Genomic DNA, 133,581 nt, shown 5'->3' on the forward strand with positions numbered 1-133,581 from the left:
AAGTAAACTGGTTTTTGTGCAATCCCTTTGTCAAGACATATCTGTTGAAGGCCATTTTTTTCCAGTTATAACACCCACATGCTTAAAAAGGCCAGGAGCCAAATATAGATGCTTCTCAAATAATGTTTGTATTTATGCAAAATGTCTGTAGCCAGTCTGTAAAAGTTCTAACTGTCCTACATCTTTCCTTCTCGATATCTCTCCTGCCTTTTGGGGTCTGTAATTTCCCAGATATCTACCATAAATTCCTCACTGACAACATTTAAGACCTGCTGGGACAATTGGTGGTTGCCATTTGACATAACACTAATATCCCCTAAAGACTTCTTTGATCGCCACCTCTCAAAGAATTTCTTTAAAGTCTAAGGAAAAACTCCTTGAAATTTTAAAGCAGTACCCATTATAGGGTGTATATTCTTTGATTAGATGTTCAAAATGAATCTCTCTGAAGTATTTGCAATTCAAGTCTGGCCTCTTCCTGAAAGCACTTAAGCTATCCTACATGTTATCAACTTTTTTAATCAACTAAAGAGAATTAAAATTTTACTCATGTACAGCACCTATCCTGGCCCTTATTTCTAAAGCAGGGAAATGAAATTGCTGATTTTCTCATGACTTGAAAGCATTTAAGTCCATAATAGAGGCCTTTGGTTATATACCCATCCTTAAGCACCCAGAACCTAAACTACAATACTTCATTGCCACCAATGCATCAGACACCGGAGCATGGGTGATCCTCTCTAACAGATAAGTGGCTGATGGAAAGCTACACCCATGTACCTATGTATCCAAGGAATTTTCTTAGCCAAAGCAAAATGATTATGTTAATTGTCATTTTGGAAAAGGGCAGATATGAATCCAATCTTCTGGTTGAAGATTATGGCATTTTGCTTTGGAATCCATAGGTATTTAAAACCAAGACCCAAGGGCATTCTCATAGATCTATTAAAATTTCATGTAATTTTAGTCGTATTTTAGAACGTACCTGATGATGTGCTTTCTGCATGAATTTTGAATGTTTTACAGTCAACTTACTTTTTCCCACTAGATTTTAAGTGAAACATGGTGAGCAAATCAATTTTTGCAAAAAGTTCTGCACATATCTTTCATAATTTGTTCTGTAAAATTTGTACTTATTTTAACTGATTTTGTTTGGGTTTTTTTAATTATAAAAAAAGTAAATGATTTCTTTTTAGCTTAAACAAGTCTGTTTTATACCACAGTGCCTCAGTTCATTAACTCTACTGATTAACAACAAGTGAACATTGAAAATTGTGACTTTTGCCCATCTTGTACAACATTTCTGGAATCAGTACATTTCCTGTGTTGCAGAGTTATAGTTAGGACAGCTCCAGTGGGGCATATTACTACATTGTATAAAGTTTGATAAATGTGATATTGGTGTATTTATGCCACAGTCAGCCTTTGTCACTTCAGTTCCTGGATTAAGGCTAGAAGGTGCTAGAAATTGTAGTTATACATGTATGAATAACAACATACAGAATGAGTACAGAATTTTAGAACTAGTGCTACTTATCCATAGCCTGATTACTTTCTGTACAGAACAATGACTTTGATCCCTACAGCAGAACAATGCAAGCTACTTATAATATTTAATACTGATAAACATATTATTATAATGATGGCAGCACAGAGTTCAGCTTGTGCACATCTTCCCCCCTTTTTGTGGTGGGAACCAATATTTCCTGCTCCGTTCCCCTGTTATCTGGAAATGCAGGGCACTCTTCCTGTGAGCTCACAGAATGCATTAGTTAAATACCCAGTAGCCAGGAAAAGGGGGGTGAGGAGGGGCTTGCTTGCAGCCGGCTGAGAGGGAAGGGAGAGGGTCGGCACTGCACATCTGTACTGGCTGCTTCTCACATTCTAGGAACAATACGTCCCTCAGGTAACGGCTGGGGCTACTGCTCAGGTGCATCAGCTCAGCCCCCAAGGTTTACAGGGAGTGCTTGCACACTCATGGGATCCACTGTTGTCTTATTAGCAGGGGTACATTATGAATTACCATGGCTAACTAGGCTACTTTTTATTTAATTTAATGAACACTTCATTTTCCCAAAAAGCCAGTTCCATTTGATTTTCAACCAAACTCTCAACAAGGCAGCGAAGAGGATTCCTTAAGCAGTTAATATGTGCATGAGATTTTGTTGCAGTGTTATGGTATGCAACATAATACATAAATCTGTCCAGAAAATGCATTTAATTTGGAATACATAACTGTTCTTCTTTATTCCTGTATTGATAGGGAGGTACAAAAGGCCCAGTTACAGAGTCTCCACAGATTTGAAGCATAATGTTATCTCTAGTTATTAATATGCAACTAGAACGTCCAGCCTTCAGGAGGACCTTGGTTGAGCATGCCTCTGGGATAGTATTACAAATATTTGGGAATTTTTGTATGGGAAGTATACAAATATTTATCTCCTTCATATTGTGTTAGCTTTTCATCATATCCACTCTAGTATGCAAGCTAAGGAAGACAGGCGTTTTATGAAGGAAGTCCAAGGAGCCTCCATAAAAAAAGATGCTCAGCCAGTTAAGAATGACAAAACTGTCCAAATATCTGTTGCTAGCTATAGCTTGATCTGAACATAACTGGCAAATGTATGTATGTATTACCCATTAGATATGTAACGACATATATTAGGAAATGTTAATGGCATAATACTGTTTTGTTGTTGTAGTGGACAAGATAAAAGATGGAAGGCTTGACATCTTGTTTAAATGAAATGCTCAACAGTGTTAAGGCGGCACAGGCCAAACTTGATAGCAGCCCCTTCTCCATGGGAGAATTTCTTAAGAACGTTGGTGTTGCCAGCAATCAGCCAACTGTGGTAATGGGACGCAAACAGTATGAATGTGATCTATGTGGCCGCTGTTTCTCAGACCCTTCTAACTTGCGGCGTCATAAAAACATCCACACAGGATTGAGGCCTTACGTCTGTGATGCATGTGGAAGTAGCTTCAGACAAAAATCTCAGCTTGACCGCCACCGCCTAGTTCATACAGGGGAACGCCCTTTCCAGTGTCCCTACTGCTCCAAAGGTTTTAGAGACTCTACCGAACTACGCGTGCATTTCCGGGTGCACACAGGAGAAAGGCCCTACAGCTGTCCTGTGTGTCAGAAGAGCTTTTCCCGCATCTGTTATATGAGAAAACATCAGGAGAAACACACAAGAATTGAAGAGATTCTTCTACAAAGGCAAAACAAATTGCAGGTTATTTCTTCTGTGAATGAAGATGAGGATTTGCCAGTGGAATTCCAGTGTTCTTTCTGTAGCAAATGGTTTGTCACAAGAGAAGAGCTTGAAGCACATCGCCCTCTGCACCTTAAATTCGGGCCTTCAGGACAGAAGCTGTATGAATGTGGAGAATGTAAGAAATGCTTTAATAATTCATCAAATTTGAGAAAACACACTGTTATTCACACTGGGATGAAGCCTTTCACCTGTAATGTGTGTGACCAACGATTCCGGCAAGCCACTCACCTTCAGCGGCACTACTTAATCCATACTGGAGAGAGGCCCTTCAAATGTTCTATTTGCCAGAAAGGATTTCGTGACACTAGTGATTTGTTAAAGCATCAACGAGTACACACTGGAGAGAAACCTTATCAATGTTCTATATGTGAAAAAAGCTTTAAGCACCTGCATAATGCTCGACTTCACAGGCAAAGGCATATTAAAGAAAAACCTATACTTGATGAGCATCCGACTTCCTCTCTTTACTCTCAGTCTATATTCTCATTAAAAGACAGAGATACAGAACCAGAATTACATTCTAGACATAGAGCACTTGGCTATCCTGCTGTTTGTGTAGCTGAAAATGAAAACAGAGACAACAGCTTAAAATGTACCCTTTGCACAAAAACTTTTGCTCGGGTTTCGGGTCTTCATCGCCACTACCTGATTCATACAGGGCATCGTCCTTTTGGATGTCACCTTTGTGGCAAAACATTTAGGCAGCTTTCCCATCTTGACCGGCATAAGCGAATTCACACTGGAGAAAGACGCTACCAATGTATAACCTGCCATAAAGCTTTCCGTGAATCCAGTGACCTACTCCGTCACCAGCAGGTACACACCAAGGACAACTTATTTTGTTGCCGCCAATGCCAGAAGACTTATTCACAAATACAACAGCTTAAGGCACATGAACTAAGTCATGAGCAAAATTCTTTTCTCAAAACTAAGATTTTGGGGGATGATGATGAGGGCAACTCGATTGAAGTAGTTTTGATGTAAGTTCTTAGGCCTATGGAAGACATCAAATACACCATCTAAACTGCTAGAGAAACTAGGAAGCAGAGAGAAGCTGCACTGAAATGTGAAAATGTAATGTTAAAATATATAATCGTTCTAATGAAATTGCATCCCCCTTTTTCTTTTGATGCCTGTATAAATGCAAGCTTTTCTAGACGGCTGAAATTAAGAACCTGCTATTTCAGGGAAACTTAAAGAGCAGTATTGTTCATCTGGACTTCAGACCATGTTTTCCATGCAGCCAGGCTGCATTAAGACCCCTGATGTTTCAAATGAAATAACACTTGAATGATCTGTCCCCAGCAATTTATATCAGTAAAGCATAGGTAGTTAAGGTAAATGCATGACAATAGAGTTTACATGTGTAAAAAGCATATATAGAATAGCTACTGTTCACTGAAATACATTTCCAGTAGGACCAGCAAATCAAAATGCCAAACTATTCACTTCTGTCATGTTTTGAGCACCACACACTTAGCACTTACAAACGTGAAAACTGCAATCTATACCAGTTGAACTTTTGCTGGCAGTTTGCATCTTGCTGCACTTTTACTACTGTTACTGGCCCTGTGTTATCTAAATACAATGTCCATAGATTGATGGGGTTAAAAGGTAATAATGGATTTGTACATATATGTATATATATGTAATTTGCCAATAAACCAAAACACTTTAGATCCATTAATAAAATAAAATGAATTGCCTCTATAATAAGCATGTATTAGGGATATGTCACAAGGGCATTTTCATTAATGCAAGCCATAGTAATTAAAAACAGCTCAATGCCAATTAGTCCCCCTGTATGAAATGTTTTAATCTGAAAAATCACAAATGCATTTGTTTACTTTTGGGTTTTGATTGCCACTCAAGTGCCTCACACCTTGGGCCTTAGAGCTTTTCCTGCTGATTGGAATGGTGAGGAACTGCAATTTGTGGGAGATATCAATTAAATGTATGCAATGTATAGAACTTCTTTAATATACAAATCACTATCCTTGGCTAAAATGATGTTTACCCCAAAAATATTATGTGGCTCAGAAATTCTATTTAATTCCTCCACTTGCGGACTGCCATCCACCCTGTTTTGTAGCTTAACTGGAAACTTTTGTAGTTTGTAAATGGACTTTTAGGAAACCTTACTTAATTTTCCTAAGTAAGACTTTGTACATTTTGCTGATTTGTATGTGATACCACAATAAACATCTAAAAAAGTGGAAGGTTTCAGAATGTCCTAGACGTCTCATATCTCACTGATATGCAGTATGATATAGTGTACAGATTTCTAATATTTCTGAGAGTTATTGGTTATATGTTTTATGTTTAAGAACCACTTTATGTATTATACTTCTTTAGATGCAGCAAACCAACTAAAACATTTCACAACATATCCAGCTGTTTTGGCATAGCATGATGATGTATCTAGGGCCTTACCCTTTTCCCGTATGCTGAGTCTTTTTGATGATATACATACAATTCCAGCATGTTTGAGCGTACTGCAAGAGAAAGCAACTGCAGCAAAGCACAAGCAATGTATGAACTCCCTGACACCGTATCTTAGCATAATATAAAGAGCAAACTATTCAAGGCATGGGTGCAAAATACTAATAGAACCCTGCATCATTTGTGTAATAAGTAAAACTATTTATAAAACTCACTTTTAAAAATTATGTTTCATTTCCAAAAAATTTCGATGAGTTTGACCTTTTCAATAATTCTCATTTTATGGTATTTATAAAAAATGTAATCTACATTTTCTAAAGACAATGCTCTGCTCCCAAGAAATGCCACTTGAAATCAGTGATATGGTATAAAAATAATAGGATTTCCATAAAATTAACTAAAAGTTTAAACACATTAATAAACCTATAATACTATCATTAAATACGCTCAGAACATTAAGTTCATCTGAACCTCCCTTGTATGGCAGCAAATCAGAGCTCTTTGTCTGGGAACTAATAGTTATAGTTTTGGTAAGAAACATTTCCTGAAATGTTCTGAACTATAGTAGGTTACTTGGACTTTTCACATTTGTACATGTTTCTTATAATAAATATGCCTTTATTATGATGCCATTCTGAGCTGTTTCAAGAGTCATTAGCTGATCAGGAACCGTACCAAGAATGGGAGTAATGACACCTTTGTCCATTCATTGAACAGTATATGGAAAAGATACCTAGACGTCACACTCAACAAATAGAACAATTTATAAAACACAGCTATAAATATTGGCTGATTTATGTCATCATTTTTTATAAAAATAAAAATATCTCTTTTTAATTTACCCTGCCACAGACAATACTGAGAATTGCCTCTGCTAGAACACAGAGACAATTATCAGTAAATGATCAGCATTGTCTATTTTAGTAGCCAAAACAAGTAGCTGCTACTAGTAGCTCTGTGTGTCTTTACCCTTATTATAGGTTAATTAAACTATCCAATTGAGATATAGGGAAGGTACATTTAAGACCAGAGCCCTGGGCTTCTTGGCTCCTCCAGCTTGGTGGTATCCCTAGAGATTAGGTAGAAAACTTTGATAGCAGTTTTATGTGGGATATCATCACCCTTCTATTCATTTACTTTTTTAAGTGCTTATTAGTTTTCCAATTGAACTTTGATGATTATTTAATGTTTTTATGGGTGTGTGATTAGTTTCAGCACAAGTGACCTTGTTGTTAAATGATTTGGTTACAATACCACTAGTTATTTTATAGCTACCTTCAACATGTGTCACCTTAATGGGTGAAATTTGTACAAGTACATTATTTTTAGAGAAGTGAGTCGAGTAGACTTTTACAGGGTGTTTGTTATTCTATCTTGTTGTAGTTCAACTATATCCTCGTTAGTAGTGCTGAGCGAATGTGCCCCGTTTCACTTTGCCGTTAAATTCGCGAAATGGCGAAAAATCCATGAAACACATTTGTTGCATGACTTTTTTGTCACCCACGTCACTTTAAGAATATTGGGAGTTGTGTAATAAGTAAAACTTGGTGAAATTTGCACAAGTACATAATTTTAGAGAAGTGCATCGAATAGACTTTTATATAGTGTTTATTCTTGAATATTATTGTAGTGAAACTACATACCTATATTACACTGTGTGAAGTAAATCGAATACTTTTATAGGGTGTTTATTCTTATATATTATCGTAGTAGAACTTCATATCTGTATTTGAGCCCTGGAAATCTAAATAATTAAGTTTTCTTAACTATTGATACTATTGATATCAAGACAACTTTATTTACATAACTTGTTACTTTAATAAAATTGGGGGCTGTATTAATAAATACTATTGCATTAATATAACAAAAAACACTAGTATTTTGTTCTATTCATCCCCCAGAAATGGCTGACCCCTCATTTAAATTAGCCCAAAAAGCTGATAAAAATAAATAGCTGTAATTTGTGATCAGTTTATCTATTCCCAAAACTGTTGGTACAGGCTGGCAAATCTGAACCTCATGTCTATTTCAGTAAGCACAGATTTTTTTCCAGGGCTGTGGAGTCAGCAGATAAATTCTCCAACTCCTCAGTTTTGATACTTCCAACTCCGACTCCTCTGTTTTTAATATGCTAATGTATTTTATACATCCAGGAAGGGGCACTTAAAACACAACTGAACTGATAATAAACTGATAAGACAATTGTATCTATACTCCTACTCTTAATGATTTGCCTAGAATCCCATAGTCATGTTTAAAGTTTAAAGGAACAGTAACACTAAAAAATAAAAATGTTTTAAAATAATTAAAATATAATGTACTGTTGCCCTGCACTGGTAAAAGTTGTGTGTTTGCTTCAGAAAGACTACTGTAGTTAACAGAAATAGCTGTTGTGTTGCCATGGGGGCAGCCATTTAAATTGAAAAAAGGAGAAAAGGCACAGGTTACATAAGAAGATAACAGATAACTGTGTAGAATACAATGGGAATCTATGCTACTTATCTGTTATCTGCTTAGTAACCTGTGCCTTTTCTCCTTTTTTCAATTTAAATGGCTGCCCCCATGGCTACACAGCTGGGTATTTATATAAACTGTAGTAGTGTTTATGAAGCAAACTCACAACTTTTACCAGTGCAGAGCAATAGTACATTATATATTAATTATTTTTATACACTTTCATTTTTTGGTGTTACTGTTCCTTTAAGCTAACATTACAGCTGAATTACAGCAGTTTTTCAAATGTTTTAAAGCTTCAGTCTTCAACTATTGACTATCCATTCCCTTCACATATACAAGTATTTCTAGTCCTGCAAATTTTTTTTACTTAGTTATCAGTAAGAGTTAGGCTGGGTTCCCAGTGGGCATTATGTTCCCTGTAACAGAGGAACACGACGCAGTGGAGCTGCCACACCTTAACTGTGCGTTACGTCCCATTTAGTGAAGCATACAGTCAATGAAAAGCTTCATGGGTCACTCAATGTGTTCGTTTATGCACTGCGTGAATTGGGCTTTATTCTTATAGCAGAGAATTAATTATGCCTGTTTGTGAATTGGGACATTTAAACTTGCTTTATTTTTTTTTTTTATTCCCATTTAAATTTAGTAGGAGTCGGTTCATTTTTTGCCGACTCCGACTCCAGGTACCCAAAATTGCCTCCGACTCCTCAACTCCGACTCCCCAGCCCTGTTTTTTTCTGCATTCAAGTTCATCTGCTTGAAGGTAATCCTATTAAAAATGAATTGTGGCCTATTTGCCCTGGCCTATTCCTTCAACTGAGGTACATTTTATCCTGGTTGCATAAGAAAAATTACTTTTTTGCAAATTTACTAAATTAACCCTTGTTTTGTCCCTAAAGAAAAATTAAGCTGTCTCCATAAACAACAAGGGAGCCCACCATAAACTCAACCAGTCTTCATATAACTTATCCCTTGCTTTGCCCCTAAATTGTTAAGTGTTGCTATAAGACGCAATGGAGTTACTATCCGGCAAAGCCAGTGTACTAGAAATTGTATGGCCTATCTCAATGCCCAGTCCGTCAGACAGAACACGACCCTAGCTTTCACAAAACATACTGGGACCGTATAACACCACAGTTAAAAAAAACACCCTATTTAAGACTACTCCCGCACAATTTTAGTCATTTTCTCCTTAACTACTTCGGCCACTAAATTGAGAAAAAGCTGGCCAAAATGTATTTTCGGCATTCGGAACAGAGGCAGCATCAACAATGGTATTGCAGGAAACAAATGTATTTTTTTTTTTTTAGCTCCCTAAAAAAGTAGGAATCACAAGCAGAGAGCGAATTGTATTCGAACGTCCCCGCTAAAACCACAAGCGGACAGTACTAGCGCCTTGTGCCTCTGTGACGGAGACACGCTCAGTGCAGGCTAGTCATTCCCTAGGCGGGTACGTGCTGCGTCACTCCCTAGGCGGGTACGTGCTGCGTCACTCCCTAGGCGGGTACGTGTGCGTCCCTCCGCCGGGGGGGGGGGGTTGTGACGTCACTCTCCCATCTCGCGAGAGTGTGACGAAACTGTGGGAGAGCTGGCCTGCGGGAGCTGAGGAGCTGGGTATTTAAACGGCGATCCGGGACTGCGGGCTGTGTTATGAGAATCGGGCGGGACTGTTGGGCGGTATGCTCAGAGACCGAGCTGCAGCAGGAGGGGGTGTGGGTGCCGCTGGGAGGCTCGGGCTTTCTTTCATTTAAACAGGTGATTGTGTCACATGCTCTTATGATGTTGCCTGCCCATCCTTCCCCTGCAACAATCCCACAGCGCATCCCATACCTGTCACTTAGATAGGGCTCCTGAATTCTCATTCCCACTCACTTCACTGGAATGCATTGCAGTCTGCAGCAAGTCAGTGCATTCCAGGGAACTGTTTGTTCATGAGGAAGCCTGTTTGGGTGACAGCTTTGGGAATTTAGAACCAGGTCCCCCATCCCCATTTGTTGCTTAGCAATAGCTCCCAGCACCCCTTTACATCCAAAAGGATGAGGCTGTGATTTAGCAATCTATGCTTATCATTCAGTGCCAGCGGGTCATAAATCTCTCCAACCAATGGGCATCCTTCTAACACTATGGGCCGCTGCCAAATACCCCAAGTCTGTTACCTACAGGCGAGACCGCAAATAAAAGTTTGTTTTTATTTAGCAATAAAGAAATACAGTTACTCGCCAAAAGTAGAAAATGGTTCGGGTGCCCAAACCCTGTAGCTCAGGAGAAAACTCCAGTCTTCTTATTTGTATCTCTTATTTTTCCATAATGAAAGAAAATGTCATTCTAAGCACTTTATACACAAATTGAGTTCAATGGTTTGTACCTGTATTTTTCACCGAAAGCAGTTCTGGTTTATCCATTTCTGTTCTCTGCACTCACTTCTGGTTCTGTAGCCCAAGCCGGCTGATTTATAGGCCTGCGGGGAAACTGACGTATTGGGACTCGGAACAACACGAGTGCAAAGAACAGAATGGGATGCGTTCTACTGCCATTTGAAATGATGTTTATAAATAACATAAAAAATGTTTGATGAATTTTATATTGGAAAGTTGCTTAGTGTCGCTTTATCTTTCATATATGGAAATAGATTCTTCAGTAGCTAATGTGTAGCAGCAACCTTACAGTTAAAGGGTAAATTGCTTGGGTTGAGCCAAATTACTAATTTGTAATTATTTTGTAAGAAGTTGAGGTTACATTTGTGCTATGGTATTTATTTATGTTGGGGCATATCTTTATCGCCCAATTTTCCTTCTCTTGCAAGGGGCTTCTTTCAAGTTATACACTAACGGCATGGGTTAAAAATAGCAAGCAGCAGGCAAGTTGCAGTGTTCAGACTTGCCAAAGAGCCAGCAGTGTAGGATGATTTCAAGTTTTTCTCTGTTCTGTGTTGGAAATTTGGCTCCTACAAACTGCCCTATTCATTATTCACTGAACTAAGCCTCAGCCCACACTTTATAACCCCAACCACTGCTGTTTTTTTCCTGCTTACTGTTGCACATAAATTGAACACTTTCTTTGTTTTTCCCAGCTTATTTAGAATTTCATATTCATTGGGTTAGTATTAAGTGTAGTTGCTAAAAACTTGGCGTCTGGGGAAGAGCTGATATCAATGGCAGGGTCATATTGATTAATGTGCATAGAGTGTGTATTACACTTAGTTGATATGCTCACTTGCTTCCTATAAGCTCTTGTTTCAAAGAGAAGACCACATGGCTGGTAACCAATTTTGGTTCTGTAGCAAGGGCTGCCTGGGGCAGTTGGGGGAGGAATTTGGGGGCTATGGGTCTCAACTTGTGCTTTTTGACAGTAAGCAGTTGTGCATAAAACCACTTTCATTAGAAAGCTTTTAGCTTTTTTAACTACTGTATAACTGCGCCTGGGCAACTTAGTAGAGAGAGTGGTTAGACTGAACTAAAGCAAAAGGAGAAAAAATAATTTTTAGCGATGTAGCATTTCTTTTTTTATTGAATAGCTGCATGTTTTATCTGTAATTAACTACATTCTTTTATTAATGTAATGAAGTAGTGGGCTGTCCCAGACACTTGTACTGGTAGTATAGGAGTAGCTTTATGTTTTGTTTTTTGCTTTTTCTCTCTGCTGAAATATGTATGTCTGAAAGTAGTTCTAAGTCATCTGGCAAAGGGAATAATGTCCTTATAAGATCAGTGTACAAACTTGAAATGAGGGAAATATTGATAAAGTGATGATGAAACAATGGAAGAGGAAAAATCGATGGCAATAGAACTGTAAATTAACACCTGGTCCAAAGCTTAACTCAGGTGGCCTTGTCCAACTGTGTCACTGCAGGTTCAACGTTTCCCACTTTGTCCCTCCATTTAAATAGAAGTATGGGATCTGTTATCCAGAATGCTCGGGACCTGGGGTTTACCAGATAAGGGATCTTTCTGTAGGGATAAACGGCAAGACACTTTTTTATTATTACTTAAAAATGGACTCTATGGGAGATGGCATTACTATAATTTGCTTTCTGGATAACAGGTTTCCAGATAACAGATCCTATCCCTGTATATCCTTACTACACTTTTAATTAAAATTAATGCAGTATCAGTTCTGAATGTAATGCCAGTCTTTGTAACAGCATGTAATGAGGTTTATTATCCAGGACACATTTTTTATATATATAAACAACTGTAGATCCTGCTTTGAAGTATCTCCTTAAAATAGTTTCAGGCGTCTGTTCTAAGCACAGACCATACACCACAGACAGAATTTCTAAACATTACATTTTCTCTGACACTGAATGAGTTATGCTTAAATATTTTTGGTGGTTAAAATCCCTAAAAGGGCCCTGTCTGCGTTGTAGATCAAGTGCTAATTGGCCAAGCATTAACTTACACTTAAAGCAGGGCGCATTCATCCTGTGAGACTGGGCTATTTTGGGGGTTATTTAATGTATAATCATTTTTAAATAGAATTATGGAGATCTAAGTTCCAACCCTTACCCAGAACACTTCAGGTCTGAGCATTCTTGATAGCAGGTCCTGTAACAGGATTTTTCAAAATAAATTGTGTCAGCAGACAGTATGCATGTAAAGACCCCAGCAGGGAACCATTCAGGAACTGTATTCTTTGCCACTGGATATTGTTTGTTTAAAACAAACAAAATAACCCATATTCATGGTATGAGAATGTCTATTCTGATACATGCACAACCTGAAAATCACATGAAACCTCATATCTAATGGCAATACCAGGTACTTATATGTACCATTATACTCATTGTGTCGCAGGGCTGCCATTGAGGATATTAAAATGATTAAGAATGCAAAGGTGACCACATCTGGTGACTTAAACCGGATGAATGGTGAAGGCTGCAACCCTTTTCTTCAGCTGAAGCAGGTTGCTCATTCGAACTGTTCCAGAGCATCGATATTAGAACCAGATAATGCCATGGGCCCCAGCAGATAGGGTATTCATCTTACATGGGGCTAAAATGGATGGAGCAGTTGTTTGTATGGAGACAAATTTAGGAATTCAGTGCCATGACTGTTTTTGAATTGAAGTCACTATAGCTTGCTGTGCTAATTTCTGGTTTATCATTGGTCTTTTTCAGGAAAGTTTGGACTTGTGAGATGGAAGCTAATGCAGGGGATGAGGGCATTCACTTTCAGAACTACCCTTTTGATTTCCTGGAGTTCTTAAACCATCAGCGCTTTGAGCCTATGGAATTGTACAACCACCATGAACATGCCAAGGCTGTAGCAGCACTTCCGTGCGCTCCCCCTCAGTACGAATATAATCATCAGACCCAGCCCAATCACGTTCAGTTTGCAAGCACTAGCACTTCAAAACCTAAAGAATTTAAAGTTGAAGCCCCCCCTTCCTCTTCACTTTCTCCCTCCAAAAAGCCAGATATAGCTACCACCCAGCAGTTCAACAATCAGCCTCCAATCACAACTACCCAGACAATTTTTGACAGTACTTTCAACGCAGCACAGTGGGGAATTGTTGATCTATCGAGCCACCAACATCTTTTCAACAATTTAAAGCGTAGCCTCCCTGTGGCTCAACAGTTGCCAGCTGAAGACGAGAATAAGGACGATAAAAACTACTTCCGACGCCTGAAGTATCTCATTGACCGTCGCTTTCCTTGCACAGTGTGTCAAAAGTCATTTAAGCAATCATCACATCTAGTACAGCACATGCTGGTGCACACTGGTGAAAGGCCCTACGAGTGCAATACTTGTGGGCGCACATATAATCACATCTCCAGTTTGATAAGGCACAGACGTTGTCATAAAGAGGAAACAGAAGCTGAGGTAACTAATTCTGTCCCACCCCCAGACGGAGAGGCAGCAGCAGCTGCCGCAGTTGTGGCAGCAGCTGCGGCTGCAATGTCCGAGGCAGCTGCTGGGTCTGCTGAGATGCCTGTAACCGGCAGTGAGCAGAGTATTCCCTTACCTCAGGATGGGCCATTCACGTGCACTCTTTGCTGGAAGGTGTTTAAGAAACAAAGCCATCTTCATCAGCACCAGATTATACACACAGGAGAGAAACCATTCAGTTGCAGTGTGTGCGCAAAGAGCTTTAATCGCCGTGAGAGTCTAAAACGTCATGTAAAGACTCATTCTGACTCCATGAAAGTTCAGTGTGAGGTATGTGGAAAATCATTTCGGGACACTTCATACCTGTTGAAGCACCAAGCAACACATACAGGTGAGAGGCCAGATTACAAATGTGAATTGTGCGGAAAGTCTTATGCTGCCCCCCAGAGCCTTTTGAGACATAAACAGGTTCATGAGCAAGGCCTTGCATTGCAGCAGCCAATGGTGCAGCAGCAGCAGCCCCTCAGCGAGGTGATTAAAGAACCCACATCATCAGTTACAATAGAAGCAGCTTCACTTCTAGGTACAGATGTATCAAACGTTGGTCCAGCTGCTATTAGTGTAATTGGGAAAATTGGATCCTTTTTCAGTCAGTCTTCTTTACAGAAACCGCCTTCTGTAATTAACAATGCCAACAAGAATTTCTGCTGCAATGTTTGTGGGCGTGGCTTTGGCAGGCGGGAAACTCTCAAGCGACATGAACGCATTCACACTGGAGAGAAGCCACATCAGTGTTCAGTTTGTGGGAAGCGATTCAGAGAGTCATTTCACCTCACTAAACACCATGTAGTGCATACCAGAGAGCGGCCATATAAATGTGAGTTGTGTGGAAAGGTGTTTGGCTACCCTCAGAGCCTGACCCGCCATAAACAGATCCACAGACTCCAGCTACCTTGTACCGTGGCAACTGGTACTCTTCCACCAGACAGACTTACTTTTGGATGTACAGATTGCGGAGAGAGGTTTCCAGACTCTTTTCACCTAATGAACCACAAGGAGTTGCACATGAATGAGAAGCCTTATGTGTGTGATACGTGTGGTAAATGTTTTGGATTTATTGAAAACTTAATGTGGCACAAGCTAGTACATCAGACAGCAGCAGAGCGTCTCCATCCTATAAGTCAGTGTCAAGATGTAGCAGAAAGCCAACAAGTAAATTGTTTAGAGACTACTGCCCCTAGTGATGTCTCTGGAGCTGAAGTTGCTGCAGCAGCAGCAGCTGCTGGAGTTGTGGCCTCTCCTTTTGAGGAACACCCTGTGGTCCCCAGCGGGGAGCGATTTTCATGCAGTATTTGTGGTCAAAGTTTCAAGCACTTTCTCGGCTTGGTCACACATAAGTATGTTCACTTAGTAAGACGCACTCTTGCTTGCAATGTATGTGGACAGAATTTTGCAGGTGCTTATGATCTGCTACTTCATCGCCGCACCCACTTGCAGAAGAGGCATTTCACTTGTTCTGTGTGCGGAAAGCGTTTTTGGGAAGCAGCTCTCCTCATGCGTCACCAGCGTTGCCATACTGAAGAAAGACCTTACCGCTGCACCATTTGTGGCCGTGGCTTCTTGCATTCTTGGTATCTTCGCCAGCACAAAGTGGTGCACACTGGGGAGAGAGCATACAAGTGTGCTCTCTGCAACAAACGATTTGCCCAGTCATCTAGTTTGGCAGAACATCAGCGGTTGCACATAGTGGCTCGCCCTCAGCGGTGCCCGACCTGTGGCAAGACTTTCCGTTACCGTTCCAATCTCTTAGAACACCAACGTGTGCACTTAGGTGAAAAGGTTTACCGCTGTGACCAGTGCGGGAAGAGTTTCTTTTACATTTCCTCCATCCTTCGGCACCAACGTTCCCATGATGCTAAACCAGACCTGCGTTGTTCTTGTTGCCTCAAGCTTTTTAAGGACCCTAAGTATTTTAGTAAACATGTGCAAACCCACCAGGGTGGTCGGCCTTTCAAATGTGGAGCCTGCGGCGAGGCCTTCAGCAATACCTATGGACTGAAGAAGCATCGGCATGCACATAAAATGGAGAGATTAGCTGCCGCCGCAACACTTGTTGAAGGACAGAAGACTTTGTAACTAGGTCCATACTAGACAAACATGCAAATATTATAGCCTTGTTATTGCTTCTCACTGACCACATTTTCTGTAAAGTTCCCATAAACTGTAACTATAAGAGGGTTAAGATATTGTAATTAGTCCACTTTGTGTGTTTAGATGCAGTGTAACAGCAGACTGTGAGCAGAGCAAGTCATCACCTGTGCTGGACTGGTCAGTATCTGTTCATGAATATCAAAACCTTCGCTGCTGTAATATCGGCTACAAATAATGATGAAATATATATTCAGTGCTGTGAATTGCTGCCATTATCATTTTCTACTGTTGAGAATGGTAAAACGCAAACGTAATGTACAAACTTAAAATAAATGCTATAAACTGTAATAATGTAATTTACCCAAGAGAACAGTGAATCAGAAAATTCTGATGGTCGTAAAACGGGTCCATTCCTTATGTAGATGTAAAAAAAAAAAATGGTTGTTGTGCATTTATAAATGAAGGACTCGATAAAAGGCATTATGTATCATCTAACCAAAGAAAGTATGTAAGTAGTAGGCTATGCTAACAATGTTATTGGCTTCACTAAAATACAACAAATCATTTTGTGCAGGGTTTGTTGGTTACAGAACTTGACATCAACGCTTTGCATTTTTTGTTGAACTGTTGGGTAATGTCTGGGTGAGCACCTTGCCCTTCCCACCCTTTCAGATTTCAATGCGCTGGAACAGAAATACCCCTCAATGTCTGCTTCTGTACAGGGAAGAAGCATGCATACACAAACTGGCAGCGTTTGAGTACACTATGTATTATTTACATACCCCCTTTCCTAGGTCTCGAATCTATTAGATCCGTTTGTTTATTCTTTTTGTTTTTAATCCAAAGTATTATACAATGTATACATCTGTTTTCATTGAAACACATCCTATGTTCACTGACTGTAGGATTGCATTTCTAGGCCAAAACTATTAAGCAGCTATAAAAAAAACAAAAACTCAGGGCTATTCTGTTGATACATTTTAATCAGCTCAAATCTTATCTGTTCCACTAAACAGTTTGCACCTTTTTTGCTAAATGTATGCACTGAAATCAGCTCAGTGTGCCTATACCTGGACAGGTGCAATGGCTCCAGGTACAGGCAAAGCACATTAATAAGCTTTTTAAAGCGTAGTGGTGGATTCTCCCACTGCGTTTATCCTCAGGCCAAGAATTTGCCCCATGTAGTAGGAGCTTTAGAGTCAGACAGTGTAGAAGGATTTGGTAAGACACCCCTGGCAGTCAGTGTGACACTTAACTATAGAATTGTTGGAACAGAGGGGAATGCATATGTAAAACATCAGTTTATGTAGGCAGTCAAGGAAACAAAGTAAGTTGGGATTTTTGGTTTGGGTTGAATGACGGCACAACAGAAGGGTTCTAGAAGAAGGGTAGCTGTGGCAAAGGAGAATTAATGGTCTTTATGCAAGGCAAAATCTTCAAACAGGCATCTGTTGTTGCCATTTCCCAGTCTCTTGCACTTGCAATATCCAAACTGCTTATATCTGACATTTGCTGTATTTAGGCCAGTATGGGCCTGAGAGAAGCTTCAGATAAACACTGCTAGAGGGAAAGTAACTATATGAACATTTGAAAATGTTCTTTCTGCCCCAGCCTGCTTACCAATAGAACAGGCGCTTGGGGAAGCCTATAACAGGTCACTCGTTTGATGGGGTCACCAGGGGACTTGGTCAACTGGGCCAACTTTCAGACATATTTGCCTATGCAGAGGTATCTGAAGATGTTGATGACTTGGTCTGGAGTGGCTCAGTTGGCATCCAGTGTCTGCCCGGGTACATCCATCTTAAGGATGGGCTTACTTGTATTGGCATTATTCTTTAATATCACAATTTGTGGGTGTGCTAGTTGACCTTTAAGACATGATTTTGGTACCACCAAAACAAGGATTTATTGTTGAGCTCTGTGAGGCAGATTTCAGAATTGTTGGGATTAGTGATGAGCGAAATTTTTACTTCGGCCATGGATTTGCACCAAATTTCCATGTTTCGCCATTGGCAGATTTTTTCGCAAAACAGGAGCAAAAATTAACTGCAGAAAAATTCACTGCATGAGGAAAAAAAGTTGTGTTAAAAAAAAAAAACGAGACATATTAGCTTATCACTATTGGGACTGTAACCCAACTAATATTTTATTAAGTAGAACGATTTTCAAGTTGGCTTAACGTTTACTCATTTTACATAATAAATGTTCATTTCTAGGAGCCAGAGTAGCTCTGATTGCTATTATGGTGTGACCTCTACCAACTCTTTGAAGCTATAACATTTGTAGGTCATGTTTTTATGAAATATACTGACCTACTTGCTGCCTTTTACAAATGATTATATTTATTAAATTCCATCTCTCAATGGCACGCAGCTATGAATTTTCCCTGCTTTAAATGCAGTGCCAGAATACCCCAAATCCCCCCCCCCCCCCCCCCCCATTGCTGGCAACTAAAATTGTCAAAGTGTCTGCAAAAATTATATGATTCCTATTTAAAGTGTGATTTGAGGTGTCATTGAGGCAAAAAAAAACATGGCGGGCAAGATGCCCAAAATTGTTGTGTGCCGTAAACCTTTATGTCACAAAGAAAGCCCTGCATTAGGCATCATTTATAACTACATGTGCAGCGCTCCATTTATGAGGCATTCACAGCAGATGTGTCAAAAGTGATGAAAATTGTCAGCTTTGCTCACCATCAAAATGAGGTGTGGGGTCAGTTCCTTAGGCACTGTGTGTATTGGTGCAGCCCACTGGGAACCCTGCAACTACCCCCCACCTTTACAGGTCATGGTAACTCCAGGGTTCCCCTGAATAATAGGCGCACTTATGCTTATTTCCTAACAGGAGGCAAGGAGCAGACTTAGGGCTATTTACCATACAGTTTAATCAGGTAAAAATGCATTTGTTTGTACTTACCATTATTTTGTTGGGTCAGTGTGACACCTGGCACTTGTACTTTATTCAGAACAGGAGGCAAATTAACTCGGTGGCGCAGAGTACCACTGTATGGAAGTGCAGATAAGTACCTTCAATGAATAGGATTTTTTTTTGTGCAACTGCAGCCAGTTTTAGCGGCCCCACAACTTACAGTCTACTGCCTTCTGCCTCTGTAACTACTCAGTATAATGGCCTTTTTAACATAACTGTCATTTAATAAGCTTAATTGTGGTCCAGTTTTTTAAAAAATGCCACGAGGTTAAAAAACTGTATCAGATCATTTCAAATTCTGATTAAAACACTGTTATTGTCTTTGTGCCAATTTACTATATCCAAATGAACCCAAATATCAAATTTTCTGTGTTTTTTTGTCAGATGTGTATGCTGTACAACTGCACATATTCACTGCTTTTGTTTCATATGGATTTTTAATGACCCCCCCCCCCTTGCTTTTGACATGGTTTTTAGTGTTCAAATTATTCATGCAATTTGTGAAGCTTTTCTTTTTGTAATATCCTTGCCAGTATACATTGTAGCAGCTACTGTCTGTTCTGTCTTGAGAACAGTCAAGACAAACCAGCCATTAAACAAAGCATTTTCAAATGATGGGCATTTGTAATACCATTGTCTCTAAATTAAATACAGAAGTTACATCAATGTGTTTGTTGTACTAGCTGCATAGGGAAATATGGGTAAACATTCATTTTTCTGTTCCTTCAAAATATGAATATATACCAACTTTGTATGCTGAAATCCAGCTGCAAAACTGTTCTTTCTGCATCATTTGAAATCCTGGCAGGGGAGGAGGGACTAAACCATTGATGTTACAGATTGTAACAACTTCTCCACATCTTACAGACAGCATGCAGAAACTGCATAATCCACAATGCACTGCACTGATGCATGACGTGTGCAGGGAAATGTGGGGTTTGGAGAAGCCAGGCTAAGGAAAGTTGACACCTGTTAAAATTTATTTCAGTCCCAAAGTAGTCAGCCAGGAGAATGGGAGGGGGCAGGCTTAGATAACTGTTTCAAACCATATTATTACATTACAAATCATGGAAAGGCCACAAAATGTTCAAGTTGTGCTTGGGTAGAGTTCCCCTTTAATATTTTACTCATAATTGACATAGTGTCCGATTGTTACAGGCATCAAACTGGCTTATTAGAGTGCTTACATTCAAAGTGATTGTATTCATTTAAATGAAGAAGATAATTTGATAACTGGCTTTTTACGCCTTTTCCTACCGTCAGAAGGTGTTACTACAGGGTTCCCTTACTAGTTTGTGCCAAATAAAACCAAAACCTACCACAGCCATGTCTGGGGCCAAGTTTACCATATAGGCACGCAAAGGCCCGTGCCTAGGGTGGCAGCGGTTGGGTGCATATATGGTAAATAACTTATGTACAAAATAAAGAGATCTGCCCCACTGGCACAGGATACCTGCCGGCTAAATCTGGTGCATGCACAGAACAGCAGGCCCTTCTACACATGTGCCAATTCAGGGCCGAGTCTAGTGCCTGTGTCCAATTCTGCTATTGTTGCACCAGCAGTAACGCCATTCACACTCAAATGCAGTAAGGAAAACGTGCACAAAGTGTGGATCTGTCCTCTTCTTCCATTCACTGTGAGAAAATGCTATAACTTTGACATGTTCCTCTTCTGGGTCAACAGGAAGACATTTGAGATCTATTGTGCATGGGGGCTGGGAGAAGCATTGGCATTTGATGGCAGTACACACAAGAGATACAGCATAGGGAGAATATAATTACAGAGAAAAGAGCAATAACATTTACATTACTTAAAAAAAAAAAAAACTACATTGGGAGAAAAGTCACCCCTTGTGATCTACTTAATTTGAGAAGAACAAATTTTAGAGCTACTTTTTCCTCTGCCACAGCCATTGAAGCACAGCAGGAAACAGCACCAGTCACAAGTCTTGTTCCTTTAGTAAAACCCTTTCCCAGCAGATGGGATTAAGGCCAGAGGCAGTGGCAACTGAGCCTACCACCACCATCACCACATTTTCTATGTCTCGGCTCCAACTTCCTTAGGTGTATTGCCTTCTAATGTAACGAAAACAATGTTTTTGTTAGGCCCCCATTTACACTACCCACACTGCAGATAAGGAAATTCATACAATGGCATGGACTTTACCTGGGAGCCATGAATGCCTTGCTTTTGAAATGCTATTGCTAGATATACACATGCTAAGCCAGAATCTGTTTATACATATCAAGCAATGGAAGCTTGGGTAGGAAGGGGGGGGTGTTAGCCCACTGTAGTGATGTGCAAGTCAGGAAACACTCAACCCACACCCAACACTAACCTGCAAATTGTAGCAATTGTAGGGCCCGCACCCGTGCCTCTGCGTGGTTCCAAGATAGGGAAACTACGGGAACAGAGAGAGTGTATTCCCTAGTCTGACCTGCACCTGCAATGGTCACCCAAATTTCATCCCTAACCCACCTGACCTAAGGGTGAACACAGGGGTTGCAGGCAAGAGCCCTTGACCCTAACCTTTCTCGGTTTTCAGAAGGACTTTAGAAGAAGTTTTTTTGTTTGTTTTAATGAAACACTCAAAAACAAGTTGACTTTCTAAAATTTTATTTGTTATTAATACAACAGTTTAGTAAAAACTCTAGTTTCATGGTTTGCAGTGTTGTTCTCATGTTAATATAGAGGCATTATCCAATCCAGCCCCATTGGCCAATGAACCCAGTCATAAGACATACATTTTACTAAGTGTATCGGGATACATCTGCTACACGTCATCTTTGCTCATGGTTTCCCAGAGCACTGGGTTTTATTTAGAGGGTTAGGATAGCAAGATTATGCAAAAGTAATTTAAACGGCATTTGTTATATAAAAGCGAACCAGACGTTTCATACATATGTCCCCTACATTGCCACGGGAGCTTGAATTAGCTTAGAATTTACATTACAGAATATGTTATTTGCCTATAGAACAATTCTTTCACACAGTTGGAGGTGTCTTAGTCCCTCATTATAGCCATTACAGATACAATCAAGTTTAAAAAGTAGTAAGTTTGAATAGTACGTAGATTTGCAGCATAATGCCTTGTCTGTGGAACAGAGGTCCATAACCTAGCCTATTGGTTCTATAGCAGAGGTTGTGTTACCACTAGTTCCATTGTCCTCACAGAAGCTGAACAAGAGGATTCTGGAAGAGAAATGTTTGCAAGTTCCATAACACTGAACACTTAATTCTATACATCTTGCAGTAGTGCATCTTAAATATGATTTGCGTCTATAAATAAAATATAGCCTATGAGTGATATGTAAAGAAAGTTAAGCTTATTTTCTTTGTTTGTTTTCTACAACAATTTCATTTTTTTCATCTGTTTAATCTCTCGCTTATTTGGAATCATAAGAGTGGTGAATATGAAAATGAATGCAAGCGTAAAAGAGCGTGATGATGGCAGGTCAGCACACTATTCGTTTATTTTAAAAGGTATTTAAAAGAAACTTTGATATGGGTTTAAGTAGACACCAATACCAAGACAGAAATTGTCATTCCGTATTGTCATAGCAGTAATACATAGAATGTGCTACCCAGTGGAAAGGACGTAAGCCGGCCATACACTTACCTATCAAACTATTTTTGCAATTTTTGATATGCTTGTAGTGGCCTGATGATCTAGATCAATATCTAACTACGCATATCAGTTTGTTTTTTGATTGGGCAAGCTTGAAAATGTAATTTGCTTAAACAGCAAGTTGGTCAGCGTACGGGGCATCAGTAAAGAGAAGACATCACTTCCTGCTGTTCTGATCCGTTCATCTAACAAAACAGAAGAGCAGTTACACTGTGCATAACATCTGTCTGTTTTAATTACTTTAACATCACAGTTTTTGTATAAATTAAACGCCATTATAACTGTACAAGAGAGTTATAATGGAAAGAGACTTTGCTTGTAACAGTCCAACAAAGAATCACACACAACTCTGCAGGAAGAAACCATTCCCCACTCAATGGACAGGCTACTGGCAGGGCCACAGGAATTTTACAATGAAGATACTAATAGGAAACAAGATTATGGGCAGGGGTATAAAAATGTTCTTTACTTTGCCCAACTGATGCCAAGCCAGCCATAAGTATTTGAAGGCTCACAAGGTTATTAGCAAAACATCTATATTCTAAATAATATAACATATTTGCCATACAAACTGAGCCCTGGAACGGCCCAATCCTGGAAATGATTACTTTTGGAAGACCTCCCTTGTGGCGTCACCCCACTAGGCTTTCTCATTACTGTAGGCAGTATAATGTACCTGATGTCCCCAGCAGCACCCATTCCAGATATTATGTACATTTTATCATGCAGTGTATGCATTTACATATATCATAACCCCACATGGATTTTAAGTACAGAAAGAGGCAAGAAATTGTTTAGCAAGATATCCCTTCCATTAAAAAAGAAATGTAAACGTGGCTCACTAGTTTATACATTGACCTGAAAAAATAGCTGACATAATATATCTGGCCAAATCATGAACCATCTGTTAATGAACCATCAGCTAACACCTAACTGAACAAGTTCAATGGAACCATTGTGATTGGATGTCTGTGACTCTACTACCATCAAGAGTTTAAATACCGGGGAATTCCCTACCAGTCATTTGAACTGAAGAAGCCACTCGGATGAGTGGTGAAACGTTTTCAAGAAAAACTCAGAAAAAGTCCAGTTGTTTTAGACTTAATTCTACTAGATACTGTAAACCATCTGTTGCAATCACTTTGCTCAGTTATACACAGTGACGTAACTTTAGGTGCAACTGCATAGGGGACCTTAGTCACGGGGGTAAAAAAAATGTTGCATGCTTCTTTTTTTTGACATGGAACATTTTCCACATTTCCCAAATCTTTGCAGTTTCACAATTTTTTTTTTAACGGGACAGATTCGCTCATCATTTTTTTTTGTAAATTGCCTTCCCCAGAAAGAGCCCTCCCAAACAACATCTAATGCTCCCTGTCCCCGGCAGCTTCCCCTATCCCTGTACCTAAACTGAAAAAGTAGAGTAGGATGGTGGCTATATCACATTTGGGGGATGTATGTATTAACATTGGAAACACACAGCAACGGTGATGTTGCTCATAGCAACCAATTATACTTTTGCTTTTGTTTACCAATATGTAGGTGACTGTTCAGATCTAATTGCTGATTGGTTTCTATGGGCAACATCATCAGTGATGTTTTTTTCTCCAGTGTTAATAAATATGCCCCTTGGTGTGCAATCATAAATTGATAGCCAGAAGAAGCATGTGCACTAGAAGCCAATGGAGCTTTGTGCATGTTCATGGTGCTTTTCTTGGGGAGTCACTTTTAGAAAGCTGGATGAGCGGGGTTCCATTGTCCTTACAGGTATAGAGTCATCAAAATATTAAGGGTTATCAAACATTGCAGTTGAGGGAGAATTGTTTCTATATGTATATTTAACATTGTGTAAAAAAAAAAAAAAAAAAAGCCCCATAGCAGTGACTAGGGGCTCCTAAGGCCAAAATGGGTAAAGATTTGGTTAAACACTCATTTGCTCATAAATTTTTCTGAAAGCAGAGTGCACAGCCTACCTTGGCTGGGATCTCAGTTAAAGCTTATGTATTCTTTTATCTACATTCCCCAATAGGGCATCCACCAACAGGCGTCAGCAGGGGGTGAGTAAAGAATACACTTTTCATATCTCAACAAAGGACTAAGCAAGATCTAATGATAATGAGTTAAAGAAGCATTCTTTCACTTTTGTGGCACCTGGCTAATCAACTGAAATCAAATGTTAAGCTCATCTCTGATTATGGTATAATCTATTTAAAGGGACAATGATAAGAATCTAGTTTTTGCTAGTTCTTTAGCTAAAAAGGTGCTACTGAAGAATGGTTACCACTCTTTACAAAGCCACCATCTTACAAGATGGTGACACTTAACCAGAAACGCCTTCCCACTTGTGCCGCCATCTATAATGACCCTCCTTATAGGACGTCAACCCCAAAAATAAGCAACTTTCCAATATGAATTAAAACTGTTCAGTCTTTGAAAAGTTATTTGTAAATATAATTGCTCCTAGTTGTTTCTTTTTAAACAATGTTGCAAAAGCAAGTCTCCTCCAGCAAGGCAGGTCTGTCAGTCTGCTGGTTGGTATTACATTGTTTCAAGGGTCAGCGCCACCAGAGCATAGAATAGAAAAGGACAGACAAACACTGCTTTTAATACCAATTATATATACAAATAACGTTAAACCATTACAAACTTGTAATAAAAGTGTATTGCAAAGTTGCTTAGAATTTAGCTATCTTTTATTAGGCAAAAAATTATTTTCTGGGTTGACTTGTCCTTTATCTGTAGGAAGCCCAAACGCACTCGATAACTGTTTAATACAGACACTTGCCCTGATCCTCTGTGAAGAAAATAAGGGTTAATTTCCTGGTAAGAATCTGGATTCATTACTGCATAGCATTTGTTAAAATTTCTGTCTATTTTCAACTGTAACTTAACTGGTGTGCAAAAACAAAATATTTTATGCTTCAAACTTCAAATGGGGAACAAGGCAACATGACCTTTGGCACCAATTGGTTGTACTCCACAATACTGGGAGTAAATTATAACCAATAGGCAAATTTGCACCAGGGCAGTAACCCATGGCAACTATTCAGAAGTCTATTTTCATTGTTATACCTACAGCTGGCTAGAAAAATGTAATCACTGATTGGTTGATATGGGTTACTGCCCAGGTGCAAATTTGGCCAGTGTTTATAAACAAGCCCCATAATGTCTTGAAATCCGACCAGTCACATAAAGAATTTCTATATAAGCCAAATCCATAGATAGATCTTTTTAGAGAAGATTGTGCTTCATACCATGTGAGCCTATGGAACCACCATATAAGCCGCTGGGTTACCAAGAGAATGCACAATGTAGGACCAAGTTGGTAAAGTTGTACTTTTAAAGTCTTTAGAAGTAGCTTTTACTGTTCTCTTTATTTTACTATAACCATTCAGTAAGCCATAACAAAGCAAGCAATATTTAGGTAAAGATTTGTTTTCATTCATGTGCGGAAACAGCTAACAAAGCAGCCATTGACCAGTATGTCTCAGACATACCGTTAACTCAGGGAAGTAAGAGTATCTATTTGAAAAACAATTGATTAGGCTATCATCTCCTTAAAAATGTTTGTAGTAGCTGATCTATGTTCAGTTTTTATGGAAACAAGCATCAATTATCTATTAGCAGGAATCAGATTTCCTGGATACAGCGATGGAGGATCTGGGACACATAGTGCACATACCTTAACATTTATTTATTATTTAAAAAATTGCATTTCTGCACCCCTATTTTAACACAGCTTTAAAAATAATGGCCTTGAACCTGCATTTCTGGATAGCCTCTAACATTTACATTTGCGTAGTAAGCAGTAGGCAAATTTAGGGACAATATCGGAGGTAGCCATGTAGCTGCGGAAAACTTCAATTTACACAAAGACTTATTTCTGTTAGGGATGCACTGAATGCCAAATCATCCACAAAAGATGTGGCCTACTACTGAACCTGAAGCAAAATCTGCAGGTTGAAATAAAAAAAAAAAAAAATACTAAATGGTTGTGAAACTGGAATCGGTCTGGTCAGTCACAAAATGAAACTTGTGCTGACTTGGAAAGTAGTTTGTGTACTCGCTGGGTCCAGAACAGTTTTCCAACTAAAAGGGAACTGGAGACTCACCAACCAGTGGCTCAGGAGCAACATGTTACTCGCCATCCCCTTAGATGTTGCTCTCAGTGGCCTCAAAGCAGCTGCTTATTTTTTAATTCCTGGCTTTTGGGCAAGTTTTGGTTGCATAAAAACCAGATGTACTGCCAAACAGAGCCTTCTATAGGCTGCCAGTCCACATAGGTGCTGCCTAATCAGAGCCCCTATTTGTAACCCCAGGAACATTTTTCAGGCTTGTGTTGCTCTCCAACTCTTGGCTCACAGGTTAAAAAAAAGGATGGGGATTCCTGCTCTACACCATTCTTAACTACTGAATATAAAAAGTATCGTAAAGTGAATGAGTCCTAAATGAAAATATCCGCAAAAAAAAAAAAATCTTTAAAACTTTGAGACTTGAACCTTGTATTATGGCTGCTCCCACCTAAGCAACAGCATTTACAGAACAAGCAGAGGACATTGCATAGTGATCTAAGCAGCTTCAAACCTACTGAAACATCCCAAACCTGGGTAGCCACTCTTTCCCAGGTTACTTAATTTCCATGCCCCCCCCCCCCCAAAAAAAAGGCTTCCAAAGAGACCTGGGCTTTTTTTTTCCTTACTAGTATCTTTATTTATCTAAAAATATGAATCATCACCATAGTACAAAAATGGTATACATTAGTAAACAAAGTATTTAGTGCAGATAGCTACCAGTATTAAAACACTCACATGCTAAGTATAATGTAGCTTTGCCTACTTTTATCCCTTTTCAAAGCCCAAACACTTCATTTGCTCCTAATTGAAATTTACATTTTGAAATTTTAACTTTGTATTTTGTTGGATTTTTTCCCCTTCCTAGTACTTATTACAGGGATTTTCTCCACTTTTAGTTGTGGGGAAATTAAGTTGTTTCTCAGCTGCACCTCCCAGATTAGCCATATACTGAAGTGGCGCCAACTCATCTTGGATGCAAGAAACAAATGTACTCACTGGATACACAAAAGATGAGGAGCTGCACACACAATACATGCAATGGGGAGCCCATTTATTTATGAGGTTTGTATAAATGGGGTAAGATCCCCTTTACATTTATAATGTGCGTGGCTACTTATCTTGTGTGAAAATTCACAGTGACCATGCAATAATATTTATTATTCACTTTCCTTTACAGCGAGTTGTGCCCAAAGTATTAGTGTGATCACCAAACAATTGTGGGACTGTCACAAACCCGCACATACGTCACAAACCCGCACGTGCGATGGCGGTCCCACTGAAGAATGCTCAACAATTCCTGCCATGTCAATAAAGGTTTTGCTAGTTACAAAACACCATAAGAAATAAGCCAAGAAGTTCGTAGTGACTTTCATTTCTGTTAATATAGTGTCCCTTTAATAATCAGTACAAAAAGCATAAGATTTTTTTTTTTTTAACAGAGTGTTGGCAAGAATCGAGGCCAATTTTTGAGCTTGAGGGGAAAAAAAAAATCACAACCATTTGGGGTTTCAATGAATTTCTTTCACAAATTGCAAAAAAGTGATCCTATTAAAAGACAGACATTAAAAAGTGAATAAGCAGGCAAATAAAGAACACTATATAATGCAGCAGTGAAAAAAACAAAACATTATAATGTGAACACATGGATAACTGTTGCCCGCCTTCTCCTATTATTCTGCTTCAGTCCTCCCCAGCTACAGCCTATCTTTTTAGGGTGAAGACACACAGAGCTACTAGTAGCAGCTACTTTTTCATGGCTACTAAACTCCAAAAAATACCCTTCCACAGACAATACTGAGAATTGCCTCTGCTAAAACACACAGAGACAGTTATCAGTAAAGGATCAGCATTGTCTATTTTAGTAGCCGCTACCAGTAGCTCTGTGTGTCTTCACCCTTAGATAAAGAGCATTTCATTATACAGAGACTTTTCAGTGGACTACTGGTTTGACTTAAAACAATAGGAAAAACTTAAGCTCAACACAAGCCCTATTCATTAAGCCAATGATGAAAAAGTGGGCTATACTGTCTAAAAAAGGAAATTTAAACCTTATAGAGACCTCAATGGTGTTTTGTTAACTTACTTAACATGAACACGGGGGCCTTCATATTACAGTGAAAAAGCAAACCAGGTCAATAATAAAGATTTAAAAACATGACTGTAAAATTACACCAAAATATGATGGAGTTTCTAACTAAGGGCTAATCTACACAGAGATTTTGATCAGATTTTGTGGGTCAGAGTTTACCATCAGATTTGATCCTGTCAGATGCAGCATGTAACATTCCCTTCAGACAGGCATGTCTTGTTGGATGGCAAAGCTACCAAGTAGTTTACACATCAGATTTTTTTTATGCCAATCAGATTATTTTCCATCAATTACATCCAACTAGGATGCAATTTACTGATCCAAAACCATTCTATAAAATCTCCTCTGTAGTTTAACCCTAATGTGTTTATGGGTAATGGATCTCATACCTCCTACTCAATCTCCCTTGCCTTATAGGGTTTGGTCTATATGAAAGTATGCTGCAGTAAATGGTTCAGTTTAGCTAAATATTCAGGATCATTCTTTACTTCAAAATGCTTTAAAGGGATTTTATGATGATTTTTATGGCATCGGTTTTATTTCTTTATGTATACTGCAAATAATTCACTTTCTCTTTTAAATGTTATTCTTGAACCAACATATGTTTTTGTATACATTTATTGGTGTGTAGATGCCATCTCAGTGCCTAATTCTGAGGTTTCAGAAGGAGCCAGCACTACACAATAGAACTGCTTTAAGATAACCTGTTTCTCCTTACTCAATGAAACTGGGGAAGTCATGGGCCAGACTCTATTGAGAGATTTTCTCATATTTACCACTAGGTGGGGTATGGGAGCATTGTTAAAAATGGAAGTGTCACAAAGCTGCTATCTTATTACCTTCCCATTGTTCCGCTGATCGGTTGCTGGGGGGGGGAAGGAAGGGGTGATATCACTCCAACTTGCAGCGCAGCAGTAAAGTGTGACTAAAGTTTATCACACATGGCTGTGGCACCTGGAAAAATAGTAACATGTCTAGCCACATGTCAAATTTCAAAATAAAATATAAAAAAACAGATTTAAATGCTGGATCCTGCTGGAGTAGATTTACCAATAGGTTTTCTTGTGACAGAATCCCTTTAACACACAATGGGGCTGATTTGTCAATGCAAAGATGCTCAATACCAAAGAAAAATAATCTATTCTTCTGTAAATCAACTCTTTTGGCATTTTGTTTTGAAATATGCCGCCTATGATGAATATAAAAAAACAAATCACAAGCTAAAATCTATGGGGGCATCAAGTACTTCTACTGAATTCTTCCTGTAATTGACGTAGTTGAGAATTTGCTAGTTTAAAAAAAATTTGAATTAACTGATGGTAGTTTTGAAAGTGGTACAGTAGTCAGCAACATTTTTCAATTGAATAAATCTGCCCCAAATTGTGTATTTCACAGGTATCAGCTGAGCTTTGGGACCAAAATGAAGGCATCAGATGAATTCTATGTCCTTTCAACATTTCCCAATATTTAGCAAATTCCTTCCAATTATAGGCAAGACATGAATTTTAATTCAAACAGTTCCACAGTCAATTTCTTTATTCTAAAATAGACGTTTAAATTGTCTTTACATTTATCTTTTTTCTGCTGCCATTTATATTGGTTCAAGGATTTCAGCTCAAAACCAGCAACTTGAAATGGCAAACATCTAAATATAAAAAGTAAAAGAACATTTAATTCGCAGACCTGCTACACCTTAAAAAAAAAAACTGTAAGGGGAAAAAAATAAAATGTATTGGTGAAACAGCTTTGTTAAATATCCATTAAACTCTGGGCAAATGTTTATTGATTTGTCAGTTACCCTTTTAATTAAATGCTCGTACACACCAGTAAAAAGAACAGGATCTTTCAGACCCCTGTTGCAAAAGTTGCTGTGACAAAATGTCACGCGTCCAGTATGGTTTTTGCATTTTGTATTTCTGCATTAACATTTGCATAACATCCCTCTGGTTTGCGATTTCAACCACCATGTGGTTGTTAGGGGTTACCAGCCTTAGGAACTAGGCAGCAGCTGGCAATGACAGACTGGAAGATGTATTAGAGAGTGGCTGACTAGAAATATAAGCAAATAGTACAGATTCTCGTGTTGCATTCTGCTTCCTGTTGACCAGTTTCTTTGACGCTAGAAACCAGATATAGCATAGCAGAACAGAAAGAATTCAAAAGCCACAAAAATACAAGATCAAGTTAGTGATGGTGTTGATACTTGTTGATCTTGATTCTAATCTGCTTCGTATTTAACCTTCTATTTGCATATGTGGCCACTACATGTAAGATTACTCCCGTTAGGTTGGAGGCCAATATGCAAGATTAGAGGTAAAAAAAAACAAAAAAACACATAATATAGGTAGTATTTTATGGGCTGTTACTAAGACCAAAAAAAACAAAAAGGGGCTACCAAGGCCAGTTGGTATTAAAAAAAAAAAAAAAAAAAACAGTTTCTTCATAATTCTGAGTGATAAGACACATACTAAAATACAGATCAAACTTTTTTTTAGGTTAAAAAAAAAAATGAAAAGGGTTAATATATCACAAACATACAACAGGCAAACCAAGCAGAATACAGTATTGTTCAGCACTGCCTCCTTGTGCCTCCAAATTAAGAAGATTAATACCTGTGTGTATAAGGACCACATGGCAAGGACTGTATATACCACAGGAAATCCAGATTTTTGCCACTGATAAATTCAGCAGTTTGTGAACTTAGAGGAATGCAGCACAGTAAGCTAATGTTAACAGTCAATGGTTTGAAGGTGGCTCTCATTTATACAGACTAAATGCAAAGGGCCTCTTTACCTCCTGTTTTAATTGCAGACTGGTTTGGCTAACTGATATACCAAGAGGATACCCTCTTAGCCATTACTGTGTGTTGTCTGACTGCAATGGAGAAGTATATGCCTCTACTGGCAGTTCCAGAATTCTGTAAACTTCCATTGTTTACTGGCTGTTTAGCCACAGCCATATTACCTTTATTTTCAGTCCACTTTCAAAAAGCAAACGTGGCATGCCATCATGTGGAGGCTTGGCCAGTTGACAACAACCACAATTGGTTTATCACAGGCATAGCTCCACCAAGAAAAACCTTCCTAAGGATGCAGATGTACAGACATATACCATATGCAAATATCAGCCATAGTATAGCACGATACTGTACTAAGCAAAATGCTGCAACAATTGTATAGTGGCCCTTTAAATGAGGAATGACTGGTTTAATGACAGTCATTTCTATTTTACAGTGTATTTCAGTCAAGATATTTTCGATTTAGAAAATGTGTGCAGGTCTAGTAGGAGCAAGCAATACAGAAGTATGTTAGATGAAGGATGATTGCTGTGGCAAATAAAGTAATAAATATGGATACTTGTGAACTTTAGGATAACCCTTAAATTCCCATCCCTACTAACCCCGTAGTAGGTATTTAGCAACGTCTGAAATCAAAAGGACATTGTCTCATAGTGTCTGTACAGTTGTGAAGCGAACTAATGATACAAGATCAAATGGTAAATAAATACATCTGAAACAGCTGGACAGCTTTACAAAAACAAATGTGCAACTGTAATAACAAAACAAGGGGTCATGGAAAAAAAGCAATATAAAATGTTTAAGGCCCTTTGATATTTGCTTGTAATACTGTAGGTTTAAAGCGGTACGTGACCAGTGTTTTTTGGGGAGCCTGGGATTAGACTGCCAATATAAAGACCAATTTAGCTTATTACTAATAGGATCATACACACATCAAACATTGTGGGGCAGTTCCTTGTTCCCATTTTCCTGCTTTTTAGCAAAATTGTCAGGTTAAATATGTTAAATCAGATCTGACCTTGAAATTTACAGATGCATATTTGCAGCCGTCTGAACCATATAAATATGAAGTTGTTTGACAGATGCCTTGTCTTAGAGTTCTATTATTGTAACAGAACATTCTTTAAAAACTAACGATTCCCAAAAAAAAAATATAAAAAAAACTGAGAGACATTCCTCTGTTGATCCAGACAGGTGTAAACAACAAGGAAACCCCTTTACTCCTGAATCTGGTGAACAGCTCTCAAGTGCCTCTTTACCCTCCGCTTTTCCTGAAAACTTTTGCCACATATAGGGCAATTATGCGGGCGCTCTCCTGTGTGAACTCGCTTGTGTTTAGAGAAGTTGGAAGAGTTGTTGAATCTCTTATAACAAATTTCACACTGGAAAGGCTTCTCACCAGTATGGATTCGCTGATGACTGGAAAGGGCAGAGGACTGTGTGAAACCTTTGCCACAAACCTGGCAAACAAATGGCCTTTCACCTGTATGGACACGCAAGTGTTCCTTTAAGTCTGTTGCCCTTTTAAAACGCTTTGAACACACAAAGCAGATATACGGTTTGGATTCCATCTCAAGAAACAGAAGATCGTCATCATCATCCTGATAGTCAATTGTGTCGTCTATACTTTGATTCCAACATCCCATGGTCCTTTCGAGCAACAGGTTTTCAGATTCCCCTATGTCTGATGAACTACTGCCATCGCTAATTACTTCACTTTCATGCTGTTCTTTGTCCATCCCTGAGCTCAGCTTCTCAGGTCGACATACTTCCAGGTCCTTAGATAGGTCATATGTTGACCCATCTTCATTTCTAGCTTCCTTGAGACCCTCATCCTGAGACTGGAGACACGTTTTGACAAGATCTTCTCCAGTAATATATGGATTTAATTCCATTTTATGGTTAAAACTGTGTTTTATATAGTTATCCCAATATGGGGTGGTGATTTTGTATCTAGGCCCTGTTGACCTTGCCAGTTTTGGCAAGATTTGTTTCTCAAACTTATCTTTAGGGCTAAGCTCTTTGGTTTCAAATTCAGCACCTAAGTCCTCTTTATCATCAGTATCATCAATTGCTATTACCTCGTCACTGTGAAAAATAACCGTTGCCCCAGTTTCTTTAGCTTCAGAAATGTTTTCATCTGTGTGTTTCGTAAGATTTGTTACTCCAGCACATGGAGAGGATAGATCATCTACATCGTGGATCACGTCACCATTTCCCTGAGAGGTATTTTTTTCTAAAACAAGTTCGCAGTCTTCTTCATTCAGGTTCATCTTTGGAAATGTTCTGGTTTGGTTTACACTTATATCTTTACCATAAGATATAGCATTTATACCCCTGGAAAATCCAATGCCATTCTTGCTCCTCAAAGGTTGCTTATAATGGGAGAATCTAGCATCTCTGGAGACATTTGCCAACATATCTTGCACAGAATGTGTACGCTGGTGTTTTTTAAAGTTGGAAGAATTGTTAAAGGTCTTGCCACAGATATCACAGTGAAATGGCCTCTCTCCTGTATGAATACGCATGTGCCCAGTTAACACAGAAGACTGAGTGAAACATTTCTGGCATATCCTGCAGCGATATGGCCTTTCCCCAGTGTGGACACGCTCGTGGTCTTTTAAATCAGAAGTGCGTTTAAAGGATTTCTCACAATAAGAACATTGATATGGTTTTTCTGAAATGATTTGGCTTGCTGAGTGGGCTTGCCTGCCCAACTGCTGTGCTTGGCTGTGAAGACGCCGATGTTTTACAAAATTGGAGGCATCTCTAAAGAGTCTCCCACACACCTCACACTTGTAGGGGTTTTCCATGGTGTGAGTGCGCTTATGAGTTAATAAAGAGGAAGACTGAGTAAAAGCTTTGGCACACAATTCACACTTGTAGGGACGTTCACCTGTGTGTACATTGTAATGGTCCTTTAAGTTGGATGTGCTTTGAAATTGCCGTCCACAGAGTTGGCATTCAAAGCGATTAGTGGCTTTATGAATTTGATCATGAAACATAAACTCTGACACATACTGAAATGTCTCAAAACAGAGACCACACTTAAGTTCATTTCTAGAGTCAGGCGATTCATGATAATATTTTAATTCTCCAGGCTCCTCTTTAGCTTTTAGTGCTGGGATATCAGGCACATCAAATTTTTGCAAGTTTCCCATCTTCATGGCCATGCCATCATGAAGACTCTGCACAGAGGTACTCATTGCCAAAGGACTAGTAGAACTATAAGATAAAGGCTTTGGGGATTCCATAGTGTTCTTGGGGCATGTCTCAGGGCCATCTTTTTCATCATCAATTTCTGTAGTATTAAACATTGTAATATATGTCATGTAGGGGGTTCTTTGTCCCACTGCACTTAGAAAAACATATTACTGCCTCCTTTTAATGCATGAAGTCCTGTAAAGAGAAAGACAAAAAAAACAAATCAACAAATCATGATGAGGATTTATCACATGTTCTGAGGAAATATACATTCATCAATATACAACCAACAGCCAAGTTGATATATTGCTGTGTTTCACATGAGTTCAATGAAGAGGGCTTGTGCTAAACATACTGATCTTTATTCTGCCAACATAGTACACATAAACAGAAGATTATGTACAGATACATCATTTATATCAGTCCCTGCTCTAGTGGTCAATTGGTAGCTGCACTTGCAAATTTTCTTTCAGGTATTCTCTAGAATACAGATACAACACACTTTTACTGCTCCGAGTGCAAGTGGGGCAACAGTGGGGATGTGGGGGTCCACAACAGCCCTAAAGCATCACTGCTAATAAGCACAAATTAATTCTTTATTGAATCGATATGTCCCATATGCTATTTCATTGTACAGAATGGCCTATCAGATAAGTTACAAAAGGCATGGGCAACCTGCAGCCCTGCAAATCCCAAAATCCTACCAGCTTAGCCCAGAAGGTCTGCCAACATTCTAGTGATCGTTATTCTAAAATTATTAGCTTATTTGAGTATATTATTGTCTTCTGTCAAGGGTAACTGGCATTACAGATAATTCCTGTTCATTATCATTTATTCTTTCTTGGTGATAGGGTTCCAAGCAATCCAGCAGTATTAATTTCAAACCAACTAACTGCAACATTTAAAATGTAAAACGGAAGCCATAAAATATAAAGAAACTGCTTGGACTACCACTTTCTCAGCCACATGATGGGTGCATACACAAAGTATTTCTTAATTTAGTTGCTATATTCCGCAGTAATTCTTTTACTTTCCTATTCCTCCGAAAGGCCTGTACGTTCAGCAATCAAGACATCAACGAATACTTTTCTTGAGCTATTTTTTTCAGTGTTATTCCCCATGGGCAACAACCCAAAGGGATGAATGAGACCATTTAATACCTGGGTTGCTGTGTGACAGAAAGCACCAGATGGCAACCTCATTAGTACAGTCCTTGTGTAGATACATTTAAACATCAAATTTTAAGGTGAAGATCCCAATTACAATGGTACAGGAAAGTACAGCCAGTTACGCTGAGGAAAGGATTAATCAGAATCAAAACTATTTCTACAGGTTACAATTTTAGAACAACCCCCACTGTATTAGAAATTCTCATAAATAGCATCAGGAATAAAGATAAATTAAAAGTGACAATTTACCCTTTATAAAACTCAGTGTTTTCAAACAAAACACAAAAAATGAATTTTTATTTTCAATTGCTGTTTATTTATAAAAAAAATTATGAATAAAAATTATTTAGTTTTGTGGCCCACTCAGATTTCCTGGCAATCTTTCTAAACTGACTTTCTACAATATTCTCCTTTGACACATACATGCATTATTAGCAAACACTTCATGAGTTTTTTTTCTGGATTATTAGTGTCATTGGTTTATTAGTACATTATCGGGCACATTTACTAGCGTTCGCAGTTTGTGTCATTTTATTAATCTGATTTTTTTAGCCATAAAAATCATGGATTATATTTATTACTCGAAACCACCAGAAAATCGTAATTTATTAAAGTGTAAAACCCACAAAAAATAATAGTACAAAACTTTGCCACTTAAAAGCTGACATAGTCATATAGAAGTCAATGGGAGCTATCCTAGGCAAATTTGTTGAGGTTTTCGTATTATTATTATTATTATTATTATTATTATTAATATTTATTTATTTATAAAACACCAACATATTTTTGGTTTTAGTGAAAATAAGTTTTTTTCATGGTTTTTTTTTTTAAACGACGACTAAACTCATTCCCACAAATGAGTGGAAAGATCCAAATTGAAAATGCATGGAAAAAAGTTGCGGGGGGAAAAAATGCAAAAACCAAAACCTTTTAATTTTTTCATACAAAAATCAGGTTTTACCATCAAAAATTCAGAACCAAACAACATCAAGCATTATTAAATGCCACCCATAAGTGAAAAAAGCAATTATTTCTGGTATTTAAAAATTATGAGTTTTAGAAGGGTGAACTGTTCCTTTGAGGTGGATGCATTCATATGGTCAGATTATTTAAAGCCTAAATGCGCAACCACTGCAACATGCATGGACTCAATGCAATGTTTCAACAGAACCTCCTGGTATTGTATTATTAGAGTATTATTGCTCTGCTTCTACAATGTCCTGAGGTTCTAAGGGCCACCATCTATTTCAGAACCTTTTTAGTTCTCCTCAGTGTGATCCTCTCAATTTGGCTCTCCTGTGTGTGGCCCAGTTGTACAGCACACAACTTTATCAATCATGGAAGATCTCTTTCCATGGGCCACAAAGAAAAGAAAAGAAAAGAAAAAAAATTGTAAAGTTTTGATTCAACAAGTTATTGGCATGTAAAGCCAAACAAGCACCCCTCTTCTCATTGGAGGTTTGACTACAGATAATCTCTATGGGGAATAAGTCTTCAGAGGGCATACCGCTTATTATAAGTTTTAGAGGCACTGCCTTGAGAGGAAACTTCCGCGATTTCACTGAAATCACATTCTCGCCGGTGGAATGGCATTTCAGAGAGATTAGTTGCCCGTGGACAGGGAGATTTGTCGCAGGCGACTAATCTCCCCGTGTGCCAGAGCCCTTAAAGGGAACTAACCCATTAAATAGAAAGCAATTTTAAGGATATATATATATATATATATATATATATTTAACAGTCCAGGGATTAGCTTATCTTACTGCTTGCAGAAAACAAGTAGTGTTTTTAGAACTTGGAGTGAAAATACACCCTACAGAAAAGCAATTACAGCTGGTAAATAGGTTGCCCCTTTAAACTAACTCTATAGCCAATTCAAACTCCCCCCTCTCTATTTGCTTAGAAGTCTTCTTTGTCTGGCGCCCATATTATCTCGTTCTTGATAGCAGTGGTATGCAGAAGACCAGAGCAAGGTACCAAAGGCATGAGCTACACACACAAGGCAGGGCGGACAAAGAACTGCTAATGTCATTCCACTAGTTACAGGGAAATGGGGTGTGTGACCCAGTTAGTTTACTGCCTGAACTGAGGGAGAAACATGGAGTCTTGTGTTTGTGCATCGGCTAGGACATAAATGTAAGTGTGCCACTGGCTGGGGAAGTAAGAAGAGAAGCTGAGCAACAGAAGACTAAACAGATATAAAAACAATTCTATAACATAAGCAAATCTACCCCAGGATTTTGTTCTGGCAAAGCAAAAAGTAAGCCCATAGTTAAAGGACAAGTAAACCAAACTGAAAATTATTTTTTGTAGTAATGGGCATTTTATATTCAAGAGGGCTTCTTCGGAATAAGGAATACTGACACATATATTAGATAGCTTCAAGTGAGGAAATAAAGGTCATGGAATATAGCTCATAGTACAGGATAGTGACTGTCTATACTCTATAGCAGTAGTCCCCAACCTTTCATACTCCCGTAATCACTGCTCCATAGAATCTTACAGCAGCCCCTCTGGCATTTGCCAGAATCTACACATGTGGCCAGTTCGGGCCTGGGGATATCATTTAACAGCACTGACTGAAGCACTTGAAATTAAGCAGCAGTGCACCTATAAATTTTAATTGCACATACTGAATGTTCCAGCCTCAAGCAGAAGCCTCAACTGAAAAAGTCAGAAAAGCATTGCCGTAGTCAAAGAATAGGACCTTGTATACAGTTTATAAAACATGAGGAAAAGACTAGCTGTTGCACATAACTATCATCATATTAGTTTGTTACTATATTACTACATGGAAATGTATGCCATACATTACACTTAAATCTCTGTTTTGGGGTAAATATATATATATTTTGGCTCAAGTTTGTGTGCCCCAGTGCCTATTATGTGGGCACTGCTTAGAGGGAACAGAAAGGTTTTCACTAGAAGTAGCACGCTACATATTGAACAGTGTGCCAGGCAAATCTAGGGTGCAGGAACTTCTCACTAAGAATTTTATAGATTTCTATATTAATATGACACAAAGAAATATGTTTATTGTCACAGTTTTCTATAGGCTCTACTATTTGCTGTGTGCCAGTGCCACAATTGTGTTTTATTCGTTATGCTTTATTCTGTTGCATGGGATTTACCAGGTACAAACCCCACCAAATACAGATTTAGTCCTAAGGCTATGACTTTCCAACCCAGTGAATCACAGGCCCAATGTCTGCTTCATAGTATTTCCCACCCAGTCAGAGATCTCCTCGGTGCAACTGCACCCCATGCCACAAACACCTAGTATCTTTAAGTGCCCTTCACCCAAATCATGAAGCCAAAAGATGTTTTTTTAACCAAGATCTACACTATGCATCAGCACGTCATGCCAGTCTGCGTCACAATAGCCCATCAACAGAGGTCCTTATTTACCCTTTTAAACCCCAGAACCCAAGTGATTCCCCACCATGTTACACACACCTTAAGGCTTATGAGGCACAGTCTTACTCAGGGCCCCTTCCCCAACTCCCAGCCCCTCAGTCTTACTCAGGGCCCCTTCCCCCAACTCCCAGGTGCCAAGTCTTACTCAGTGCCCCTTCCCCAACTCCCAGCCCCTCAGTCTCACTCAGTGCCCCTTCCCCAACTCCCAGCCCCTCAGTCTCACTCAATGCCCCTTCCCCAACTCCCAGCCCCTCAGTCTCACTCAGTGCCCCTTCCCCCAACTCCCAGGTGCCAAGTCTTACTCAGTGCCCCGTCCCCAACTCCCAGCCCCTCAGTCTTACTCAGTGCCCTGTCCCCAACTCCCAGCCCCTCAGTCTCACTCAGTGCCCCTTCCCCCAACTCCCAGGTGCCAAGTCTCACTCAGTGCCCCTTCCCCAACTCCCAGCCCCTCAGTCTTACTCAGTGCCCCATCCCCAACCCCTCAGTCTCACTCAGTGCCCCTTCCCCAACTCCCAGCCCCTCAGTCTTACTCAGGGCCCCTTCCCCCAACTCCCAGGTGCCAAGTCTTACTCAGTGCCCCTTCCCCAACTCCCAGCCCCTCAGTCTCACTCAGTGCCCCTTCCCCCAACTCCCAGGTGCCAAGTCTCACTCAGTGCCCCTTCCCCAACTCCCAGCCCCTCAGTCTTACTCAGTGCCCCATCCCCAACCCCTCAGTCTCACTCAGTGCCCCTTCCCCAACTCCCATCCCCTCAGTCTCACTCAGTGCCCCTTCCCCAACTCCCAGCCCCTCAGTCTCACTCAGTGCCCCTTCCCCAACTCCCAGCCCCTCAGTCTCACTCAGTGCCCCTTCCCCAACTCCCAGCCCCTCAGTCTCACTCAGTGCCCCTTCCCCAACTCCCAGCCCCTCAGTCTCACTCAGTGCCCCTTTCCCAACTCCCAGCCCCTCAGTCTCACTCAGTGCCCCTTCCCCAACTCCCAGCCCCTCAGTCTCACTCAGTGCCCCTTCCCCAACTCCCAGGTGCAAAGTCCCAACACAAAGGGCCTGAGTTCCCTCACTATCCCGCCTGACAGTGCCCCCTCTATAAAGCCCAGAGTGCAGTCTCCCTCACATCCCCCACCCACATTTCCAAATCCCAGTCCCTCAGTGCCACCCCACAGGCCACCAATCACTGTCATTGCTCTCAAAGTGCCACATATTCACAGGTTAATGCCGGCTTCTTATTCAGAGAACCCACACATACAGTCATTTTCTCAGGAACCTCCCCCCTACAATCTAATCCCCCTCTCACTACCCTCCCGCCACCAAGTCAGAGCCCTGTACCGACTTGCGGCCATTCCTGGCGTGACCCGTTAATCCCATGTGCGGTCTCCCCTTCCCTTGAACACTAGCGGCACTGTCTGGCACACAGGCCCCCAGCCTTTCCCCTCCTGTCATCCCAGTCACAAAGCTTTCTGCCTTTGTCAGCCCTGGGAGAGCCCCTGAGCTGTCCCTTTGTCCGGCCTTTCCGGCTCCCCATACCCGGCCGTCAGCTCTCACCTTCCCAAGCAGCAGGAACCCGCGGCGCTGGGGTGTTCGCTCCGGGCCGGGCAGCTCTTGCAAACTTTCAGCCAACTGAAGAAAGGCTCACTAGCCCCAGCTCAGCCATCTTAGCCTGTGCCCATCCCCCATACACACAGCCTCATTCCAGCCGCCTCGCCATCCCTTTAATTTCACGGCCTTAAAGAAGAAGGGAAGAGGCTTTGTTGTCCGCAGACAGGAACGCCCCCAGCTGCTGGATACAAGAGCCGGGCACGGAGCTTATCTGGGCAGAGCGGCTCTGAGCGGCAATACTGTTCCGCTATAGGTCTATTCCCCCTCGGATTGGGGCCCTAGCCTCCTAGCAGTGCCCGGGGCCCTTCCCGCTAACTTTGGCCCTGCCCCCTCACTCTGCCCTGGCGCCCATGGCTCCCAGCAAGGCCAAGTCACATTGCTACAATGCTAGTGAAATAAAACTCTCAGCAATTCACTGCCGGCTCTTTGAGCAGCTCTGACTTGGAGTTCTGCAGTAGCCCCTATGGGAAATCTAATTGCAGTTTTATAGACGGCACATCTGTCCATATCTTTAGGCTTCCCAGAGCTTCTAAATTAATATTCCTTATTTTTCCCTCCTACCTAAAATAAGTGCAAGACTCCAGAAATGTTTATAACTGAAACAGATCCTCCGCACAGTTTTTTGGCTTTATAAAAGAAAATACAATTCCAAACATGTTCAAATGCACATCAATTGAACATTTATTGCAAGCAGTGTCTGTCTGCATTCTGCACTTCTGATTGTGACTCTGATTGTGATTGTGCTACATGGTATAAATTCATAACCACTGTCAATAGCCACTTTAAAACAATTATCATTTTTAGTTAATGGGGTGGTTCAACTTTAAATGAACTTTTAGTATGATGTAGAAGGCGATATTCTGAGATAATTTGCATTTGGTCTTCATTCCTTTTTAATTGTGGTTTTTGAATTATTTAGCTTTTTGTTCAGCACTCTCTGTTTTGAAACTGCAGCTATCTGGTTGCTAGAATGCCATTTACCCTAGCACAGGGGTAGGGAACCTATGGCTCGGGAGCCAGATGTAGCTCTTTTGATGGCTGCATCTGGCTCGCTGCCAAATCTTTAATAAAAAAAATAACGGGGGCGTGGCCTTACAACACGTCTTCTATCTATTACAGATAATGTAATATTAGCCTTACAACACGTCTTCTATCTATTACAGATAATGTAATATTAGCCTTACAACACGTCTTCTATCCGCCGAGCACAGGCCACGCCCTCCTCCGCATCGCATCCGGCATCCTTGGCACCCACCCTACCTTGCCCCACAGTGGCCAAACATATTGTATGGCTCTCACGGAATTACATTTTAAAATATGTCGTGTTTATGGCTCTCTCGGCCAAAAAGGTTCCCGACCCCTGCCCTAGCAAATGAATGAAATACTGGAGGATAAATAGGAGAGAGCCTGAATAGAAAGATAAGAAATAAAAAAAGTAACAATATATTTGTAGCCTCAAAGAGCAATACTTTTTGGCTGCTGGGGCCAGTGACCCCATGTAAAAGCTGAAAAGAAGGCAACAAATTTAAACAGTATAAAAAAGCCAATTGAAAAGTCGCTAAGCATTAGCCATTCTATAACATAATAAAAGTATGTTATATAATGGCTACATACATCAACACAGTTGGATAGATGTTATTGTTATCTTACAAATATTGTTTGTAAAACTATCCGTGCTTTTGAAAAGCACAAGTATCTTCCCCATGGCCATTATTTTATATATTGTACAGAGAGAAGTATTTATCAGAGATGATAAATGCTCATTTCCAAAATAATTTACATTTCTTTGAGCTTGCCTGCCATATTTGTTTAGGTTAATAAACAAACATAGCATTCTATGCAGCAATTTGTGTAGCTATTTATTGTTTAACTGTTGACTTGCGGTTGAAATGAATTCTTGAGATAACTTGCAGTCCTTGGAAGACCCTGGGAATGTTATAACCACATCTATACATTCCTTTAGTCATTGACCAATTTTCATTCTCCTTTGTTTTTGTCCTGCCTGACCTGCTCACACTCAACGATAATAGATCCCTAACAGCTGGTGCCAAACTTTTCATTTTTAATTTTTTATATATTTTATTGTAGCTTAGAGTTTAATATTTACTTATTACATTTAAAGAAATAATGTTAAAATGCTTAATTTTTAAAGTATATCAATGTAACCTATCTAACAAAAACATGATACAGTAGTTTTTTGTGAAGAGAACTACCCTTGCCAGGGCGGGCAGCCATGTTGAGGCACACACATGCTCCTAATAAGTGAGTGCCTCAGCTTTAAAGGATATGTAACACTAAAAATTTTTAAGTAAAAAAGCTATTCTACCCTGCACCAATAACTGCCCTATCCTGCAAACTACTTAGTATTTTAAATGCTTTAATAGAAAATACCTGCTAAAACTTGGCTTCCTGTCAATTGAAGTACGGCGATAGGGCGAAGGAGCTGCATCCACTATGCGACGATCGATTGATTAAGCCTAGTCTGACTCCTTCCTATACAGAAAGAAGGCTAGGCTCGATCAATCGATCGTCGCATAGTGGATGCGGCTCCTTCCTTCACCGTTCAACCACTAAGTGGTTTGTAGGATAGGGCAGTTATTGGTGCAGGGTAGAATAGCTTTTTTACTTAAAAAATGTTAGTGTTACTTTTCCTTTAAAATTCAGCCCATGCCTACAATAAGCCATACTGCCCCAACTTAAAATTAACCCAACCCAGTGTGCTGTCATTACTTATATGCCCATGTCTGCCCCTTTATGACATAATTGAAAGGAGTCAGGTGGATCAGGCACAAGTATATAAGTAAGCAGCCATTAGAGGGAAGGAAGAGGAGGAGGTGGGGCCATGAACAGAGGTTGACCCCACCCGCTAAAATAATGTTCCTCTAGGCAGAACTTGCCCAACCCGCTGGTTTTGGCCTGGCCACTGTAACAATATTGAACTGGCCTGACAGTTTTCATGTTGCATTCCACCTGCATTCAGTGTTTACATGTACCTGTGTCAGTATGAGCACATAAAGAATGAATTGCATTTTGTCCTGTGCTCCCCTGTAGTGGAATACAAGAGAACTACACCGCAACACTGGGCAAAACACCCATGTGTAAGAGCCCTAATAGCTTGACCCAAGGTTGGTCCAGTTCTATGGTCTCTGTTACACTCTTTTAGCTCAAATTTTGAATTGAAGGAACTGGAGCTGCAGCCCCATCCTCCTTGTTTTGAATCTAGCCCTGTATGTTGTCTTTTCTATAGTAGCTGGAAAGTACTTGGTACATCAGTCGCTACCTGTTCCAACATTGGGCTAGGAAGGCAGTTTCCTAATTATTAACCAATGTGCAGCCAATTCACCTTAAGCTCCAACCTGGAGAAACTTCTTGTCAACCAATCTGAGGTCCTAAGCATGGAAGGAGTAGACTGCATTTCCTCACCAAATATATATTCAATAAATGACACAATTATAAATATAAGTTGGTGGAGAAAGAGGCCCAGCTGTTTATTACTACCAACAATAAAATGCATATACATTCCTTCATTTACAGGGTAATATTAATATAACCAATGACAGCTAATGACAGCCCCTGCTCCTCTTATCCCAGCGAGCTGCCTTATTATTAAAACCGTAAGTTCCAGCTTAATGCAATGGGCAGTAAGTCTCCTCCAAAGCTTTACTAGCCTCGACAGGTGCCCTCATATATATAGGCCTTCTTTCATTCTTGTATTTGCTGCTGTCCTGTCACGTGTTCCCTGAATAATCCGGTTTCGGACCAGAGTCCTCCAACCAATAGGAACAATAGTTGATCTATTCAACTGCTCTTTTAACTCTATGACTAAACAAAGTAATATATATGTCAGGGCCACTCTCCCATGACACATGAGGTTCCCCATGTTTCCTTCTGAAAATACCTACTGTCTATTATTAAGGCATCCCTCCATGCTGAAAGGCAAGCAGAGCAGACTCAACATAAAACAAAGGAAGCAGATAGAAAAAAGACTACAAAGTAGAGATGAGCAAGACTACCAAGGTGCTATAGAGGAAGCTGGAAAGGAAATAAGAATAAAAAGGACACAGAGGAATCAGGATAGGGGCAGAGACTGAGTCGACTGGACAGGGAGGGAACGGGTAGGCAGGAAAAAGACTCAGTGGGCAAAGGTCAAAGAATGTTGGCTGGATAGGGATGTAGGTGTGACGGGGTAGACTGGGCAAAGGCCAGGGGGGGAGATGCAGAAACAGGATACCAGAAATAACATACCAAGCATAGGATACATTCTAGCCAATGGTTAAGGAAACACAGTTTAGACAGGAAAGATACTTACAGCTGAGCATTGTGTATCATTTAAATAAGGATTGATAACTCTCTGCAAAAATACATGTACAATAACTAAATATATAGAGTCTCATAAGTCTAACCTATCTGAAGCCTAACTACTAAAATTACAAATATAGTTGCAGATGGGTGAAAAATTACTATTATATACATTATTGTATTTTCTCTAAAGTCATATTAAAATCATGGCCAGCACATGTGGCATGCAACCTTTGTTCTAGTATACAGTCTCAAGTGAATAGGTATTTGGAGACTGGCATTTTCCGTGAAGAAGCATGTGAAGCAAGGAGCCCACTTGGGACTCAGCACATCGCTAATTGAGGCTGGCCTTTATGTTTGAGAATCACTTGTGATGCACTGGCCACTTGCAACCTAGTGTTTACTTTCCTGGTTGAGTAATTGTTTCCAGATAAACCGTCAATATTATAACTCATTATTACCTGACAGCGCAAGAAACATTAAGCGACAATTCATATTCAACAATGAAACTGAAAGCTGGAATAACCATGTTCAGTTTAAATATACCGTACATAGTATTTGTGTTTAAAAATAGACATCCACCCTTAAGGTTCAACTTCTTGCTTAGCTTAATCCCTTAGTTGATCAATAGCTGTATAGAATTCTACTTAAACCATGGTTTTCAGTTGATCCAGACAAGGAGCCCAAACTTGACCTGCACCAGCCTTGCATTTACTTATAATTAGTTAAACTCTAGTTCCCTTTTGGGAACTGCAGGGGTTTTAAACTAACTTAATATGGCAGACCCATTCCCATCCTCCTACTGGTAGCCCAGCCAATTTGAATGACAGGTAAGTCTTTGGAGGAGCTGGAAGTCTTTGGAGGAGGGGGAAATACTTCTTCACAAAACCCACAATTCGCCAATTCATTTCTCTTTGTAGAGATGGGATTATATAAATGCTGTCTTTATCACAGTGATCCTTCAGACTGCTTGAATCACAGGGCTGGGAACCAAAATCACCATTTCCTAGCCACCAAAGGGATTTCTGTGCTGTTACTGAGAGCCTGGTCTCCATGGCATCAACGCTCGCAGCTGCACCCAAGTTATTCACCCTTTACTAAATCCTTACCCCTCCCATTTCCTGCTTTGCTGGCACCCAATCAAGTTTCAGATAAATGACAACATTGCACAATGGTATCTACTTGTGTCTTCTAGGCATCTCTGTGCTTCTTTTTATCTTCTGTTCCTCACTACAGACCTCTTTTCTTGCTTTACTCCGGCGTAACACATTTCAATATAGATTAAGGCTCTTAATATATTTAGCCTGCGATAGACTGAAGGTTTAAATACTCCCAAGAAGGTATGTGAAGATTATCTTCCCGGGGTTTTATGTTTTTGTTACCCCACTTCCTGTACAGCTATTGTTTCCCACAAACCAGGGCACTACTACCTGAAGAAATACATCAGTTCCCTCAACTAGGAATAATACAAGGGTATCACCCTATTTACAGTAAGACTGGAATAAATAAAGTTTTTGAAGACAGATACCTTCCTTCAGCAGATACACGATCTGATTGATAGACTGTTGTAGACTAGAATTCCCAGGCAATTGCCCCAGGCAGTTGCCCATAGCATTAGATGTTTGCTATAATGTTCTAATTGTAGTAGACTAATAAAAATTGATTTTTTAATTGTTAGCTATGGAAAATGAGCACCTATGTTAGTAAATCAGTCCCAACTAATAATGGCACTAACCACCTGGCAGCCATTGGAATTTGAACATGGGTTCAAAAACTTGTTGTGTCCGAAATGCCTTTCCACCAGCGCGGGAAAATTTGGCACATGACAAAAAATTTTCAGTCAAAAATGTTTTTCCCTTGATGTGCAATATTTTTGCCATTTCAAAAGATTCGTGAAGACAGATTCGTTCATCACTACCAGCAACTTCTATTTGTGCCAGTGGAAAGGCATTTTGGAGCAGTTAGTTGGCCGCAATAGCAGAGATTTCTTAACACGCTCCGTAAGACATCAGCCTTAAGGACAGGAAAGCAGATTATGACTGTTTAAGAACCTATAATGACCTATCACCAACTAAAACAGTCAGATTATAATAAAATGTTTTTATTTAACATATCGAGGGATTTGTTCCATAGGAATACAATAAAAATAATACAACACAGCAAATTGTGATGATAGGTTCAATCTATACTTACTAATAACCATTAGTCATCCAAACATTCACATTGCAAGGTGAATATGGAAATTAATCATTGCAGACTAATTGCTCCTTGAACTTTCTTGTGATATTTTTTCAGGGTCTTCCTTTGTACAGGAGAAGATGCACTCTTATTACAGAAAACTTGAATGTAAAAATTTGCCATCTAAAAGCTTGTGAGTTTCTATAGAAGTCACCGGCGTTGTCTTAAAGGAACAGTAACACCAAAAAATAAAACAGCTTTAAAGTAATAAAAATATAATGCACTGTTGCCCTGCACTGGTAAAACTGGTGTTTTTGCTACAGTAACACTACTATAATTTATATAATAAGCTGCTGTGTAGCCACGGGGGCAGCCATTCAAGCTGGAAAAAAGGAGAAAAGGCACAGGTTACATAGCAGATAACAGATACGTTCTGTAGAATACAATAGTGTTTTATCTGTTATCTGCTATGTGCCTTTTCTCCTTTGAATGGCTGCCCCCATGGCTACATAGCAGCTTATTTATATAAATTATAGTAGACTTTCTGAAGTAAACACACAACTTTTACCAGTGCAGAGCAACAGTACATTATATTTTAATTACTTTTATACACTTTCATTTTTTGGTGTTACTGTTCCTTTAAGCAAAGTCAAGTCATATTTACAGGGCTATTCAGGTATCTAACACATATTTTTCGGGTTAAGTGCTTTTAAATAATGTAATAATGGGAAACTTGTGTATACGACCATACACCGAGATGAAATAGTTTGTGATGGGAAGGCTTATTTATCAATTTTCGAATTTGTGAATGTTAAGAGTTTTTGTAACAACTCGAATAAAATCGAAATGTTACCAAAATCGAATGTTTGCTTAATTATTAAATTTGTGAATTTTAGAGTTTTTCTCAATTCGCATAAACTCAAAATCTTACCAAACGCAAATGTTTGTGCTTATCAAAGTTTTGAATTTTAGAGGTTTTTTTCAATTTAAAAAAACATGACATTTTACGAAACTCAAATGTTTGCTTATTAGTTATTTTCAAAGATAAAGACCCCATCAAATTAAACCATGAAAAGAAAACACTGAATGTGTCAAATTTGTATTCTATACATCATTTTCAATGGGCTCTACAAACTCAAAAACATTAAAAAGAGTTTTAAAAAAGTATAAATTTTGCCTAGTACAACTCCCATTGACTTCTACGTGAACTCACAAGCTTTTACATGCAGTAGTTTTACATTTTTTTTGTGCCTAATAAATATCTAACATTCAAGTTTTTGAAACCATAATTAGAATTCATGAGTTGTAGCACCAAAGAACTGCAATCACAGCTAAATTTCTAATTCAAGCGTTAATAGATCATCTTAAAGTTAACTTTTAGTATATTATGGAATGGCCAATTATAAACTTTTCAACTGGCCTTTATTTTTTATAGCTTTTGAATTATTTGCTGCCTTCTAACTCTTTCTTCTCAGTTTTATTGTTATTGTCACTTGGAAAGCTGCTAAATACTGAAATAATTAAAAAACTACAAATAATTGAAAAAATGAAGACCAATTGCAAACTGTCTTGGAATATTACTCTCTGCATCATACTAAAAGTTAACTCAAAGGTGAACAACCCTTTTAATAAGGCTGTATATGTTAAAATTTGCAATCTGCCCCATAATAGGTGATCATGGGAAAGATTGTTCTGTAGGCAGACAGGGTAACATTATTATAAAGAGCAAAATCTAGCAGATGTGAAGGTAGAAACAAAGGATTACTCCATTGATTTCACTATCTTCCCACTGCATGATATCCATGGTACAAGGATACCGAGTGGGGTCTTCCTCCCAAAATGCACATATGAAAAATCGACTGATTCTATTGGTACACATATGGTCACATGAAGAACAATAGAAATTAATATGTAAGAGGTGCAATGTCTGGAAAAGAAAAAACCCTACAGACACCTTTCCAGTTTTTATAGACTCTATTTGCCACCTGAAACCAAAACACAGACTGCACCTTCAAAAAAGTTTTGGCTTCTTGAATGCTCCTTTAAGCAGCCACTTTTTTTAGTGGAATAAGAAATACCAATAAAACATTAATCATGAGTGGCCACTAAATGTAGTGCAAATTTCATCTTGCCTTTTTATTCATAGAGCTTAGTCTGGATAACCCCACATTAAACTAACACAATATAAAATATTAAGGAAAGTATTCAGAAATGTTTAATGTGAACAGCCATATCAGTAGCAAGTATCCATAATGTAAGGCTTCTGTCACACAAAGAGCTTTATAGGCATTTATTACCAGCAATAAAACATTTGGATTTGTCTCTGATCCCCTCTCATATTAGACAGATGGAATCACTTTTCGTATGGCACAACTGTGACCATTTACTTTTTAGCTGACAGGTGTGTATATAGGTATCAATGCTAATTGTTTATGAAAGAAAGTGATAAGAAATAAGAAACTATTCTACTAGTCCTATCACCACTACTGATATAGTAAACACCTCCTGGTGAGACATTAATTTTAAACTGGCCATACACATCCAACCAGACTCAGCAGCTTATTGGTGTGTGTATGGGGCCCTTTGATGACTTGCTAGACTAATATCTGTTTGAAATTCAGGTGAGGACCACATTGGCGTGTTGCTTATGTACTCTCCTAACAGGTCTCAATAGGCCCCAATTATGATCCAATCATTGGCCCAGGAACCCAACAATCAGATCATCCCACTTGGGGCCAACATGTTGTACAGCAGATCAGATAATGATCCGCTTGTTTGGTGACCTCATTAAACAAGTTGCCTATGCAAATATTTTTTGTAATTAAAACAGTTAATTGGGACTGCTTTGTGGACTACTGTGGGAACTTGCTCTAAACCTCTCCGGTGTTATCAATCATGGTGCAAGCCCAATGTAATAAATACTGACAATTTCACTCTAATGGATTTAGTGTGGGTTTAAAAAAATGTTCATTGGCCATAGAAATATGTTTAATACAAAGTAAAAAATAATAATAAAAACAAGTATTAACAGTTTACCTCTACTGCAGCTTAGCTCTCTATTTCAGTACTATGTAGCTAAACATTAAGTGTTGCAAAACTACCTCTAGATAATCTTGAAGTTTTGTTGCAATCTATCTAAGTTGTTCCTCTCTTTTGGGGCTTCCCACTGGAAAGCAAGTGCTAAAGGCTTTTGCCATAATGCATGGAATCTGATTGTTTTGGTCGAGCGTGCAACCTACGAATCCAGACCAACATAAAGCTATCGATAAGGATAATCTTGATGCCAGTAAAACACTCATGAGATAGGCTTTTAGGAGTTTCCCCTGACATATCTATTTGACATGTTTTGATAACAGGTGATGCTGCAGGGCATTTTGTTCCTCAAAGCGCACAAGGCAAATATCACACTGGTAAGGTCTTTCCCCAGCGTGGCTTTGTTGATGACGTGTAAGTTCCCCTGAATCGCGGAACCTCCGATGGCAGATCTGGCACTGGCAGGGTTTTCCACCAAAATGAGTATATTTGTGGCGTGTAAGATGGGAAGTCCTTTTAAAAGCCTTGCCACAAATCTTACAGACGTGGGGTTTTTGTTGGGAGTGTGCTATACTGTGCCTCTGGAGGTAGGAGAGGTACTCAAATATCCTAAAGCACACAGGGCATTTATAAACCTTACGGGGGGTTACAGATTTTGTGGTGCCAGTACATGAACTATCAGAAGCAGGTCCATCAGGAGGCTTACTTGTGTCTGCCGTTTTAGTTTCATCCACAACTACTGTGTATGGCAGTCCCTGACTATCGATGAGCAGAAATCTCCGGTACTTTTTGTTACCTGCAGGTTTCTCTTGTGGTTTGATGGTTGTGGGCTCCAGCTTTATTTTTTCTTCTGTTTTCCTATACAGCATACCTGTTCCAGTCTTAAAGCGGACAACACTGCCACTGCCTTTGTTAGCCAATGTACTTACTGAAGCTGTATCTTTGCAAGATAATCTATGCTTTTCTAGTATTTTGTGCTGTCCTTTGTCAGTCGCACTCGCTGGAGTTTCTCTACCAGTTACCTTATTTCTCTGCCAGGGTCCACTTAGTCTACTATAAGGTGATGGGTTATTTTGAATAGTAACTTTTTTATGAGAATGATATAAAGCATTTCCTTGTTTAAGCCTGGACTTTTCACAGTGTTCTGTCCCCTGACTCTGCAACATCGCCTCTGATATGGCACTTTGTCTGTTCCCCTGTATCTTTGCCTTCTGGGAGGGGACAATTGATGGTTCTTTGGTATTGGAAGGTGTGGGGGAGTAGTTTACCACCATATGGTCTCTGTTAAACTGTGTCTTATCTTTAATTTGAATGGGGAACTTATTAACCTGCACTCCAAAGCCTTGTTTTGTCACAATTTGAGACTCTCTGTCATAATTGGTAAAAGCTAAGTTTTCTATGTGTTCCATAGAATCTGGTGTCCATGTGTTCCATTTCTTCACTGTATATTTACTGACTGATGTCATAGCATTTTGTTCAGTATGTGCTTTCACCATTTCGGTACGGATTTGCTTTCCTGCCGAGAAGCCAGTTCCACAGTCACTTCTGACTTTTCCTTGAAGAAGCTTGGCTTCTGAACTGTCACTGAACATCTTTTTCTGCAGTCTTTCTGTGTTTGAGTGTTTGACGTGGTTCGCTTGCAAAGTCGTTTCATTCCGGTGCTTTAAGAAGTTATATCCAGTTGTAGCCATTTTCCACCCCTCAGGATCCATTCACAATATTAGCGTAATGTTTTATTTGAATGGAAAGCAGTTGTCAGTAGACCTACAGAGCAAAATCATATTGTTAACACTGGTACTATTGGTATTATTGGTATTATATCATTATCTGTAAAAACAATTGTAGTTTAATGTCTATGAAGATTCTCATTTATCCAGGTCATGATATACAGTATCTAGAAGAATTAAGTCTAAAACAACTGGACTTTTCTGAGTTTTTCTTGATACTTGATATTTTCTTCTAGATACTGTATAATTGTAGTTAAAATTGAAAAAAACTCTTTTAGCCACTTTTTTAAATAAACACTAGGAATGCTCTTTGTATGGTAAATACAAATTTACATGGAAAGCAGTAGAATCATTTCAACCAGTTCAATTATATATGCAAAATATTACTGACCTGTGCACACATATACTTACCCTCTACCCCTATTTCTTAACTGTGTATATTTTCCTTTCAGTTATTATATATTTTAACAGCTTGTCTGTCTTCTGCAGATCATACAACCTGCAGTGCTGGTTCCTAGAATCTGATAACAAGCATTATAGATTCTCCAGATTCCATCTGATTCAAGTGGGTTCACGAGTTGCCAGCCAGCATTTAAAGGGGTTGAAGGAAACAGAAGTGCTGTTTATATGTTTGGCAGTGATTTTTTCTTAAAATTGACAGTACCTCACAGGCCAGGTTTCCTGATTATTTTCCGTATATTGGTGTAAATAAATTGCAGTCATACATGGCAAAATTCCACTGATCCATACTGGTCAGATCACTCCATGTAAGAGTGTTTTCTGCATTTCCAGTGATTCAATATATAAGAGGAAACAGGTCACTGATATCCCTGTTTTTTTATTTTGACAAGCAGTCACACCATAGTAACTAAATTGCTAATTTCTGAGGTGTAAAACAAGTAGAGGCAGTGGTAAAGTTTTAACGAAAACCAAACCATGTTCCTAGTCACTATAAATTGTGTCCTACTGTCCTCTTGAACACTATGTTTGCTTGTTTCTTCTAATAGGATTAAAATTAGCTGCACATCTATAGACTTCCACCTAGCCATCAAATCTGATTGCCTTCCTGTGGGCAAGTATGTATAGTAAGTAGCAATGTACAGTAACTATATCACCGTGTATTGTTCCTAGACAGTTAATTTTGGTTGATATTATTATATCTTTTATTTGTATAGGAATAACATATAAAAATACCAAACATAGGTAGTTGCCAGTAGATGTCTGTGCTATGGAAGAGCAGAGTTTGACATGTTGACCTGCTGTTATGAGACATTTATCCCCATTAACTGTCTGTGTGGGAACTAGCAACAATACTAAAGCTTATGGCACAGCCTCAGCTTCTCTCTGCTTGCTTTTTCTCTGCAGATGGAGAGAAGCTGATGCGTGATCCATAGTGTCTGCTTATCTGGGATATCACATATTGGCTATGACTTGGCTATTTTCCTTTTATGTGTCTGCACATAGGCCTTTTAAAAATAAACGTATCCAACTCACAGACTTATAACTCTGCTGCTGTAGGGTGTTCTAAGCCTCTCACAGCCTCATCCATTATGCAAAAGTCTTCATGCAATATAATAGAGGCAAGCACACGGACTTTTCAATGGGAAATTACATCCCTTTTATTAAAATATCTGATTATAAATTATATTGTGCAAACAGTGTGTGGCATAATTCCCCACTGAATTGTCGGTGTGCCTCTATTCTATTGCATCTGTACAAGGCCAACACCGTGCCTGTCAGTAATACAGCCTTCAGAGAAAATTTATGGCAGTAATGATGGGCCAGTTGCAGGCTGTGCTTTCTGGCCTTATAAACATAGTAACATAGTAAGTTGGGTTGAAAAAAGACATACCTCCATCACGTTCAACCATAATGCCTATATCTAACCTGCCTAACTACTAGTTGATCCAGAGGAAGGCAAAAAACCCCATCTGAAGCCTCTCTAATTTGCCACAGAGGGGAAAAAATTCCTTCCTGACTCCAAGATGGCAATCGGACCAGTCCCTGGATCAACTTGTACTAAGAGCTATCTCCCATAACCCTGTATTCCCTCACTTGAAACGTGTGTATCTGTATGGTGTGCAACTTTTGGGGACAGGTGGGAGTCAAGGGCATAACTATAGAGGAAGCAGACCCTGCTGTAGGGGGCCCCTGAAGTGTAGGGGTACCAAAAGGGCCCTAAATAAATGAGCGATTTCAATATATATTGGTAGGACTAGTCAATTTACAAATGTTGAGTAATATTTTGGGCGCCCTAATTTAAGTTTGCTGTGGGTCCCAGTAACATCTAGTTACGTCACTAGTTGGAGCCACTTAATTCAAGGGATGCCTCCACTCCAAAATTCTAAAAAAATGCACAATTGTGCAACGTAAATGACCCTTTTTATGTATTCTCTGCCCTGGTGAATAGGACAGAGAGAGGCAGAAACCAACCTGAATGTGTTTGCAGCAAAGGATTCCTCCCGTCACTGCCCACACACAGTGGTTTCGGCTACTATCTGCCTTATTTTCTGCCAACAGATAAAACACACAATGGTGGCCGAACATTATACAATCTGCTCATTTGGCAAGGTAGCCAAATAAGCTGTTCTTTCCCAGATATGCCCACCTAAGGTGTATGGCCACCTTCCCTCCTTATTATTCCAGTTATTTCTATATTGCCCTCAAAGTCAGCGTCTTGTGGAGATGGATCTGTCATCCACAACTGAAGTTAGAATTTCATATGATTACTGTTCAGAAAGAGTAGTTCTGCAGCTAGGAAGGCAATATGTGTATTTAGCAAATGTGCCTCCCTATGCTTCCCAACTATTAAAAAAAAGGAGTTATAAAGATAAAACTTTTAAAAATCTGTTGTACCATGACAGGGAAACTCACAGAATATCGCCCCCCCTGTGGAAGAGCAGCAGTTGGACTGCTCTGATGACACATTTATCCCCAGAATGGAGATTCTGTGAGGAACCAACAATAATAGTAAAGGTTCTGTCACTATATCATTTTAGAAGGAAATCTGCTAGGAACTGTGTATCTCTCCCCTGAGCTGACACAATAGAACAGGCTGCAGATATCCAGCCGATCGCCTCATTGGCTTCTCCCTATCCAACATATATATTTGTGTTCCCATGCTCATAATAAATGATAGGCGATCAGTAATCTCGTACCTGTTTATTTTCCTGCCTCTCTGGTATCGCTGTAGCTCAGTAGTGCTTTAAGGGGAGTGTGTTTCCTACATAGGAAGAGGAAGGTGCTTCACTGGAATATGTCCTGATGGAAACACAAGACAAGCACTGGAAAGATGCGTTACTTAGGTTCCCTGTAGGTTTTCCAGGCAGCACGGTCCCTCCAAAGCTTCAGTGAAGCCCGCAATAGGGGTGACATGCTCTTAGTCAGTGGGACCCCCCCCCCCCCTCTCCCAGGGACGACACCGTAGCCCAGAGCATGGCCCCCCTTCCCCCTCCCCTCCCTCAGGCAGCAGAACAAAAGGTGAGGGGGCTGGGGCTGCCCAGAGAGGAGAGAAAATAAGGGCAGGTTGGTGAACTTAGGAGGGAGGGTTAGCAGTCCAGGTAGGCTAATGAATACAAGAAAGGCGACTGTACATCAGACTAACCTTTGTTTTGTCTTTTCCCTCCCTCCCTAGGATAGAGCAGCAAAGGACAAGGATCCAGTGCTGATAACCAGTTGCATCAGGAACCAGGGAGTAATGTTTCCTTGTAGTGCAAAATTGCCCTTCAGTACTGCAGGGTGTTTTGCCTTCCTCTGAATCACCATCATTTGTGCTGGTCAATAGATTTCACCATGCCAGCTTGTGGCTCCCATGGGCACCACTGCGGCCCCTTTTGGTACCAACGGATGCCAGGCAGGGCTAGTTAAAGCTTACGTCACCAGCCGGGATTAGACTTTGGCTGCACGGTCTTGCCTTGCACTAGGGACAGAGGCCAGTGATACAACTGAATAGGTTTATGGGCAGGGGGAGGGTTGGAAGTTAAAGCAGTGGAATGTGTTCCTATGATCCCTGCCCTTGCTCCTCTCTGTATAGTTATTGTAGAGCTACAGCTGGGGGGTCAGGGTGTCTGCATGGCCCTCTGCTATTGCTCCACTGTCAACGCCATTCCCCAGGCATGTGTCTCTGGCCCCTGGAGCACCCAACTCACACAACCCAAAATAAATATAACAAGAATAAATATATTTAAAAGTTTGAATAATGAGTGCTGTGGCAAAACCTGTGGTCACAGGCTTTACCGAATTACTAAACTACCCGCTACTAGTTTCAATATTCTGTAAACCAGAATGCTTTTGGTTAAGACAGAGGAACACCCACAGCCAGGCTACGTAGTATTTACAAAAAGCTATATTATGGGACCCATGGGGATAACTTTTCCCACTGGTTTAGGAAGTCCCTGTTACCTATGCCCTTTGGCTGGGATGTGCCTCTTATCCTCCACCCCTCCCCACTCCAAAAAAATCTTCAGAGGGGCCTGGCGCACACAGCAGCTTGCACCTGCACTACCTGCTCCCCCACCCACCCAACGGCTTGCGCAGTCGCACACAAATATTTAAAGGGGACCTGTCACCCTGTCACAGAAATAATTCCAAATGATTTTCTACCAGGTTTGTCAAGCTTAATAAACTTCACTTATAAACCTCACATTATATCAATTGTTTACATCTTGTTTCCTTCAGTCTTGGAACTACACAACTACAGCAAGCAGGTAGGCCCCACTTTGTTAGTAAGGAAAGCTTTGCATCCCCACCTCTATACCTAAGGCATAGAGTCAGAGCAGGCGATATATGTTTGACAGCTGGGATTTTAAATGCCTTTATAATGGGTATGGATGTGTTAATAAAAATAAGAATTTGGATATTATGTTTAATTTAAACAGGTCTTTTATTATACAGCTGGATGACAGGTGCCCTTTAAATAGCTGAGGAGATGGGATTTCTAGGCTTTTTTCTAGGACCCTCCTGCCGATGTAAAAATCGTATTCCAAGAGCAGAATTTATGCATCCCTTTTTTATGGTCAGACAAAAATAGGACCATTTAAAAGGTCTGTGTAAAGGATCGCAAAGGCAATATTTGGCAACTTCCTAGTTAATTTTAAATTTACTTTTTCTCAGGTTAGGACGTTACTCATGAATCTTGAGATGGCCATACATGTGCCAACATAGTCAAGTAAAATATTGCAACACTGGCCACTCAGGGCAGTCAGATACCCCAATGCCATCCTGTATATAGCAGCTTTTAGGCTACATTCATACTGCAGAAATGTACAGATTATATTCAGCAGGATCTGATAACTGAATCCAAAGAAAGATCATTGAGTTCTCGGACAATCTGATTCTCACACTATGCTATCCGTTTTTGTACCACTCAATACTGGAGTGCTCAACCTGTAGGAAACCTTTTTTGGGTCAGGTGCTAAACAGTGGATAGACCAGTGATCCCCAAGCAGTGGATCTTGAGCAACAAGTTTTGGAAACACAAAGACACCATTTTGCTACAAGCAGAGCCTCCTGCAGGCCAGCAGCAGCATGAGGCTACCAAATTGCCAATCACAGTCCTTATTTGGCATCCCCAAAGAACTTTTTTCTTGTGTGGCTTGTGTGGCTCACCAACACTTTTTACATCTCAAAAGCAGGGTCACTGAAACACACCAGAATGACAAAAATTAGTGGTTCAAAAGTGCTTTAATGCCTCCACAGTGTAGATACAGAGAAGGCAACATTTGTATACAGATATGGGATCTGTCATCCAGAAAGCTTTAAAATGCAGAAAGGCCATCTCCCAGAGACTTAATTGTAGATTTTTAAAAATGATTTCCTCTTTCTCAGTCCCAGCTAAAATATAATTAATCCTTATTGGAGGCAAGTATAGAGATCCAAATTGCAGAAAGATCCATTATCCAGAAAACCCCCGGTCCTAAGCATTCTGGATAACAGGGCAAACAGTAATACACACTACAGGACTAATGCAAAAATATTGGTCCAGATGTTAGTCTTACTGTGAGGTTTGATATAATATCCTATATTCTTATATCGATATAATCTTATATTTATATATGCATGTATTTTTCTAACTTTGATACACTTTGATGCTTAGCATATCATACTCCATTTTAGAAATGTATCTCCATTTTGTAACAGCAACCAGCAAGGCTTGAACATCCCATAATAGTTGTTTTTCCCAAATAGTACTCTTGCACAGCTTGCACCTTACAAAATATGAGCCTTGAAAAACAACTTAATGTTATCTATGCACTGACACCTTTTCTACTCCTTGTGTCCTCCTTGTCCCGTATTAGCCATCCTTGAAGGCCATCTCTGAAGATAATGAAATAGGCCATCTTTGTTTCAAAGCTAATGTTACAATGATTTCTTTGTATTTGCACGTACACAAGGGGTATAAGAACTATGAGCACGTAAGAATAAACTGGACAAGTTTGAACTTCCATTGGAGTTGTGTCGTTCTTGTCCCTGTATACGTCTTTGTCCTGGCAGGAGGTCTCCCATGGATTACTAAATTTACAGTCTGTGGTCAGGAACCCTTACACTTACACCAGTGACCATCCTCAGGGAAGCAAACTCACAAGCTGCGTTTTGGCAGTTATGGTAGTGCACCTCCTAAAATGTATATGTATAATTCCAAAAGAGGACCAGCACTACTTTTAATTCTAATTGTAATTATTTATTTGTGTATATGCACATATATATATATAACCCTGGTTTTGTTGCCAGCTTTCATGGAAAAAAATACTGCCTTCTTATTAGTTATCTTCTGATACTGCCCATAATATTGACAACAAGCATCCGTTTTTCCAATTTTGAATATTTATTGAAGTTCTCCATTAAACAGAACAGAAGAATAAACAAGCAAGATTTAAAGCTGTTTATCATTTGTCTTAGACATTCTAAAGCATTAAAAGATATGGAAAATTTAAAGGAAAGGAAACCCACACAAGCATGGGGCGAATATATCTGTATTCAGGAGTCTGAAGATTTTAGCTGAGTCTTATTTCAGTGGTTAAACATGTAAATTTAATAGTTGACTCTGCTGTCTTAAGGTTGGCTACAGGTAACCCCATGAATTTTATAATTGCTAAAAATATGTTGAGGGTTTTTTTACATACTTGCTAGTCTTTTGCACCAAGTATGAGGTTCTACACTTGGGGGCAAATGTGAGTTTAGAGCTTAATACATAAAAACTCACCCTTATTTTATTTATTTCTATGGGATTTTTAGAAGTGTATCAATGGTTGAACTCTAACTTTCACTAAATGATAAATATGTTTCCAAAAATTCCCATAGAAATTAATAGAAAGTGGGTTTTTCTGTGGTAAGCTCTAATCTCACATTTTGATAAATCTGCCCCTAGGTCTATATTTGTGCCTGAGTGTGATGTTATTTGGCACACAGGAAGTAAAGGCACAAACCGACCATCTCTCACTTCTGGCATTACAGAGCACCGTAGGGGGTTTGGTAGAGTAGCTACTGTGTGAAGCTGACCAGACATGGACATTGTTGCAGAATGTTGTCAGCGTGTGTTTGGGCCTTTTATTTAAGTGGCTTGGCTTGCTACAGGGTGACTGTACCTTTCTGATCCAATGACTTCACTCTTACAGGGCAAATGATTCTTCTTTTTTATTCTGGGACAGACACATGGACTGTGGCAGTTGCTGGTGATTCAGTGTTGTTTTTCATGCAGATCGTACAAGACCATGAGACAATCATAAGTTCTAGAATCAGGTTTGAAACCATACCTGGCTGCAGCTCAACCTCTATATTACCCCCCCCCTCCCCCCAATAACCCATTGCTCCCTCCCTGTTCCCACTCCTTGTTCTGTAGCAAAGGCTAGAGGATTCTTTTGTCCAAAGGAAAGGGGGGCCCACAACCTAAATGGTCTTTATTTAAACTAAGAGTTTTTTTGAAGGGGCTCCCTTTCAGCCTGGCTGGCTGCAGAATCACATTGTGTGAGCCTGTTAAGGCTGTTAGATACAAACAGTAGCTTGATGTCCATGTTCTCCTGAGAGGTTGTACGGATATATAATAAGAATTTCCAGGTTCTGGTGGGTGAGATTTTTGCTGTTGCCCTTGCCATCATTTTCCTGCTGGAGCAGAGCAGCATTGTGGTACCCAGGCTTATCCTGCAGCTTCCTTACATAGAGGGCAAAGCACCCTGGCAAGATCTGCCTGCTGTAGAGCTGCCTGTCAGCTGCTGGTTCCCAGAGCCAAACGGAGAAGTAACACGGAACATAATTTCCCCTCCGGTGCTGAATTGCTGAAGGAGACACAGAACGAAATGTGGGGGGAAGGGAAAGAAGCCATTTTAATTGCATTATCTCATCTGATCGCTGTGCTTAATTTCCCACTTCCTAGGCTTCCGCTCTGATGTTACATGGAAAACTAGTTATATGCTGGATTCCTCTACAACATCGCTGGCTCATCGGGTGAGTTCCTGTGTGGCATCAGATCAGATGCTGAGAAATAACAGTGTTGTAGTAATATTATTATTACTGCCTCTTAGGATGATTTGGTGCTGTTTCAGAAATGAAGGCAATCCAGATCTTTCCTTCATATGAAGAAGTGGCATGACAAAAATAATTGTACATCAATTATATTTGATCTCTTAAACTCCTGCTAACTTTATGTAGTTATGTGTGGCAGTGACAGCTGCCTTTTAAGAGGGGTTACTTTAGAGGTATATATATGGGGCAACATTCATATTGGTGCCCTGCAGAGCAGCAATTTTATGCAGTGTTGCTTTGGGCCCCCATAAATTCAACCAGGGGTGTAACCACAATGACAGAAGGCCAGAATTGTAAAGAGCCTGATCGGAATTGGTTTTGGGCATGAGGGTTTAAAAGAATAAAAACACAATTCTAAGAAAAACCCCACTTATGGCTCTTGTTGAACCTAGTTATATACTGCCATATATATTGCCATTTTGGTGAAATTGTATCATTTTAATTCCAAGCATTCCTACCTTTTTTATGTGCCCTTAGTGATGTTACACTGACTTGCACCAAAATCAGCATTTAATTGCACAATGTTGAATTGCATCTACGTTACTGCTACAGAGTAAGCATGGTCTCTTGGCATCTGAAACTGCTTAGTATGTGCTTTTTATTCCTTGTAGTTTTTAATCTGATCCAGGCAAAATTGCAGGTGACTCACTTTCTTTGAACTACACTGATACCGAGAATTAACCAATGGCTGTTAACAATCACCGGAGACGAAGTAAGTAGCGTCAGAAAATGCAAATATCAAGAGTTCCAATCATGGAACTGAATGGCACTCACTGAGGCTAATGTACTATTAATGGACAGTGCTGTACCAGTGCATCAACTCATAGCAATCATTCACCACTTGGGCCTTAAATAACAAAAAAAGTAACTAATTACTGCAGACAGAATAAGGAATATATACCTGTGATTAATTGCAATGGGTGACTGCATAGGTAAATAGGCCCAGTGTTAGTAAATGTGTCTTACTGTGTAAATCTCTTTTAGATAATACCCATATGAAACATCACCACTGATATTTTAAAAATAGAATTACAGGTATCTGCAATTCTCATAGATTACTGACTTTTATTACAGCCAAAAAGGGAGGTGAGACTTACGATAGCTCAATCCCTTTTGAAGAGAATCTGCGCAGAGAATGTCTATCTTTATACTGTCTCGGTTCCCAGCAGAATAACTCAGAAGGTAAGCGATGTCTAGCAGTGCCCTACTTTATGTGTGATTAGCTTCTGTAATATCCTAAGTACTTGATGTTGCTCATTTCAAATAAGTCAAATCAATAGAGAGATCCAATCAAAGCCCCAGCTCATTACTATCAAAGAGAATCCCATAGCAAGAAGCAGGGGATTTGTCTGTTAGAACACTGGAGCTGCGGCTTTGTCTGCCCCATGTTTAATTGGTCTAGGGCTTGCATTAAAAGAAGTGGTGGATCCATAGGGGACTGCCACATTTGAGAACTACTGTTCTAGAATCCCCTTGTTTGAGCCTATAGAGCAAGGAGACATGGTGGCTAGTGCTGCTGCTTTGCAGTGCTGGGGTCATACATTTGATTCTGGGTGTTGTTTGTGTGTATTTTATTCCCATATTCCAAAACATACAGACATGTTAGTTGGCTGTAAACTGAGCATAGCTGGTGCATAGAAGGGCCCTTAGACTGCTTAGCAGTTGCCAGACTGGCAATCTGTGGATTCTAGGAAATGTTAGAGAGGCTGCTGTTAGATGCCATAGACAGTCACTATTTATTGGGCTGGTGGGGGCTGTTTGGGCCTTTGTGTACTTGAAATGCCAGGGCCTATTTTGAATCCCAATCCTGACATGTTCATTTGAATCTCTGTAAAGTGCTGTGTATATGTGTGAGTAATATAAGTAAACCACACTTATAATTGCTATGGGATCATATTGAAATCTTTATTTTTTTAAACATTTTGCAATACTGGTTTGGCTGAGCAAGATATTGCCAGCACTGAAGCTGTGAGGCGAGATCTTATGCCGGAACAAGTACATAGCCAGTCACAGTAGGAGTCAAGCTTCGGTGGAACAATTACATTTATGACTGGAGATTCAGTTCTTTGTAAAAAGGGCAGTATGTGCTATTCTGGAGGAGACTGGTGCTCCCGTTTCACCACCTGGATGTCCCTGGTGTAATCAGATGGTTAATGTGATAAATAAAAATCTCCCCATTACAGTGCATTAATCTTAACTACAAACTATAGTTGGCCAAAAATAAGGATTGCAACGCAATTGGAAACATAGGAAAATCCAAGTTAATGCCTTCAAATATGGTTTGCTGAATGGACTAAACCAGGGCTGGACTGGAATTCGAAATAGGCTGGGCCACCGGACCTAAACACACCCTTACATTGTACATGTGATGTCACACGCACTGATGTTGTGGAAGTGACGTCACGCACAGTGTGTGCGTGACATCACTTCCTCAAAGCCCACAACCCCCTACACCCTCAGCTCCATCACTGGATTTCATATGGAAATCCACAGCGGTGGCTGGGGGCTTTTTTTTAATAAAGAAAATATAGGCACTCCAGGGTGCCTTATTATAAATATGCTCCTTCCTCTAACATTGCTAGTCTGGGCCTGGGTTTATCAGTCTCTAAGTTTTCTATTTGCAGTCTGTTCATTTTTATGTTTTTCAACCAATACTCTGAAAGGATATTTGTATTAGTGTGTCCTTTTTATACAAGATTTCTGTCCATTTCTGTAAATTAACTCTTTTGGTTTTATGCAAAGGCTTTGCATGCTAAGGTTTATTAAACGTGGCTAATGTCATATAACTTTGCTTACTGCTGTTGGTGTTGTTGCCCTGGTCAGTTGCTATTGATTCTCACTGAAGGTTGGAGCCCTGGTTCCTAATGGAAAGTTCTAGAAGAGATCTTTGTATGTTTAGTGCTCATGAATACTAGCAAAGAACTTGTCACGTTGCCTACTGGCCTTTTCATTTTGAAGAGTAATAGACTACTTGAATTTAAGGCTATGGTAATGCATTTGTCCTTTTTACAGCTAATCCATTGGCAGACAGAATGATGAGCTGGCCATTCACCCAAATTAACTTTACTGAAAATGTTTTTATTCCTTTGCACACACTTGCTGTAAATCTGTGGGAACATGGAACACAACTTTATGAAAGAAGACTTTTTTCTGTAGATGGGAGGATCTCGCTTATATGAATGTGTTTTTCTTTATAACCTTAGCAGGCCACCAGTAATTTAGCTCTTTTGTTCACCTACATTGATGTCTCTGTAATAAGAAGATGTAGGTAGAACTGTATGCGCCTTTCTCCCTGCCAGGTGTTTAAAACTGCAACGATAATAGACCCTTTGTGTACATCTCTCATAACTGACTCATAGAAGGCTTTGGTGTACCCGTAACTTCCCTCTCCTTATTGTTTCTTGGTGAGATGACTTAAGTTAAAAGTATTACATAAGGTGGGTTAGAAAGTTAATGACAGAGCAGTGTAGTGAAACAAATAAGAGAGCGGCCTAAGCAAGGAAACATATTGTAGTCAAAATAGCCCTAAATTGCTACTACAAACCTTAAATTAAGGGTTTTTTTTTTTACTTATTCTTTTTTTTTTTACTTTATTTTTGTTATAAAATGACTATTTTAGCTCTCACTTTTCACAAAATAAAGAGGTTTTACATTATAATATTAGCGTAGCAGGTTAGGAAAATATATTTCCAAATTTTACTTATATACTCAGTGTTTTGACACATCAAAGTCAGGGTTGAACCGGGCCAATGGGACACTGGGAAAAAACCCACAGGTTTCTGGCCCTCGTGAGTCCCACTGACCTAGATCCAATCCCCGCTGACCTCCCACCCTCGAACATGCCTAGGTAAGTATCAGACATGCTAGTTTAGAGGGCGGGGGAGGTGTGTGCAAGGGGTGCACACCCCAGTCTGACTCTGATCAAAGTTTTTGCAAATCAATTAGTTACTGTCATGCAGTTTAAAGCTAGTTTAAATTCCAAGGGAAAGTTAACATTTGGGACTGGAGGCTTAGTAAAAAGAGACTGGTTTAATATTTTCTAAACAGGAGCAGCAGTCTGGGGGAAAAAAGTTAGAGATTTAATAAATTGGGGGTGGGTATGCCTAACATATTGTCATCCCCAGTGTATTACCTTTTCCATATCTTTTAATCATCATACAAGAATATCGTATACTGAATATTTAAACATTTGAGTCATCTCTTGTTGGCACTGCTTATTATAATGGCATGTAACCTTGAGATGTAACCTTGGTAAGTAATCCTTGCTGCTACATTTTTGCTTTAAAACAAAAGTGAAACCTAAATAAAAATGTGTTGTTTCTATTATAATAAAAAGAGAAGTGAATTATTTGTGGCTCAGTTGAGTTTAATTTGCTATAGCATTAGGGCTGAAAGCTCAGGTCTGGAGGTTTTTGTTGTGTTTTGTGGCTCCACAGCTTGTTCTAATAACCTATTACTCCCATATCCAAGTCAACCTAGAATATAATCTTTTGCCTAATAAAAGAAAACAAAATTCTAAGCAACTTTGCAATATACAGTACATTCATTACAAATTTGAAATGGCTTTTGACTTCTCTGCCCTGGTGGCTCTGGCGTTTGAAACAATGTAACACAAACCAGCAGACTGACAGACCTGTCTTGCTGGAGGAGACTGACCTTTGCAACATTGTTTAAAAAGTAACAACCAGGAGTTCAGCAAATGCTGCTTTCAATAGCAATCACATTTACAAATTTACGAAGCACTGGACTTTTTTTCATGAATTCATTTTGGAAAGTTGTTTAGAATTATGTTTTCTTTTATTAGGCAAAACTTATTTTTGAGGGAAGTCTTTTAAGAATGCCCAATAAATAATGACAGTGTAGTTACTAATAACCCATTGCCAAAAGTTTGGCAGTCTTCTGTATACGACTACATGTTAAAGAAATCCAATTTTATTTATAACCTGGGACCATTCTCTTTCTCAACACTTTAAAACATTCTGCAGGCCTGAGAAAATAGATCTTCATTTATTAGATAGTTTAAATAACCAGGGAATGGTACCAATTGCTACCAACTCCTCATTCTAGCTATTTTTCTAGTTTATTTTATAGGTGTTTGGGGCTAATGGACCCTCACTATATATCAGTTGCAGGAACCCACGTCTGAGCTGTTGTGAAATACACTTTTATATATTTTTATATATCTTACCCTTTACAGGTCCAGGAATGGAGAATAGGATTTTTAAGCAGCTGTGCTGATACCCCTTAGTTTTGCACAGTTTATGGAGCCAGCACTGCAGCACCTCCAAATAATATTAACATATTACTGATTACAGAGATAACTGAGCCGCACACCCCCTCTATCATACTAATGAACAGCATGAAAACTCAACTTCACATGGCTCTGGAGAGGAATTCGTGGCTGCAGAAGAGAATTGAAGACCTGGAGGAAGAGAGGGATTTTCTCCGATGTCAGCTGGACAAGTTTATTTCCTGTACCAAATCTGATTCTGGTAATAAGCGAATCCAGTACAAGTACAGAATCTATTATCCAGAATTCTCAGGAGCTGAGATAAGGGATCTTTCCATAATTTGGATCTCTGTAGTTGAAAAAGCATTTAAACATTAAATAAACCCAACAGGATGGGTATGCCTCCAGTAAAGAGTAATTATATCATAGTAAGGATAAGGTACTGTTTTATTATAACAGAGAAAAAAGGAAATTATTTATAAAAATTTGAGTCTATGGGAGATGGACATCCTGTAATTCGGAGCTTTCTGGATAATTGATCCCAAACCTGTTCTACAAAACTGTGCTCATTATTTACATATTTATACATTATTAATTGAATGAATCTTTTGTGTTGAAGAGAAGAAAACTATCCATAACAGTATCTGAAATTCCTCGATTAACACCCACATGCTTACTTATAATGTTTTCTATGACTGGTATCTAACCCTCCTAAACGTCATAACTTAAATAACTCCCCCCCCCCCCCCCCATTTGTCTCCTAGAGGCTATGAAGTGAACTGGCAGTGGCTATTATTGGTCATTTCCACCACGTTATTTTTTGTTATGCTTTCCAACAGGCTCATATTGCAAGCACATATTAATTGCTGTTATTTAAGGTTGCTGGGTAATATGGCAGAAGATCGGGTCTGTTTGTGTGACAGGACATAAAAGTTATTTTCAAAGAGCTGTTTGAATTACAGTATTGCTTATTCTCTTCATTTTGTGGTTTGATGGAACACTCCTTTAATGATTTCTTACAGAGGAACATTCCAGAATAAAACAAACCAACTGGCGAAGTGAAGGGAAAGAGTGTTGTAATGAGGATCTGACTGATAATGACAGTATGTTGTCTGTAAGCGCTTATTCTGAAGAAGGTGACACCCTGGCAGACACCAAGAGGCAAAGGCAAAAGGGAAGTTGTAATAAGAGGGGGTTCTGCAAGCCAAAGATCAGGGAAAGGCAGAGAGGTGAGTTGCCTTTAAAATATAATCTGTTAAAAATCTTAGCTTTAGACCCACGGTGTTTGTGCCCATGAGTGTTTATGTGCTCTAGCAACCTTAACTACATGCAAGCCGAAAGGCACCATTCTAGGCATTTATGCACGTCGGCAAATTTGGATTGATCATAAAAGGGTTTGCCATTGCTGAATGTGACCATTATTGGATTTTATTTCATCAGGGACCCTTAAGTGACTGATGAGCTAATAATTGTTGTCCCCCCCCCCGGTGGGAGGGGTCTGCTAACTTAGTAGTGGGGGCCCCATGATTACCAGTGGCAGCCCTGCTCATGTGTGTGCACATTGATGGAGGTAAAAAACCTGCCTCTGCAAGCACTGGGCAGATCTCGGACATTAAATGTTTATTTACCAGTAATTAAACTGTTTAAGGACAAGACTTCTTATGTGTAAGTAAAAGTCTTCTATAATAGCCATTTCATGATTGCATGTGATTCCATTAGAGGACATATAAAGAAAATACAGATTCAGTTATTTACTACTCTCAAAGGAAGCAAATCTTCACTTTTACATTTTCATGGTTTTTAAAACCATTATTGTTTAACCTTATCCTATCTCTCTGCAGTGAAAGATGCTGATGGTGTCCTTTGCCGATACAAGAAAATCCTTTCCACTTTTCAAAAGTTAAAGAGTATGAGCAGGGCGTTTGAGCACCATCGTGTGGATCGTAACACTGTAGCCCTAAGTACTCCTATAGCCGAGCTCTTGATTGTAGCGCCTGAGAAAATAGCCGAGGTTGGAGAATTTGACCCATCCAAAGAAAGACTGCTGGAATATTCTAGACGTTGCTTCTTGGCGTTGGATGAGGAGACCCTTGAGAAGGTCCAAACACTTAAGAAAAATAAGCTACTTTTGCCCATCACCTATCGTTTCAAGCGATGATTTCCTTGCGTTCACCACCTTACAAATTAGTTAATTTCCCCTGTCCAATGGGCCATAGCTTTTGATCCTGAGTTTCAAGAAATAATGGAGATCTTTTATACTTGCAGATCTCTTAATTCTGATATTTACTTACTTAGGAATGTTGGCATGAGTGTGGCATTTCATTTCAAGGACTTTGCTCTTTTTACTGTAAATTTCAGTGTAATAATGAGACACCCTTGAGCAAAATCTCCATCAGGGTGGACAAAATATGTAAATACTGTATTTTTATTTATTGAAGCAGGCTGTCCAGCCATCTCTTCCTGTAAGGATAAAGACACACACAGCTAGTAGTCGCAGCTATTTGTCACAGCTACTAAAATATACAATGCTGATCATTTACTGATAATTGGTGTGTTTTAGCAGAGGCAATTCGAGGGGTATATTTATCATGCTGTGTAAAAAGTGGAGTAAAACATTACTAGTGATGTTGCTCATACGACCCATGTAAGAGATCAGGTAAATGGGAAAAGCAACACAGAACTGATATACTACAAAGCACATGTATATAAATAATATTGTTATGGACATGGCCTGCCATTTTAATGTGACATTTCTAATAACTCTATGTATTGCGTTATATACAAAAATGTACAAATATTACAGAAAAGATTTAAGATTATTATTCAATATTTTTCTCTTGATTTTTTGAAGTGTCTGTCCCACTGTATCAAACACTGATCAATATATTATTAGAGTTTAAATAAAAGAAAACGTTAAACTAATAAAAAATGTTTTGAAATAATTGAATTAATTTGAAGGTTAAACTTGCGAGGGGACATGATTACTCTGTACAAGTACATTAGAGGGGATTATAGGCAGTTACATAGTTACATAGTTACATAGGGTTGAAAAAAGACCTGTGTCCATCAAGTTCAACCCATCCAAGTAAACCCAGCACACCTAACCCACACCTACCAATCTATACACTCACATACATAAACTATAAATACAACCACTAGTACTAACTGTAGATATTAGTATCACAATAGCCTTGGATATTCTGATTGATCAAGAACTCATCCAGGCCCCTCTTAAAGGCATTAACAGAATCTGCCATTACCACATCACTAGGAAGGGCATTCCATAACCTCACTGCCCTCACCGTGAAAAACCACCTACGCTGCTTCAAATGGAAACTCCTTTCCTCTAATCTAAAGGGGTGACCTCTGGTGCGTTGATTGTTTTTATGGGAAAAAAGAACACCCCCCAACTGCCTATAATCCCCTCTAATGTACTTGTATGGGGGATGTTCTTTTTTCCCATAAAAACAATCAACGCACCAGAGGTCACCCCTTTAGATTAGAGGAACGGAGCTTCCATTAGAAGCAGTGATGGGGTTTTTCACGGTGAGGGCAGTGAGGTTATGGAATGCCCTTCCTAGTGATGTGGTAATGGCAGATTCTGTTAATGCCTTTAAGAGGGGCCTGGATGAGTTCTTGAACAATCAGAATATCCAAGGCTATTGTGATACTAATATCTACAGTTAGTATTAGTGGTTGTATATATAGTGTATGTATGTGAGTGTATAGATTGGTAGGTGTGGGTTGTGTGTGCTGGGTTTACTTGGATGGGTTGAACTTGATGGACTCTGGTCTTTTTTCAACCCTATGTAACTATGTAACTATGAAGGTTAGTTTATTAATCAACGGAGTGAGTAAATCATAAATCCTTACTCAATTTCTTCTCTTTATCTCAATTCTTACAGTTCCCATCCACTATCCTTTTTCACTATTAAACCAACAAATATATCACTTAGCTATCAACATACATACTATATATAACTTCTACTGTCATGCTCTGCCTTTTAATGTGCTGACAGCAAATTACATAGTAGCTATGTTTCAAAGAAAAAAAATAAAAAAGGAACTGATCAATGTACATTCCCAGGCCTGTGCTTTACTGGCAAGTCATCCTTTACAAGGGTATACAAAAGGGTCTATAGAACCAATTTAAAATAACTGGTGTGATCCAGACTATGTCCACTGAGGCCCAAACATCCTCTTGCAGGACTAGTAAATAGTGGCTGCTATGGCATTTATGACTGCTCCCTTGGCATTTGCCAGAACCTACAGATTGCCAGTCCAGGCCTGGGATAGAATGCAGCCTCTAGTATGACTACCTATCATACTGATTGTTTGTTTTTATACAATACAATAAAATCCATTCAGGAAGAATAAAATTGAGGAAAAATCTAGACCAGGGGGCCCCAACCTTGGAAAAAGCATGGAAAAAGTTCCTGGGGGTGCAAATTAGAGCTATGATTGGCTCCTATGTGGGCCAACTTTAAGCTTTCAGCTCTCTAACCTCTTAGTTAGTCAGTGACTTGTTGGGGCCACATGGGACATAACTGTTCAGTTAGTTTGCTTTTGATACTTAACACGCAGGTTAGATTCAAAAGCAAACAGTCATATTCCATACGGCAACCCTCAAGTCACTGATTGGTCACTGACTGGTAACAGGTTAAAGAGCTGCAAGGGAGGAAGTTGGGTTCTGGCTATTATGTTAGGCATCTATTCACTCCAGTCTTTATAGGTTACATTTTTGGCTAATTAACTATATTGAAAATATTTTTTATTTTAAACCGCCAATCAATTTACCTAGTTTCAGTTTTTTACTAAACGATTCCTTTAATATATAAATGGGGACCATATCATGAACTTGTGAATATTTATTCAGCAGTTGATTTTCTGCGGATTCTAATGCCAGAGGGGCTGCTGTAAGATGCCATAGAGAGTCACTATTTTGTGGGTGGGGTGGTGGGAGGCTTTTGGGCCACTGTGTCCTTGAAATGTCAGGGCCTATTTTGAATCCCAGACCGGGCCTGACTGAAGGGCATCCACTGAGATTAGTAGAATATCTATAGCAATCTTAAAAACAGGTTAAGTTGTTATATAGTGTGTCTGTCCCTAAGATTTATTGACTGATAGAAGCTCAGAGCAGACAAAGCATGTGCTGTACCTCACGTTGAAACTACTGGGGACATATTTTGAAGCAGAATATACATGTTAATGCTTTTATTGTCAGGGCATGTGCATAAGACGCAATATCACTAGGTATCTGCAAAGCTAAGCTTTGAAAACCATGTACTGTTTTTTTACAATCATTCAACAAAATATGAATTGCTTACTTAATGGGAGGTGGCCCTCTCGTTTTTCTCGAGTTTTCTGGATTATGTTTTTTTTTTATAATGGATCCCATCTATGTACACTGTGCCATGATGACAAAAATCCCTGAAAATGCCATCCCCATTGCATATTCTGCATATTCATTCTGCATCAGCCAAACAGATTATAGTTTTAAAAAATATGCATTTCAAAATAAACATTCCTGTGCTAAAAGGCAAATTGCTTCATATATATGAAATGCATTACACACACCAAGGCCTTACTTGAGAAATAACTTTATTCTATTTCTAAACATATAGGTTACACACAACTACTGGAGGTGAAACAGAGCTTACACTCTAAAAGTGGTTTGAGACACAGTCATGAAAACATATACTGAAATATTGCTACTCTGAATAAACAATTTCCCACGCTCAGATTATAGCTTAATTAGTTAATTAGTTTGCAAACTAGAGCAAAAGCTTTAGGCTTCTTATCAAAATGGTATTGATTGATATGGACTTCTTCCACACTTCACATAATCATACTTGAAAGCAAATGGGCCCTTGCAACTGTATCAGCCACATCAAATTTGCCTTCCTGTAGTGTGTGTGCTGTAGTTTGACCACAAGATGGCATTGTACGTAAATAGATTATTTTTAGGGATGAACAGAATCTAGGAATTAGCAATATCACAGCACTTTTGCAAGACCAGGAAATAATTGCTTTGGGGCTCAGATTAAGGGCAATTTAGGGCAAGTTTTGGGGTGAGCTGTTATTTGCTGTCTTACAAATTCATGGAAGACTAGCCTTAAAGGAACAGTTCAGTGTAAAAATAAAAACTGGGTAAAATGGATAGACTGCACAAAATAAAAAATATGTGCAATATAGTTAGGCAAAAATGTAATCTATAAAGGCTGGAGTGGGCAGATGTCTAACATAATAGCCAATCCAGGGACTGGTCCAATTGCCATCTTGGAGTCAGGAAGGAATTTTTTCCCCTCTACGGCAAATTAGAGAGGCTTCAGATTTTTTTTCAGAGGTTTTTTGCCATCCTCTGGATCAACTAGAAGTTAGGCAGGTTATATATAGGCATTATGGTTGAACATAATGGACATATTTTTTTTTTTTTCAACCTAACTTACTATGTAATATTTACACTATGTATGGGATCTGTTATCCAAAATGCTCCTTTGCTTCTTTTGAGACCTCAACAAACAAGCAGATAATGTATAGGCTGTCAGAGATAAAGTAATATTCTTGGTTGTTTTTATCCTTATTTATAAAGGCTAGAAATTTTAATTACCATAGCAGTATGACAAGTATGGCATTCTTTTTATATACTGTATATGTAAGCTGTTTTTAAGTTAAGCAATTTTGACAAGAAAGGGGAACTTTAACCTAAATATTCAAAAAAACAATTGAGGTGTATTGTTAAAATGGGACTAAAGGTAGGATGTCCTGCTCCCAATCACTGGTTTTATACAATGTCTTTCCAAAGTACAGTGATCAATTAAAGTAAGATGCCTTTATTAAAGTATCTGGAGGCACAAGTAATAATTCTAGCCTTATGGGTTCTTTGTCATGAAAGTTTAATAAGTATTCCGTGAAGCCTGAAAGCCAGATGCTGATTGCTGTCTTTTGGTAAGATAATGTAAAAACCTCTTGAGAGCTCTGCTAAGACCACACACAGGGCTGCCATTAGAATGTATGGGGCCCTGTAATACTTAGTTATCAGGGCCCTCCCAACCAGCCCATAAAGTATTGCACAACTTACATAACCGTATAACTAGAGGGGCTGTTTAAGCAGGGAGTATATAACATGATAATGTGCTGCACTGAAATGAAAAACATTTGACCGTAAGCAGTCATGCTATATACATGGATGAGCAAGGCTGTCGCAAAAAAATATGGGGCCTAAGGTGAAAACGAAGCACTGCGCTTTGCCACACCCTTTAGCCATAAATACCCATACATGGCAGTAAGATCACTGCAGAAATTAATTATAAACACATTAACTACATCCAGACATGGCAGTAAGATTGCTACAAAAAATGGACAATTACCAGATTAACCCCAAATATACCAGGGAGATCACTGCAGGAAATGGATAGATTGAGAGCATTACCTAGCATTACTAGTGCTCCCATGCTGCTTGCCTGGCTCTGCCTCCTACATACCTGAAACTCCCTTAATGATTTATTATAGTCTTGCATTACACAGTGCAAAATTTAAATTTTTTCATCCTAAGAAGATGAAGTGAGGCAATGAGCAGCCAGCAGCGCCAAAAGAGAGGTAAGGGAGCTGTCAGCTATCCTGTAGTATATGGGGTTGCTTGCTTTTTTGAGGGCAAAATCAAACCTCCCAACATTTGAAAAATAGAAAGAGGGAGAAAAAGATCTTCTGCATGCAGAACTGAAAATACCATAACCATTTTCCAAAACCTAACCCAGGCGGTCCAGTATAATTATTACAGAAAATAGATAACAAGCATTTTAACCCCAAATGAGCCGGTATAATCACTACAGATAATCAGCATATTAACCCCAGATATGCCAGTATAGTTAATACAGAAAATAATCAGCATATTAACCGGACTTGCCAGTATAATTAAAATAACTTACTAACACACTAACTAAAATTGACCAGATCTTGAACAGGTTTGATTTCCCGTCGGATTGGGCACTCGTCGATGTGGTCCTTGGTCCGATGGCGCCTATGTCCAACATTTTAATTTGGACCCTAGGGCCAAATGATGGAACTAGCTCGATATTCCCCAAGGTGGGCATATTGGAAGTAGATACGCTCATTTGGTGACCTCGCCAGTAGAGCAGATCGCAATGTGTATGGCCACCTTTAGTTAGCCACCTTTATTTTTTAAATGTTTTATGTGGAAAAAAAATGATTTAAAAATAATGATGGTCAACCCAGGATACATGGTGCTGCCCAAAGGCAAAACCTAGTCCCTATAACACTTTCAAAACAAAAACTGTACTACAAAAATGTATGTTCCAGTATGTACATAGGGCATACACATTCCCACTAATAATATTTATTTTAATACGGGACATTTTGGGCTGATGAGACTTGACTCACCCAGGAGTACAATGAACTATATACTACACACAGGGAACTCCCTGAAGAACGTGTAGCTATTCATGTAGCTAAACGCCGCCCGATCCCGTCCTACAAGTAGCAAAGCCGGACCAGCCCAGGCTGCCTAGCCCACTTCCCAAATAGCCAGCTTTCCCTACTGATAGGCTCACGATCCGATCTATCACAATCTCCCCGCCCCCGCTGGCCACGCCCTTACACCATTTACCAATCAGAGAAACCACTTTATTTTTTTTTTTTTTGCAACAAAAAATGAAGTCAACCGCCCTGCGCTCAACAAATTCTCCACCTGTATCTGTAAAGCCGGGTGGGCGTGGCTAGTTTCCATGGTGACGCCGGGCGCTGGGAGATGGCGTGTGGGGTGCGTGAAGCTGTAGCAAGATGGCGGCGCTGGAGGTGGCGGAGAGGTCAGAGGGTATTTTTATAAGTGTCAGCTCTGTGGTTCTTTTGGTTTAAAGACTAACTAGAGTATATTTTGCATTTGTTACTTTCTTAATTGGCACTATAGCAAGTGTAATGTTTAACTATCAATAGCTGTTCGTGTTTTATACGAGAGATTCAGTGTCGTGCCCTAACATGTATATATATATATATCTAGATATATCTGCTGTCTGTATCTGAGCTGACTGTATCTGTAAGCCAATTGGCAGAGCTGTATATTTGGATTCTTTTGTGTTAGCATACAGTGTTTCTTTTCTATTAAACTTGCCTGCCCCACTTCCCAGGATACTTTCCTATACACTACTGGTATTTTGTTTTCTTCCTGTCATGTTATTTCAGTGTGTTTCCTTATTCATTATTCCTCTCACCCCCTCCCTGCCCCTTGCTTAAGTTGTCCTTGAGATCTCTCACCCAGGGTCATTCATTCTGTGACATTCACATTAAAATTGGGAACAACATATACATATTAATTCATTAATATATTAGATATTAAAAATGTTATTTATAAAATGGCATTTAATACTGGGCTGCCTTTTATTGTAAAGGAGAACTGCAGAAGAAGAGATTTGGTGGGGAGGGGGGTGTTATTTGCACAGTCACTTATTATTACTTATTAATATCTAGGATCTGTGTTTTTTTTTAGTTTGTGTTGTACTGCAAGTCCCTGCACCACTGATGGGCATTGGTTTCCGGGACATGCTGGGAGTTGCACATTAGCAATTTATGGCAGCAGGTTTGGCACACTGATATAAAATTTAATTGGCACTGATTTGCTAACATCCGTTTTTCCTACTGCTGCTCTGTGGTCAGTTTGCCCCTATTTGGCCCCCCTAATAACAGTGGTGGGTGTATGACCTGCTGTCCTTCATCAGCCATTAAACTACAACTTTCATTGTCCCTTAAGAACTAAAGGCTATCTGGTAATGCTATGAGTTGGTTTGGAGCAGTTGAAGGGCTGCATATTGAAAAGTTGTTGGCTTAATTGTAATACAGTCAGAGTGTTTCTAGGGCATGAATTATTATCCCCATTAGGCTGAAGGGTAGCCCTCCATTTAAATTATGTGCAGTTTTCTAAACTGTGCTGCTAGCTTTTTCATTGAACAGGTATAGGACCCGTTATCCAGAATGCTCGGGACCAAGGGTATTCCGGATAAGGGGTCTTTCCGTAATTTTGATCTCCATACCTTAAGTCTACTAAAAAATCAAAAAAACATTAATTAAACCCAATAGGATTGTTTTGCATCCAATAAGGATGAATTTTATCTAAGGTGGGATCAATTACAAGTTACTGTTTTATTACTACAGAGAAAAAGGTAATCAGTTTAAAAATTCTGAATAATTTTATTAAAATGGAGTCTATGGGAGATGGGCTTTCTGTAATTCAGAGTTTTCTGGATAACGGGTTTCCGGATAAGGGATCCCATACCTGTATTTAAAGGTTTCTACATTTCCAAAATCAGAGACTTTTAATAAACTCAGGTTGTTGGGCTACACGTATTGCCCTTAAATTGAATGCAGCCCTTGTAGCTGGATATTCCAAGAAGTATCCTGGGTTTTTCACATGACCAGATAAGATTAATGTAATGGGCTGATTATCCAATATACAACATTTGTTTTTTGGGCTGGTTCATATTAAAATTATTTCATACAGTGAAGTATATGGAGTCCACGGGCAGTCAGGGGGGCATTTAAATCTCTTGGAGGGCCATGTCCAGTTGGTTGGCTTCTGTTTCTACAAACCTGTGCTAGATACTTTTAATACCAATACTAAAGGAAACAAATAAGCCAGAGGTTGTTTAATTAAACTGATATCCCCTTTCAGTTAATTTTGCTGGTGGCTGTGAATGTTTAGGGGACATTGATGTTAATGAACTATATAAATGTAATGTTAGTTAAATATAAAGCTCTTGTGAACAGGATCCTTTGATCCCATTTTTATTCTGTAACCTGTGTTTGCTAACCTGTGTTAAGACCCCTGTTTGTTAAAAAGTAATATAAAGTAATTTGTTGGAGCTATATAAATAAATGATGATGATTAAATTTAGAGCTTTCTATGTGGGACCTGTGGCAGTGATTGAATTGTAGCTTCCCTTATATGATCAATGGAAAGTTCTATGTGCTCTCTGTAAGTGGCTAAAAATAAATGTTGTTACTTACAAGGCAAACGTGCTGTGCATAGTGACAATTTAAACGAGTTTTAAAAGGATTGAATAGTGTGGGCACAACGCTTACACCTCCCATGTTAATAATAAGTCTCATTTTATACACCCACAAACCAAATTTGCAACCCAAAGGTTTACACACCACCCATCAACATCTGCCAGACACTGATTTACTGAATGCACAAGAGGTCCAGAGCAGTGTGGTTCAACATTTTTTCTAGTACAAACTTGTTCCTAATTATATTATATATTATTATTTCTTAAAGGAGAAGTAAAGGCAAAGTCACTTGGGGGTGCCAAAATGTTAGGCACCCCCAAGTGACTTTAATCGCCTACCTTTTACCCTGGGCTGGTGCCCCTGTACAGAGAGAACAGCACCAGCCCGGGGTACCTGCAACGCTTCCTACTTCCGGGTTCGCTTGCGCTAAAAAAAAAGCTGCTGCTCTGCCAGGTTTATTTGGGGTGATAGGAAACTGATTAGTAAGGGAATGGTAAAATGCCTGATGGCCCCTCAGCAGTATTTCACTTGGCTTTAAACTGAGATGGTGAAATGGCAAATCCACAATAGGAAATCTCTTTAGCTATTCAGTAGCAGGCTTGATTGTTAGAGTACATTCCATGCTTTGTGACCCACTTTAGGATCAGCCCAGAGCCATGGCCTGACCTTTTCTAGAGTTTTCTGACAAAGCAGAATTTGTTACATCACAGATCCTGGTGTAGCAAAGCAAACCCAAGTTACGCACATCAGCACAATCCATGTTGTTAATGACTGTTAAATTGTCATTAGTTTAAGTGTCCTCAGCAGTCATGTTTGGGTTGTGGAAACATCAGAGAGACATATCCTTGTATTTGTCATTCGCTGACATCAATAAGTGACAATTATAAGCCTATAATACACAGGAGCCATGAATATTTTATAAATTATATTCTTTTTAAATAGTGCTTAGTGATGTGATCAGTTATCAGTGCTTAGTGATATCATTTCTGTCACAGGACTCACTGGTACATGGATATTTTTATAAATGTACCTCCTGTAAAATATGAGGATATTAGAAGTTACCTTGGAGTTCCATGACCTGTAAAAAAGCATTCTGCCTTATGCCTTGTGCTTTTATATGGTCATAAAACTCCAAGGTGACTTATGATATCCTTATATTTTACAATGTAGGATACATTAATATATATTTTACTCAGTACAGGTATGGGATCCCTTATCTGGAAACCCATTATCCAGAAGGTTCTGAATTACGGAAAGGCCATCTTCCATAGACCCCATTATAAGCAAATAACTCTAATTTTTTAAAATGATTTCCTTTTTCTCTGTAATTATAAAACAGTACATTGTACTTAATCCCAACTAAGGTATAATTAATCCTTTTGGAGGTAAAACAAGCCTAGTGGGTTTATTCAATATTTCAATGATGTTTAGCAGATTTAAGTTATGGAGATCCAAATCACGGAAAGATCCCTTAGGTCCCATACCTGTACTTAAAGCTCTATATAAGGACAGAACTTCAGTAAGAGTGGTCAAGGCATACCTGCCAGTAAAATTAGGGCATTTTTTGGCCACACTCTAAATTGTTACATATATTCTTTTCACTTCTGCAAAACCTGTTCCATTTTATTGTGAAAATTAAGGCAGTTGGCAGACGTGGATCAGTTATGTATGCATATCTTTATTAATATAGTACTACTTAAATTAATAGAACAAACAGGGGGTCATTACAATAATAGATAAATAAATACAAAGTACAGTTGCATTTAAGATTCCCTAGAGCTAAGTGACAAAAAGACAATCGAATGAAGGTCCATGCCCCATAGAGGTTACAATCTAAACGGAGGGGGGGTAACTTACAGACACTAACTGGAGGGTATTAACTGCTTCAGGTTAAAGCTGCAATATAAGTGCCAGTTCAGGGGCTATACGAGTGCCCCAAGAAGGGAGTATTTGAGTTTAGTTCTGAAGAGACTGAGGGAGGATTCTCTCCAAAGGAATTCAGGGAGGGCATTCCAAATGTAGGGAGCAGCAAGGCAGAAAGGCTCTTTTATTAACAGAGACAAAGAACAAAGTGCTAGTTCTTTTGATAAAAAAAACGTTAAAACCTGTTTGGTATATCTTTGGTATTAAGGTGTAATAATTCCCTCTTAATTTTGTTCCCATTTTGCAGGCTTCATTTACCTCAAATGGACTGCTATGTAATTCACGAGGTATACGATGGTGACTTCTCCCAAGAGCAATTTGAAGCAGAGCTGGATGCTGCCCTAGAGCACCAATACCGCCATATTGTGATTGAGCCTGCAAGGCTGGGAGACGAGACTGCCCGGTGGATTTCAGTGGGTAATTGCCTGCACAGAACAACCATTGTAACAGGAGCTGTCTGTCTACTGTCACCTCTTGGTCTACCTCCTAATTGTGCTTACTACGTGGGGCTACCAGCTGGAGCAGTAAGTGTAGCATGTGCTGCTCTTTATGGTGTCTCTTGGCAATCTGACCCATGCTGCCATTATCAAGTAGATTACAGTGGACGTGAGCTTGCACTTTTGCCACCTGGAACATTGAGGACTTCATCTCCAGTTGTCCTGGTTCGGAGGGAGAATACACAGCGAAAGCGACTGCACAATGTTATTGCACTGACTGCCCTTGCGTATTGTGTCCAGAAGCTTTTTGAGTTGTGCACAGACTGAAACTTCTAAAAGTCCTTACAAATAGCTTATTTGCCAAAAAAAAAATCACATATAATTCTGCTCCAAGTATAAAGCATTGTTGCATTTGTAACATTTGTAATTCCCTGCTGCATTGGGAGAAAAATAAGGTCAGGAAAAACATCTCTGCAGGAAACAAATCACAATGCATGATGCTTGTGGGAAGAAGTAAGGATCGGGGTTACTGTAATGAATTTTACTTGTGTATATGATAACCTCAGGGATTATTTTAGTAATACGTCATTCTGTCATGTTACACTTTATGTCCTTGATCTTCCACCTGCTTGAGGATTGTGGGAGTTGTAGTTTAGCAACTGCGGGTGAGTGTAGGAGTTAACAATCCATGGTTTAGATCTGCAAGAAAATGCGATTTCAGAAGTGTAACCATTGGCAACTGAAGTACAAGAGTGTTGCTGGCAGATAGCAGTTAGTGTCCATATAAAACTGACATTAGAAGGGGGTAAATATATGTTTGCTCAAATGACATAGGGCTACAGTGCTGCTTTCCATATCTGGTAGCCCCGTGCCTCCCATTTGGTTTTCAATGACATGATTTTCCTTCTGTGGCTTTTGTGCACCAATACCCTGTACTTCAGGGTAGTCTCCCTGTGTATCTGGTTTGCACCTGGAGTTTGGGTTGGGCAGGGACTATATAGTAACGCATATGGTTGCTAACCATTGCAAGGGAGGCACTGTAGCCAGGCTATATTTACTAATAGATTTACTTGTCCAGTAAAGCACATGTCAGAAACGCTGTTATAGTGCTGGCAAACAGCAACTACTGCTTGTGCATCATTGTCCCTGTGCACATAGGGGTGGATTTTGGCTTAAAAACACTTGCGTGCTTCTAAGGTCTACATCTGCCCTGTGTGCAACAGAGCAAAAATGTCTGACCAACCCCAAAAGTCAAACAATAGATTATTATTTCTATTATTATTATTATTTTTATTATTATTATTATTATTATTTCTAGCCTTTTATTTGCCTTTTCTTCTGTGACTCAGTATTAGGTTGGGGTGAACAGTTTGAAAGTATTTAATGAAATTGTCAGGTGTATATAAGCTTCCTTTTTAATTCTGCTACAGAACAAGAGACAATTAAAGGGGTATATTTATCATTCTGTGTAAAAAGTGGAGTAAAACATTACCGGTGATGTTGCTTATAGCAGCCATGCTTCACTACACTTTTTATACAGCATGATAAATATACCCCTTAGGGCCATATGTATTATAGTGTGTAAGCCAACATCACTAGTGATGATGGCTTACAAACTATAATAAATATGCCCCTAAGAACACACCCCTTAATGTCCATTTCTTAAGCACTTGTGCCCCCTCCTGAACACTGCTCTCTGTCTGCTGTAAAGACCGCAGTGTCAGGATGCTCAGCTCAATCCTGTCCTTAGGCAGGTGGTAAGGACAAGCCACCAATGTGGGCCGCTCCTACTTTACGATCAGAATGACATGCAATGTAGTGGACGGGAGGACACTTATGTGCCTTCCCACCTCCACCTTTATTAAATGGAGCACTGCCTAATACAGGCAGCATTCAATTGAAAGCATACTCTTAAACAAAGTTCTTGCACACTGTGCCTGGGTTCCCAAAGAACCCTTGTCTATTACACACGGTGCTCCTCCGTATCTAGGGCAATTAAATATATGGTGTGGGACAACTGGATAACAGCATGATCATTTGAATAAGGTGCTTTCTTGTATGCAGTGAGCTAGAATTCTACATATATATATATATATATATATATATATATATATATATATTTATATGCCATATGTGGTAACTATACAAAAACATTAATACCCACTTATAGGAACACTACAATTCTTTCCTACAATGCTGCATTTCTTTCTGGGGCAGGCTTTAGTTCCATATTTGCTGTATTAGAGCAAAACATACTGTGAAAATAACTGCCTCTCATCTCCACCTCAAGGTATTGCAATAAGCAATCCTAGATAGAAAGCCCATTTCTCTGAATCTTACAGGACAAAAACGCTGCCATATTCAGGATGCTCAGTTGTATTTAGTGTCCAGAACTAAGCTTTAAATGGTATTTATTCTAACTTGTGATTTTATTTTATTTTTTTCCCTCTTCTCTTTGAAGGGAAAGTTCACCTTGCTATTCCAAGACAATATGGATTTGGGTTTATTTTATTCTTTATTGAATTACTTAATTTTGTTTGACTCATCTCTTCAGTGTGGTATTTAAGGGTAATTGGTATAATCATGCATTGTTATAACATGAACCCAATCACTAAAGGACTTTAAACAATTCTTTTTTTTTTTTTTTTTTTTTTTTTTTATATAACAAATGTTCTCATAGTTTTGGAAATACTAGTGTCCTCTTTTGTGTGCTTGCTCAGCCTAACATTTTCTTCCTCCTAACTAACCAAGCATGCTGTTTGTCAGTAGTGTGTTGGCAATTGATGCATCATGTTAGATTCAGTTAAAGTAAAATTTCGCTGTGTATGGCCACCTTATGTATTACATTCATAAGACCACTCTCTGTGCACTAGAAGCTAATTGTAAACAAGTATGTTGCGTTAATTTTAGGTGCCATGTATACCTGACCAATCAGTTAAATAACTGATGCCATTGGTACTAGGATTTCTGTTTCAGTTATTCATACACAGACACACATCCAGAAAAACATATGGAACCTCATCTCCCATCAGCAATATGTGCATGGCCAGCTTTTTGAGCAGGGGAAACCTGTCAGCAATTCACTCCATCCATGCTAAAAAAAAAAAAAAAAAAAAGTTAGATTGAGCAATACACAAATGGGTTTAATACATAAACAACTTTTAGAAAAAAAGTGAGAAAGATTTGTTAAACATCTAATATAATTGATTGTATTTTTTTATAATAGCAATGGTTCCCCTTTCATTTGCTGTTAATGATATGATAACAGGCACTTTGCCCTTAGCAACCAGGAACTTTATTTGCTATAAATGTTATCTTTTTTTAATATATGCAAAAAGTAGATCTGTAGTTAAGATCTGTACTTGCTTGGGGGAGGTTGCCTATTTATTAAAGTAAGTCTAAAGGTGGCCACACACGTGGCGATTTCCGAAAGATCGTACAATTGGCCACTAACCGTTCATGGCTGAAACGGCAGATAAGGAGGTAGAAACAATAGGATTTCTACCTCCTTCTGCCGATTCAGCTCTGACTGCAGATTTTGCTCAGGCGCCTTCTATGGCGCCCGATCAAAGTCTTTTAACCTGGCCGATCGGCGAGTCAACCGATATCAGCAGCCTCCTGCGATATCAGTCGACTCGCCATACATGCACCAAATATCATATGAAACGGGGTTTCGTACAATATTATCGGTGCGTGCATGGCCAGCTTAAATAGCAGGAAGAAAATCAGTGAAAAGCAGCAGAACTGCACCCCTTAGGGACCCTGCACAGAGCACTTGCACTCTGTATTTTAGCAGGAGTTTAGAACAAGGCTGTACTGCACCTTGCTGCTCTTGCAACTTTCTTGATGCCTGCCAATAGCTGTCACCTTAAGGGAGGTCCCTGGGCAAGCTGACCTACAATGCTACTGAATGCAGAAAGCAGTATATTCAAAGCTCAGCTGTTTGTACTCTGTTCTAGGAGAGCTGCACCCAGGGAAAATGTGAGACACGCTGAGAAATGAATACCATATTCCCATATAAAGTTACAACCTTAGTGACTTATCATGAAGACAGTTATCCCCTCTGTTATTTTCTTTCACTCCTTATGCCTTTGTAAACAGCTTTGAAGTGTTTAAAAACCATGTTAAGGGACTCCAAAACACTAGCATAATCCAACTAAATACATGTAAAAAAAATCATTTATAAGAAGCCAAGCTCCCAAATTGAGATTTATTATGTTTATATTATGTCTGAATTTAAGGTAGATTGAGTTAACAATATATACAACCTATATATACAACCTATATATTTATTTATACTTATTCTCTTTTCTTGCTGGTCTAAAGCTCTTGAAAATGTTTTTGATCAATAGCTTAGAGGGGTGGTTCATTACATTTCTACTTCTTGTTACTAGCACAATTAAAAAAAAAAAAGCAGTCCAGTGAGAAGCCCTCTGTATAAACAAACTACTTACTATCCCTAGCTGCAGCATTTGTTAAACTCTGAAATAAGGAGCAGCAAATTATACAGAGGCTTCATAGAGGACTTTTGACTGTCCTTACAGGAACCAGACAGTAGAATGTGATTTTGTTTAGTTACTTATTTCTTAATGAAAACAGGCAGAAAGTATGTACAGCACAAGCCCTATTTGTTCAACATACTGTTTTAAATAAGGATTATGTATGGTATTTGCTTTTTCTTGAAGTAATCTGGGTAAAACAAATCAGCAGTCTATTGAGAAGCTGTTTCTATGATGAGCCACTCCTTATCTGCAAGCCTAAGAAAGGTGGCAGCTGGGGGAAGGGAGAGGTTTCTTAGTGTACTGTTGATTTGTTTTGATTGTGCTTAGAAGAACAATAAGTAGAATGTTAAAGAAGTCACCCAGGGATTGGCAACCTGATACCCCACACTGGTGCTAACATGAGACCCCAGTCTGATGCTACTGTAGAAGTGACACCTTGCCATTATCTCATAGCTGATGTGCGCTGCACACATGCACAATAGCCCAATCTTGGTAGTCAATGTATTGCTGTACTGCACATGTGCCCCCACCCAAGGTAATAGAGGGGATCCAGAGAGGAAGGGGGATTGCTTCTACATTAGTACCACAATGACTGCTTTATGTTAGCTGGACAAAATTTTCCAAATGGCTTTAGCTTTAATTTATGCAACTCTCTGTCTGGTCTCTCTGCTACATCTGCATACCTGACTACTTGGCCTCTTATACGAAACCTGTGAAAATGTATCATTCAAGAGAATATATTCCCTATACACTGTCATTCTGTCTAAATTAAATGCAACAGTACAGTGATTTCCCGTGGCATATTTATCATTATAAACCAAGCTAGCTTTAGCTGCTGGGAATGTCAGTACTATACAATGTAGAACTCTGGGCATAGTGATTTTCTTTTATGCATTAATCATACCCCTGCTGCTTTGCACCATTGAAATGTTTGTGCTTTCTTCAAAAACACTGCTACAATTTATATACTAGCATTGTTTTTGTAGTCATGGCAGCAACCATTCAGTTTGAAATTGGCCTATAGGGCACATGTTTACATAGCAGGTAGAACTGATAAACTGTAAAATGCAGTGGGTTTAGTTCATACACAAGTAGATAAACAGGGGCCAAATGCCATTTATGGCTCTCTACAAATTATAGAATGAAATATGGAATTTGCTGCCAAGAAATAGTTTTTTTTTTTTGTTCTACAAAAGCAACTACTGGTACCTTGTTTTAACATTTTTATATACACTTATGTGCCTTTTAAAACATGTGTACTGCCAAATCTAAGCACAATAATAAATGTAAATAATGCTCTTCTGTGTCACTCAGCAGAGTGCAATTACTGTAGACATTGCTAAAGGCCTCATTTACATGGGAATTTTATTTGATTCTTCATATGCTACAGAAAATGGAAAGGCCTCCTATAGATTTTTTTTTTTCCAGCCGACTTAAAAATAACAAAGTGCAACAAAGGACCAGTAACTACTGTGAAACATTTCCTACTTATCACCGGAAATTGAGCTATGGAAACAGTATAGTAAAATTGTCTCCCAAATATGTGGAAATAGTTCCAATAGAAAGTTGTGACTACAGAGGAGTCGCTATGTGACAATTTACTTTGCGTTTTTATTCCCTCTCAGTTTGAGAGACAGCCAAATTATTGATTTGAATTAATTATGCACCTTATTACTATTGCCTATTGTAGCAGAACATTTCACTGTATTAAAGAGGGCCATGGAGATGCACCATAAACAGCACGGGGACCCAATTATGTGTCCATACCCATAGGTTAAGAATCACTGCTCTGTGGAATCTCGCATTCAGTTGGCACAAGTGATTTTCTGGTCAAGGCTTGTACTGTCACTGTGTTCGTGAAACTAATCGGTATGGCAAATACCTAGGTAAGAAGTAAGTAGTGACATATCATAAGCCAGGGATCCCCAACCTTTCTTACTCGTGGGCCACAGTCAAACGTAAAAAGACTTGGAGAGCAACACAAGCACCATAAATGTTCATGGAGGTGCCAAATAAAGGCTAAGATTGGCTATTAGGCAGCCTCTATGCACACTATCAGCTTACAGGGTTTGGTAGTAAATCTTGTTTTTATTCAACCAAAACTTGCCCCCAAGATAGGAATTCACAAAATAACTACCTGGTTTGGGGGCACTGAGAGCAACATCCAAGGGGTTGGTGAGCAACATGTTGCCCCTGAGCCACTGGTTGGGGATCACTGTCATAAGCCATGTGAACTCTAGGAATGTGTAACATCAATGTTACCCCCAAATAAGGGCTGTGAGTGAGGCTGTAGAACAGTGGTTCTCAACCTTCCTAATGCCACAACCCTTTAATACAGTTCCTCATGTTGTGGTGACCCCCAACCATAAAATTATATAATTTTATATAAAAATAAAATCTTAGGCGACCCCTGTGAAAGGGTCGTTCGACCCCCAAAGGGGTCCCGACCCACAGGTTGAGAACCGCTGCTGTAGAAGATAGATGATCTAAGGCAAATAATTATCTCTAGCCATTCTTGTTGGCAAGGAATTTGTGAATTTATTTAAAATATCTTATTTTAACGTCATTGCACCTGAAACTGTAAACAGTAGTTTCCCCCATTTGCTTTTGCAGAACTTTTACATGGTACATATTGTTGGTTTGCTTAGGCTACTGGATGGTTATGGTATTAATATGCCCATGTTTGGTGATCTACAGAACTGTATGCTGTTTTTATGCTGTGCACATTTTACCTCTAATGTCTATTGAGCTGCTTTATTCTCTGTTCCAGGAAAAATGTCTTCTTCATTAAGTTGTGCATTCCATTCAACTCAGCTGGTGTTTTGAAGATATAAAAAAAAACTGTAAGAAAAAGCAATAAATGATACATTTTACTGCATTGCCTATTATATCTGCATAAATGCTGCAGAGTTGTATAAAGGATCATGAGAACTGGATAACTGTATCAGCCTTTTATGTCTACCTTCGCAGTTTCTGTCATTAGATGAGGCTTGTAAATACTAAGAGGATTGTGTCTAATATGCAGTTGCTCAAACTTTAGACTGATGGGCTCTTTGGCTCAGTATTAGAAACAGCAGTGTATATTTGTGCACACAGTCTTTAGTCCAGAATCCATCTCTTGCACAGTTAGGCTAATGCAACACGAGGCGTAGGGCGGATATTTTCGGCAAGCGTAAAAACGCTTGCTGAAAATTCCGCCCTACACCTCCTACATGTGCCTGCACCTGAATGAATGAGATACGCTTGGGTGCAAGCACATGTAGCCGAAATACGCATAAAAACGCGATGCCATGTGGTATGAGACACAGTAGGAAGGAGGTCCCTGCCCCATAGAGCTTACAATCTGAGTGGTTGGGTAACATACATGCACAAACTGGAAGGTAAGAGTGCATCAGGTATGGGCATTTGCCCTTAAGCACAGGACTGGGCAAAATAATGTCTTAGTGCTCCAGAAGGTAACAGCTGAGTTTTTCTTAAAGAGAGTGCGTGAGTTTTCCCTACGGAGGGATTCAGGGATAGAGTTCCAGAGGTAAGGAGCAGCGAGATAGAAAGGTTTAAGACGAGAGAGCGCAGTGGGTGTGGATGGTGTAAAGAGACGGAGGCTCTGAGAGGAGCGGAGGAGACGACCAGGAATGTGCAGGGAGACCAGTGAAGTAATGTAGTGAGGAGCAGAGGAGTGAAGGGCTTTGAATGTCAGCAGAAGGATTTTGTAAGCTATCCTTTGCTTGACAGGCAGCCATGCTAGTGAGCTTAATTGAGGCTGAGCAGGATCCCTCTTAGGAGAGAGCAGGAGGATCCTGGCAGCAGAGTTTAAAATTGATTGCAGGGGAGAGAGGTGGGAGTCTGGGAGGCCGGTTAGTAGGAGAATGCGCATATCGGCTACATGTGCCTGCACCTGAGCGTATCTCATTCATTTGGGTGCAGGCACATGTAGGAGGCGCAGGGCGGAATTTTCAGCAAGCGTTTTTCCAAAATATTGGCCCTACGCCTCGTCTGGCATTAGCCATAGATGTTTAAAGTCTATAGCAGCCTGTGTGGGTGGTATTAAGTTGTAACCCTTTCTTAGCTGTAACCAAGCCAACAGCACGGCTAGATAGGTCTAGAACATGGGGTACACGCGACTCAATCCTTCAGGATGGGCCTTCGCTATGTAAAAGTGACCAAACTGAGCTATAGTGTAGCGCAACTACAACCCACTTTGCTGTGTGCAGAATAACAAATGGGCGCCAGAAGGTTCTTGCAGTTGAACAGTAGAACTAGTTTATTGTTTCCTTGGAGCCAAACTGCTCTTGCTTCCTTCCCTCACTATCTCACTTTTCTAGGGGCACATGGCTTACTGGGGCCTAGTTCTGCTCCCAGGCTCAGTGGTCCTTCACCTGAGAACAAAGGCAGCCAAAGAGGCAGACCCACCCCCCTGCTAAGCACTATATCAAAGTGCTCCCTGTTAAGTAATAGGACACATATGCAAACTCAAAATGGATACATGGGTCTTTGCCCAGTAACAGCACAAAACAAGGAAGCTGCAGGGTTTAAAGCCATAGGGACTAGTTAACCCTATGGATCCCTACAGAGTATTTCCCCAATTGTGGAGAAAACACTACACGTGACATAAGCCTTAGAGGGCAGCTCTACTCCATCCACAATTAATTGTTGTAATATGTCATGGTATATTGTATTGATAGAATTATACTAATGGCACATGGATCCTGCAGGCTTCCCAAATAGAACTGCAATAAAGGTGGCCATACACAGGCAGAATTAAAGGGGAACTCCACCCAAACACAACTTGTTTTTTTGAAAAGTATACTTATCTTCAAACAAACTTGTAGTATACATCACTTAAAAAATGCAGCCTTTTTATAATTTTTAATGTAATGAAATGATTTGGAACAGTTACATAAGCCGGCCGCCTGTTCTCCTGCTGATCTGGCTGACTACTTTGACACTGAAATAAAATGTAACAGTAGTCACCTGTCTTCGGCAAAAAAATTCTCCAAACGCCTGCACATGTGATGTCCATAAGGAAAGGAACATTACAGTTAATGCATTGTGGGTTATGTTTCTGCATGCTGCCTGTAACCTGTGGAGAACATCAATGTTTTAGTCCCTCCTCTCCTGCCAGGATGTCAAATGATGCAGAAAGGGAAGAACTGTTTAGCAACTGGATTTCAACATTTAAAAATGGTATCAAAGAACAGATTATAGTGATTAGGGGTTTCTGTGATTTAACCCAGTCAGACTGATTTGACAGCTTATCTGCCTGTGTATGAGGCCCTCCGATGCATAATGTTGCTTTCCACCTGCGTTCAGCACTTACATCAACCTGTGTCAGTATAGGCCAGTAAAAAAGAATGGGCTGCCTAAAACACTACTTTTTCAGGCACATTCCTTCTATATGTATGTATATCTTTATTTATTTATAAAGCACTACTTATGTAAGCAGTGCTGTACAGTAGAATAGATTATTACAAATGGGGTTATTAAGATAATAATAAATACAAAGTATAACAATAAATACAAGGTACAGTTGAAAGAGTCAAAGACACAAGAGGACGGAGGTCCCTGCCCCGTAGAGCTTACAATCTATATGGGAGGGTAACTTACAGACACAAATCGGCAAATATAAGTGCTGTAGGTCACAGTGGGTAACATTACAATATAAGTGCTAGTCCCCAGATCAGGTGCTGGGTGAGTGCTCCAAAAGGTACTATCTTAGTTTAGTTTTAAAAAGACTGAGGGAGGATTCTCTCTGGATAATCTATATTTAGATTAGTATAATTATTTGGCATAATATTGTATATATTTTAAAGTAACATGTGACTATCCATCTCTGCAAGTTCCCTTTTCTTTCTTAATGCAACAAAACAGTATTTGGAGGAAGATAACACATTGCGGATCCCATAGCAAAGTGTATAAAACAGGAGAGGTACATCGCAGTACAACGCTCATATTGGCCCTGCACGTTGGGCTTCCTGAAAACACGTGTATTGCACCAATCAGGAGGAGGCTGTCCTTACAAATGAGAACACACCGTCAATATGTATTTACCGCCTACAAAGAGACATATGTACATGTTTTATTTATGTCCGTGTCTAATTTTAACAGGCCTCACGCTCAGCTAGCCATGCCACCTTAATTGCATCGATGTCTCCTTTTCTTCTAAACTTAAATGACCGGATTAACGTCGTCTTCCGCCGGCTCTATTTCATGTCCGTCCGAAACATATATGTTTGAATAAACCACGCCCCCCTACTTACGAAAATTGTCGAAGTTCCCGGAAGTCTTCTCGCTTCAGTAAAGCCCTTTTCAAAAGAAGCCGAGAAAATAGTAAGCTCCGCCCAATCATTTCCGGAAGCGGGCGAATCCTTAACAAGCCCCTGCCCCGCTACTTCCGGAAGCCGCCAAGCTGGTTGGTAAGCGTGTTGCGACTGCGTTGTCTCCTTCCTCCTCCCACTCCTTCCTCTGAGAACAAGAGCGCGAGAAGAGAGTGCAGGACTGGCGCTCGGACACGGCCTGCCGCCGCCATCACAATAAAGCGCGGCCATCATGTCTGACTTCGACGAGTTTGAGCGGCAGCTGAATGAAAATAAGCAAGGTAAGGTGAAACCCGGGAGCCGCCGGCCTGGGGCCGTATAATATGTGGCGTGGCGGGAGAAGAGGGAAATGTGCGCGGTTGAGGCCTAGATGGGGCGGAGTTTTTCTTTACGTAGCCCATTGGGTAGGCCCGAAGGTTCTGGTCCCGCTGGCGTGGGGCGGCCTGCCGCTTCTGCAACTCTGCCCTTTTATACCTTCCTTTATACCTTCCTTTATGCTGTGCGTTGCCATGGCCTCATTTGTTAAAATAATCCCGATTAAAAAACATATGATGATCGACCCAGCGACCTTACTTTGTATGGCTTTATTTGTGGCGCTATCGGGCTGAATCTCAATACACCCAATGAGACAGCGCCATTCACTGGCCAGTTTGTGTGAAACATTAAATAATAATTAAAATGGATCGTAGAATTTTTTCCCGTTCAAGCTTTATTTATTTTTATTTTTAAAGGTGCAAGCTATGGTCAGGGGCCACATACTAAGTTATAATACAGGGGAACATATATGGGGTATCAGCCATAGTCCAGAGGATATCTAGGGCAATAAATACTTGCTCATCCATAAACATCATAAACCTACAGGATGAGCTTATGGGAGAATCTTGAATAGCAAATAAGCATTCTCCCCAAATCTCTAACTGCCTTTAGTTTGAACCCCCAGCCCATGGCATAATGCCCCATAGTGCCCCCATAATGCAGTTAGCAATGTATTAGGCCTAGCTATTGGGCAGTCCTGTTCATCTACAAAGCAAGTTTTTTTTATTTTGCCATGACACCATTTTGTATTGCAACTAAGTATGATTGATTGGTTTCAGCTCATGGTGATAATGTATGAACTATGTTTCTAAGCACAGATGTACAGTGTATGGGGGGTTTAAATCAATGTTAAAAGAACAGTAACATCAAAATATGAAAGTGTTTTAAAGCAATTACAATATGATGCACTGTTACCCTGCACTGGTACAACTGGTGTGTTTGCCTCAGAAAGACTACTATAGTTTATATAAGCAAAGCAGCTGTGTAGCCATGGGGGCAGCCATTTGAATGAGAAAAGGCACAGGTTACTTAGCAGATAACAGATAAAATGCCATTGTATTCTACAGAGTTTATTTGTTATCTGCTATGTAACCTGTGCCTTTTCTCCTTTTTTCCAGCTTGAATGGCTGCCCCCATGGCTACACAGCAGCTTATTTATATAGACTATAGGAGCATTCTGTAGCAAATACACCAGTTTTACCAGTGCAGGGCAACAGTACATTACATTTTAATTACTTTAAAACACTTTCATATTTTGGTGTTACTGTTCCTTTAATGGACTTAACACAGTGATATAGGGTCAGACTAGGTCTGGTAAAGGGGTATTACAGGGATGCAAGTTGTACAGACCTTGTACCAAGCCTTTATCTGTACTATTGTTTGGATATAAAGGTCCAGTGCCTTTCACAATGTATGTTGGGGTATTAAACATACTGCAGTATTAAATATTTTATAAAATAATTTTAGCCGGTGATTTGGGGCTTAGTGTACCTTTCATTGGATCAAGTTCAGGGTTCTTAGATGCAGAGAGTTTAAAATCAAGGGCCTTTGTGTGTGTTTACAGGGGAATTCCAGCAGATATTCCTAGATATTAAAGCAACAGTTACATTAAACAATTAATTACATTATAATGTACTGTTGCCCTGCACTGGTAAAACCGATGATTGCTTCAGTAACACTACTATATATAAACACGCTCCTCTGTAGCCATAGGCACAGCCATTCAAGCTGAAAAAGGTAAAAGGCACATTGTTTGAATCCATGTCTAAGAGCTACATACACGTAGCTTATTTTATTTTTTAATGTTACTGTTCCTTTAAACTAAACCATTGGTGTGATATGTAAAGTTTCCTGACTTAAAAACTTTTATATATACACTAATATGACTAAATGTTTACTTTTGTAACAAACATAACCTGCCAACTTACAGCGCATACCTGGGCTAACCTGCAGCATGCAGCCATTTCACTGCTGTTTACTGATCTGGGGCGTCACTAGTGCATTCCAGTTTGGATGCATTATCCTCAAAATACAGATTGTATTTGCAGGAAAACTACACTATTCAGTGATTTCTCATCTGTTTGGGTAATTTGCAAACTTAAACCAAATCACTTTTTTACCCGTTTGATTACACAATCCTTTTAGCTCTTTTCCATGCTGTGATTGTAGCTTAAGGACTGTGACACAGGAGTATATTAGTCGGAGCGTGACAAATCTTCCTTGTTGCGGGCGACTAATCTCCCTGAAATGCCATCCCACCGGCTAGAATGTAAATCACTGGCGGGATGACTTACGTGTCAATCCTACGGTGCCTGTACCCTTAGTTGTAATTCATTGGTTTTAATGGAATAAGGGAATATTGGTAGGAGATCCAGTCATTTGGCGATCTCTCCCAACAAGAATATCTTACCATGTATGGCCACCTTAAGTCGTGTTAGAATCTGATAAAAAGTGGTATTGTACTGTACAGCGCTGCTTACATAAGTAGGGCTTTATAAATAAAGATATACATACATACAAGTGGTATTGCAATCTGTTATCAGCCTATTTCTTAGGGCTCTGGTACACGGGGAGATAAGTCGCCCACGAAAAATCTCCCCGATATGACATCCAACCGGCAAAAATATAAATCGCCGGTGGGATGGCATACGTGGCGGCACGGTCTACACAGATTTTTTTGTGAATTACCAGTTTAGCCCCCCTCAGTTGATATTAGGCATGTGAGATGGTGGTGTATAGGAAGTGAAGGTTAGAAATACATTCCCTGTCCTTTTTTGGGGGGGGGGGGGGGGTCCATTTTTTTTTTCTGCTGAATTTTACAAGTTTATTACCTCCATATACTAGAGAGAAAGTGCTGGTCAAATGTATTGCACAGTCAAGCTTGTGATTTGTGGAATAATTTTCTGCAACATTCCTCTGGTATCTTTAGAAAGGGACAAGGAAAATCGTCATCGAAAACGTAGTCACAGCCGTTCTAGAAGCCGAGACCGGAAGCGCCGCAGCCGTAGCAGAGACAGGCGAGGTAGAGAGCAGCGAAGTGGATCCAGGGATCGAAGGCGACGCAGGTAAAACTTGTAGATGTCTCTTAAACTATTGTGTAAATATGCTAACCCTTGCATGACTTAAATCTTCCCTTTTTTTTTTTTTTTTTGTCCAGTCGCTCACCAAGACATGAGAAGAAAAAGAAGATCCGTAAATACTGGGATGTTCCACCTCCTGGTTTTGAGCATATCACCCCTATGCAGTATAAAGCCATGCAAGGTAATTTGTTTTTAACATTTAGTTAATACTCATCTTTTTACTTTAGCTTTTGAAAGCTTTAAGGGTCATAATACAGCGTTGCTATTTAAATGAGTAACTAATATTTTTTTGTTTGAAAGGTATGTTTTATTACTGCAAAATAAAAGCTCTTTGCTTAACAAGGATTCTGTGCATTTATTTTGGAGCCTTCTGGATAATCTTGCATGTAATATATTTGAAATGTGAATTCTGATTGAATGTACAGTTTTTGTGCTTATCGCAGTATCTGCTTTATCATTTGTGTTATGTCTGTGTTTGGAAGTTAAAAGGAAACTGATTATCAGGGGCAGCTTCTTCTACACAATTATTGATGTAGCCTAAGTGCCATTGTGTTGGAAAAATGAATGTTAGACCATGAAGAGATACCCCTAGAGTACAAAAAGGGAATAGCATCAAAGGAGAAAGTTGTAAGTCCGCCCCTTGCATTAGGCCATACTCTTAAACAGGCAGTGAAATTTTGGGCTCCGGTTCACAAGTTACATTGTGAAACTACACTGAGCACAGAGAAGAGGTGAATATAAAAGGTAAGTGCAATATTTTGCTTTACAGAAAAGCTGTCCAGCTTGGATTCATTTTTATTGCACAAGGGGTTCTTCACATAGACTTCCCTTGTGGGGTAAAACAGCATATCATTCGACGGGAGTAAAAGGAGGACAATATCAGCTGTTTTGCTTCCCCTTTATAATTTTCTAACTTGAGTTTCCCAGCCAAAAGTTTTACACCACATTACCTATACGTTCAAAAGCAGAAAATATGAATTTACAGTGAGTACTAAACCTTCACATATTTGTAAGCTTGAGTATGGTATTGTCTGTCTTGTTTAGATATATTTTTTCTGGTTTTAAATTAACTGTACAATTGACTGTCACATGTCACTATTAATTTGTACACTTGCAGACCATTTATATTTCGCGTAACTTTTTTATCTTTTCCTCAGCTGCGGGTCAGATTCCAGCTACTGCTCTCCTTCCAACAATGACACCAGATGGCTTGGCAGTTACTCCTACTCCTGTGCCTGTTGTGGGTAGTCAGATGACAAGACAGGCCCGTCGACTCTATGTTGGAAATATTCCATTTGGAATCACTGAGGTATTTGCTATAGCCATTCTATTTCCTAGCTATAGTAAAGTATTGAGGTTGAGAAATGGCAGCACCAAAACATTTTTCAGCATTTCTTCAACATTTTATTTACCACTTAATGAAGGTATTCTTTGCCCCTTAGGTTAATAAGTATTTCATAGCTTGAAACATTCTCTTATCTCAGTTTCTTTTGTTATTGGTCTCAAGCTATCCGTATTGGTGGCACTAACAATTTTCCTGCATACAGCTCTTAAGCAGGGACCTGAATTTTGGGCTCTCAGACAAGTGCTCAGTAAGTCCCTGACAGGCGAGGATTTCAAATATACAGTCTGTAAATTTTTTAAATATGATTTGTTTGAATATTCGTTGTTCTGAATAGTTGTAGTTGGGCTTTTACTCAGTGCCCTATCATGGGTAAATATACATTGCCGTAGGTTGTTTCTGCAAGAGAACTGTGCCATCTCAGATACCCTTTTTTTTTTTTTTTTTTTTTTGTCCATCCTGGTACCAGCATTGATAGCTACCTTTGAATTATTACATAAGCAATCCATTGCTTTCTCTTTATACTACCACCCTTATTTTCATTTAAGCTGTATGAGTTTGGTTAAGTCACTCTTTATTTAGGGCCATTGTTAAACAGGCGTTATGTCATTGGAGTACTAGGTATAGATAGGTAGTGCAAAATAAAAAATGTTTCTGATAGCCAAAAATGTAATCAATAAAGGCTGGAGTTGGGAGGATGTTGAACATATCCGAAAACTACTTCCTCCTTGGCAGCTCTCTAACCTCTTAGTGACTTGGAGGGGCACATAAGACAACTGTTCAGTTACTTTGCTTTTGATCCTTAGCAATCTAAAGGAACAGTTATATCCCATATTCCCCCAAGTTACTGATTACAAACTTGTAACAGATAAGAGAACTGCAAAGGAGGAAGTTAGTGTTCTGGCAATTATGTAGACTTTATTTTTGACTATATTGAAAAGTTTTATTTTGCACAGCCTATCTATTTCCCCAGTTTAATTTTTACTGTAAACCGTTTAAAACCCTTCCTACATTTGGTCTTTTGGTTTCTGATCTTTAAGGGATATCAATGGTAAAAATCCTCCAGCCACCACATCCCTAATCCTGCAAAATCCTGAATGAAGTCCTTATTGCTTAATGTATTTCAATTGTTTGCCAGAAAGCCCACATACAAATAAGCATTATTTGGTGTAAAGTGTGTAAATGATGTGGCCAGTTAAATGCATATCCTTGTGTATCATTTGCTTAGTCAGTGGGCAAACCTTATTTATCTCTTCTCAGGCAGTAATACAATATTTGTCCTTAGCAGTTGGGGACTTACTGAGAAACATGTTTGAGACCCAGTGTCTGAGGCAATTGTAACATTAATACATTTTAAATAAAAATGGACCGTTACAAAGCAGTTACATTGAGTTCTGTTAAATAGTATTCTTAATCTAGTTGACACAGGTAAGGTATTTGGCAGCTGCTTTAAGCACGCTATAATGGCTTTATAACTGGTCTTTCGGTGTTATGGAGAAAAACTTACAGGTGGGTTTTTTCAAAACTTGGTGTCCCTTCTCCATGGTGTTTAAATGATTTGTTTCACATTTGATCATGTGACACATTGCTAAACCCTACATTTCTAATCTATAAAATGGGTATCGCATTTTTGCTTTTTTTTTTTTTTTTTATTCGGAACTGGTACTATGGCCCTGCACTCTAATGGAGTTTGTCTCAAACTTTTTTCCAAATTTTCCAGCAGTTAGCATGGTTTTTGCAGAAATGGCTGCTTTTGTTGAATTACAACAATAAACAACTTTGATTTAAAAGAAACCTTTTCTATTTGAAAAACAAGATCAAAGAGTTGTTTCCATTTCTTTTTAAAGTGAAAATTGTGGGGCTGAAATCCCTTCGTAGCAAAATAAGTTTGCTACCATCGTGCAAGGCAAGTAGGACATTCTAGATCTTAAACATGCTCTTTGTTGCTATTAACAGGGATATCAGACCACTTATATTTCTCTCCTCTTTTTACCTTGCAGGAAGCAATGATGGATTTCTTTAATGCCCAGATGCGCCTTGGTGGATTGACTCAAGCGCCTGGAAATCCTGTACTGGCTGTTCAGATCAATCAAGACAAAAACTTTGCCTTCTTGGAGGTAAGTAAAGCTTGTGGAAAGTGGCATTGTGCCGAATAGGAATGTATGTATAAAACACTTAAAGCAATACTTTCATGGGAAAACAAATTTTTTTTTTTTTTTTTTTTCAAAATGCATCAGTTAATACAGTTTTTCCCATCAGAATCCTGCATTGAAATCTGTTAAGTGCAAAAAATTTTATTTAAATTTCACATGGGGCTAGCCATATTCTTCCTTTCCCACAGCCATGTGACTTGTGATCTTATAAACTTCAGTCTCACTTTAGTGCTGATTGGTGAGAAAGGGAGCAAGATGGAAGCTCCCAGTAGATATCAGAATAGCACTCAATAGTATGAAATCCAAGTCTGACTTGGGACTCCTCCAGTTACATGGGAGAAGAGAAACAATAGGTTACCTGAAAGCAGTTCTAATATGTAGCGCTGGCACCTTCTGAAAGCTCAGACTCAGGCACAATGCACTGAGATGGTGCCTACACACCAATATTACAGCTAAAAAAAAACAATTTGTTCGAGAATGAAATTGTAAATGGTAGAGGGAATTATTTGCTACATAAAGTGTTACACTGTTTAAGTACACCATAAAAATCATGACTGTATCCCTTTAAATTGCATCCACCTTTACTGCGCTATGGCCACCTTATGTTCATGGTATACTGAAGTTATACATGTTTTTGCATTAAAGTTACTGTGGGTGGAAATTGGTATGAATGCTCAGTTGGACACTTCATATCCTAAAGTTTATCATTCCTTGAAGGTGCATTTTTAGCCACAGAAGGAGCGGGGGGGGGGGGGGTTAAAGCTCAGTTCAAATTTCCAAAATCTGCTGCTAATCATTCATTACCCTCCAATTCTCATTGGCTCTTTGCTAAAGAATTCAATGACAAAACCAAAGTTAGCCCACTGACCTATATTTCTGAAATAACTCCTGTAATTGTAGACCACTCAACATTCCCCCCCCCTTTTTTTTTTTGTAGTTTCGTTCTGTTGATGAAACAACACAGGCAATGGCTTTTGATGGGATAATTTTTCAAGGCCAGTCTCTCAAAATAAGGCGTCCTCATGATTACCAGCCTTTACCAGGCATGTCTGAAAACCCATCCGTGTATGTACCAGGTAAGCTGATTTCATACCTGATTTAAATGTTCCTTGAAGAAATAGAGGGAGAAATCTGCCTCAACTATGTGCCACTAGAAATCTTTTTTTTACTTCTGTTAGGTTTTATGGTTATGCTGTAACAGTGGTTAGGTTCCTGACGCAAGCTGTAATATACAATAGTTTACTAAATATGAAAATAATGCCTTTTATTTTACTTAGCAGAGCACAGTACACATTTATTATTACAGAGCCTGCAGTTCCAGCCAGGACTTCAGAGCAAAAAAGGAATACATGGAAAATATTATTTTTTCTTTTTCCCAATATCAATCCTTTCTTAACAGGGGTGGTTTCTACAGTTGTCCCTGACTCTGCACACAAGCTTTTCATTGGAGGTTTACCCAACTATCTGAATGATGACCAGGTAACCATGGAGTCATTAAGCCTATGGGTTGGTAATTTCAGGCTTACTTATTTGTTATTTTTCATACCTGGGAATGTTTGATTTGGCTTTCCCATCCATTTGAACGGAGGTCTGTAATATGGACCGCTCCCCTGATGTGTTCCATTGCATCCAGCCTTCCCGTAAGCAATGCCAGCAGGAAGGCAATAAGGTTGAATGGTCACACTCCACATTAGTACCAGTCCCCTAATTGAAGTGTGGAGCTACACTAGCAAACTGCACAGGGAGCTGTGCTGTTTCTACTGGCACTGCACTTGTTAGGGGATAAGTGGGTCATGTGGGCCTTACAGTGCAGAATATTGCACTTCACCATCTAAAATATTTTGGGTGGGCTTGTGAACTAACCTTTTTATTTTTCAGCTTTCTGGCACTGAACTAATCTATAGGTAACAAACTTATGGTGTTGGTTTACTGATTAATATAACTATGCAATACAATTTCAGGAATGGAATTGCAGCTATTTTGTACATGGAAACCGTTTTTTATAGGGGAGCCTGTATTTCCATTGGTATAATAAGAACTGACTTACTGAAGCCTGAAGCATTCTCCCTTATTTCTCTAAATTCTTTATTTGATATGACTGTTCTCTTGAAGCATTTCCTTGCCCCCTGTTGCTCAGTAAATAACCTTTTGGATTATTTTCATTCGCAGGTCAAAGAATTGCTTACATCTTTTGGGCCTTTAAAAGCATTTAATTTGGTAAAAGACAGTGCCACAGGCCTATCAAAAGGCTATGCCTTTTGTGAATATGTGGATATTAATGTCACAGATCAGGTAAGAAATCGGTTTATTAAACCATTAAAACTAAACTGTAGTGACTGTGAAATAATCTAGTCTGACTTCTAACATAGTAAATCGGAATGCCAAACTGTCAATTTTATTTCTTGGCACTAGGAAAATTAATGATGATGCATCATAACCAATTTTCTAAAGTAACGGATTATTAAAAATATATACCTGCACTTTCCTTTTTAAAATGTTATATAGCAGTGTACACCCTTCCAAGTTTCCCCACTCGGGTACTAAGGGCATTCTATTTTTATACTCCACATGCTTCAACACTTAGCTGTTCGTTCTGTACACTTGCTTGGCCTTCTACATTTGTAACTCCTAGATGTTTCCAATCTTTTCACTTTCCATTATATAAAAGAATGCATTGATAAACTGGCAGAGAGGTGGCATCCTATGATAGCCGTTAAGTTTCCATTCCGCTACCAATCCCGATACACCTGTCTGCAATGGGTGGGGCTTAGATGGAAATTCCATTAATTACAAACAGTTTACTTGCTTTTTGATCGTATGATATGCAAGCGTCTTCTAAGCTGATAGCAGCAGCCACATAAGATATTTGTAGCCCAGTGTTTTATTGGGCTTTCTTTCAGAATGTTTATAAACATCTGCTTTCTAACACTTAGTTTTCTTTAACTGGTTTACCACTGTGCACATTAGGTGAAATCTGTGTTTGCTTGACCATGTTTTGTTTCCCTAGGCAATTGCTGGACTGAATGGGATGCAACTGGGTGATAAAAAGCTTTTGGTACAGAGGGCAAGTGTTGGAGCTAAGAATGCAACTCTGGTAAGGATACTGTTTAGTCCCACGCACAGTTTAGATTAGAGTAGTTTTATATTTTGTAAACTTTCTACAATAAAGTAGAACTTGAAGAAAAAACATAGGCAGAATGCATGTCCAGTGTATAAAGTCATATCTATAGAAAATGTTTCTAACTTGAGTAAAATCACATATACCTGTTAGATGTTTAGCATACTAATGGAGTAGAGGTCACTGACATTATAGACTAAAGAGAAAAAATACTATGTTTGTTGTCTTCCAGTAACTGGCAGAGCTCATGTAGATATGTGTGTTGCTTTCTAATGTTCTGTGTATTTTTTTTTTTTCATTTGTAGAGCACAATAAACCAGACTCCCGTGACCCTTCAAGTCCCTGGTCTTATGAGTTCTCAGGTGCAGATGGGTGGTCATCCAACAGAGGTGTTGTGCCTAATGAATATGGTGCTGCCAGAAGAGTTGTTAGATGATGATGAGTATGAGGAGATAGTGGAGGATGTTAGGGATGAGTGTGGCAAATATGGCGCTGTCAAATCAATTGAAATACCACGTCCAGTGGATGGAGTTGAAGTGCCAGGATGCGGCAAGGTAAGTGCTGTAATCTTACACTTTATTAAGGTTTCATTGGTTGTTGCCAGTATTGTCAAATGTCATGGTTTTTATGCCTTTTTACGGCATTTTTTTTTTTTTTTTTTTTTAGAGAAATGTTAAATGTATAATTATGCACATTTTGTTTCAGATCTTTGTAGAATTTACGTCAGTCTTTGATTGCCAGAAAGCCATGCAAGGACTCACTGGGCGCAAATTTGCTAACAGAGTGGTGGTTACAAAATACTGTGATCCTGATGGTTACCACCGCCGTGATTTCTGGTAGAATGGAAGCGAAATGGCGGGCTGAGATGAGCTAGGATCGAGAGGCTGGGGGAATATCAGAAGGACCTTCATTTTATTTTATTTTTTTCTTTTGCAGGAGGCTTTTTTTTTTTCTGATTGTGTTTATATTTTTATGGCCAAAAGTAATTTTTTCCCTCCTTGAAACATCATGACCACCTCACTAATCCTTTTAAGGAATTAAATTTGAGACCTATTCTTTGACCATCACACCCCCCACACAATGTAAAATAACCCCAGAACCTCCCCTTCCCCACTCCCCCTTCTTGCCCCCAAGGACCATAAAGAATCTCAGTGGTGGTTATACTGTAGTAAAATGTTGTCTTTTCTTGATTTTCTTTCTGTGACCGTTTCATATTTGCAAAGACAAAATTGCTCATTAAACATTTTGTTGTATTTTACTTTTTATTCTTTACAGAGTGTATGGATTTTTTGAAGCCATCTCAATTAAAGAATGTTTTCATCTTTCCTGGGGGTGTTTTTACCTATTTTGACAGGAAAAAAAGTCACTGGAGCGAGTGTTCTTGTGTTTGTGACTCCAATTGACACTGTAGCATACAATGTGTAGTGTCCCAAACCTACTCAACCAGTCTTGCAAACCTAAACCTAGAATGTGTGATTCCTAAAGCAAGTCAGACCTAGCTTGGCCTGCCTTTAATTTTCTTGTATATGTATTGTCACCAAAAATGAAGTAAAGGTTATTTGCTAGTTATTAAACTTGTTTTATTTACATGTTAGTGCTTCCTCTCATTCAGATTTATTAACACATTAACTTGTCAGATTTCTGAACAAGGCCACCTGCCTTCTCCTATGCAGCAGGTACATGGGTGGGCAGCACGGTCAGTGTATAGATGAGAGAAACCCTGTGTGTTCATTAGCTCTGAATCTAAGCTTTACCTCCTGGTATGTGGTCTCTGCTGTTATTACCTTCTCATAACTAGAAGTGACCTCTTCTAGTTATTAGAACCCTGTTGGACCTCAGTGCTATTTTATGCAGCAAAACCAATAATGCAGTGTTTTTTTGCTCTGATCCTGAACATGAGAAATGAAGTGGCAAGGAGATGCCAAAGCCTAAAATAAAACAAGTCTAAAAGGCAGAACACTGAAGCGTGGTAAAAACCGAGCACAAGACACTGCCTTTTTAGGCAGAAAAATAAATTGTTGCCTATTTAAAGTACAGTGGATCCTTGGTCCTCCATGTGAGCTGTATATAGGCACTCTGCATCACTATGGAAGGCACACAAAGCTTGGAAAGCAAAATGATCTGTAATAGAGCTAGGTCTAATGCTATGCCACTATGAGTACGGTTTGTGACTTGTGTTGGCATGTAAGCATATATGTAAGCTCACGAAGCATCATTGTGTTGGGTATATAAATACCAAAGTTTAGCGAAAGCTGTGCTGACAGTATCACAGTATCTCCTATATATTCTGTTGCACCAAGGCTCAAGGGATCTGGGCAGGGATTTTTCTGGTGCCCCTCATGCAGTGCCCTGTAGCATTGCTGTATAAGAGAAACCCACACACTGTGATACTAATGGGTCAAAGATCTCTCAACTCCAGACTTACTTGCCACTCTTGGTGTTGGACAAATGACTGAGTTACAGTATCAGAGAAAAATATAGACCAAGACAACAGAAAAGAGTGAAAAATGTTGCTTTATTGCAACTTATTTGGTTAAATCCAGCGAAAAACATGGGGCATATCTGATCTGGGGGCACAGTACAACTTGAGTACCTTTGTCCTGACCCAGTGGCTCCCTGCTGGCACCCTATGCACTCCTATCAACCAACAACTTCTAAGTACAAGATCCACTGAGTAATGAAAGTAGGTAAGTAACACAGGAGAGAAGCCTGTGTGTGACTACAACTAGAGCTTTGGGATTATGGATAATCCATGTTTGTGTGGTTAACTGCTCCGCATCTTCCAGTATTTCACCTGCAATACAGTCTGCCTGCTCAGAACTGACACGGCTGAGGATACCTAGAATAAATGAAAAGATATTGGAGATGATGGGGAAGCAGTGACCCTATAGTATCATGTACCTTGACACATGTGCTATGTTATGAAACATCTGTATTGTTACATGATTTATCATTTCAAGCTGTTAAAGCTGATTGGTAAGGAAAAGAAGAGAATAAAAGCAGACATGGATGTCCTGTCCTCCCTTTCTCTGCATTTTGACCATGTCTAATTAGGCAAACGCATAAATACTGGGCAAACTTGCACCTGGGCAGAAACCCATAACAACCAATCAGTGATAAGCCTTTCTCAGCTTGCTGTGGGTTGAACAATTAAAGGAAACGTGATTGTTTTCAGTGGTACTGCCCAGCTGCAAATTTGCCCATATAGGTTCCACAAATTAAAAGTTACACTGATGGTTTATTATTTTTAATGTTCCAACCACATATACTGTAAATGTGCTTAATATAGAGGTTCTGTTTCAAATATTCTGTCATTGTCTGCACAACTTTCTTTTAGGATAAAGTATTTAAGCTCTGGAGTCCAAGCTACACCAGATTAGCACTCCCCAAAACCACTGCCTCGGCTCAACTGCATCTCTCTGATATACCAATATATGTCTATAGGAAGAGCCTTGAGGCTGCTCTAGTAAATTAAAGGCCAGGGGGATGATTCTAAAGATCTAGTTAGGTTTTTATTTAAAAGCAACCCTGCAATTATGAAAAGTGCTTCTGATTATTCAATGATTGGATAACCACAGAGCTCCAGCAGCTTTTCAAATTAGGGGACTCAAACTGTCATGAAAAAGACGAGGCATTCCATGAAGGGTGGAATTTGGCTGAGCGGGGCAGGATTGGGCAGGTCAGGGGTATGTCCAGGTGAGTGTGCATCATTACTCAGGGCAACAGGCTAACCAGACTGGAACACTAACAAAACCCCATCAACCAAGAAATGTTTGAACAATAACACAATGAATGCTACTGTATAAATATGAAGAATTGTTAACCCTCTCTTTCCAAGCACTGAGAAACTTCACTAGAAAACGGGTGAACTAATTTCGGTAGAAAAAGATATTATGCTACATAAACATTTTTACTAATCTCTTTGGTTGTCACTTTCTTTGGTTAGCATAATGTTCTGTACCATGGTTACTGTGGCTGACAGGTACCACTAAGCACCTATCTACTATCACCCCTTCATCCCTTCCCATTTCCCCCTGCACCTCAACACACCATACATATATACTAATATATACTAAACCTCGTTTCGTACGATATTCGGTGCGTGTATGGCAAGTCGGCGAGTCGACCAATATCGCAGGAGGCTGCTGATATCGGTCGCCGATCGGCCAGGTTAAAAGATTTTGATCGGGCGCTATAGAAGGCGCCTGATCAAAATCTGCCGTCAGGGCTGAATTGGCAGAAGGAGGTAGAAATCCTATTGTTTCTACCTCCTTATCTGCCGTTTCAGCCCTGAGCGTTAGTGGCTGATTGAACGATCTTTTGAAAGATCGCAAATCGCCACGTCTGTGGCCACCTTAAACTGATACATTTACAGTACAAACTGACCTCACAGTGGATGGGGCAGCACAGAACTCAACATTTCAGCCAGACAAGAGCCACTTACTGCATTCTGAAGCACAGTGACGTTCACTCCTTCCAGGGCAGAACCGGATCTGATCTTATATATAAGAAACCACTCCCAGGTCGTGAATCCTTGAATGAGATGTCAGAATTAGAAAGGAAGGCAAGTCATAGGGTGTCCCACCAGCATCAATCCAAACTATCTTGAACAAAGAAATGCTTCTACTTACCACCCATTGTTCTATTAATTGGGTTAATCACCTTTAAATTATTTTTACATATGATATTCTGAGGCTATTTGCAGTCGATTTTTATTTTTTTAGTTATTTAACTTTTCCTTCAGCAGTTCTCCAGTTTGGAATTTCAGTAGCAATCTGGTTGCTAGGGTTTTGTTTACCTTAGCAACCAGGCAGTGGGTTTAAATGAAAGACTGGAATATGAATAGGAGAGGGGCTGAATAGTAAGATAAGTAATACAAAGTAACAATATTAATACATTTGTAAGTGAACAGAGCAATAGTTTTTGGCTGTCGGGATCAGTGACCCCCATTTGAAAGCTGGAAAAATGTAGAAGTGGGAGGCAAATATTTGGAAACTAAATAATGAAGACCAACCGCAAAGTTACTAGGAATTGGACATTCTATAACATAGTAAAAGTTAATGTAAGGGTGAACCACCCCTTTAAGCAGAAATATGCAGGAAATTTTCACTTGAGGATCTACAGATATCCCAGGAGAAATGGAGTCAAAATAATTGTAGTTGGGGTCTGCAGACTTGGTGTGGCTCTACCAAGGTGTAGCTCAGCTAGAACTATGTCATGTTGCTCTCTAAAGGCCCCCATACACGGGCTGATAGAAGCTGCCGATATCGGTCCCTTGGACCGACTCGGCAGCTTATTGGCCTGTGTAGGGGCCTGAAATTGGCCAGATATCGTTCAGCCAGGTTAGAAAATCCAGTCGGATCGGGGACCGCATCGGCTCGTTGATGCGGTCCCCGAACCGACTGCCCCGTGGCCGCAAATGTAATCCGAACGTTTGGCCCCAGGGCCAAACGATTGGATTATTTTTTGTTTAACCTACTTGCTACCCGATATCGCCCACCCGTAGGTGGGGATATCAGGTGAAGATCCGCTCGCTTGGCGATCTGCCCGTGTATGGCCAGCTTAAGGGTGTTAAGCAGATAACCTCTGTAACAGCAATGTTCTTTTATAAATGGTGTTGGGTTTTCAGTTGGGGGATTCTTAAAATATTGGTTTGGACCCAAACATGGGTGCCCGTGCTGTTTAGAGTAAGTCCCCTTGGTGAAGTTTTATCCTACAATAGAATATTGAAGTTCAAATAAGGATCCTGACTGGTTCTAAAACAGCTTTTGGGCTGTGAAGCAAATTTGGTAAGAAATACTTCTTTAGATGCTACACCTTTATATACAGGGGTCTTTAAAGGTAAAATATACCCTTTCCCCTTTTTGACATGAGCTCAGTCAGATGTATAAACACTCCTAGATATAAATATCTGTGGCAGGGTAGATAACCAGGACTCAATGTACTTCTTCTCACCTGAACACTTGACTCCACAGTCAGCCAGATAAGAATGCAAATGTCGATCTATTAGATAGGGACATTGCAAGAGCTGAGTCTCATTCCCCACGCACTGGAAGCTGTCCAGCCCACTATAAACCCCACCTGGCCCATATTTCCCATTTGTAGATATTTCAGTTGCCGTTCCGCAGTTCAGCTCTTGGCACACTACATGTGCATCGATCAGATCCCACATCGGATAGCAAATAGTGCCCCATTTTTGTGCATAGAAAACCTCCACTCGCCCTTCACATGGGCTTGGTCCGATAAGGCGGACTTGCAAGTCTGAAGAACACAATAAAGACCAAAATAAGCACAAAAGTACATAAGTACTGAATAAGTACCTGCCATCCCCATAGAAATGCACTATACATCTGTATGCAGCCTTTGCCTATAGCCCAAAGCATTAAGGGAACTATTAGGAATTTAGCAGCATAATCCAACACCATTGCACAACAGCTCATAGACCTCGTTCTCTCCTGTCAGATGCTGGGCTCAGCTTGTCTACAAAGTAGAAGGACCTTTTAGATTCTCTCAGAAAACAAAACTGATCTATAAATGTATGTCAAGCATTTTCACATTTTTGTGTCCTTTAAAGCAGCTGAGCAGGCAGATGCATAGACTAATTTTACTGGAGATTTACTGCCTCCTCTGAATTATATTACATTACAACAGATCAATCTCACTTAGCAGCTCCATATGCCTTAGCAATAATATTTGCATGTACCTGTAACTTTGCTTATGCTCATACTTAATACTTGCCTTGGGAGGGGGCGGCCATTTGTCATGATACAATTTCAGAGGTAATGGAACCAAACTGCTTTAAAAGACAAATACGTTCAAAAACATAGGGAGGAATGACAAATCTATAGGCAGGTCAATGTGACCAAACTTCAATCTTTCACCTTGGGCCATTGTGTTCACAAATCAGAAATGGCGATATAATTGGGAACACAACCAGACTGGATCAGTGTCATACTGAGTGCAAATAACTGAATTTAACATTGTTATAATTAGATATTTAGAAAATGGCATAATTAAACAACTGCACCAGTACAGTTTCATATGTTTTATATCAGTTATCTTTTCTTTTAAACATGTTCCTTATAGCTCATCAGTTTGAGCTCTTCCCCATCTGTGCCTGTAACCTTTGATTGTAACACATTTCACAGGCTTTAAATAGGGCCACGGATTTTTAGCCTAATGGTCTGATTCAGCCTTTGAATCATATGAAGCAATGTTCTTAAGTTTCTGGATAAATTGTGATTGGTTGGGCTGATCAGTGCATTTTACACATGCAATTTGCTCATTTTCATTACCCCGTTCAGGTGACCCTCCAAAAGGATATGCGCAGGTTTGTTTTGATTAATGAGAAAATCAACAGTAAGATTTGGTAGTACTTATGTGTTTAGTAGGCAACCAAATGAATCATGTACATGGAGTGAACATAGGAACACCACTGGTGGTTTGGCATTAAAGTAAGTGAGAAGATCCAACACAGTCAAATGAAAGGGTGGGGGTTTATAAATCACATATGACATATCCAAATCAGGACAATGTAAGGCTGTTGGAGTTTTTAGTAGGTAAAAGAATGAAGGGTGAACATTGAACCCAATGTAAACTGACTAATAGTAGTCAGTCTATTTCACAAGCAGTCAAATCCCTTCTGGTACTGGCCTTCATCAGTGTCCTTTTGGGGCCCTGCTATTTTCTGCTACCATACCAACAGGGAACCTACTAGCTCTAGAGAGATATGGCTAGATTTTATGAGGTACAGGCAAGGAGGAGTCAAATCGTGGTCTGACAGGCAAATGGTCAGTGTCAAAGAACGGGTACAGGTTCTAAAAACAAAATAAGGATATTAGTACTAGGTATTAGACAGGATCTGAGCTTGAAACCAGCTTGGACAAGAGAGCCATGCAACAACTAGGCTTACATACTTACATACCTAAAAGGGCACCAAAGCTCCTAGCAATGGCGCCCAGATGTCAAGGTGCCTTGCAAACCATCAAATGAAAACCCCTGATCACACTGATTATATAAAGAGTATACTTGTCCTAGAAACTGTGACCCCCTACCCCTGTCCCTCCCAGGCTGGGGGCTTTTTTTTAATTTAAATAAAAAAAGAAAATATAGGCACCCGAGGACAGCCCTCCCCTGTGCTGCTCTAGGCAGAGGCATTTGGGTGCCTCATTATAAATATGCCCCTATCGTAGTGTTTCAATTCCTCATGTGGTCCAGATCCCATACAGCAGACTTGGATCAGGGAGTTAATACTAAGCCTGATTTCCTCGTCGCTACTATGTCCCCTTCACTTAGACAAGCAGAACCTTGGGGAGAGCTACTTCCTACTATCAAATCCTACAATTGTACTTCCAATTCTATTACTAGCTAGAACTATCAATCTCACTGTCCTAGAAAGTACTATAACAAAGATTAACCTGTCTCTAACTAAAGCCTTATTCACAGGGTCCCCAACTTCTCCAGTTGTATAAGTCTCTCTGGGGCAGAACAGAGAGTCACTTAGTAATATGCCTTCAATGGAACATGGGTAAGAGCTTAACTTTAGTTTTTATTTTTTTAGGAGGTTCCAGTTTATGGAGGGGGGCAACAGCACAATTCGTTCCTGGAGGAGATAAGAGGATCCAACCTCCTGGGATGGTCTATAAGATCCCTTATCTCCTCCAGGTAGTATGGTAGTAGTGTGAGGTAGTAGAGGTAGTATGGGTCAACATAGGGTGTCTAGTCATCGCACACTGCAGCTGTCACCCCCCATGTCCGGATGGGCATTGGTGCAGTCACACTCTCTGTTCCACTGCTTTATGGGCTCTTTTTTCTAACGAGTAGAGTAACCCAGATTAACATTGACAAACTGAATGCAGTGTTAGGTGGGATTATTCATGTTTCCTTATTTGCCAATAATATGCTTTGAAAATAGACAACAGGTTCAGAGGCAATGTTATTTTTAAATTAAATTCATATACAGGTATCTGTAGAGCTGATGGACACACTGGGGGTCAAAAAAATGCCCCATCTGGTCTGTGGGCACCAATTGGCAGGCCTGTTGCAAAAAGATAGTTGTCATGCCTTTTTATTTCTCCTGTTTGCAAAACCCTCTGAATGAAAGAGGCATTAATCCTTTTCTGCAAGAGTTCTGTGCAACTGTACAACTGAGACATCAATAAGATCTCAATAAAACATGTATATCTTACCGACACTCCTTAACAATGCTGCCCAAACAGCGCAGAAGATCACACGCACACACATGTTTTCATGGGTTTTCCCTTTTTATTTGGATTTTTTTACTGCCTGAAAAAGCAAAGGACACAATTAAAGAAATAGCTAAATAAGCTGTTGGAGGGGGTGCTTTAAGGGGTTATAATTTATATGTCTTGATATATAAGAGAGCTTTACAATAACCTCTCTTCAGCTCCTACTACACAGGTAAAAGTGACATATATATATGAATCTGCTGCAACACATTTACTCAATGCATGGCTCTCCCTCCCACCAAAAAGTGTACCCCCTCCAGATAACTAGAGAAATCAATGCCTCACTAGAATATTGTAATATTTTACATCTAGATAAAACCTGCCTAATTGCTAGTTGATGAGGAAGGCAAAAACCCCTTCTGAAGCCTCTCCAAAATTTTCTTACTTACCCCAAGATGGCAATCAGACCAGTCCCAGGATCAACTTTGTAATAAGATCTATTTTGAATAACCCTATATTTTCTCTCTTGCAAAAAAAAGTCCAACCTTCTTGAAGCTATCTAATATAAAACTGGAAAAGAAGTTACACTGCACCTACCCTGCACCCAAACAATGTGATGGTAGCTAAGTAGAGACCTGAGGCACTGCTGATGAGGTAAAATGGTAAAATGCAATATTCTACCAATACAAGCCATGCTACATCCCATTGACATACTGTAAGTGGTATCCTCCTGTACAGACAGGCAGACATAGCCTAGAAAGTACAATCTGCCTTCAGTGCGCAGGGACAAGGGGCTGTGATTAAAGGTGCAGTGCCACCATGATTTTCCTGGCACGTAACTTGTAAGGTATATGGGTGCTGCCCCTGAATGCCTTTAGTATCAACACATTACAAAAACCAAATGTTGGTCTCAGCCCCTATATGACCAATTAATGCAGGGTGCACACCGGCAGTACAGTAGATAATCATTTAAAGAGGCCTGATATTCATATACTGTATTGTGTACAGAAAGGAATAAGCATACAGAGATATTGGGGGTTATATAATAAAAGGCACTAAATTTGCCCAGGAGCAGTAACCCAGATCTATAATAACCCTTAGGCTTGGAATTTTAATTACTCAACTTTTAATCAGCTTGCTAGGGTTTCATTATCCTATTAACTAGTTAGCAGTTTGGAAGTCAGAAAGGATAATAATTAGGAGAAGGCTTGGAAAGAAAAGCAACGTGAAAATTAACTTAAACTCTTAAATCAATGTGACTTTTGGTTGCTGGGGGTCACCATTTTCAGTTGCAGACTCCTTGCAATAGACAGAATAAAAATAATTACTCAAAAATGTACAATAAATAATATATAAATGTTTAGAATAGGTTTGTCTATAATACACTAAACCCAATTACTTTCCCTTAAATTCTGAGCTCGAAAAATTGGTCTCTTAAATAATAAGCTCATATGGACAAAAATGGTCTCCATGCTGTAATTTAATAGTTCCCTACGCTGCCACCAGTAACTGCCATCCGTATTATCCCCACAAATGAATCCACAATGGACACCCATTCTGTGACCCCCCTTACCTGCTTCCAGCTCCGGCTCACTCCTCTCCTTGCTGAGACACACTTATATACTTTTTGTGTTTGTATTTGCATACAGCCTCTACCATCTGTTATCCTTTGGTGCTGTTTGCTGTTCAACTCCTCCAAACAAACTGTCTCTGTGACTGCACACCTGCTATATGCTTAATACATTAAAATGGAGACTGGTGATAACTAATGCCCAAATGCTGCCCACAACAATCTACTGGCTAGAAAAGCACAAAAACTCAGGTTCTTTAAAGCAGACATAACCCTTCCATAAATCTGGTCATACATGGATTAAAACTAAAGAGCGCTGAGCACCTTCTCTGCTGATACATGGTGCACTGGTAGATGGGGATCATTCAACTGCAATCCCAAACCAACAGAACAACAGTAATTGGCTATTTCTGTGTATGGCAGTCAAACATTATACACCCTAGTTCAGGGATCCCCAACCTTTTATACCCGTGAGCCACATTCAAATGTAAAAAGAGTTGGGGAGCAACACAAGCATGAAAAAGGTACCTGGAGGTGCCAAATAAAGACTATGATTGTCTATTTGGAAGCCCCTATGTGGAATGGCAGCCTAAAGAAGGCTCTGTTTGTCTTTACACTTGGTTTTATGCAACCAAAACTTGCCCCCAAGCCAAGTTATCAAAAAATGAACACCTGCTTTGGGGCCACTGGGAGCAACAGCCAAGTGGTTGGGGAGCAACATGTTGCTCACGAGCTACTGGTTGGGGATCACTGCCCTAGTTCATCCCACCATGTTCTGTGTATATATACTGTATATATATTTATAAAAAAGGACATCAATCATCAAACCATATACTGTAAAGGCCCAAGGGTGTCGGCCAAGAGATATGAGAAACTGGAAAGACCATCCTGTTTATGTGTTTGTGAGATGTTCCCAAACTTTCATTTAAATTAAGAACAAAGCTATCACATGAATTTAAATAGAGCCAGTGGTTTCAAATCACCCACTATAGTATTCAGGGTTGATCAGTGGCATGCAGGGCATCACTGTGCATATAATGCGTGCCATTCATGTACTGCCCTGCCCATGACATGGTGGCTAGTTTAGTTTGTATGCGGTGTGTGTGACAAGGACAAAATAAACACCAGTGAAAGCTCTCCTTACATATGCCAGCCTTTGTCATGAAAGATAGATAGGAGGATGTATTTCACTGTATATTTGAAGCTTTTCTATACAATAAATAATATATCACTCCCTTTATTCTTAGCTGGCAAAGTTCCTCATAAGTTACACAGTTAATTTGGGTTAAAAAAAAAGCAAGGCCCATCAAATTCAACCCTTCAGAACAACCCCCAACAGGGTTTCGTACGATATTATCGGTGCGTGTATGGCCAGCTTAAGCCTGACTTACTGATATTCACATCGGCGGAAGATGTCAGCATAATATTTTCGCAATTGAGATAATGGTGAATTATCTCCAGCTCTTGCAAGTAACACAGGCCCTGGGAAGGTTGATAAAAAAAAAAACAGGTATAAGATTTTTATATTTAAAACTAGCAATATGTAGATTTGTAAAACAAATAATTGTATAAAGCCCTAAGCGGGTTAATCTTTGACCAACCTTCAATACTTCCTTGCATATGTAGGAAGTCCAGGATTCTCCTAAGGAGTTATTCCACTTTGTGTCTATTAAGTCTGACACTGAGCTGCCATCACAGAGTTCCATAGCAATCTAGAACATAAAGAGTTTATGGTTAATAAAATGTATATTTGTAAACCTAAGGGGAAGATAAGAGGCAAATTAAAAGTATAACTACTATATGTTCACGATTTTCAACATTCTGTTTATCCTCAGCCAATGGCTGGAGTTCATTAATAGGCCTCATTACACTGTAATGTGTAATTCGTTTGCATAAGGTCTAAAAGAACCTTGTACTTACCCATAGCCCTCTTTCTTTGCGGATGCTTAACCTTTGATAGAACGCACCATAAAAGGCAAGAAAGTTTTCATGGCCGGAAACCTGTTCCAGAACATTTAGTTCTTCATCCTAGTTCCACAACGCAGAAATTAAGATTTTTATTTCACAGAATCACTAGTCCAACCAATTTCACATGCCTCTTTGCAGCACATTTTAGGGCTCATTTACTACCCGGAACAGCAGTTGCAGCAGAGTTGTTGTGCAAAGTAAATGTACTTGTGTCCAAAACTGCTGCTCCCACTATGATGCTGGTGTATTTATTGAAGCACTTGAGGAACCTTCAACTATCGCTAACTTGGTGCCAGACTCATACACCTCTCCTCCCACTCCACAAGTGCTGCCCCTCTTGCCAATCTGCCCTCTGCTAATCCTTGCACTGGTTACCTGTCACGTAGAGGATTCAGTTCAAGATTCTTGTACTCGCCTTCAAAGCACTCACTGGTGCCGCACCCCTCTATTTAACCACCCTAATCCCCAAGTACACCCCCAGAGATAACCTTCGCTCTACACCTGACATCCTTCTCTCCTCCTCACTCATCACCTCCTCTCATTCTCGCATCCAGGACTTCTTAAGTGCTGCACCCAGGGAACACCCTTCCCTGTCCCATTAGGCACTGCCAGACTCTCCAAGCCTTTAAACGGTCTCTTAAAATTCACCTTTTCACTCAAGCCTATAACCTAAACCCCCCAAAAATTCACTAACTACTGGTTTTCACCTCTCACTCCGCAATTACTGTCACTTTACACACCTACATGAACTCCAACGCCATGCTAGTTACCCTGACCTTAAGTCTCAGCCCTCCCTTTTAGAATGTAAGCTCTTGCGAGCAGGGCCCTCCCCCTAGTGTCTTCGATCCTCATCCAATGTAACTGCAAACCATTTTTGTGAATTGTTTATATGTACATGTTAACTGCTCTGTCTTTTGTACCCCTCTATTCTGTAAAGCGCTGAGTAAATTGATGGCGCTATATAAATAATAATAATAATAATAGTAGCTCCGTGGTTCCACAGTGGCTGTGTCAGTAGATACAGAGTACCTGCACCCAAAAAAATCAAACACAGACATAATTTTGACACTGAGCACCAGAAGTGAAGAAATCCCGACTATGAAAACTTTTAGCGCAATTACATCTGATTCACGATGAAGAGATATTGCAATTATGCGGCTTTTGATACCACATTTGTTGCAAGTGCATCTACCCTTTGCAGCTGCAATTACACTGGAATTCTGGGAGAAAATGCTGCAGTGTGGGTAAATAACATACACTTTGCACACTGTACTTGTGCTACTTGTGCTTGTAAATGAGCCCTTTTACATGTAGAAAATGAAATATCTCACCTCATAAACAAGTCCATATTCGCCTTCTCCAATGAGCTCTCCCAGCTCTAAACTGCCATTAGGCTCCTAAAAAAGAAACACTTTATATAAAAGCTTGATAATAGAGGCAAAACAACCGTTTGCACATAAAGAAAGTCTTGGCAGTCGTGGGAAAACCCATGTTGGTTGGATGCAGGGAAGTGGTTGTGGGCTGGAATAATAATGTAAAACCACAGAAATTGTTCTTTACTGTCTGTCAGTGTTGTACATTATACCAATTTTATCTACCGCAAATTCATCCGCAAATCTATTATGAGTCTTGGCCTGGTGGGAAAAAACATTGATATTAAATTAACTCAGTTTATTGGACAAGAATATAAAATAAATATTGCATTGTGCATAGTCAAGCGATACTTGGATTTTGTTTTGTTCTTAATTTAAGCAGTTGTTTTGTGATCACATCACATTTACAGTCAGATTTCTCTTCACTTAATTCCATTCATTGTTCCTGGTTATGGGAGAAAAAAGCATGTTATAAGATTCCTTTATGTTTCAAGTCTCAGTGACCTACAATTGATAGTGGAAGAGTTCATCTAACACATTCTCTATATGTCTATGAAGATTTTCATTCATCCAGGTCATGGTATATCTAGTATAAATAAATTTGAAGCAACTGGACTTGTTTAGTAATCATTGAAGACGTTTCACTACTCATCCGAGCAGCTTCTTCAGTTCAACTGACTGGTATGGGAAGTCCTCAGCATATATACTCTTCCACTAATCCAATCACAATGGCACTATGTAACTCTTCAGAAAGGTGACATCTGAAACTCACAGAGGTGTGAATGCTGTGGAGTTACTTTGAAAGGATTACCCAAGTATCATGCAACTCTTCAAACAGGTGTTACTTGTTAGAGTTGCATGAATGGATGTGTGAAGAGTTCTGAAACTGCCGGGGTACAGATGTTAGAACAGCATTGTATGTAGCAGACAGATGGTTTCGAAGTCCCCCGCCTCTGTTAAGGGATGGTTTCTCCACTTTGACATGAATGGCCTCTTTTACACCTCTTTCAAACCAGCGGTCTTCTTTGTCCAAAATTTGGACATTGCTATTTTCAAAGGAGTGTCCCTTGTCTTTTAGGTGTAGAAATACAGCAGAGTCCTGGCCTGTAGTGTTCGCCCTCCTATGCTGAGCCATTCGCTTAGAGAGCAGTTGCTTTGTCTCACCAATGTAAAGGTCTGTGCACTCCTCGCTACACTGGACTGCGTATACAACATTGCTTTGTTTTTCCTTTGGTGTTGGATCCTTTGGGTGTACAAGTTTTTGTCTCAGTGTGTTGCTAGGTTTGAAAAACACAGGGATGTGGTGTTTGTTGAAAATTCTCCTGACTTTCTCCGACACTCCTGCTACATAGGGGATGACTATATTGCGCCTTCTCTCTGCCTCAGGACGGTTATTCCTTTTGGTGTTCCTGTTGGGCTTAGTTGCTCTTGTTTTGACAAAGGCCCAGTCTAGGTAGCCACAAGCTTTCAGTGCTCCTCCGATTTCTTACAGTCTCAGTAGCCTCTGTGGTAGGTATACATGTGAACAGTGAAGTGACATCATATGATACCATAGTTTCTTCTGCCTCTAGTTTGACTCCTTGAATCTTGGTGACAAACTCTTTGGCAAGAAATTGACTGCAGAAAGATGACACCCTCAGCAGCAGAACGAAACTCAGTCCCAACCAAGTATGTTTATTGTTAGATTTGTGCCTGAACACCACAAACTTCAAATACAAGGACCAATTTTACAGGCAAAAACATGGCTGTGCAATGGGTTCACCAGTTTCTCCCATTGTAGCAAACTTGTATATGGAAGAAGTGGAAAGGAAGGCCCTACTCACATTCAATGGAACTACACCAAGTCACTGGTTCAGGTATGTAGATGACACGTGGGTTAAAATCAGATCCAACGAAGTGGCGGCCTTTTCAGAACACATTAACTCAGTGGACAACAACATCAAATTCACAAGGGAGGATGTCCATGAGAACAAACTTGCTTTTTTGGACTGTTTGATATCCATTCAAGAGGGGGGTATCTTGAAAACAGAAGTATACAGGAAACCCACTCACACGGATCAATATCTGTTGTTCGATTCCCACCATCCGCTGGAACACAAACTGGGTGTCATTAGAACTCTACACCACAGGGCGGAAAGTGTCACAACTGATACAGAGTCCAAGGACAAGGAATGTAAACATCTCAGAGGAGCACTGAAAGCTTGTGGCTACCCAGACTGGGCCTTTGTCAAAACAAGAGCAACTAAGCCCAACAGGAACACCAAAAGGAATAACCGTCCTGAGGCAGAGAGAAGGCGCAATATAGTCATCCCCTATGTAGCAGGAGTGTCGGAGAAACTCAGGAGAATTTTCAACAAACACCACATCCCTGTGTTTTTCAAACCTAGCAACACACTGAGACAAAAACTTGTACACCCAAAGGATCCAACACCAAAGGAAAAACAAAGCAATGTTGTATAAGCAGTCCAGTGTAGCGAGGAGTGCATAGACCTTTACATTGGTGAGACAAAGCAACTGCTCTCTAAGCGAATGGCTCAGCATAGGAGGGCGAACACTACAGGCCAGGACTCTGCTGTCTTTCTACACCTAAAAGACAAGGGACACTCCTTTGAAAATAGCAATGTCCAAATTTTGGACAAAGAAGACCGCTGGTTTGAAAGAGGTGTAAAAGAGGCCATTCATGTCAAAGTGGAGAAACCATCCCTTAACAGAGGCGGGGGACTTCGACACCATCTGTCTGCTACATACAATGCTGTTCTAACATCTGTACCCCGGCAGTTTCAGAACTCTTCACACATCCATTCATGCAACTCTAACAAGTAACACCTGTTTGAAGAGTTGCATGATACTTGGGTAATCCTTTCAAAGTAACTCCACAGCATTCATACCTCTGTGAGTTTCAGATGTCACCTTTCTGAAGAGTTACATAGTGCCATTGTGATTGGATTAGTGGAAGAGTATATATGCTGAGGACTTCCCATACCAGTCAGTTGAACTGAAGAAGCTGCTCGGATGAGTAGTGAAACGTCTTCAATGATTACTCAGCAAGTCCAGTTGCTTCAAATTTATTTATACTAGATACATTCTCTATATGTATTTTTACTCTTTTACAAATAAGGGAAGGTTTGTGAGTGCAAAAAACAATTAGAACTAATGCTGCTTAGTCTCCTGGGAACATATTCCAATGCTGCATTTCTTGCGTTCTCTATCTAATGTACTTATTGGATTCAATAATGATTCCCAAGCTTTCTCCTAACCTCAGTGAAATACGCAAGGTTCTGGCTCCTGTGGATTCTTTCTTCATATTTTAATCTGTTTAATCAGTTCAGTGCAGACCTGCAGAGGAGGTGATACAATAAATTTGGGAAGAAGAACTGCAAAATTGTTTGAATTACTTATAACTGCAACACAAAGTTAAAGGGGACCTGTCACAACAAGAAATAATTCCAAATCCTTATCTATCATGTTAGTTGAGCAAAATAAACTTTAATTACACTATATAAATTTTTTTTTTTTTCCCCTTCAGTCTTGGAACTTACAATTACAGCCGGCAGGCCGGCGCCATTTTGTATACACTGTTATTAAGGAACGCTTTGTATCACAACCAAATTGCATGCATTTGCCAGGTGATATCTAGGAAGTGCTGAATGGGAAGGTAAAGTAAATGTAATTAAAAATCTGAGCTGTCAATCATATATTGCAATTTATGATGACAGCTCAGATTTTTAAATACATTTATAACAGGTATGAAAGTTTTCATTAAAAAAAAAGAATCTGGGTTTCATGTTTAATTTGTAAAGGACTTTAATTATACAGCTTTTATGTGTGGGGTCCCTTTTAAAATAAAGGCAAACCACAGTTTTAAAATATAACATATTCTGGGCAAAGTTAAAGAATATGTGGAAAACTATTATTTATGCTAAACTAACCATACATTGACCATTAGTAGCAGAACTAACTCATACCCCTCAACTGTCCCGCTTTCCGCAGGACAGTCCCGGTTCTTATAGCGTATCCCGCTGTTCCAGATAGTTCAATGAATGTCCCGCATTTCTGTAATAGATTACGGAAACGCGGGACATTCTTTGAAGTATCAAGCACAGCGGGATGCGTTGGCTGTAGCCGGCCACTCCGGCTTCTTCTGTGGCTCTGCTTCTTGTGCGGCAGCGACAGGCCCTTTTATAAGTTTGCGCCCCATGCGTACATGTGACGTCATTACGCACGGGGCACAACCTTATAAAAGGGCCTGTCGCCGCCACAGAAGGAGCATCTATGGGGGCTGCTGTGTAAGGGGGCTACTGTGTAAGGGGGCATTGTGTATGGGGGCACTGTCTATGGGGGCTATTGGGGGCATTTACTATGGGGGCATTGTGTATGGGGGGTACTGTCTATGGGGGCACTGTGTATGGGGGGTACTGTCTATAGGTGCACTGTGTATGGGGGTACTGTCTATTGGGCCATTGGGGGCACTGTGTATGGGGGGCAAAGCTGGTACATAGTCATAACTCACTTATAACTGACTGCCTTCTCTCTATATTTGTATTTTATATGTAGGAGTTGCTAGATTGTTTTCCTTAGGTAGTATAGTATGAGGGTACAGCACATTTTGCATTTTGCATTTCAACTATATAAAAGGAGTATTTTTTTTTTTTTTTTAAAAAGGGGGTGTGGTAATTGGGGCATGGCCACAAAAGTGGGCATGGCGCTGCACGCGCCAAATCTTTTTGTCCCTCTTTTCAATTTCAAATGTTGGGAGGTATGCTAATTGGCCTATGATGAGGGGGGATATCTGATGCCCTTCCTGATTTATACATGGTTGAAAACTGACCAGATGTTTATCGAGCCTCTGAGCCTACTGATGCAGGGCCTGTGAATTAAATAGTGGCAGGTGTAGCTCCCATACCAGTACCACTCTAAGGGTGTAAGGCAGTTAGGGTTGAGCTAGAAAGAGCAGTTCTGAGCTCCTACATAGGATTGGCAGTTTTGGAGATATCTCTCCCAGGCCACATTGCCTGTAGTGTAGGGATCCCAGTGAATAGGGAATTAGGATAGAGAATTCCCTGGGGTGATGCAGTACGGGGTGTCGCAGAGGGGAAGTGAGATTCCTGCCAAGTCTGTCCGCAGGGGAGTGTCAGTCTGTATTACACTCTGTATGTGGTGTTGCCTGTACCACTGGCCCCTGAGAAGCTGTATTGTGAGTAACCCTGTGGGTGTTCAATAAACACTTGTTATTTTGTTATTTGCAAGAACCTCTGTTTTCATTTTTCTGCATAGCAGCAAGAGAGGTGTAGTTTCCAAACACCCTCACCTTCCTCTTCCACTTAGCGAAGGCCCATTCTGGGTAAGAGAGTACAGTGTAACCCATGTTCTACTGGTACTAGTCCGGGAAGGCAGCTATTGAGCTGAAATAGAGGTTACACTTTCTCTGTCTATAAATCTCCCTTAGCATTCCTTCATAACCATTAGCATTACAGGGACTTATAGCACGACTGAACTTAAAATATACAATATTTGCATGGTCAACAGTTTGAAAGTAAACATTAAGGAACAAATGCAGGATCTGAGTTAAAACTGGATATTACCCTAAAATCATTTTTGAATATGTTTTATATAACCCTTTTAAAAGTTTATTTTTATATTCCTTTATTTATTACATAAATTAAAATGTAAAAAATCATAGAGCCACGACAAGTTAAGGGAACACACACTCCCACAGTAATATTGTTATTCCCAGCATGTTCTAATGTGTTTCTGGGGTAGTAGGGCGGCTCAGTGTTCCCAATGCTGCTTATGAAAACTCAGTACAAATCATACTTACAGTCAGCAGCTTAATTAGAACTTGTTGGGCCCCACTGAAAAATCTTTTTAGGGCCCCATAAAATTAATTGAGGAGACATTTAAAGGAAACATTTAAAGGAGAAGGAAAGGTAAAATCAATGGGGTGCCAAATGTTAGGCACCCCCCCCCCAGTGATTGTAATCGCTTACCTGATACCCAAGGCCGGTTCTTCTGCACCAGCCCGGGGTACTTCTGAGTGAGCGCCATGAAGTAATCGTTGGGTGCTGAACTTTAGGCTTTTCACTCCACTGCACATGTCAGCCCAATAGCATTAAAGAATTAAGATGCAGAAGAAGACAATGAAGCTCCATGGTGCTCACTCAGAAGTACCCCAGGCCGGTACAGTTTTCTGCCTGGTTTATCAGGTAGGCAGTCACTGGGGGGTTGTCTAACAACATTTTGCATTCCCCGGTAATTATAACTTTCCTTCTCCTTTAAGATTGTAAGCTTCTATGGGGCAGAGACTTCCTCCTACTGTGTCTCATACCACATGGCACTTATTCCCTGTGCATTTATATATATTTATTGTATTTATTATAACACTTGTCCTTCCTGTGTGTAATTCTGTAAGCTTGTACAGCGCTGCGTACCCTTGTGGCGCTTTATAAATAAAGTTATACATACATACATACATTTAAATGCATCAAGCCATTGCTAGCTTAAATAGCTTTACAAGTGATTTAGTTGCAGTAGCCTCATTTAGCCAGCAGAGGTTATAATGTGCACATAAAAAGGGACATACATTCACAGGAAATGTTTCCATTTCAAATTCTCCCATTAGCGGGAAAAAACCCAGACATCTCCATATGTTACATTGCCATAACAGACATGAACAACTGGGCAAGAGGGAGAATATGTTGCACTGCACATAAAGCTGCATCAAAACGTAAACCCACCATATATAAAGTTCACGCAGTGCATATTTATTGCATATGGTTGGTTTGCGCATGTTTCCCACTAAATGTTTAAATACTGCACTGCCGTAACCATTTCTCTTTGTTTTTGCACAATGTTTTTTAATGGCTCGCAAATAAGATTGTTTTTTGCGTGAGCAGATATAAATTCACTGAGAGAATTGAGAGAAGTTGTGGTATAACATGAACACAGAGTATGCACATAAATATTCGCCATTTGCGATTATGCCATATTAAAGAGCTCTTAGGGACAATCAAAGCGTGAATAAAAAAAATGCAATTATGTTTACACATTAAATGGGCTTTATACCATATAAACAAGCGCAGGGCAGACGTGTTCATTGTGTGAATCATTCCGTAATGTGCAAAGTAGTCATGAGGAAATTTTTTGGCAGGCATGGATTCACTGCAAAATTCCTTATTTCGCCATTAACAATTTTTTTTTTTGCGAAACTGCTTCAAAAATTTACCGCAAAAATTTTTTATGGCAAATTGTCATATCAAAAATCTTATGGTAGCTGCATATTGTTTTGTTCATTTTTTTTTAGCAGTTTCACAATTTTTTCAGTAAAGTGAAATGGGGCTCATCGCTAGTGCAAAGTTTATGAATAAGCTCCACCCCTTTTCTATGCCACTTCTGCCTGAAGAGGATCATTGATGGCAATAGAACAGGGAGAAAAGTGAGAAAATTCTGTACAATTCAATACATCATGACAATTTAGTGCTGGTATAATATTAGTATAGCCCTCAACATGGTGTCCACAAACCCTCTGAGCACAGGGGCATTACTAGGGGCCCAAGACAGTTACAAGGGCAGCATCAATCTATATGTATACAGTATGAATATATGAACATAAAGCCCACCTCCCTAATCACCTTTCTCCTATACATTCAACTGTCTTGTCCCTTGTTATTTTTAATTCTTTCCTCTCAGTCTCCACATTCTGCTTTCAGTTTATTCCTCTGTAATCTTATTCCACTCTTTCCTTCACGTCCCTGATTTTTCGATAATAAAATATATAATTTTATTCACCTCTCTAAACTTTTGGTTCTATTTTTATTTCTTTCAAATTTCTATTCTCTTTGCCCCTTTAATCTGTCTTCTTTCTCTTAAGGGCTCTGGCACACGGGGAGATTAGTCGCCCGCGGCAAAACTCCCTGTTCGTGGGCGACTAATCTCCCCGAGTTGCCTTCCCCTGCCATCCCACCGGCGAACATGTAAGTCGCCGGTGGGATGGCAGACGCGGCGGGGCAATTTCGGGAAATCGCCGAAAAAGACTCGCGAGTCTTTTTCGGCGATTTGCGCGAAATCGCGCCGCCGCGTCTGCCATCCCTTTTGCATCCATTAGGATACGGAAACACTGCCTTAGGGTGATAGCACACAGGCTGCTTCTGGGCACTTTAGATCTGGGTTTTTAAGCAGCCATAGGCACTATGGCCAGCACTGTGGAGAAAAAAAATGGCTTAAAAAACTTACATAATCTTGAATTAACTCAGCATCTCATTGATAGCTGAATGGGGGTGTGAGGCTGGGGCCGATGGAAGTGGTTCAACCCTGTAATGAGCAGCAATAGAAATAACGAAGAATAAGAGCTAATTTGCATGATGTCCCTTCAAGAAACAGGTGATGCATTTCCATCTCATGTCTGAAGTTAATGCTGCAGTAGATTTTCTGCCCTTTCTAATCTAACCACCCCTAAGCCATTCTCTTTCATGTAATGGGTCAGCTATTATTCATATTTTCATGTTAAAGGACTGGATCCAGCCATTTCCTAGGCTGTTTGTATCATTTAAAAGTCTGGGTCTTCCTAGTATGGCATACAACTGGTGTGAGACTATGAGCTTGGCAATTACACCAAATACACAGATATAAACTACCTGCATTGCTCTTTCTGCCAGTGTTCCTGCTACACAATGCCCTCTTTATGCCAACGCTGAAGTAGCATGAGTGTAAAGAGACGGATCAACACAAAAATACAACAACTGGTGCAAAATATTAGCATTAAACCCTTCCAGTCAGTGCAGTGTTTTCTATGGTTAGTCTCATAGTCATTAGAGATAAGGAGACCCAAAGTTCCCAAATGTTGTCAAAGGATTTGTTTGATGAATCCCAAAAAATGATTGTAAACCTTGTGCAAATTGTTTCCGCCATAAAACCTCACAGTAGTGATATAACTTTTTCAGTCAGACACTATTCGCCCCAGCAAGTGTTTCCCTATGTATTTTCTTTACTGAATACAGGTGACTCTAAAGGTGGCCACACTTGTGGCGATTTGTGATCTTTCGTGCGACCATCGGTCGCACGAAAGATTGTACAATCCGCCACTAACCTTCAGGGCTGAAATGGCAGATAAGGAGATAGAAACAATAGGATTTCTACCTCCTTCTGCCGATTCAGCCCTGACGGCAGATTTTGCTCAGGCGCCTTCTATGGTGCCCGATCAAAATCTTTTAACCCACCCGATCGGCGAGTCGATTGATATCAGCAGCCTCCTGCGATACGAAACGAGGTTTCCTGCGATATTATCGGTGCGTGTATGACCAGCTTAAGTACAGATTTTTCATACAATGTGGTTACTTTCTGAGCAACTTTATGAATGTCTGTGCTACTGTCAGACCCTGAAATAATTGCTATGGCAGATAAAGTTCGGATGCCAGACCAACCCTTGACCCACTGCATAGGCCACTACATAGGATCAATAAATCATTTAATCAAATTTCTCAGGAATCACTCTGTATTTGGTTACCACTGCTGAGCAGTATTAGCGCTATACTGTTTACCCACATATGGCAATGAGGGATTGCACACAAATTATCCATGGAAAAAATATACTTCCTTGCAATGCTCATTTTGATGTGGCATGGGCAATTTACTAGCCTTTTACCCAATATGGTTGCCCATAAAAGGGCAATGTGAACCAACCACATATATGTAACACATTTTTACTTGTTTATATAAATTCTATTAAAGACTATTGAAAGAAACAGTATATAGTTGCTAATGCAGACGTGGCACATCACTAGATAAAACATTGTAGTGGTGTAAGAGAAAGTATCTTTGTTACCACCACCGACTGATCAACATACATTTACTCTAAAGGGAAGCTCATGAGAGAAAACAGTGCTGTTCCAATTTCATTGATGTAAAGGTCTCTAAATCATATATTCCAGGTGATGTTTCTTGTAAAATTTATCTCCCTGATATTTTATCAGCCGTTAAAAATGTCATCTCCAGCACATTCAGTCTCGTCAGAGAAGAGATCCCCAGAAGCACCTTGGAGGAAGGAGAGCAGAAAATAATGAATATACACATATAGAGGATACAAAAAGTGATCTGCTGACATTGCTATGACCACATTTTAAGAACCAGAAAAATTGGCAAAATTGTATCAAAATAGGGTTGACAGAGGCTGGGAGTGACAATCTGTTTTTAGTAGGGTATGAGACCTATTATCCAGAATATTCAGGACCTGGGGTTTTCAGTAATTTGAATCTCCATACCTTAAATCTACTAAAATATCATTTAGGGCTGTGACACATGGGGAGATGAGTCGCTGCGCGACAAATCTCTCTTTTTGCGGACGACTAATCTCCCCAAAATGTCATCTCACTGGTGAGAATGTAAATCACTGGTGGGATGGCATACGTGACGCGGCGATTTGCCGAAGTCTCCTCTCAAGGCAACTTCCACGACTTCGGCAAATCACTGCGCCGTGTATGCTCCCCGTGTGTCACAGCCCTTAAACATGAGATAACCCCAATATGACTGTTTTGCAATGATAAGGATAATTATATTTTAGCTGAGATCAAGTATAAACTACTGTTTTATTTTACAGGAAAATAAAAGGAAATCATTTTTAAAATTGTGATTGTGATGTATCTGATTAAAATTGAGTCTATGGGATATAGCTTTCCTGTAATTTGGAGCTTTCTGGATAACGGCTTTCTGGATAATGGCTCCCATACCTGTATATGCTCTATTATTTTATTCTTCCATAAGCGCAAAAGACCCAAGGGCATCACTGGTGTTTGGAGATTGTTTTATTGGCTGACATGTTATTCTCTTTTGCTTTAATCACAATAATAAGAAACAGATATCAGCAGCAAAACAATCCTGTTGGGCTTATTCAATTTTTAAATGTAGTAGGTCTGTAGCTGGCATCTCCTCACTACCTGCCAGTCCATAGCTGTTCTAGTAGGCATTGGCTTACAATGTGTTCCATGAAAAGCGTTTCCTAGAACTCCTTCTGTAATGCATTGGAAGTGTCTTTGGAGACTGCACTCTTCTCATTATGAACATGATGTTTTATAAGAAGACTAGTTACCTACCGAATTCTGAAGCTCAGTGTAGTTAATGTTTTCTAGAGCCTCGCTTGTTGTGAGATACATCAAAAGCATCCACTCTCTTCTGTTTTCTTGAATTATGCCTAGAAATACGTATTTTCATGCTGAATTGTACTTAAAGGGGTAATTCATCTATACAACAAGCTTTTTCTTATATATATTTTCTTATAATACGCAACAAGTAATTTTTTTTTTTTCAATTGCTTTGTATTTTGTGTTTTATTTTTAAAAAAAATTAATTGTAAATAATGAATCACATTAGCACAATATCGCCCACCCAAAGCTGACATATCAGGTGAAAGATTTGCTCATTCGGCAACCTCGGCAAACAAGCAAATCTTACCATGTATGGCCACCTTAATAGATTTGTCAGCAGCAGCTTCTGCCTCTCCTAAGCAAGTATCCCAACTTGAAGCTTTGCCAGGAAGTCATGTATCAAGTAGTAATAATTTAGGGTCAGTGACCAGGCTTACTGAGCTGCTACTGGGAAACAGGGGTGTTTCTGGACCCGGAGCCCTGAGACCGCCCCCCTTGTCCCCAGCGCTTACCTTTTCTTGTGTCAGAGGGGGTCCAGGGGGGCCGCATCTTTAGTTCAGAGAGTGCAATTGTGCTCTTTGCATTAGCAGAGCCTAATTTCTGGTTTAAAAATGCAAAATTGGCTCCTAAAGTTACCAGGAGTGGCTTTTTAGCCTTCCCTGGTAACTCTGGGGCAAGTTTCTTAATTTGTTTCATGGCAGCAGCACCCCTGCATTGTTCACCTCCTGCAGTGTTCACACCTCAGGCTCAGCCTGTAATCACCCACATTGTTCACCTGTTCACACCTATTGTATGTAGTGCCTGGACTATGCTGCCTGTGTATATGTCACACACAGACAGCATAGGGTAGGCATAGTATGGCACATAGGCAGCATAGGGCAGGGAGGGTATAGAACACACAGGCAGCATAGGGTAGGCAGAGTATGGCCCACATGGGCAGCTAAGGGCAGGCAGAGTATGGCACACACAGGCAGCTAAAGATAGGCAGAGTATGGCACACACAGGCAGCATAGGGCAGGCAGAGTATGGCACACACAGGCAGCATAGGGCAGGCAGAGTATGGCACACACAGGCAGCATAAGGCAGGCAGAGTATGGCACACATAGACAGCATAAGGGAGGCACAGTGCTGCCATACTCTGCCTGCCCTATGCTGCCTGTGAAAGGTGAACCTGGCAGGGGTTTGTTCTGGTAGTTTGTTAGTAGTTGGATATAGCCATTAAATGGTCCCTAAGGTGTGTAATTATATTGCTGGGGCTTGCTGTGCTACCCACAGGGGAGGAGGAGGCATATGGATTTAAAGGTGTGTCTTAATATGACATAATATAATTCTTTCATATATGAATAACTGTTGATATCCCCGCAGTGAGGACCAAGCATTTGGGTTTTTGCTGCACTACTACCATTGTGATAAAATGGGTGTGGTTTGAAGTGGGTGTCATTCAAAAAATGGGAGTGGTCAAAACTGACTTGCATTAGCAGCCCTCCACCATATATGCTAGAGAAATTCCGGCCCTCGGCACCGCAGAAGTTGGAAAGCACTGGGTTACGGTATACTGCCCCTGTAATAAGAGGAAATACAGGGGGTTGTGCCGTGCTTATTAGTACAGGTCTTTTTTGTGTTTGGCTACATTCAGCCTTCTAAACCAACAATTATGTCCACAAGACAGGTTGGGAACCTTGCCTTAGGTGGCAGTGAGAAGTAGGTTTTGCCATCCCTGGTAACCAGAACATCCTGCAAGGTTACCTAGTAATGCATTTGAGTTGCACAGATACCAATGCAGTCTGCAGAATGCATCAAATTAATTGACAGCAGGATGTGCAGCTTATAAGGGGTTATAAAGCTCATAAATCTATCTTATAAAGGGGTTGACCTGTAAAAGAGCAAAGTAGGCCTTAGCGGTTATTGTGTGCCTTACCTGTACATTTGACTCCACCATCATTATTAGGATTGTGCTGATGTGGATATAATTCATATGCACAGCTTAGGAGCTCACTCTCATTTCCGTTGCACTGGAAGAAGCTCAGGCCACTGTAATTCCAGCTGCTCCCATAGTGTATGTATTTGTCATTGACAGAGGCTTCTATTGCTGTTCCACAGTTCAGCTCTCGGCACACCACATTGCCAACATTTAGGTCCCAGTAGATGCCGCAAATTGTGCCCCAGTATTGATCGTAGTAAACTTCCACACGTCCCTCACATGTGTTGGGTCCTACAAGGCGAACTGCCAGCTCTGATAAACACAAATTCAAAAAAAATCAGCATTTTCTGTTCTGTATTTCTACGGCTAAGAATCAAAACTTTTATTTAGTTACTAAGGAGTTAGTAACACCAACAGCCACTTTTGAAATAAAACTGGAAAATGAAAATCAGGGGGACTGAAAATGAAAATAAGGAATTAAGAAAGTAACAAGAAAAGTAAAGCCTTCGAGCCAAACTCTGTGTTTTAATAGACAACAGAGGAAGAAGACCCCACAATCCCAGGGGACAGGGTGGCTCGAACCATGGGGTCTGCTTCCTCTATTGCTACATATATATCTCTACTCCCCGTCGGCTCTCAGGTAGGAGGGCAGGCGGGGATTTATACATGAGTGGGCAGGGGCATGTTTGCAAGTGGGGGGGATTTGCTGCTTTGTGCTGGGTCCCTCCAAAGATTTTTTTGTGGAGGGGGCCTGGTACAGAGTAGTTACCCCATTATCTTTAAGTAAGTAGGTTGTGCAGATTTCTTTCCCCTATTAAATATTATAAAAGGGCTCTTCTATTAAATAATGGTGATGCTAAACTGAAAAAATCCTTGACAGCACAGATATAAGGTGTTTGCCACAGAAAGCCCCTATCTCCTATCCCCCAAGTATGTATGTGACAGATAGGAAGAGAAACAAACCTGCTAATTTGGGCAGTACATGGATTAAGGTGGCCATACACGGGCAGACTAGATCGTATATGTGCTGTCAGGCAGTGGATAGCAGTAAATGTTTTTTCATCCTGTGTTACTGGCAAGATTTATGATTTAGGATTTTGAGGGACTTTGCTTTGCATGAGCAATGCTGAAAATAAAGTAAAATGTATTTAAGTGTTTCATCCTAAAAAAAAGTGTTATTTTACTTATGTGCAATAAGCACTAGCACTATAGTTTTTCAGTAACAATATTATGATAGTGTTCTCATAAACAGAACTGTATGAGGGTACTTATTTAAAACAGTACCAGTAGTCCTGAATATTGCTGCCCAAACAGCACAGGAGATCACAAAGGCACACATTATGGTTTCGCGTGACATCTTCCTTATCAGCGGCTTGCCTCTTCTGAGTTTTTTTGCCCTTTTTTAATTCAAAAGAAGTTGTAGAACCTAAAAATATAAGCACAAATATGAAATCTGCAAACTGTAAAAGGTACAAACTTAAACTGATTATTATTTAATGCAAAACCCCCTTTAATTCCATGAAGGCATCATAAAGGGAAGGGGAATAATAGAAATAGTAAGATGATAAAACCATACAGTATGTTCCCATGTGGGAGTGAGTGAAAAGGTGCCATTATTGCTCTGTATATTATAATTTCTAGGAAATTACATGATCCAATTTTAGAAGCTCAGCTACACCCCCATAGAGCCAATACTATATCCTAAAGATACTCTCATAATCTAATTCAATAACCATTAATACACAGTGATCCACAGTGATTAATGGATTCATTGGTTTCATGTTCTACACACGTTCAAGCTACAAAAAGATCTTTTGATCGTTATGGAATATAAATTTGATGGAATACCAAGTGATTCAGGTCTTGTTCATCTCTTAAAAGAAACTCAGTCACCAACATGAAGCAAAAAATCAGACAGTCTTGCCCTCATATGTAATAAAATGCACACAGTTTTCCCAGTAGCAGTAAATTATATTAAACCAATAAAATATTTGCTTTTAAACAGGTGATCAGTAAAGTCTACCTTCTGATTGGTGGCTATGGGTTACTGCTCATTTTTCTAACTTACTGACTTTTATTGCATAAGTCCCTACATACTGTAAGTGTTTGTATTATTAGCAGTAATGTAGCAGTAATTAGCAGTAATGAATGCTATATAATATATATTTTAAAGATAATACAGGTTTAGGGTCCATTATCCGGAACCCATTATCCAGAAAGCTCCACATTACAGGAAGGCGAACAGGCTCCATATTAATCAAATTAAATTTTTTACAAATGTTTTCCTTTTTCTCTGTAATGAATAAAAAGTACTTTGTCCTTGATCCTAACTAAGGCATGATTAATCCTTATTGGTGACAAAAAAAATTGTATTGGGCTTATTTAATGGTTTTTAGAAGACTTAGGGCTCTGGCACATGAGGAGATTTGTCGCCGGCGATTTTTAAAAGAGCGATTTGGCGACAAGACGAGCGACAAGACGCCAATGCTAAATCAATGGAAATCGCCAGCGTCAAAACATACGAGGCTACTTCAAATCGCCTGCTGTTTCAAATCGCACACAGACCCTTTTCTGAGCGACTTGAGTAAACATGTGGGAGGGGTAACTGTTGAGTGGTACCATGGGTAGCAGATCGCCTGGAGCTCAACTCGCATGAAATCTCTTCGTGGGTATTGTCGTGGCGACTTGTCGCCAAAGCGCCAGGGGGAAAAAACGCAGGCGACAAATCTCCTCGCCCTTAAGGTACGGAGATCTAACTTAAGGAATAACCCATTAGCTGAAAAGCCCCAGTTCCTGAGCATTCTAGATAACAGGTCCCATATCTGTACCACATATGCTCTGTACCTGTAAACTGCTTCCTACGCCAAAAATATGGTAGAATTGAAAACAGTTCTAAACCAATATCTCATCACTTGCTTTCTGATTTCCCCCCTCTACTTCTTTGTATTCATTTTGAACTATAATCAAACCTCTTAAAAACAGACATATTGAGTTACTATGTAACTAAAGGCTGTTTCTAGTCGGCATACAAGTTTCCAATACAAAGTTATTAAAGGGGTAGTTCACCTTTAAATTAACTTTTAGAGGCCCATTCATTAAAGCACAATGACCACGAGTAGAAAAAAATTGTATGTTTTCTAAAATTTAGAACTTTTCGTACTGTTAGCAATAATATCGTTACAAAAGTAAGACTTTTTCGTGATATGTTCGTTAGTCCATGAAAAAGCCGTACTTTTCGTACTTTGCACAACAACAATGAAAGTTTTGTTATTCATTAAAGCTTCGGTATCATGACTATCTTTTGGCCAGGTTGGAGCTGCACAGAGCCATTGAGTCCTATGGAAAGCTTCCAAAATCATGCATTGAAATTTCAAGTCAGAAAGGTTTTTGCGCCGTTTACGATCGTTCGGATACGAAAATTTCTTAACTTACGAATCACTGCCACGATTTTTTTTGTACGTCCAAGAAAATAATTTTTGTAACATTTTCAAACATCAGAAATTAACGTGGTTCTTACGAATTTTTTCCAATCCGAAATTCGTACTTTAATGAATGGGCCCCTTAATATGATGTAGACATTGGTTTTCTGAAACAATATCCAATGTGTCCTCATTTTTTATGGTTTTCTCTTATTTAGTATTTTGTTCAGCAGCTCTCCAGTTTGGCATTTCAACAACTATTTAGTTGCAAGGGTCTTGTTTACCCTAGCAACCAGGCAGTGGTTTGAACAAGAGACAGGAACATCAATAGGAGAGGGCCAGCAAAGAAAGAAATGTAATAAAAAGTAACAATAGAATTGTAGCCTCACAGAGCAATAGTTTTTGGCTGCCGGGGTCAGTGACCCCTATTTGAAAGCTGGAAATAGAAAGGAGAAGAAATGAAAAGCTATAAACACTAAATAATGAAAGATGATTAGAAAGTTCCTAGAAATAGGTAATTAATAACATAGTAAAAGTCCCAATACATCACTCCTATTATTCGTTAGGCAGCAATAGTATTATATGTTTAGCTCAGTCACTCTTTTGTAATATAGCTTATTGTAGGATGATATAGGTCTAGTGTCATTCTTACCTCCTCACCGCCCCACAAATAGATGTGTGCCCTCCTGTGAGGAACCAGACCATTTATTTAGGTCTTATTTGCATAATCTTTAGACTCTATTGTCATCCTGTGTTGTTAAATCGTCAGCTCCTCCAAACAAATCCCTAATGGCATGTGATTATATCCAAATAATTTGGGATTGTTCTTTAGTGTTGTTTATTGAGTGCAATGAGGTGTGCAGTGCCCTCACGCATAGTAGTGATGCAGAGAACCAGGGGACTCATTAACAGAGCTGGTGCTGCAGACATAGCATTTACATCTAGTGTTTTTCAAATATCTTCACTGCTGTTATTATGGCAGGGTGCAAGGTAACTATAATTAAATACAGTATTCCAATCCCAAGTGTGTTAACCTTTGTTTGGCTCTTCAAGGTCAAAGGACTAGCACTTAGTATTCACAGCTCTCCCATGAAAAGCCCTCCAGCTAACACTGGCTCTTCCCATAAATCTGCACCAGTGAGTAAATGGATACATTTGAGACTTCATCCTATCGAATCCGAGATTTTAATCCTTGAGGGCAAATCAATCAACATCTGTGTGTGATGGTGAACAAAAAAAAAATCACAGTTATTAAACAAAATAAATCACTATTGTGACTAAATTACCAGTGTACCATGACCGGGTTTGTTTTCATCAATCTAATATTTATGTAAAATCCCAAATTGGCTATTTGCTAAATTGTGGAAAAATAAAACAATGCCTGATTTGGAGGTGGAAATAGATCCGGGATTCTCCTCTATGGTGCAACAATTTGGAACAGGGGCAGGGGGAAGTGCCACTATATGGAAGAGCAAGTACGCAAGTACCTTTAAAGGGGTGGTTCATTTTTATGGGCTTATTTATCAATAGATAAAGAATAAGGGCAGTAGGCCCTGGCTTTTCAAGTACACAGAGGCACAAACAGCCCCCACCAGCCCAACAAATAATGACTGTCTATGGCATCTTACAGCAGCCCCTCTGGTGTTTGCCAGAATCCACAGATTGCCAGTGCGGGCCTGAAGGTCAGTGCTACCTCTCTGTTTTCTCTATATGTGCACATACACCAGTGTAGAAAAGGCTGATCCACTTCAGTGCCCTTTTTCAAAAATGCACTGACAGACACAGGGCAGAAAATGCATACTTTTTACACCCAAATTCGCTGTAACAATTGGCCTATGAAGCAGGGTAATTTTAATATACAAACCCTTTCTACTGAGCTACAGCTTCCAGCTTGCAGCAGCATCCCAGGAATGTAAAACTAAGCAACATTGCCCTTCAAAACTGATTTTTTTTTCCAACACACTCAGTATTGCTTATGAAATAAGTTGCTTAAAGCACGAATTGTAAAATCCATGCCCATCTGGCATTCTGTGTTTGGTAGGCATAGCAACCAAGCTTTACAATAGGCACACAGTCTGCTTGATGCCCTAGAAAATGTCTACACAAGCTGTAGTGCATTGTGATTTTTTTATTGGCCTTTACTAATAAGAAAAGAGTACTGTCTGCAAAGAACAATGATTTTTTTTCAAGAATGTGAATTACTGAATGGGTGAGGAACCATCTCATGGGCCTCCTTAGGCAGACGGGACACTTAGTGCCCACAGCATGCAGGTTCTGGTACATACTTGAATGTATGCATATGAGATGCTTATCTTACTCTGCAGTGCAAATATTCTGCTTCTTTTTGAGGCATCAAATGTTTTGTACTAGTTCAGATCAAGTTCACCAAACTTGCATCAGCCTATGGCAGTGGTTCCCAAACTGTGGGGCTGTTTCCCCTAGGATGGCTCATAGCCTTGGTGGGGGGAAAGGGGCCACGCCTGAAGGCCAGTTAGGGACATAATGGGAATGCTTATTTGCTCTCCTCAAAGCCCAGCCTGAAGGTTAGTTAGGGCTGTGGCAGACAGAGAGACTAGTCTCCCGCGACAAATCTCCCTTGTTGCGGGCGACTAGTCTCCCCGAAATACCATCCCACCGGCGAGAATGTAAATCACGGTGGGATGGCATACGCGGCACCGCAATTTCCCCCGAAATCGCGGAAGTTGCCTTGAGATGGCACCGCGTATGCCATCCCACCGGCGATTTACATTCTCACCGGTGGAATGGTAAG

At 39.8% G+C, this 133,581-nt stretch overlaps 8 protein-coding genes and 1 long non-coding RNA gene across 15 annotated transcripts; 5 read left to right on the forward strand and 4 right to left on the reverse strand.

The window, feature by feature from the left end:
* The first annotated feature begins 1,639 nt into the window (after positions 1-1,639).
* On the forward strand, positions 1,640-5,491 carry LOC105947919 (zinc finger protein 271-like). Its single transcript, XM_012967407.3, has 2 exons — positions 1,640-1,906; positions 2,703-5,491. The coding sequence occupies exon 2, from the start codon at positions 2,718-2,720 to the stop codon at positions 4,260-4,262; it is 1,545 nt and encodes a 514-aa protein (XP_012822861.1). The 5' UTR covers positions 1,640-1,906; positions 2,703-2,717; the 3' UTR covers positions 4,263-5,491.
* A 4,224-nt stretch (positions 5,492-9,715) lies between these two features.
* Positions 9,716-19,750, forward strand: znf865 (zinc finger protein 865). Of its 2 annotated transcripts, none has more exons than XM_012966086.3 (2): positions 9,716-9,791; positions 13,294-19,750. In XM_012966086.3, exon 2 carries the CDS (start codon positions 13,313-13,315, stop codon positions 16,139-16,141), a length of 2,829 nt encoding a protein of 942 aa, XP_012821540.1. In that variant the 5' UTR covers positions 9,716-9,791; positions 13,294-13,312; the 3' UTR covers positions 16,142-19,750.
* Positions 19,751-21,684: 1,934 nt separating this feature from the next.
* Positions 21,685-23,614, reverse strand: LOC116412292. The gene is made up of 2 exons (XR_004223643.1): positions 22,705-23,614; positions 21,685-22,277 (listed from the first exon to the last, which is right to left on the reverse strand). It is a non-coding gene; the product is annotated as an uncharacterized LOC116412292 (long non-coding RNA).
* A 3,783-nt stretch (positions 23,615-27,397) lies between these two features.
* On the reverse strand, positions 27,398-41,508 carry znf229 (zinc finger protein 229). The gene is made up of 2 exons (XM_004916209.4): positions 41,000-41,508; positions 27,398-35,071 (listed from the first exon to the last, which is right to left on the reverse strand). The coding sequence occupies exon 2, from the start codon at positions 35,002-35,004 to the stop codon at positions 32,890-32,892; it is 2,115 nt and encodes a 704-aa protein (XP_004916266.1). The 5' UTR covers positions 35,005-35,071; positions 41,000-41,508; the 3' UTR covers positions 27,398-32,889.
* Positions 41,509-49,722: 8,214 nt separating this feature from the next.
* On the reverse strand, positions 49,723-56,994 carry LOC101730373 (zinc finger protein 184). 2 transcript variants are annotated; one of them, XM_004916212.4, is made up of 2 exons: positions 55,895-56,994; positions 49,723-52,327 (listed from the first exon to the last, which is right to left on the reverse strand). In XM_004916212.4, exon 2 carries the CDS (start codon positions 52,273-52,275, stop codon positions 50,863-50,865), a length of 1,413 nt encoding a protein of 470 aa, XP_004916269.1. In that variant the 5' UTR covers positions 52,276-52,327; positions 55,895-56,994; the 3' UTR covers positions 49,723-50,862. The 2 variants fall into 2 exon arrangements, with proteins under 2 accessions (XP_004916269.1, XP_004916267.1); XM_004916210.4 differs by lacking the exon at positions 55,895-56,994 and adding an exon at positions 55,449-55,716.
* Positions 56,995-59,660: 2,666 nt separating this feature from the next.
* On the forward strand, positions 59,661-68,581 carry ccdc106 (coiled-coil domain containing 106). Of its 4 annotated transcripts, none has more exons than XM_004916214.4 (6): positions 59,661-60,729; positions 61,419-61,519; positions 61,882-61,989; positions 66,123-66,299; positions 67,060-67,266; positions 67,879-68,581. In XM_004916214.4, exons 2-6 carry the CDS (start codon positions 61,492-61,494, stop codon positions 68,193-68,195), a joined length of 837 nt encoding a protein of 278 aa, XP_004916271.1. In that variant the 5' UTR covers positions 59,661-60,729; positions 61,419-61,491; the 3' UTR covers positions 68,196-68,581. The 4 variants fall into 4 exon arrangements, with proteins under 4 accessions (XP_004916271.1, XP_031762254.1, XP_031762255.1 ...); XM_031906394.1 differs by having other exon boundaries at positions 61,436-61,519; XM_031906395.1 differs by having other exon boundaries at positions 61,448-61,519.
* Positions 68,582-74,705: 6,124 nt separating this feature from the next.
* On the forward strand, positions 74,706-82,047 carry LOC100495271 (transmembrane protein 11, mitochondrial-like). The gene is made up of 2 exons (XM_002938283.5): positions 74,706-74,862; positions 79,227-82,047. Exons 1-2 carry the CDS (start codon positions 74,837-74,839, stop codon positions 79,741-79,743), a joined length of 543 nt encoding a protein of 180 aa, XP_002938329.1. The 5' UTR covers positions 74,706-74,836; the 3' UTR covers positions 79,744-82,047.
* An 8,357-nt stretch (positions 82,048-90,404) lies between these two features.
* On the forward strand, positions 90,405-101,809 carry u2af2 (U2 small nuclear RNA auxiliary factor 2). 2 transcript variants are annotated; one of them, NM_001001217.2, is given in 11 exon segments: positions 90,405-90,513; positions 93,477-93,612; positions 93,705-93,808; positions 94,785-94,936; positions 96,970-97,086; positions 98,060-98,198; positions 98,522-98,601; positions 99,292-99,414; positions 100,130-100,216; positions 100,546-100,794; positions 100,946-101,809. In NM_001001217.2, coding segments are annotated over 11 exon segments (1,371 nt in total). In that variant the 5' UTR covers positions 90,405-90,464; the 3' UTR covers positions 101,081-101,809.
* Positions 101,810-123,896: 22,087 nt separating this feature from the next.
* LOC101732673 (scavenger receptor cysteine-rich type 1 protein M130-like) lies at positions 123,897-128,814 on the reverse strand. Its single transcript, XM_012967413.3, has 4 exons — positions 128,677-128,814; positions 127,390-127,704; positions 125,421-125,518; positions 123,897-124,365 (listed from the first exon to the last, which is right to left on the reverse strand). Exons 1-4 carry the CDS (start codon positions 128,747-128,749, stop codon positions 124,282-124,284), a joined length of 570 nt encoding a protein of 189 aa, XP_012822867.1. The 5' UTR covers positions 128,750-128,814; the 3' UTR covers positions 123,897-124,281.
* Positions 128,815-133,581: the final 4,767 nt, after the last annotated feature.

This window comes from Xenopus tropicalis, chromosome 7, assembly GCF_000004195.4.
Source record: "Xenopus tropicalis strain Nigerian chromosome 7, UCB_Xtro_10.0, whole genome shotgun sequence".
NCBI lineage: Eukaryota > Metazoa > Chordata > Amphibia > Anura > Pipidae > Xenopus > Xenopus tropicalis.

Coding starts and splice junctions, on each gene's coding strand:
- LOC105947919 (XM_012967407.3), top strand. CDS start 2,718: ATGGAAGGCTTGACATCTTGTTTAAATGAAATGCTCAACAGTGTTAAG.
- znf865 (XM_012966086.3), top strand. CDS start 13,313: ATGGAAGCTAATGCAGGGGATGAGGGCATTCACTTTCAGAACTACCCT.
- znf229 (XM_004916209.4), bottom strand. CDS start 35,004: ATGACATATATTACAATGTTTAATACTACAGAAATTGATGATGAAAAA.
- LOC101730373 (XM_004916212.4), bottom strand. CDS start 52,275: ATGGATCCTGAGGGGTGGAAAATGGCTACAACTGGATATAACTTCTTA.
- ccdc106 (XM_004916214.4), top strand. CDS start 61,492: ATGGCTGTTAACAATCACCGGAGACGAA. Junction 66,300..67,059: donor CTGTACCAAATCTGATTCTG/GTAATAAGCGAA, acceptor GATTTCTTACAG/AGGAACATTCCAGAATAAAA. Junction 67,267..67,878: donor GATCAGGGAAAGGCAGAGAG/GTGAGTTGCCTT, acceptor ATCTCTCTGCAG/TGAAAGATGCTGATGGTGTC.
- LOC100495271 (XM_002938283.5), top strand. CDS start 74,837: ATGGCGGCGCTGGAGGTGGCGGAGAG. Junction 74,863..79,226: donor GCGCTGGAGGTGGCGGAGAG/GTCAGAGGGTAT, acceptor CCCATTTTGCAG/GCTTCATTTACCTCAAATGG.
- LOC101732673 (XM_012967413.3), bottom strand. CDS start 128,749: ATGTCACGCGAAACCATAATGTGTGCCTTTGTGATCTCCTGTGCTGTT. Junction 127,705..128,676: donor AGCAATATTCAGGACTACTG/GTACTGTTTTAA, acceptor TGTGTTTATCAG/AGCTGGCAGTTCGCCTTGTA. Junction 124,366..125,420: donor ACACTGAGCTTCAGAATTCG/GTAGGTAACTAG, acceptor CCTTCCTCCAAG/GTGCTTCTGGGGATCTCTTC.